Here is a 109592-nt window from a genome sequence, read left to right as displayed (position 1 = left end):
GAAAGAATGAATGGGGCCATGTATCGTGAGATTTTGAGTGAAAACCTCCTTCCATCAGCAAGGGCATTGAAGATGAAACGTGGCTGGGTCTTTCAGCATGACAATGATCCCAAACACACCGCCCGGGGAACGAAGGAGTGGCTTCGTAAGAAGCATTTCAAGGTCCTGGAGTGGCCTAGCCAGTCTCCAGATCTCAACCCCATAGAAAATCTTTGGAGGGAGTTGAAAGTCTGTGTTGCCCAGCGACAGCCCCAAAACATCACTGCTCTAGAGGAGATCTGCATGGAGGAATGGGCCAAAATACCAGCAACAGTGTGTGAAAACCTTGTGAAGACTTACAGAAAACGTTTGACCTGTATCATTGCCAACAAAGGGTATATAACAAAGTATTGAGAAACTTTTGTTATTGACCAAATACTTATTTTCCACCATAATTTGCAAATAAATTCATTAAAAATCCTACAATGTGATTTTCTGGATTTTTTTTTCTCATTTTGTCTGTCATAGTTGACGTGTACCTATGATGAAAATTACAGGCCTCTCTCATCTTTTTAAGTGGGAGAACTTGCACAATTGGTGGCTGGCTAAATACTTTTTCCCCCCACTGTATTTGGTGGTACTGAATGCACTCCATTGATATAAGTGTTATGTTGCAACAGACTGACAGAAAGAAACACTTGACCCATCCCGTCAGCTAGGTTGAAGATAAAAGTTTAAGACCACGTAATAATTCCATGCAGAAGCATTTGAAAATAAACAAATTCATTGGACCAGGGACGGAGCAAAAATGACTGGGAGTGAATGGTAGCAGTACAGAAATGTTGCCATCAAAGTGAAAAATGAACACAATCACATTGAATTTCAGCTAACTACTCAGCAAATACATAGCATAACTGTTTTACTGTCATTCTATTCATATTACACCCTAACCCAGGCAATGTGACAGGTAAACTCATGGGTACACTTGCAATATATCTCACTGGTCATCTCCAAAGCCAACACCTCCTTTGGCCGCCATTCCTTCCAGTTCTCTGCTGCCAATGACTGGAACGAATTGCAAAAATCTCTGAAGCTGGAGACTCTTATCTCCCTCACTAACTTTAAGCATCAGTTGTCAGAGCACCTTACCGATCACTGCACCTGTACACAGCCCATCTGAAATTAGCCCACCCAACTACCTCATCCCCATATTGTTATTTATTTTGCTAATTTGCACCCCAGTATCTCTATTTGCACATCATCTCTTGCACATCTATCATTCCAGTGTTAATACTAATTGTAATTATTTTGCACTATGGCCTATTTATTGCCTTACCTCCATAACTTGCTACATTTGAACAAACTGTATATATATATATTTTCTGTTGTATTTTTGACTTGTTTTGTTTTATCCCATATGTAACTCTGTGTTGTTGTTTTTATCGCACTGCTTTGCTTTATCTTGGCCAGGTCGCAGTTGTAAATGAGAACTTGTTCTCAACTGGCTTACCTGGTTAAATAAAGGTTAAATAAAAATAAAAAATAAAAAATGGCTGCCTGGTATTGTGATGTAAGAATTTCCATGGTGAAATGTTCATTCAAATGATGTTAACTGATGAGGCTCACGCAATGGAATGTAATTTTTGTAATGTCAGTTGAGTTGAATCAACACATCACAGCACATATTGATGGGTACACTTCCTGCTTTTACTTCCTACTTTTATTTCCTGCTTTTACTTCCCGCAATGGCCACTAGTTCACCCATTAAGCCATCATTGTCTTGAATGGGCACACCCGTTCTATTCATTCTATTTCTATGGCAGCACATGCAGTCAGGAGCAGAGGAAGAGAAAATGTGCGTCTTAATTATTATTATTATAATTTTTTGCTATTCTAACAGTTATTTTGGTGACCATGGTCATTTGGCTGGCCAATTACAGTCATCCAAAAGCCCTAGTGTGAGGTACTGTTGTCCAAGTCACAGAGGGTCCGGTCCCACCCTCTAGTTTTGAGGTCACATGTTGACTTTGGAGGTGACCCATGACAGAGCGCCTCAGGACAGAACTGTGACGCAGACACTGTTTCTCAGAGGTATCTGGTGGTTAGAAAACTGGACAGACGGAGACATGGCCTACATGTGTGTACATTTCTGTGTGTGTATGCGCTTGTACAGTGTGGTCAGGGTGCTGCCCAGACAAATGTATGGTGTATGTGTCAGTCTGACATCAGTAGCAGTAGCCAGACTAATAAAGCAGTCTCAGCCCACCCGTTCACCAAATAAAATGACCATACAGTCACTATGACAACCTGGAACAAGCACATAGAGAACATGCAGTAATAAGCGACTGCCCATTAAGCCAAATACCAATGTGCCCAAGGACAGCATACACACACCCACACACAAACAAACTTGATTAAAACCCTTTCACTGCCAAGTCTACAAACACACCAATAATAATAATAGAGGGAGAGGGAAGGATAAGAGGGAGAGGGAAGTATAAGAGGGAAGGATAAGAGGGAGAGGGAAGGGGAAGAATAAGAGGGAGAGGGAAGGATGAGAGGGAAGGATAAGAGGGCGAGGGAAGGATAAGAGGGAGAGGGACTGAATTAAGAGGGAGGGAAGGATAAGAGGGAGAGGGAAGGATAAGAGGGAGAGGGAAGGATAACAGGGAAGGATAAGAGGGAGAGGGAAGGATAAGAGGGAGAGGGAAGGATAAGAGGGAGAGGGGAGGATAAGAGGGAGAGGGGAGGATAAGAGGGAAGGATAAGAGGGCGAGGGAAGGATAAGAGGGCGAGGGAAGGATTAGAGGGAGAGGGAAGGATAAGAGGGAGAGGGAAGGATAAGAGGGAGAGGGAAGGATAAGAGGGAGAGGGGAGGATAAGAGGGAAGGATAAGAGGGTGAGGGAAGGATAAGAGGGCGAGGGAAGGATAAGAGGGAGAGGGACTGAATTAAGAGGTGGAGAGTGATTCCTTTGTCCGAGAGACTCAAAGAGACCGGAGCGGATGCCATGGCATTCCGACGGATTCTAGAGCGTGTCCGACATTCCGATATCTGAAGCTGCCAGACCCATCTCAGACCAGCACCATCAACACACACACACTCTTAGGACAGGACAGTTAGGAGAGGAGTGACTGGATGATGTCCTGGCAATTGACCCCAATTAAATAACACACTTGTTTGTCCTCAGCCACACCACACACCTGTTCTGTGGTATTCTTTGTCAATCTCTACTATATAGTTATTCTTCTTACTGTAACTCTATTCTCTACTATACCAGTAGATGTGAATGACTGAATGAGGGAGTTCAGAGTTAGAAGAGTTTTCCAAACATGTTGCAGTGTCTCCATCTCAGTACGGACACAGGCCAGCTCCATGTGTGGTTACCACAATAATAACCTTTTATGACTTTCTAAAAAATGATCATCTTTACAGTGGGGAAAGTAGGCCTTGTTTAGACAAGCAAGTGAAAACACTCACTAAACCACAATGACCTGCTGCTTGTTGGGAAATAGAAACTTGCGTGGACTGGGAGAAATATGACGGTATCTGACATCATTGCAGTATTCCCAACTGAGCTTCTGTGTTTGTGTGTGTTGGTTGATCTCTAAATGTTCCCAGTCTCATCAAAAGGGATTAGTGTGTGTTGTTATAGATGTCCATGTTCTAAGACACTGTTGCCTTGGTGACACCCTTGTAGTCTTCCTCAAGAAACCAGTGAGACAAGAGAAGAGAAAGTCAAAGACAACAACCTAGAGAGCACCCTTCACTCTTCCCCATCCTCACCTATTCCTCTATCTGCCCTCCAGGGTATATTTTACATTTTAGTCATTTAGCAGACGCTCTTATCCAGAGCGACTTACAGTTAGTGAGTGCATACATTTTTCATACTGGCCATTATCCTCAACTCAAATATACATAGTGACCAGTGGAGGTTGCTGAGGGGAGGACGGCTGATAATAATGGCTGGAATGGTATCAAACGTGGTTTCCAGCAATTACTATGAGTCGTCCTCCCCTCAGCAGCCTTCACTGATAGTGACCGACTAATAGTCAGTGCATGACTATTTCCAGTTCATTATTCCATAGCAAGGATCTGCCTGGGGTCTATATTCAGCAAGGTGAAACATTCAGAACATTGGGATCTCCTGAATACTCGCCGGGAGGTAAAGGGCAAGTCCAGGAAACTCCGGGCCAATCCAGGCTCAACTTTTTGTTATGCCTCTCAGCTGTTTATTGAGTGATTTGCTTAAGTTTATTTCAGACAAACGTTAAAATGGTTAAGGGATACCCTCCTCCAGGTATCCTGTAATGCCCTGAAACTCCCCCACACTGGTCATGGAGAGGAGAGAAAGAGAGATGGGGAGATGGACAAGCCTGAGTACAGGTAAAATTAGAGAGAGAATTGACAGATCACAGAGAGAAAGGAGGATTACTGTGTGTGTTATTATTACCTGAGAAGTTGATTGTGGCGTGGAGAGGCGCGCTGCTTGCCACGGCAGCATGAATCAGGTGGGGGTACTTGAGTCGGGGCCAGGCTGCCAGCGTGCCCGGGTAAGACCCGCCTAATGCCACCCACTTGCTGTTGGTCAAGCCCCGTTGTTTGGTGATGGCAGTGCGGAAGTGAGCCAGGTCGGCCAGAGCTTATTGACTGCTGAGAAACCGCAGATTCTCTGTGCTCAGGTCACTGTTAGGGACCAGACAGACAAGGGGTTAATCAAGTCAGGAGGAAGCCAGTCTGAGAGCCTCACTCAGCACCTGGTTGACTATTTATATAGTCTGCATGCACGACACGTCAATCCATCCCACTTGATTCTTTGAACTAGCCAGATACAAATAATAACAGATCAGTCTAATGAGGTTCAGATTGAGAGAGTACAGGACACTTCTGGACAGGGGGCTCACATTTAAATGGAACACTGTCACCTAGCGGTTAATTTGATGAACAACAGCCACCATAATATAGTGATAGAAGCGCAATGGACATTACTAGCGCAAATGTAAACATACATAAAACCAACCAATATAAACTTACGCCGTGGGACGACTGTCGCCATAGAAACGGTGCTCTACCATAAGACAGAGGTCGCCGAGCTTCTTGGTATAAGGAAGCCAGGCCGACCCGGGGTTCATCGCCATCTATCCGTCGTTGATTGGTTCCTCCGCCAATCATCAAAACCACGGGTCTCCAGCTATGTGGTACGTCTCAGTTACAAGGAATTTCTGGCAACAGTATGTTGTGTTATGCAAGAACTAACACACTTGATCACACCTAGACAGTAGACTGAAAATCTCACAGGTAAGTGATCTCTCCATTTACTGCAGTGCGAATAAGAATAGAAGGAAATGTCAGAACTTACTTGATTCTACACTCGACTGTCTGCACCTTTGAAGTGGGCCAGTTTTTGGCAGTGGTGTAAAGTAGTTAAGTAAAAATACTTTAAAGTACTACTTAAGTAGTTTTGGGGGGTATCTGTACTTTACTATTTATATTTTTGACTACTTTTACTTCACTACATTCCTAAAGAAAATTATGTAATTTTTAACCCAAAAGGATTCGTTACATTTTTAATGCTTAGCAGGACAGGAAAATGGTCTAATTCACACACTTATCAAGAGAACATCCCTGGTCATCCCGACTGTCTCTCATCTGGCAGACTCACTAAACACATGCTTTGTTTGTAAATGATGACTGAGTGTTGGAGTGGCTTTGTGTAAATAAAAAATAATAAAAAATGTGCTTTGCTTCATATAAGGAATTTTAAATGATTTATACTGGTACTTTTACTTTTGATACTGAAGTATATTTTAGCAATTACATTTACTTGTGATACTTAAGTATATTTAAACCCAAGTACTTTTAGACTTTTACTCAAGTAGTATTTTACTGGGTGACTTTTACTTGAGTCATTTTCTTTTAAGGTATCTTTACTTTTACTCAAGTATGACAATTGTGTACTTTTTCCACGACTGGTTTTTGGGTAATCCATTGCTGCTGAAAGACAGGTTTGCCTTTTCCCTAATGCGCATCATTAGAAGATGTATCTCTTTACTTTCTGTTAACTTTTTTAAAAAACGTCACAAAGGACACACAGACATGCAAAAGTAAAAACTATGAGCACTTGAAAAGCCATGTTGACGGGCTGGGAAAACTAAGAGGAAAGACCATAGAAAAGTTTAAAGTACTCTTATGGAAATAGAAAGACACGTGATATTTGTTTTTATGTGATCATGTGAAAGCTTTTTCTTCTTTGTGTAGGTGTCAACATTGGATAGAATAGGTGTTGCCATCTATCGTGGTGGGGTTGGAATAGGGATTGGTGCAATATTATTCATTCATAGCAGGTGGCAGTAGAACACGATCGATGACAGCAAACTGTCACGGTTCTTGAAGAGAGGAAGCCGTGTACCCCGGTCTCTGGTTGTTCAGTGTATCTGTAGGCGAATTTCGTAAAACAGCAACCATGGAGGAGACAAAAAATAAAGAGAAAAAGCAGTCCGAAAAGACAGAGGAAAAGGATAAGGAGACTAAGCCCACAGGGAAGGACAAGGATAAAAAAGAAGAGCAAGAACTGGTGAGTTGGGGCACTTTTCTCAACATCTTGAACAAGGGAAGCAGAGCAGCGTTTTTGCCTGAGTCACTCACTGCCTGTTTGAACAGGCCGAAAGCGTTGTCATTAAAAATAATAACGAACTGTTTGAGTCCACTTTAATGAAAAGTATGAAATGGCTCGCTGAGTATGAAGTGCCAACAATTACGATTATTGTGTCCGACTGAAAGCGAGCTATAAAACACGTATAAACCTAGCCAACGTTAGCATACCTTAATGTTAACGTTAGCTTGCTAGCCTAGGGTGTAGTAGTAGTAGTAGTAGTAGCTGGCTGTGCTAGCTAACGTTAACTAACAATTGCTAATATAATATAATATGCCATTTAGCAGACGCTTTTATCCAAAGCGACATACAGTCATGCGTACATACATTTTTATTTGTGTATGGCTGGTCCCGGGGATCGAACCCACTACCTTGGCGTTACAAGCGCCGTGCTCTACCAGCTGAGCTACAGAGGACCACACGCCAGAAAGTATCTACCGATATTTAAACTAAAAGTTAGCTAAGTAGCTAGCTAGCCAAGTGACAATAATGTAACGTTAACTAGCTAAAGAACGTTAGTGTTGCATTGTAAACAACCATAATCCAAATAGCTATCTCAGTTCGCTGATGTTGTTGCAGTGCCTTGCAAAAGTATTCACCCCCCTTGGCGTTTTTCCTATTTTGTTGCATTACAACCTGTAATTTAAATGGATTTTTATTTGGATTTCATGTAATGGACATACACAAAATAGTCCAAATTGGTGAGGTGAAATGAGAAAAATTAACTTGTTTCAAAAAAATAAAAAACGGGAAAAGTGGTGCATGCATATGTATTCACCCCCTTTGCTATGAAGCCCCTAAATAAGATCTGGTGCAACCAATTACCTTCACAAGTCACATAATTAGTTAGATAGCACACAGGTGGACTTTAAGTGTCACATGATCTGTCACATGATCTCAGTATATATACACCTGTTCTGAAAGGCCCCAGAGTCTGCAACACCACCAAGCAAGCACCACCATGAAGACCAAGGAGCTCTCCAAACAGGTCAGGGACAAAGTTGTGGAGAAGTACAGATCAGGGTTGGGTTATAAAAAAATATCAGAAACTTTGAACATCCCACGGAGCACCATTAAATCCATTATTAAAAAATTGAAAGAATATGGCACCACAACAAACCTGCCAAGAGAGGGCTGCCCACCAAAACTCACGGACCAGGCAAGGAGAGCATTAATCAGAGGCAACAAAGAGACCAAAGATTTTTTTATTTTATTTCACCTTTATTTAACCAGGTAAGCCAGTTGAGAACAAGTTCTCATTTACAACTGCAACCTGGCCAAGATAAAGCAAAGCAGTGTGATTAAAAACAACAACACAGAGTTACATATGGGGTAAACAAAACAAAGTCAAAAATACAACAGAAAATATATATACAGTGTGTGTGAATGTATTAAGTTATGGAGGTAAGGCAATAAATAGGCCATAGTGCAAAATAGTTACAATTTCGTATTAACACTGAAAGGATAGATGTGCAAAAGATGATGTGCAAATAGAGATACTGGGGTGCAAATTAGCAAAATAAATAACAATATGGGGATGAGGTAGTTGGCTGGGCTAATTTCAGAATGGCTGTCTACAGGTGCAGTGATCGGTAAGTTGATCTGACAACTGATGCTTAGATAAGATAACCCTGAAGGAGCTGCAAAGCTCCACAGAAGAGTGGCCAGAAAAAAGTTTGGTGTTAGCCAAAAGGCATGTGGGAGACTCCCCAAACATATGGAAGAAGGTACTCTGGTCATATGAGACTAAAATTGAACTTTTTGGCCATCAAGGAAAACACTATGTCTGGCGCAAACCCAACACCTCTCATCACCCCGAGAACACCATCCCCACAGTGAAGCATGGTGGTGGCAGCATCATGCTGTGGGGATGTTTTTCATCGGCAGGGACTGGGAAACTGGTCAGAATTGAAGGAATGATGGATGGCGCTAAATACAGGGAAATTCTTGAGGGAAACCTGTTTCAGTGTTCCAGAGATTTGAGACTGGGACGGAGGTTCACCTTCCAGCAGGACAATGACCCTAAGCATACTGCTAAAGCAATTCTCGAGTGGTTTAAGGGGAAACATTTAAATGTCTTGGAATGGCCTAGTCAAAGCCCAGACCTCAATCCAATTGAGAATCTGTGGTATGACTTAAAGATTGCTGTACACCAGCGGAACCCATCCAACTTGAAGGAACTGGAGCAGTTTTGCCTTGAAGAATGGCCAAAAATCCCAGTGGCTAGATGTGCCAAGCTTATAGAGACATACCCTAAGAGACTTGCAGCTGTAATTGCTGCAAAAGGTGGCTCTACAAAGTATTTACTTTGGGGGGGGTGAATAGTTATGCACGCTCAAGTTTTCTGTTTTTTGTCTTATTTCTTGTTTGTTTCACAATAAAAAATATTTTGCATCTTCAAAGTGGTAGGCATGTTGTGTAAATCAAATGATACAAACCCCCAAAAAATCAATTCCAGGTTGTAAGGCAACAAAATAGGAAAAATGCCAAGGGGGGTGAATACTTTCGCAAGCCACTGTAGCTAACGGTCAGCTACAGTACTGTAACGTTAGCTAGCTAGTGACTTTGCAACTGCAGCAACCTGCCTGTCGTTATCAGATTCTCTTGTTGAGACAGCGTAGCTAGTTAGATTTGAAATTATCTTTGATTGCGAGGTGGCTATAGTTATTACATGTTATTTGTTTAGTTAGCTAGCTATTTACATAGAGGTTTGTATGGCTTATTAGCGAGTACATTGACATTAGCCAATTTTAAGCACCATAACAATGGAGGCAAGGTTACAGACATAGTTATCAGGGCAACCCTACCATCAGTCGACAATGGTATAGGACCGGTGTACGACAAAATGCTCCAATATCTAGCAGTTAGCAAATTGCAGATCCTTTTATTGCATTAGTTCCCTGTTGGAAGACCTGTTATTTTTTACTGTGCAGGGTTCGGTTATTCAATTGCCCATATTGAATCTGTCATACTGTAATGTCAGTTCCTCTCTTCTCTCTCCAGTCTGATGAGGACAAACAGCTGCAAGAAGAACTGGAGATGATGGTGGAGAGACTTGGTGTGAGTACCACAAGAACTGCTAAACCTCTGCTAAAGTCTGGTTTGCTTTAGACACTCTGGGGCTATAGCTTTTTACATTCTTATTTATTTTACTGTACATAAGGCGTTAGTATAGAGAGTCAGTAATTTACATGCGCTGCATTAAGTCTTTGGTAGCTATGCATATAAAACAACATTATTTTTACTTATGCAATGTATATCCCCCTGCCCCTTTTCTCTCTCTCACCCACCCACAGGAGACGGACACGTCTCTGTACCGGCCTGCTCTAGAGGAGCTGCGCAGGCAGATCCGCTCCTCCACCACCTCTATGACCTCTGTGCCCAAGCCCCTGAAGTTCCTGCGGCCACATTATGGCAAGCTCAAAGAGATCTACGAGGGCATGGCGCCTGGCGAGAACAAGGTGGGAACACCGATGGCTATGTCCTTGCTAAATGGCTAACCGTGACAGTGGGGAAAACAAGAGGGAGGGATGGCTCCACTACTTTATCACTTCCTTTCCCTGTCTGCTTTTACTTTATAACCACAGTGCAAAAGTCTGGATGGATTTCTTTTACAATGTTACTGGAGATACAGACAAGAAAACAAGGATAGATACCTAGTAAATTGGACATCGCAATTCTGGATGGAACTAGGGATTCATGTTCAGAAGGACCCATCATAACTGTGTCATTATGGAAACGTCTAACTACTGTCTGTTTTGTTTTTGCAGAGTTTCTGTGCAGATGTGGTGTCTGTCTTGGCCATGACAATGAGTGGGGAGCGGGAGTGTCTGAAGTACCGTCTGCTGGGCTCCCAGGAGGAGCTGGCGTCCTGGGGACATGAATATGTCAGGTAGGATACGTGAGGCCATTCCAAACGGCTAACAACACTCAAGGGTGAATCCTACCTTCTACTTAAGTAAAATTCCACTTAGTCATGCATTGATACCAATGGAAGACTAAGTACAAATTTGACTTAGAATTCGCCTCCATACCTTGCAGGAGTAGGCAGTTTGTGTGGTCTGACCTAGGCCTGTGACAATACCAGTATTGAGAGATTTTTTTCCATGGCAAAAATTAAAACATGAAGAAGACCAACTCTTTGGTCCTTTAAAAACCTGCTGTATGTAAATTATTGTGTGCTATAGCTTGGAAAATAAATAAATGTGACTCTGGATGTTTGTTTCCAACATTTGGGCAGTTTTCCTAAAGAAGTTCAATATTTCCTTTCCGCGATACTGGTATTGTTCCGGCCCTAGTCTTCTGACCCAAACTCTGTGTGTGTATAGGCACCTGGCGGGCGAGGTGGCCAAGGAGTGGCAGGAGGTTGAGGAGAGTGATAAGACGCAGCAGGAGACTCTGCTGAAGCTGGTGAAAGAGATTGTGCCCTACAACATGGCCCACAACGCTGAGCACGAGGCCTGTGACCTGCTGATGGAGATCGAGAGGCTGGAGATGCTGGAGCTCTACATAGATGATAATGCATACGCCAAGGTCTGCCTCTACCTCACCAGGTGAGTGGACAACACACACCTTACCACGTGAGGGGCAAACATATGTACCTTCACACAGACATGTTCAAACACCTGTACCACAGTTTGCCTCTGCCTCAACATACCTGTAGTGTGCCAACATCAGCCTGAAGAGACAAAAGGAAGTTCCTCTCATCAGTAAACCCCTCTCTTCTCTCTCTCCTCTCTCTCCATGCCAGCTGTGTGAGCTATGTCCCTGAGCCAGAGAACTCTGCCCTGTTGAAGTGTTCCCTGAACATCTTCAGGAAGTTTAACCGTTACCCAGAGGCCCTGAGGCTGGCCCTGATGCTCAACGATGTGGAATTGGTGGAGAACATCTTCACCTCCTGCAAAGACATGTAAGGACTGACACAACACACTCACTGCACTCTCTCTCACACTTATCTCACAGCAACACTTTTGCAACAAGCGCTACCTACAGGTAACTGCCAAAATAAAGGAAACACTTGAGTAAATGAGGGAAACAAAGTATACTGAACAAAAATATAAATGCAACAATTTCAATGATTTTACTGAGTTACAGTTCGTATAAGGAAATCAGTGAATTGAAATAAATTAATTAGGCCCTAATCTATGGATTTCACATGACTGGGCAGGGGAGCAGCCATGGGTGGGCCTGGGAGGGCATAGGCCCACCCACTGGGGAGCCAGGCCCAGCCAAATAATGAGTTTTTCCCCACAAAAGGGCTTTATTACAGACAAAAATACTCCTCAGTTTCATCAGCTGTCCGCGTGGCTGGTCTCAGACAATCCCGCAGGTGAAGAAGCCGGATGTGGAGGTCCTGGGCTGGCATGGTTACACGTGTTCTGCGGTTGTGAGGCCGGTTGGATGTACTGCCATATTCTCTAAAACAATGTTGGAGGTGGCTTATGGTAGAGAAATGAACACAAAATGATCTGGCAACAACTCTGGTGGACATTCCTGCAGTGAGCATGCTCCCTCAACTTGAGACATCTGTGGCATTGTTTTGTGTGACAAAACTGCACATTATAGTGGCCTTTTATTGTCTCCAGCACAAGGTGCACCTGTGTAATGATCATGCTGTTTAATCAGCTTCTTGATATGCCACACTGGTCAGGTGGATGGATTGTCTTGACAACGGAGAAATGCTCATTAACAGGGAAGTAAACAAATTTGTGCACAACATTTTTGAGAATCTTTTTGTGCAAATGGAAAATATTTTATTTCAGCTCATGAAACATGGGACCAACACTTTACATGTTGTGTTTATATTTTTGTTCAGTATATATTGAAAGCAGGTGCTTCCGCACAGGTGTGGTTCCTATGTTAATTAAGCAATTAAAACATCTCATCATGCTTAGGGTTTCCCATTATTTTGACGAACATGGCTAGAAGAGATCTCAGTGACTTTGAAAGAGGTATCTCAAAGGAGCATAGGGGGTTTAAAGGGGTGTGTGTCTCAGTCCCCAGATCTCAATCAATTGAACACTTATGGGAGATTCTGGAGCGGCGCCTGAGACTGCGTTTTCCACCACCATCAACAAAACAGACCCTCCAGTAGAGTTCCAGACACTTGTCGAATCTCTGCCAAGGCGCATTGAAGCTGTTCTGGCTGCTAGTGGTGGCCCAACGCCCTATTAAGACACTATGTTGGTGTTTCCTTTATTTTGGTCCCTGTACAACCTATATTGGTAAACAGTATTTTCTTTCTAATCATTATTCACATTTTCAACTGACAGTCATTGGGAATGCAATCAGCAGTGTTTTCCATAGTTAATGACGTGCATGAAGAGCTTACCGTTTAGTGGGTGTTTTCCTGTAGCGTGATCCAGAAGGAGATGGCCTTCATGCTGGGACGACACGGCATGTTCCTGGAGCTCAACGAGGACGTGGAGGACTACGAGGACCTGACGGAAATCATGTCCAACGTCCAGCTCAACAGCAACTTCCTGGCCTTGGCCCGAGAGGTGAGGAGAGAGGGTTTAGAGGAGAGAAAGAGGGAAGATGGGTAGACTACTAGAGAGAGGGGAGGGGGTTGGAAGAGTGAGACTGTTCAGAGCAGGACTGAGGAGTGGGTCACTGTTGAAGTCAGCGGATGGAGTGTGACTGTCTGACAGTGGGGGCTGAGTGTATGTTAGAGAAGAGAAGGTGTTTAGAGTAGGGCCAAGGAGAGATGAATATGACGTTTAGAGATGAGTCAGGACCGCGCTCCATTTGATATTGTGGAGAGGGGGAAATGGAGGAGGCTTGAAGAAGCTACTAAGAGAAGAGTGGGGTAGCGGTCAGGGGTCAGGGTGGGAGAATAATGGTGCATAGAGTGAGAGAAGAGATGAGGCTGGAGGATAATGAATGGCTGGTATAGTGAATAAACCAATTAGTGAAAGACATTAAGCCTGTTAGTGGCTATGACTCAGCACCAGGCAGCCAGTAACACACGGTTCCCTTTCTTTACAGTTGGACATCATGGAACCCAAAGTCCCAGATGACATCTACAAAACCCACCTGGAGAACAACCGTGAGTTCTCCTTCACTACAACAGCACACTGATTGTCCTGGTTGTTATATCACACTCCTCTTTCCTCATCCTCCCTCTCATCATGCCATTGTCTGACTGTCAGGGTTTGGAGGAAGTGGTTCCCAGGTGGACTCTGCTCGTATGAACCTGGCCTCCTCGTTTGTCAACGGCTTCGTCAACGCAGGGTTCGGACAGGACAAGCTGCTCACAGACGATGGCAACAAATGGCTGTACAAGAACAAAGACCATGGTGAGAGAACCCCCCCACACACACAGCATCACATCCCTGTCTTCAAATGGGGCTCATGGTTCACATTTGGGGGATTTGACTGAAAATTGGTTCATGTTTAGTGGTTCGACAGTGATCACCTTCATTGCTAATCCTTAATGGCAAGCACAGTAACAAAAATAACATATTGCTGTTGTGTAAATGTTGATGCTAATTCTGTGTTTCTCTCCAGGTATGCTGAGTGCTGCAGCCTCTCTGGGAATGATCCTGCTGTGGGATGTGGACGGTGGTTTGACACAGATAGACAAATACCTCTACTCCTCAGAGGACTACATTAAGGTCAGCACACACACTGCATTAAAACCTCCTCACCACAACCTTCACAGCATCCAGAAAAGCCCTAAACATCCTATTAATGTAGATATGTCTCCCACACTCTCTCTTCCCTCCTCTCTCTCTCTCTCCCTGTAGTCGGGGGCCCTCCTGGCTTGTGGCATAGTGAACTCTGGGGTGAGGAACGAGTGTGACCCGGCCCTGGCCCTGCTGTCAGACTACGTCCTCCACAACAGCAACGTCATGCGGATAGGAGCCATCTTCGGGTAAGGAGAGAAGGAAATGGATGTTCTGTCCCAAATCAACCCCTAGCCCCAACTGCCTGACACCTCTTACACATTAAAGATTTTTATTGAGGTCTGTTTAGTCCATTCTTAGCACAGTGTAATCTCTGCCTGTGAAAAGTACTTGTTTAGGTGGGGTTTGTGCCTGACCTTTCCTCTCTATCCCCAGCCTGGGCCTAGCGTATGCTGGCTCGAACCGTGAGGACGTCCTCTCTCTGCTGCTGCCCGTCATGGTAGACTCCAAGTCCAGCATGGAGGTACTGTGTGTGTAGTTCCACAGTTTGTCTGTGTTTAAGTCAAGTACACATCCACACTCATTAAACCCAGCTCACTGTCCCATGTTACGTGTCTTGTCACACACACTCAGGTGGCAGGTGTGACGGCGCTGGCGTGCGGTATGATCGCGGTGGGCTCGTGTAACGGTGACGTCACCTCCACCATCGTCCAGACCATCATGGAGAAGAGTGAGCTGGAGCTGAAAGACACATATGCCCGCTGGTTGCCGCTGGGCCTGGGCCTCAACCACCTGGGTAAAGGGGAGGCCATTGAGACGACCCTGGCAGCGCTGCAGGTGGTGCCTGAGCCCTTCCGCAGCTTTGCCAACACACTGGTGGACGTCTGTGCCTACGCAGGTCACTCATCATAGCTCCAGCTTTAGCATTTTGTCTCCAATTGTCTTCTTTTTTATTTGCATATTTATTTATACAGGTGATCTCATTTGAGATTTACAAGAGGTGGCTTTCCTATATTTATCTCTGTTTCTCTCAATGCCAGGTTCTGGTAACGTACTGAAGGTGCAGCAGCTGCTCCACATCTGCAGTGAGCACTATGAAGCCAAGGAGAAGGAGGAGGAAAAAGACAAGAAGGACAAGAAGGACAAAGACAAGAAGGAGAGTGCAGCCGACATGGGCTCCCACCAGGTATGCCAGGCTTCTGTTAATCAAGGGGTGTCAGGTAGCCTAGCGTTTTAAGAGCGTTGGGCCAGTAACCGAAAGGTCGCTGGTCTGAATCTCCGAGCCGACTAGGTGAAAAATATGTCGGTACCCTTGAGCAAGGCACTTAACCCTAATTGCTCCTGTAATTCGCTCTGGTTAAGAGCGTCTGCTAAATGACTAAAAATGTAAAATACAATCTGAGTGGTTTGAATGAAGATTTGATATTGAACTAATCTGCTGTCTGCTTCCCCCTCCCAGGGTGTGGCTGTCCTGGGTATTGCACTCATTGCCATGGGAGAAGAGATTGGCTCAGAGATGGCATTACGGACGTTTGGACACCTGGTCAGTATAACCTCTGACCTGTTCACACCATTTGGCTTCAACACATTTTCAGGACATGTTAGGGGTTGATTTAGCCCCTGTCTCTTTCACTCGATCCGACCATCCCACGTCGAACTGTTTTTCTCTTTATCTCTCCATTGTCTTGCCTTCCTCCTCTCCACCTCACTCACTCTCCTAGTTGCGGTATGGAGAGCCTACTCTGAGGCGTGCGGTGCCTCTAGCCTTGGCCCTGATCTCTGTGTCGAATCCTCGCCTCAACATCCTGGACACACTCAGCAAGTTCTCCCACGATGCTGACCCAGAGGTCTCCCACAACTCCATCTTTGCCATGGGCATGGTGGGCAGCGGTGAGTGGGCCCTGGCATTACTGGCCAATGGGCTCTATTGTGTGCCTACTGTCTGGAACCCAATCAGTCAGTGGCTTCATTATTATATTGAGATGTTCAAAGTTATTTCGATTTGATTCACTAAGTTATCACAATGTTCCCCTGTAATTATTCCTTGTCCATGAAAAAGTATCAACTCACTGACTCATGGCTCCAACCCTCTGTCCGCAGGAACAAACAATGCCCGCCTGGCTGCCATGCTGAGGCAGCTGGCTCAGTACCATGCCAAAGACCCCAACAACCTCTTTATGGTCCGATTGGCACAGGTGGGTAGCAAAAAGAGGTGCCACTTTGGCACTCTAAGCTGTGTGTTTGAGAGAGAGAGGGAGAGTATGTGTCTCTGTCTCCTAACCCTTGCTCTGTGCCATGTCCACAGGGTCTGACTCACCTGGGTAAAGGGACATTGACGCTGTGTCCGTACCACAGTGACAGGCAGCTGATGAGTCAGGTGGCCGTGGCAGGACTACTCACTGTCCTCGTCTCCTTCCTTGACGTCAAGAACAGTGAGTCCCTCTCCTTTTCCTCATTACTCCACTCTTCACCACTCATTTTATTTGCCTCTCCCTCCCCTCCCTTTTTCCACATCCTTGTGTTTAGGGTTGGGGGTGAAGTCCATTTCTTTTGAGTAATTTGAGGAAGTGAACTGAATTTCAATGTACGGATGGAAAATTCCACATAAACAATTAGCAATTGTTCAACTCCTGAATGGCATTGGCCCTTACCCAGCTAGTTCCACTGTCTTTCTTTTAGGGTAGTAAGTCTTCTAAATGCCTTGACCTGGGTCTGAGTATTTGGCTGTTTGTGTTGACATCGCCCCATGCTGTTTCCTGTGTGTGCTGCAGTAATCCTGGGGAAGTCTCACTACGTTCTCTATGGCCTGGTGGCTGCCATGCAGCCCCGTATGCTGGTCACCTTCGACGAGGAGCTGAGGCCGCTGCCCGTGTCCGTCAGGGTGGGACAGGTAAGGACTGCTGCTCCCACTATGCTCTTAATAAGAGCCTGGAGGATTAGCTTCATATTCAAAATACAATGCTAGTTGAGGATGTAGCCTAGATGGTGTGACGAAGGCCAAAACGTCAGCACGATATGACGTGATGCTTTGCAAGTGAAATGTGCTGGAGATTTTCATTTGAACTATGGTTGAACATCTCCATTGCGAAGTAACGTCTAGATGTGCAAACGTTTTTCACTCAAGATTAGGATGAAATGCTATAAGATGATGGCAGAGTGGACTCGACCTCATGGTTCATGTATGTAATTGGTCCGTAGGCGGTGGACGTGGTTGGCCAGGCCGGTAAGCCCAAAGCCATCACAGGTTTCCAGACCCACACCACGCCGGTGCTCCTGGCCCACGGAGAGAGGGCAGAGTTGGCCACAGAGGAGTATCTCCCCGTCACCCCCATCCTGGAGGGCTTCGTCATCCTCCGCAAGAACCCCAACTACGATGCCTAGATTTCCCTCTATTGTCCTCCCCTGGTCCTCACCCTACTCTCCTTACCAGTCTCTCATTGGTAGCATGGATAGCCCTCCCTGGCTCTTTTAGACCTCACTACTTTATTCCATGTCTGAAAAGAGCCAGGAAGCCCTCTTTTTCTTGTCAACAGCTTCTCTCCATCTGTGAAAATATATGGTTGTGTTCTGGGTGGTCAAACTGACTGGAGCAGGGAGTGGAAACTGGGACCTCATTCACACTGTTTAGATTGGTTTCCTCTTTGTTCTGATCTAGGATCAGTTCCACATAAATGTATTAAACCATCTCTTTTTAGGCTCCACAAATATTTAACTGATCTAGGGTCAGCCATCAGGAGCAAACTTTGTTCAGCCTCTCCCGGTTTCTAGTTCAGCCTCCAAGTCTGCTTTTACACAGGCAGCCCAATTCTGATCTTTTTTTCCACTAATTGGTCTTTTGACCAATCACATCAGATCTTTTTCAGAGCTGATCTGATTGGTCAAAAGACCAATTAGTGAAAAAAGATCAGAATTGGACTGATGAACAACATAAGCTCAGTCTGCATCAATACTACAACTAGTTTATCTTTCCCACCCATGACAACCTCCTTTTGTAATTAGAGCATGGAAAATGTGTCCTTCATCATCCAGTTTTTTTATTTTGTTTTGTAGGTTTTGTTACAGTACTGTAAAAGGTTAAAATAATAAAAGTTTCAGATCCACTTGGTGAAATTGTCTATCACCGGGTCTGTTCTTTGTCATGAGGGACACGTTTCTGAAAGATTAGTCATTTTTTATGAAGCTTCATAACAGCCTGCAGATCTGGATGGCTAATGATGAAACTGAGCAGTGGAGAGGAGGAACTGAGGTGACACTGGTCATGAACCCTCACTGCAGCAAAGGTCTGCATACTTGCTTAACGTTGAAGACAATGGATACATCTATGTATTTTATTGAACATTTGAAATACACATGTAATGAAAGAAAATGCATATTGAACACCGATACATTTTACATATCTTGATAAACCTTTCAGACTGCACACTGACATCACAGTCAAGACTTTGGCCACGCCCATGCAAGAAAAAACAACCATCTAGCCGACTAGTGATGAATTTGTTTTATTGTGTGTGTATGAATAAGTTTCATATTAAACGAATAATGTCCTGCACATTAGTTTGTGGTTCAGCAGTTAATCGTTTCAACTAAAACGTGTAGGTAAAATCACACCGGCGTCCCTGTCACATGACTGATTAAACCGGAATTTGGCTACCGCCTACCTACTGGCTTCCGGGACCGTCCATTCCGTCCGACTGCGGACTGAAGGAGTGAAAGGGAAAAGTTAAGGTTTCCAACTATATTCTTTGCTAATTCAGAACTGTGTGAGCAACCATGTGACAATCCACATTCATCCGCGCTTTTAAATTGACTTTAAGCCCAGTATCTCGAGCTGTCGCTTCTTTCCCAGACTGATTTTTCCTAAGCTAGCCCGACCAACCCCCACCCCAAAAAGGGATAGGACACCCCCTTCCTAGGTGGTAAACGTTATCTTACGAAAGAAAATTGACGAAGGCAGACGATTTAGACAGAAGGAACCAGAACATTTTCATCCCTTTATTAGCTAGCTATTACCCTTCAACTTTTAGCACATTTCTGGTAAGCAATCTTCTATATGCAGCTAGCGGCCGTTAGCCGGCTAGTTAGCTGTCTTGACATTTTGGTATTGATTTGAAGTAGCTAGCTAACGTCCGTTGAATTTGTTAGTTTAGCTAGTTAACGTTATGAAAAACTGTCCTATAATTTTATTGGTTTGTGGGTGAATGATTGCTTATTTTCAGTAACAAATGTTATGCCATATCTGTTATTTTATTATTGAGGAATGGACATTGAACCCAATCGTTCCTGGTAATGTTATATTTGAAGTACCGGTAGTTGGCTGGTGCTGGTTAAGGATGCATCATTTTGTCGCCTTCCCAGTCTGTACGGCTGTGTTGTAGCTAGCGAACACTATTTATGTGGTGTTTTCTAGACAACTGGGAACTCGGGGAAAAACGAGGTCAAATCATGACGCCAATGCTCTTCAGGTCTGAAAGTCTGAGCTCTGGAAAGTTTCTTACTTGGAATTCCGATTTAGATGACCGTTCAAAACGGGTTTTACCAAGTTCCCAGTTGTCTTGAACGCACTGAAGTCGGAGATTTCCGAGTTCCCAGTTGCGGCATATGGCCCACATATTTAACTGTGGCGTTTGTAATTTGACAGAGGGATGTGTTATAGTGGGATCTGTTTTTATTTTTTTTATTTTTGTCATTTAGCAGACGCTCTTGTCCAGAGTGACTTACATGAGCAATTAGGGTTAAGTGCCTTGCTCAAGGGCACATAGACAGATTTTTCACCTAGTCAGCTCGGGGATTAGAACCTTTCGGTTACTGGCACAATGCTCTTAACCACTAAACTACCTGCCGCCCCAGTTAACTGAGAATACATATTTCTTATGCATGAACAGTGTGGGAGGATTCACCTTAGCAAGTAAGTTTATCCTTGGATCCCATGCGTCATGTTCAGAGGATGACACAGCATGACGAGGATGCTACCCTGCGGTTGAAATGGCACTGATGCTGATCAGTTTCCGGCTAGTAGTTGCCACAGAGACGGTAGTTTCTATATTTTCATTCTTAATCTTTTCGGTATTTGGGAGACCGCTTGCTAGCTGAGTTGAGCGTTCATCAGCTACTTGCTTGGTAGCCTGCATAATCATATGCAGTTTAGGGTTTGATATAAGCGTTGGCAAACAAACAAAGCTGAAAACAGGCAAATTAGAAAATCTAAACCCGATAAGAGAGTAGAGGAGAAGCCGGCTGCTGCTTGTGCACTGTGCCACACTTACTGCGCGCGCTAAAGCGGGAGAACCAACCACGTGGTAACTCTAAAGTGGTTTTGGGGAAAAGCTGGTTGCCACTAGCTAGTTAACACAGCCACAAAGTCAGAATTGTCTATATCGTAAACATGTATGGATTTCGTTGTTGCTTTTAGTCATAATTTAAGTGTAGTCATAAGGTTAACAGTGTGGTTAGGGTAAATTGTAGAAATAGGCGGGGTAATGACTTTATGGCTGTCGTAACTAGTGACGACCGAAAAAGCTGTTTGAGCAACATGGCGCCGCACAGTGTAGCCATCCTACACGCCTTATCGTCTCACGTTATCGGAACTTGGCAGAACTGAGGGTTTGAAAGTTATCCACTATCCGCAGCCTGCATGCCTGTAGGTAGCAATATTACTGTGTGCATTGTGACAGTCGTCAGGTCTGCTTTTTTGTTGTCTCGTGAATGTGAAGCTATGTATGTTGTGCGTGAATGAAAACTGACCGGTGTGTGGCTTGTAATGCTAAGAGGCTAATGTAGTGTAGGAAATAATACAAATGTCTGGTTTGACTGCTCAGTTATTCATTGTTGGCAGGGATGTCTGACAAGTTGCCTTTCTGTTGTAGTAACATCTGCATTAGAGAAGTGATTACCGATATACTGCGTTCACCGACACGTGAACCTCGGCTCAAAATGGATGCCGCTTCAGAGCCAGCTCGTGAACCTTGAGGAGGCAGGCGAGCCATGATCCCATATTTAATCCATTATTAGTCCTTTCTCTGAATATCTTTGGTTCTCATATTGAATTACAATCATTGTAAATAATAACAATAATAGTAGTGGAATTGTGATGACGATGATAATCACTAACCAATAACTGCTGTAGCCTGCCAAGTGTACCACCATTGTCATTGACTACAACGGGAGTGCACACCTGTCTGGTCCTGGATGAAAAGGTTTAGGAAGCCCTGGTGTAGAGAATGAGATCACTCAACTGCAATGTTCTGAATGTTGTTGATCATCCAAATCTAATGTACAGAGGACACTGTTTATCATTAACTTCTGCCCAACATATGTAAAGTTGTTCTTTATCACATTTCAATTTGAAATGCTCTCTGGGATGGGATCTGGCTGATGAGTAGTGATTGGAATGAGGTCATTGTAGCAAGAATTTTAGGACAAGACACACCACAATAATATAGAGCCAATTGGCCCCCAATGTCCCCCGTAAGGCTTGTTATTTCATTTACATTTTAGTCATTTAGCAGACGCTCTTATCCAGAGTGACTTACAGTTAGTGAGTGCATAATTTTTTTTTTTTTTACACTGGCCCCCCGTGGGAATCGTTCTACCAACTGAGCTACATCCCTGCCGGCCATTCCCTCCCCTACCCTGGACGACGCTGGGCCGATTGTGCTCCGCCCCATGGGTCTCCCGGTCGCGGCCGGCTACGACAGAGCCTGGATTCGAACCAGGATTTCTAGTGGCACAGCTAGCACTGCGATGTAGTGCCTTAGACCGCTGCGCCACTCTGGAGAGATATATATATATATATTTTTTTTTTTTTTAAGCTATGGGTTACATAGAAAAATGATACTCATGTAGTCTTGACAGGAGTCTTGTTTCCTTCCATTACACCACAGACATGCATTTCTTTGTATGGCACTGCCATCGGCCCATTGACCTGGCTGTTACTGTTCAACTCTGAAACTTCTGTTGCTATGAGTTACCCTGCTTTAAAGGTCGTGCCAGCTAGTGTGTTTGTGCATGTCCATACAGGCAGTCCAGTGCATTTAAGGCCGACTATCATGTAGGCTAAATTATATGTGAACAATGTCTGAGAATCAGAGGCTGGCAATTAAATCGTTAAACACGTCAATGCCACTGTTTAGTAATTGCCTGCAGCGCTCTTGGGGGTTGAGACTGCATAACAAAACATTTTGTAAACTTCCCATGATGCTACCATTCACACAGATGCACACCTAGAATTATCCGCTAGTGCATACTTACACACGCACACAAACACTTTTTCAGCCTTGTTAAGGCCACAGTTTGGGCCTTAGGCCTCTGTGCTCCCACCCTCACTAGGTCAAATTGGGGTTATGCATCGGTTTCTGTTGTGCTGGTGGTTGAACATGAACGAACCCACACCCTTGGCTGGGTTTCACATATCCCCCCTCCCTCCAACCCCTGGTCCCTTGGGCTACCCTGCCTAGTCAGTTCCTCACTGCGGGAGTAGGATACATACTGAGTTGGTGTAGTATGCACCTCCGGAATAGGAGGTGAATGCGCTATATGGTCATCGCTGTTCACTCATCAGGGAACTCAACTGTAGCCTTCATGAATGCCAAGTGCTCCCCCATCATCCCTTTCTGAGGGAACAGTTTTAGGTCTCTGCTATAGGGTGTGTCCCAGGGTCCCCTTTGGAAAACAGTCTTTCATTAGCTGTCTTGCTGTCAGTTTGAGTATGTCAGGGTGCGCACAGGGAGACCCTCTAAAGGGCTCTACACAAACATAGCCGAGGTAGGTCTGTTTGCATCACTCTATGTAGTTCTACGTACATTTGTGCAGCTGAATTTCTGGAACTTCAGGTCAACTGACCTCCGTCAGCTCCGTTTGCATAGACTGTGGAGAGCCCTTTATAGCCCCAGAGTGTCAACTCAATCTCACTCTCAGTTTCTGACCTTAATCAACCAGCACCTCCTTTTTAGAGACGTTGCCATTTTCCTTCCAACTCCCCCACCGTTCTGAGCTCTGAGGGTGTGGTAGCATCAGTGGAAAATGTCTATTTCAACGTTTCTCTTAAGTTTTCTATTCCACCTGTCCATTTTCCCCCTGTAGCTCAGTTGGTAAAGCATGGCGCTTGCAACACCAGGGTTGTGGGTTCGTTTCCCACGGGGGGCCAGTATGAAAAATGTATGCACTCACTCTGGATAAGAGCGTCTGCTAAATGACTAAAATGTAAATGTTTATGTCTAGTGTGCTTTTCTCCTCTGCCTTAGAGTCAGTGTTTGTGTTTTGGCTTCTTTCACCTGACAGAAGTGGTATTTCACTTCTTAGAAAAACACTGACTCAGCATGACTCTGGGCTTTTCCCCACTGCTCTTTGTGTGGCAGGACAGTCTGTTTACTGTTACTTTAAGAGTGAACGGCCAATAGGTGAAACCCAACATATTCTATCAGGACAATAGTAGGGATGGACGGGAAAACATTTAGTTACATATCGCAATATTATTTTGGACAATATTATATTGATACTTTGACTCTACATATCGATTTGTGTAAAAAAAAAGAAAAAAAAGAAGCTAGATAGCTTTAACTATCAATCAGGGTGTTTTCTGCATAGAAAAGTATTGGAGGGCCGCCTATGTCCAAACAGTAAAAAAAAAAAAAAAGAAGCTATCGCCAAAATAAAAGCTTGACCGTCAGGGAGAATCTAAAAGTCAAAAAATGATGCATTCAGGAGTATTTTTGTCATGGCGCGGGGCCTCCATTGATTTAGTTATGTTAGTCACTCAGATGGCATAAGCCATGGCAAAATGTGTAGAATTGCAGGACATTTGCTTAAAAAAAAAAAAAACTACGTTTTGTCACTGCGGCCAAATGGGGGCCTTTAATTTTCAATCAGCGACTGCTCCATTGGCCACAGCTTCACCCCACCCACCACCTAAGCACCATTTTTTTATCAAGAAAAAAACCAGTCTAACCCTAGTCGGCTGTACCTGTGCCAAAACTCCAGTATTTTTCATCCTATAGCTTGTTCTCCATCTTTTTAAATAGTAAGCCAACATCTTTTCAACACTTTTTTTTTTTTCCATTACTGATCAAAACTAATTTTCTCTTGCTCTCGTCTGCAGCAGACATATTGTGAGCAATAGGTATGTTTGGAACATCAGCTCGCAATAAAATCGCAGTATCGAATCGCAATAGCCTACATATAGATAATAGTGAAGACATCAAAACTATGAAATAACACATGGAATCATGTAGTAACCAAAAAAGTGTTAAACAAATCAAAATATATTTTATATTTGAGATTCTTCAAAGTAGCCACCCTTTGCCTTGATGACAGCTTTGCACACTTGGCATTCTCTCAACCAGCTTCATGAGGTAGTCACCTGGAATTCATTTCAATTAACAGGTGTACCTTGTTAAAAGTTTATTTGTGGAATTTCTTTCCTTAATGCGTTTGAGCCAATCAGTTGTGTTGTGACAAGGTAGGGGTGGTATACAGAAGATAGCCCTATTTGGTAAAATACCAAGTCCATAATATGGCAAGAACAGCTCAAATAAGCAAAGAGAAACGACAGTCCATACGGAACATTTCAAGAACTTTGAAAGTTTCAAGTGCAGTCGCTAAAACCATCAAGCGCTATGATGAAACTGGCTCTCATGAGGACCGCCATAGGAAAGGAAGACCCAGAGTTACCTCTGCTGCAGAGGATAAGTTCATTATAGTTCACTGCACTTCAGATTGCAGCCCAAATAAATGCTTCACAGAGTTCAAGTAACAGACACATCTCAACATCAACTGTTCAGGGGAGACTGCGTGAATCAGGCCTTCATGGTTGAATTGCTGCAAAGAAACCACTACTAAAGGACACTAATAAGACGAAGAGACTTGCTTGGGCCAAGAAACACGAGCAATGGACTGTGTCTTTGTGACGCAGAGTAGGTGAACGGATGATCTCCGTGTGTGTGGTTCCCACCGTGAAGCATGGAGGTGTGGGGGTGCTTTGCTGGTGACAGTCTGATGTATTTAGAATTCAAGGCACACTTAACCAGCATGGCTACCACAGCATCCTGCAGCAATACGCCATCCCATCTGGTTTGCGCTTAGTGGGACTATCATTTGTTTTTCAACAGGACAATGACCCAACACACCTCCAGGCTGTATAAGGGCTATTTGACCAAAAAGGATAGTGATGGAGTGCTGCATCAGATGACCTGGCCTCCACAATCCCCCGACCTCAACCCAATTGAGATGGTTTGGATGAGTCAGACGGCAGAGTGAAGGAAAAGCAGCCAACAAGTGCTAAGCATATGTGGGAACTCCTTCAAGACGGTTGGAAAAGCATTCCAGGTGAAGCTGGTTGAGAGAATGCCAAGAGTGTGCAAAGCTGTCAAGGCAAAGGGTGGCTATTTTGATGAATCTAAAACATATTTTGATTGGTTTAACACTTTTTTGGTTACTACATGATTCTATATGTTATTTCATAGTTTTGATGTCTTCACTATTATTCTACAATGTAGAAGATACTCATTCAAGGGTTTTTCTTTATTTTGACTATGTGAGTCCAAACTTTTGACTGTTGCTGTATAATCGCAATATCGTATCGGCACCTAAATATTGTGAGGTCCTGGCAATTCCCAGCCCTAGACAATATGCCTGTCTCCTGGGGAATAGGATTGTGTCCCCTGTGTACCAAACCATTGTCTCTGTCATCTCAGTTATGAGTCCAATCTTACCTTTTTCTTTCTCTCTCTTTCTGACAGGTTGATCAGAGGACAGACGACCACCACGTTGGCACACCACAGAGCCTTGCTCCCGTTCCTGGGACTAAACACAGTTCAAAGTGTGAGTGCTGATCAACAAAGCCTAAACACATTCTCTAGTCCATCGCTGATTCTCTCTTCACCTCCTCCACCCTGTTCTTCCTCCTCTCAGATTTCTGTACAGGTCCGAGTGCGCCCATGCAGAACCACATGAAATGAATAAAGCACCACAGCCTATAACAGGATCCCCCTCTGTCCCCCACCCAGCGTCCTCCCCCGGACTCCAACTAGTAAGAGGAATCTACTGTCTGTTTTGATTGGAGCTTCAATCTTCTCTCATGGTTTGTCCAATCAGTAACCATATTGTTGATCAGTCTCTCCCCTCATTTCCTCTCCCTTTCACAGCCCACTTTCCCTCCTGGACAGCCCCCATCTGTTGTCTTTGCCACCCCACCTCCACAAATGAACCCAGCGCCACAGCCCCGACAGGTACTCCCTCCGTCACCCCACAGCTTCAACTCTGACGTTACTTATTATTTCAACTGTCAGATGTTTGTCCCTAGTGAAGTATCTTAATCCATTGGTAGGAATATAGATCCTGCTACATGTCAACTCTCACTCTTTCCTACAAATAAGCTCTCCTGTTGATTCCATCTCATACTGTTTTAGCGCTCAGTGGGTGTACGTTCCACACTCCAACCTGTCAACGTTACTGCTGGAAGGAAAAATAATTCTGTCAGATCTCAGATGAGACCTGTATTGTGTTCTGAGTCCTCTTGTTGATCCCAGCGCCATGCCTGCCTATCTGTGTGTGTGTGTGTCTATGGAGGAAGGTTGTATCCGCTGCTCTCCAGCTGGTGTCCTATGTGGGTTTAACCTCTGAACTGTCTTGCCCTCCTTTTCTAGTTGTGCCCCGTGCTTTACACCAACAGGTACTAACAGCCTAACCAGGGATTTGGGTATGCTCGGTTGGAATTATGGGCAGTGTAGAGTTCTCTCTTCACTTGCACTTCCTGTCTTACTAAACTGTTTCTGACCACTGAATGTTGTAAAACCTACAGTCATGTTTATTACGGGAGGCTAAGAGATTGAATCTGCTGTAGAATCCTATTCAGAAAGTATTCTGGGATGTCTTGACTCTGAGATCCGCCTTCATTGGGAACTTGTCATGTTCACACACACACACACACACACACCAGGGTTTCCGATAGCTGGTAATGGCAGGCTTTTGTCCGATTTATAAAAATAAAAAATAGTAGAAAGCTGATAAATGAAATTGGCTCTGGTCAGTTGTCCAGGAGTAGAATGTAAAAATAAAAACAACGTGAGAATCATTGCTACATATTGCTTTTTAGCCTATTGATTGATGTAAATACTGTACCAGTCAATGGGAAATACATTTGACTGGTCATGCTTATCGTCTACAGGTTATTTTCCATAATTTAGTGGAATTCAGTTACAGTTCATTTAAGGAAATCGGTCAATTAAAATTCATTACGCCCTAATCTATGGATTTCACATGACTGGTGAGCATTTGCCTACTGAAGTCTGTTACGATGCCGAACTGCAGTCAGGCCAAGACCCTGGTGAGGACGACGAGCAGGCAGATGGAGTTTCCCTGAGACGTTTTCTGACCGTATGTGCAGAAATTCTTTGGTTGTGCAAACCCACAGTTTCACCAGCTGTCCGGGTGGCTGGTCTCAGACGATCCCGCAGGTGAAGAAGCCGGATGTGGAGGTCCTGGGCTGGCGTGGTTACACATGGTCTGCGGTTGTGAGGCTGGTTGGGCGTACTGCCAAATTCTCTAAAACGATGTTCCTGCAGTCAGCATGCCAATATAACGCTGCCTCAACTTGAGACATCTGTGGCATTGTGTGTGACACAACTGCACATTTTGAATGGCCTTTTATTGTCCCCAGCACAAGGTACACCTGTGTAATGATCGTGCTGTTTAATCAGCTTCTTGATATGCCACACCTGTTAGGTGGATGGATTATCTTGGCAAAGGAGAAATGCTCACTAACAGGGATGTAAACACATTTATGCCCCAAATTTAAGAGAAATAAGCTTTTTGTGCATATGGAAAGTGGCTGGGATCTTTTATTCCAGCTAATGAAACATGGGACCAACACTTTACATGTTTATATTTTTGTTCAGTATATTATGAGGCATGTCTTACCTTACTTCAAAGTAGGCTATTAGATCTACTCTTTCTAACTGATATTTTCATCTGTCACATGAAACTGCTTGCATGTGTGGTCCTCTGTAGCTCAGCTGGTAGAGCACGGCGCTTGTAACGCCAAGGTAGTGGGTTCCATCCCCGGGACCACCCATACACAAAAATGTATGCACGCATGACTGTAAGTCGCTTTGGATAAAAGCGTCTGCTAAATGGCATATTATATTATTATGTGTAGTGCCCTGTTTTCTGACTAACTGCATTATGGAACGAACCGTGTAGACTACTGCCTTGTGCTCATTGCTGCTATTATAATGTGAAGAAATAATAGTTTATCAACATTTTATGCGAAACGTTCTGATCTGTTGCATCAGACCCATTTAATTTAATTTTTCTCCCCAATTTCGTGATGTGCAATTGGTAGTCCCATCGCTGCAACTCCCCTACGGACTCGGGAGAGGCGACGGTCGAGAGCCGTGCGTCCTCCGAAACACGACCCTGCCAAGCCGCACTGCTTCTTGACACACTGCTCGCTTAACCCGGAAGCCAGCCACACCAATGTCGGAGGAAACACAGAACAACTGGCGACCGTGTCAGCGTGCATGTGCTCGGCCCGCCACAGGAGTTGCTAGAGCGCGATGGGACAAGGACATCCCCTAACCCGGACAACGCTGGGCCAATTGTGCGCCGCCTCATGGGTCTCCTGGTCGCGGCCGGCTGCGACACAGTTCAGGATCGAACCCAGGTCTGTAGTGACGCCTCAAGCACTGCGATGCAGTGCCTTAGACCGCTGCGCCACTCGGGAGGCCCCGACCCATTTCTTTCTAAAAAATTAAATAAATATGATGTGTCCTGCTGGTTGTATGAATTTGGGATCTATCGTCCCACAACTCCCAGAGTCTGTCTGGAACAGGCTATTTATTTCGCTACAAGCTGACCAATAGAATAGGTAGCCTGAACGTTTCTACTATAGCAGATTGACACAGGCAAGTAATTTAGCTGTTCGTTACTCATCTTGTTGGCTGAGGAGAAGTTAATGTGGACAGTTGTTCTAACATGTTCAAAGTGCACATCAGAATTTGGTAAGAAGGACCGCACATTGTTGCATGTTCTGTTAACATGAGTTACCGTAATCTAAATGTGATTTTTCATTCTAAGCAATGTGGATGGACGCCCTAATTCTAAAATGTCCGGTAAATTAAAATGTTGCCGGCGCCACATTTTCCTAACGGAAACCCTGACACGCCACTCACACAGACTCTGTGCTCCGCATTAGCTTTGCGCATGGACAGTCACTCACACACCTGCATTTTTAATGGACTAGGGATGTGTTCTGCATTTATGCATGCTGCTTGTTAATTCACTGCTGGGGTGGTGGGGGTAGGTTCTCTGCTTTCTGTCAATTTAACTGACTGCCGCTCTCACCCCTCTTGCTTCCTTGTGTGTGTGTTTGTGTGTGTTCATGTGGTGTCTGTGTGATGTGCTGCTGAAGGGAGGATTCAGGTCACTGCAGGTAACACTTAGACTCCTGGAAAAATAGGTCTGTCTGAAGTTGTTCCTGCCTGTGGTCCTGGCGTCATTCTTTTGGCTTCAGTTTTGCTTAAAGAGACTCATCTGAATGTAAATGAAGCAACACAGAACATTCTAGTATTATTCGGTTTTTAGCGGTTTGGATTCTGCCTTTATGAACAGGCTGTTAGTGTCAGAACATACTGTTGAAATTGTTTTGGTTATAACTGCCATAAGTAATGTCAAAGGGAAATATAATAGCCCTTTCAAAGTTGGGTTGAATTTTATTGTTGAACGTTCTTTACAAAAGAGGAGACTTATGGACATGTGACACTTCCATGACATTCCTCCTCTCCTCCGCTCCCCTCTCTCCAGCCATACTACAGCCGGCCCAGCAATGCCCCCCTGGTGCCCCCGAACAGCACGCCGAGGACCGTGGCACCCACGCACGTCTACCAGCCAGGCCAACAGATGATGATAATCCCCTCACAGCAGATCCCCTTCCCCAACCAACAAGGCCCCGCCTACTTCATACCCGGACAGGTTAACACACACCCGCCCCTTCCTACAGGGTGCTCCATCTTTACTAGGGGCCACTTTCTCATTCTCTTTACTCAGAAATTCACTACACCTTTTGGGGCTGTTCTATTGGTTCCTTTGTGCCATGCAAGCTCAATCAAGCATAGCTATGGTATTTGGAAATGAAGGAAATGCTATTTCTGGTCTGGTAGCAACTAACAAGGCAGTCCCCCTCCCCGTCTGTGAGGGAGGTCCCACATGGAGTGGTCTGCCTCCCCCCGGTGACCCCCTGGCTCAGGGACAGATTCTGCTGAGTCTGGCCTCCGCTTTATGGGGCTCTATGGAGCCAGTGCTGGGACAAAAGCCCCTTTCCCCTCCCCCTGGCCATGGCCAGGCGATCAGCTGACCCTCCAGTCTCTTCCTGATTGTGCAGCGCTTAAAAACACCAAAGAGAGAGAGCGGGATGGGTGTTACTGTGTGTTCGAGGGTGGTTGAGAGGTGTAAGTTAGATATTAAGAGAGGTAGGCCTGCCACAGCTTGTTGGCCATCAAAACCACACTAAAGTGTGTGTGTGGGACAAAGGTAGAGGTGTGTGTGTGTGTGTGTTGAATTAGTTAAATCAAGTACTAGTTGGCAGGCTGTCTTAACAACCTTTCCATCTTTTGTAGTTTAACATTTATTTTTTAGTAGAGCTTTAGCTTGCCTTGAATACTCTGGGCTTGGGGAACATTCTACAATGTACGTTTAGATGATCTTATATCTAAACCATTCTGACATGTCTCTCCCTCAGTACCGGTCAACGTACGTGGCCACCCCTCAGCAGTACCCGGTCCCGCCGGGCACCCCAGGCTTCTACCCAGGCACCAGCCCAGCTGAATATGGTACGTATGGTAAGAGGCTCTGTTTGGGGCCTCGCCTGCCGATACCCTCCTTTACCCAACACCACAGGCCTCAGCCTAACACCGCTCTCTCCTGGACACACTGAAAACAGGGATGTCAATTCCTGAGATTAATTTAAATGTATTTTCAACAGAATTTCAATTGACTGAATTCAAGAGAAATTTTATTCAAAACTGACACACAGGTCAAATTCCAAACTGTTACTTAATTCCCAACAGTGGTCTATTCCAAATTCCGTAACTTCCCTGTTCATTTGTCCAGGAACGAAGGCCTTTGGGCTGGTGATGCAGAGTTTGACTGCCCTCTAGTGGTATGTGTTCGCCAATACAGGGACTATAGAAAGCTCACTTGTTGTCCTGAAAACAAACTTGGTGACCCTGCTCACAAGCCTGTGAGCTATGTAGTGGCTTAATCTGTACAGTTCAACAGTGACCAGCCATGGTCAGAGCAGTCCATTTATGGAGTCTACTTTAGAAAATGTTATCCAAGTCTTGACATGTATTGCTCCAACATGGTTAACAAGATGGTTGATTTGTAAATAAGGTTTTGAGTGGGGGGTGAGTTGTGTGTGTGGATATATCTGTGCATATCATTATGTTTCTGTGTAAGAGAGGTTGTGTGTGTGTACTTTTTTATAGATCTGGTCAGAAGTTGGTTATAGGCTGCAGGCTATAAATCTTTCTTCCCTCTGAGCTAGATAATTTGGAAGTGTGAGCACATTTTTTTGATTTTTTCCCTCGAGATGCCAGTCTAATAGAATTTACTAGCTGGAGGGTGAAGTAGGGTCACACACACATACAAACACACATTCAAGGCCCATATTTGCATGCTCACGTGCACACAATCCCATAGTCACGTGCTCTCTCAATGCCTCACAAAGCTACGGACGCTCATGCTCTCATATACTGTACTCGACGTGGCACACACACACACACACACACTGTCTCACACACTTAAGACACTGACATGCTTTCTCATTGACTCTGTTTGTCTGGGCTTCTGGAGCCATGGACAGACAGACAAACGTGCACAGAGCCTCTGCCTGTATGTGTGTGTGTGTTTTTTAGACCGCAGTGCTAAGTTGAGTTGGGGGCAGGAATGTATTTGGGTCTGCTCCAGTGTGCTTCAGGCTTCTGGCTGAGACCAAGACCAGGAGGAAGGGAAGTGAATGTGTCCTCAGGCCCAGCTCAACCAACTGCTGCTGCTTCCAGTTTGGCAGGAGCTACTGGTCTTGGGGCTGATGCTCTGGAGGTGTGTAACACTCCCATACCTCCCCCTCAGCTTCCATTTTGCCCCCTAGCTAGCTCTTTCTCCCATTCACTGTTTTAAAACACCTGAAAGGACTGGATATGTGTAAGCAGTATGGTGATGGCTCCGCCGGCCTAGCTCTTCAATAGGCAAAGTGACGCATACGCTTTACTGTTTTCACCTACACAGTCCTACACAGATTTTCACAGTGGAGGAAGTGGGAACTAGAAGGCTAGATAGAAGTACCTATTAGCTGGTGAGGGATTGAAGTTGAAAAGGGCCTATGTAGTGCAGTGGTGAATATTCCAGAAATGCCTCTTAATTTCATCCCCTCAAACCCACACCCTAGATTTGACATGCCTAGTATGTGGCACCAGTCTATGATTTAATTTGGTGGTGTTGTGACTAGGGCTGTTACGGTGACCGTATTACCGGCAGCCACGAGTCATGACCGCAGTCAAATTCCACGTGATCGTTGAGTCACGGTAACTAGGCTACTCCAAAACTGCGCACTGATGGTCATTAGTAGCCTACCAAACTTGGCCGTGTACTCAGTGCTCTATTTAAGCAACAAGGCCCGAGAGGGTGTGGTATATGGCAATATACCACAGCTAAGGGCTGTTCTCAGTCACGATGCAACGCGTGGTACCTGGATACAACTGTATATGGCCAATATACTACAGCTGTATCCAGGTACCACGCGTTGCATTGTGACTGAGAACAGCCCTTAGCTGTGGTATATTGCCATATACAGTTGAAGTCGGAAGTTTACATACACCTTAGCCAAATACATTTAAACTCAGTTTTTCACAATTCCTGACATTTAATCCTAGTAAAAATTCCCTGTCTTAGGTCATTTAAGATCACCACTTTATTTTAAGAATGTGAAATGTCAGAATAATAGTAGAGTGATTTATTTCAGCTTTTATTTCTTTCATCACATTCCCAGTGGGTCAGAAGTTTACATACACTCAATTAGTATTTGGTAGCATTGCCTTTAAATTGTTTAACTTGGGTTAAACGTTTCGGGTAGCCTTCCACAAGCTTCCCACAATAAGTTGGGTGAATTTTGGCCTATTCCTCCTGACAGAGCTGGTGTAACTGAGTCAGGTTTGTAGGCCTCCTTGCTCGCACACGCTTTTTCAGTTCTGCCCACACATTTTCTATAGGATTGAGGTCAGGGCTTTGTGATGGCCACTCCAATACCTTGTCTTTGTTGTCCTTAAGCCATTTTGCCACAACTTTGGAAGTATGCTTGGGGTCATTGTCCATTTGGAAGACCCATTTGCGACCAAGCTTTAACTTCCTGACTGATGTCTTGAGATGTTGCTTCAATATATCCACATAATTTTCCTTCCTCATGATGCCATCTATTTTGTGAAGTGCACCAGTCCCCCCTGCAGCAAAGCACCCCCACAGCATGATGCTGCCACCCCCGTGCTTCATGGTTGGGATGGTGTTCTTCGACTTGCAAGCGTTCCCCTTTTTCCTCCAAACATAACGATGGTCATTATGACCAAACAGTTCTATTTTTGTTTCATCAGACCAGAGGACATCTCTCCAAAAAGTACGATCTTTGTCCCCATGTGCAGTTGCAAACCGTAGTCTGGCTTTTTTATGGCAGTTTAGGAGCAGTGGCTTCTTCCTTGCTGAGCGGCATTTCAGGTTATGTCGATATAGGACTCGTTTTACTGTGGATATAGATACTTTTGTACCTGTTTCCTCCAGCATTTTCACAAGGTCCTTTGCTGTTGTTCTGGGATTGATTTGCACTTTTCGCACCAAGGTACGTTCATCTCTAGGAGACAGAACGCGTCTCCTTCCTGAGCGGTATGACGGCTGCATGGTCCCATGGTGTTTATACTTGTGTACTATTGTTTGTACAGATGAACGTGGTACCTTCAGGCATTTGAAAATTGCTCCCAAGGATGAACCAGACTTGTGGAGGTCTACAATTTTTTTTCTGAGGTCTTGGCTGATATATTTTGATTTTCCCATGATGTCAAGCAAAGAGGCACTGTGTTTGAAGGTAGGCCTTGAAATACATCCACAGGTACACCTCCAATTGACTCAAAGGATGTCAATTAGCCTATCAGAAGCTTCTAAAGCCATTACATCGTTTTCTGGAATTTTCCAAGCTGTTTAAAGGCACAGTCAACTTAGTGTATGTAAACTTCTGACCCACTGGAATTGTGATACAGTGAATTATAAGTGAAATAATCTGTCTGTAAACAATAGTTTGAAAAATTACTTGCGTCATGCACAAAGTAGATGTCCTAACCGACTTGCCAAAACTATAGTTTGTTAACAAGATATTTGTGGAGTGGTTGAAAAACACGTTTTAATTACTCCAACCTAAGTGTATGTAAACTTCCGACTTCAACTGTACCACAAACCCCCGAGGTGCCTTACTGCTATTATAAACTGGTTACCAACGTAATTAGAGCAGTAAAAATAAATGTTTTGTCATAACCGTGGTATACGGTCTTATATACCACGGCTGTAAGCCAATCAGCATCCATGGCTCGAACCACCCAGTTTATAATGTCCCTCTAATATAATAATAATAAATGCCATTTAGCAGATGCTTTTATCCAAAGCGACTTACAGTCATGTGTGCATACATTTCTACGTATGGGTGGTCCCGGGGATCGAACCCACTACCCTGGCGTTACAAGCGCCATGCTCTACCAATTGAGCTACAGAGGACCACACTAATCTATCTGACATCAATGTAATCAAATCAAACACTTCCTGAGAGCCCTGGCATTCAGAGTTTGAGCGGAATAGGATCACATGTTGCGCAGCGTGAGCCAGCTCTTCATAGCTGGCATGAAAATGAACCGTGGGAGAAGCTTCCTCCATTCGCTATTCAAGTGCATATAGATGACATATATTTTTTTCCCCCTGCCTCTGTTCTGACCGGTGCATGATAATGGCCCATTCTAAATCAACTAATTTCACACATATTATTTTGTATATGTAAAGACAAGATTAAATTGATAATAGTCTGATGGGTGAGAATATTATCACTTGTGAATGATGCCCAGCATGTGCAGTCTAAAAGGGCAAGAAACAGCTCATGACTTTTCCAAATCATAGTCCCATGCATCGGAGCCTAGCCCATAGGCCTATATGTTTTGATACGGTTTGCATCACAGCTAAAGTGGCCAAATAATTCCAAACGTAGCCTATAGGCCTAGGACCCCTGGAACAGGGTTGGAGAGCACATAGCCTACAGAGCCTAGTGAAACGTGTTCTTATAAGCCCAGTCATTGCACAATCGCGTGTGAAAACGGAGTCTTGACTGGCCACTATTTAAAAGAGGATCCCAGGTTTCTCGTGCTGTTATATTTATTGCTCAATTCTTAAAATTAAGCACATTAATCCGCTTTACAACCGGTGTAGCTTACCTGGCATATTAAAAACGTAACCGCGGGAAACGCTTCCTCCATTTGCTGTTCGAGTGCAGGCTACGAATGACATATATTATTTTAGTGGGCCATTCTCAATAAAAAATTATTCCACCCATATTAGGTGCTATATGTAAAGACCACAGACCAAGTTGTAACTCTGCAGTGGGGCTACTGAGACTTGCTTCACTCTGATTTAGGTACTGTCATCACTGTAGGAAATGTGGGTATTGTCTATTATTGACCCTCTTGGAGTTGTTCTTTTAGGAAGTCGTATGGTTGTTGCATCTTTATCAGACTCGTCATAAGGTTGTCATGGGGTGTGTCACTCTTTATTCTAGAAGTCACATGTCATGAGGTCAGTCTGGCACATGATCCTCCTGTTCACTGGTCGGTCATGTGACAATGAGACGAGAACTTTGCTTCAGCACCGCACACACACACTCTTAACAATCTAGCCCTGATGAGACCGCAACATGTTTTCTTTTTTTTCTTTAACTAGACTTGAGTCGGGAGACATGTTTTTTTGGGGGGGACAGCTGCGTTCTGATTGCATCTTTCAGTGTGAAATAAGATGAGTGTTTGTTTGGGCCCTCTGTTGGTGAACTAGTAGGTTAACTCTGGTGTCAATACAGCTCTCTGGAGCATGGTTTGGTTCTGACCTGTTTTTTCACAGCAAAGCTGTAGTGTTGACGGGAGTAAGAATCAACCAGGTACCACGGTGGAAAACTGGCATAAGCAGCACATTCTGTAGAGCCATAGAATACCTGCGATAGGCCTCCGATCCATTAGGTGGCACTGGCAACACCACTGAGCTCATGGCCAGGTGAAAAACAGTTCCCCCTACCCTCCCAGGCTTTGTGGTGATGGAATACGGGTGGGAGGGGGGTATTTTTAGCCCAGAGTGATTTACTAACCTCCTAGCTGGAAATCCAGATCAGTGCCATTTTTAAACGAGGTCTCTCTCACACATGCATGCATACAGCACTAGTCAAAAGTTTGGACACCTACTCATTCAAGGTTTTTTCTTTATTTGTACAATTTTCTACATTGTAGAATAATAGTGAAGACATCAAAACTATGAAATGACACATATGGAATCATGTGTTGACTGTGCCTTTAAACAGCTTGGAAAAGTCCAGAAAATGATGTCATGGCTTTAGAAGCTTCTGATAGGCTAATTGACATAATTTGAGTCAATTGGAGGTGTACCTGTGGATGTATTTCAAGGCCTACCTTCAAACGCAGTGCCTCTTTGCTTGACATCATGGGAAAATCAAAATAAATCAGCCAAGACCTATAGGTTCATCCTTGGGAGCAATTTCCAAATGCCTGAAGGTACCACGTTCATCTGTATAAACAATACTACGCAAGTATAAACACCATGGGACCACGCAGCCGTCATACCGCTCAGGAAGGAGACACGTTCTGTCTCCTAGAGATGAACGTACTTTGGTGTCAAAGTGCAAATCAATCCCAGAACAACAGCAAAGGACCCTTTGAAGATGCTGGAGGAAACGGGTACAAAAGTATCTATCCACAGTAAAACGAGTCCTATATCGACATAACCCGAAAGGCCGCTCTGCAAGGAAGAAGCCACTGCTCCAAAACCGCCATAAAAAAGCCAGACTACGGTTTGCAACTGCACATGGGGACAAAGATCGTACTTTTTTGAGAAATGTCCTCTGGTCTGATGAAACAAAAATAGAACTGTTTGGCCATAATGACCATCATTATGTTTGGAGGAAAAAGGGGAACGCTTGCAAGCCGAAGAACACCATCCCAACCGTGAAGCACGGGGGTGGCAGCATCATGCTGTGGGGGTGCTTTGCTGCAGGAGAGACTGGTGCACTTCACAAAATAGATTGCATCATGAGGAAGGAAAATTATGGATATATTGAAGCAACATCTCAAGACATCCGTCAGGAAGTTAAAGCTTGGTCGCAAATGGGTCTTCCAAATGGACAATGAAGCTTGTGGAAGGCTACCCGAAACGTTTAACCCAAGTTAAACAATTTCAAGGCTATGCTACCAAATACTGACCCACTGGGAATGTGATGAAAGAAATAATAGCTGAAATTAATCATTCTCTCTACAATTTTTCTGACATTTCACATTCTCAAAATAAAGTGGTGATCCTAACTGACCTAAGACAGGGAATTTTTACTAGGATTAAATGTCAGGAATTGTGAAACTGAGTTTAAATGTATTTGGCTAAGGTGTATGTAAACTTCTGACTTCAACTGTACATACACATTGCTGACATGGGCTACTTGTGGATACACTTTGTGAGAGAAATAGGGAAGGATGGACCGAGAGCCAGCAAGTGAATGAGGGAGTAGAGTAGTAAAAAGTATTTGAGCAGTTTTGAGGGCATAACCCAGCTGTAGACGGAGAGGAGGAGGACTTCAGAGAAAGGGTTAAGACGATACCCTCTTCTCCCCCGTGTTCTCCTCTCTCACACTCTCAGGACGCCGTTGAGATGGGGAACCGTGCCTCTAGGATGAGCTCCCAACAGTCTGAGGGTAACTATATGCTGCTGTCTGGTTAGTCTCCCTTTAACCCCACTCTCTCCACCCCCCCATCCTCTCCCTCCCTCTTGTCGTGACTCATATCTCAAGCTCTGTTTTACTGGGATGGGACACTCCAAGAAAGTTCCCTTTGCTCCCTCTTTTCGTGCATGGTCCACCCCTCCCTCCCTCCGTCTCAGTGCTCGGTGTAGGTTTTGACTATATTTAGTCAGTGCTTTTCCTTGTCAGCAATGCACACTCATTAATGGGAGTTAGACTGAAATGTGTGCTGAGAGCTACTCACAGGCAGAGAGGCCAGTTCTGGGAGTTCTTTTCAGTGAGAGAGGGAGAGTAGAGGGGATGTGTCTTTTGTGTGTAAGTGAGTTTCGGAGAGCGGGAGGAGACTGGTTCAAACTATCTGAGGCCCTTGGAAGGCCAGGTCTGTTAAGACTAATGAACTATGGAGGAGTCATGTATTTCTGAAGATGGAGTCTTTGAATTTGGGATCTCTGTGTGAATGTGGAAAAGACGGGTGATTGGAGAATGGTGATTGGTGCTCTGGGTTTAGAGTGGGGATGGATTGGTAGTGGGCAGGCAACTCGAAGAGGGAGTGCTGTGTCATGGTCCTATGGCTTACCTTAGTGGCTTCTGGTCCAGGAAGAACCCTTAGCCCATATTCTCTTGGCGCTTAACATAGATCTGAAGATGCCTAGGGGCTAGGATTTGTCTGTAGACTTAGCCCCTGTGTCTGGAACACTAGAGGAGTGATCTGAGCACAATGTCATTATAACGGAGGAAACCGTTAAGCCTATTTCCTGAAGTAGCCTAGTCCGTGATCCTTTGTGTTCAGTCAGGATGAAGACTAGAGACATAAAAGATGATCTAGGTTTGTTTACTTGTAAGGAGCTCCAGCTATTTATTAGGCGTCTCTGTCAATACATTTACTGTAGAGAACGACCGATATGGATTTGTTGTGGTGCCGATACTGATTTTTGTGGGCCAAGGAGGCTGATGGTAGATATGTTAGGCTGATAATCTATATCATAACATTTGAAAATGTTGATGACATTTTCCATAGATTAATGCTAAATTTTTATCAAACAATAAATGTGACTTAGATTGGTAAAAACTAATTACAGAACATAATGTTAATAATTGTATTTTAATGGTACATTTCTTGATAAACTGGGTAATGTAAGATGTTATAGGCCTGCTCAAAATACAGGTGAATGCATATTTAGTAGGAGTGTGTGCATGCATTGAGTTATTGAGCTTGTTTTGGTTGAATTGTGGAGTGTATGGTGCTACAAATTACAATCGGTTTGCATTCCATTTGGGACTTGGTGCCATCAGAAAGTATTCATACTCATTGATTTATTCCACATTTAGTTGGGTTAAAGCTTGAATTCAAAATGGGTGTTTCTCACCCATCTACACACAATACACCATAATGACAAAGTGAAAACATGTTTATAGAAATTTGGGCACATTTATTGAAAATGAAATACAGAAATATCTAATTTATAAGTATTCACACCCCTGAGTCAATACTTTATAGAAGCACCTTTAGCGGCAATTACAGCTGTGAGTCTTAATGGATAAGTCTCGACAAGCTTTCCACACCTGGATTGTGCAACATTTGCACATTTTATTATTTTTTAGAATTCTTCAAGCGCTGTCAAATTGGCTGTTGATCATTGCTAGACAACCATTTTCAGGTCTTACCATAGATTTGTCAAAACTGTAACTCAGACACTCGGGAATATTCACTGTGTTCTTGGTAAGTAACTCCAGTGTAGATTTGGCCTTGTGTTTTTAGGTTATTGTCCTGCTGAAAGTTGAATTAATCTCTCAGTGTCTGGTGGAAAGCAGACTAAACCAGGTTTTCCTCTAGGATTTTGCCTGTGCTTAGCTCCATTCCATTTCCTCTTTATTCTGAAAAACGGCCCAATCCTTAACGATTACAAGCATACCCATAACATGATGCAGCCACCACTATGCTTGAAGATATGGAAAGTGGTACTACGTAATGTGTTATATTGGATTTGCCCCAAACATAAAAAGTTAATTGCTTTGCCACATTTTGTGCAGTATTACTTTAGTGCCTTGTTGCAAACAGGATGCATGTTTTAAGATTTTTTTCCTCTTCTGTACAGGCTTCCTTCTTTCCACTCTGTCCATTAGGTTAGTATTATGGAGTAACTACTATGTTGTTGATCCATCCTCAGTTTTCTCCTATGTCAGCCATTAAACTCTGTAACTGTTTTAAAGTCACCAACGGCCTCATGGTGAAATCCCTGAGCGGTTTCCTTCCTCTCCAGCAACTGAGTTAGGATGGAGGCCTGTATCTTTGTAGTGACTGGGAGTATTGATACACCATCCAAAGTGTAATTAATAACTTCACCATGCTCAAAGGGAGTTCAATGTAAAAAATTTTTTTTTTATTTATTTTACCCATCTACCAATAGGTGCCCTTTGTGGTTCAATCTGTTTGAAATCCACTGCTCGACTGAGGGACCGTACAGATAATTGTATGATAATTGGGCTCCCGAGTGGCGCAGTGGTCTAAGGCACTACATCTCAGTGCTTGAGGTGTCACTACAGACCCCTTGGTTCGATTCCAGGCTGTATCACAACCGGCCGTGATTGGGAGTCCCATAGGGCGGCGCACAATTGGCACAGCGTCGTCCGGGTTTGGCCGGTGTAGGCCGTCATTGTAAATAAGAATTTGTTCTTAACTGACTTGCCTAGTTAAATAAAGGTAAAATAAATACAAATAAATGTGAGGTAGTCATTCAAAAATCATGTTAAACACTATTGCACATGGAATTAGTCCATGCTTGAATGGAGGAAAACCCGGTTACCGAGATTTACCCGCCGAAAACCACTCCCTTCTTCCGGAATAAATAACTGCGAGAAACCGGTTAATTAATATTTATTTATATGAACAGCATGGTGTGAAATTGAACAGTTAAATTATATGCGATGTCTAAATCTGGCTTCTCTATGTCCTCTGCATGATGAATCAACGCTCAGGGTGGGGACAGACAGCCCATCTCAGTATGGAGCAGCATGTGTAGCCCTATAATCTCATCATGGTAACTTTTATTCTTGTGACAGGTAGGCCTACATTTGCTGCAGCATAGCCTATGCTACAGTACTATAAAAACTGAATGTGTGTCTAATTTACCATCTCCATCTGGCTTTGTAAAGATTTTTCTTAATTTTTATTTCAGCTGCAGAGTTTTAAAACAGCCTATCACTCGAATATCGTTGCTTTAAATTAGTGCACGCGCAAGCACTCTCTTTCTCGCTCTCCATCAACTCCATTCCAATTGCATCCAAAATAGATAATCCTGTTGTAGATTGAGATAGATAAAAAAGAAATGTCCTCTCACTGTCAACTGCGTTTATTTTCAGCGAACTTAACATGTGTAAATATTTGTATGAACATAACAAGATTCACAACTGAGACATAAACTGAACAAGTTCCACAGACATGACTAACAGAAATTGAATAATGTGTCCCTGAACAAAGGGGGGCTCAAAATCAAAAGTAACAGTCAGTGTCTGGTGTGGCCACCAGCTGCATTAAGTACTGCAGTGCATCTCCTCCTTATGGACTGCACCAGATTTGCCAGTTCTTGCTGTGAGATGTTACCCCACTCTTCCACCAAAGCACCTGCAAGTTCCCGGACATTTCTGGGGGGAATGGCCCTAGCCCTCACCCTCCGATCCAACAGGTCCCAGACGTGCTCAATGGGATTGAGATCCGGGCTCTTCGCTGGCCATGGCAGAACACTGACATTCCTGTCTTGCAGGAAATCACGCACAGAACGAGCAGTATGGCTGGTGGCATTGTCATGCTGGAGGGTCATGTCAGGATGAGCCTGCAGGAAGGGTACCACATGAGGGAGGAGGATGTCTTCCCTGTAACGCACAGCGTTGAGATTGCCTGCAATGACAACAAGCTCAGTCCGATGATGCTGTGACACACCGCCCCAGACCATGACGGACCCTCCACCTCCAAATCGATCCCGCTCCAGAGTACAGGCCTCGGTGTAACGCTCATTCCTTCGTCGATAAACGCAAATCCGACCATCACCCCTGGTGAGACAACACCGCGACTCGTCAGTGAAGAGCACTTTTTGCCAGTCCTGTCTGGTCCAGCGACGGTGGATTTGTGCCCATAGACGACGTTGTTGCCGGTGATGTCTGGTGAGGACCTGCCTTACAACAGGCCTACAAGCCCTCAGTCCAGCCTCTCTCAGCCTATTGCGGACAATCTGAGCACTGATGGAGGGATTGTGCGTTCCTGGTGTAACTCGGGCAGTTGTTGCCATCCTGTACCTGTCCCGCAGGTGTGATGATCGGATGTACCGATCCTGTGCAGGTGTTGTTACACGTGGTCTGCCACTGCGAGGACGATCAGCTGTCCGTCCTATCTCCCTGTAGCCCTGTCTTAGGCGTCTCACAGTACGGACATTGCAATTTATTGCCCTGGCACATCTGCAGTCCTCATGCCTCCTTGCAGCATGCCTAATGCACGTTCACGCAGATGAGCAGGGACCCTGGGCATCTTTCTTTTGGTGTTTTTCAGAGTCACTAGAAAGGCCTCTTTAGTGTCCTAAGTTTTCATAACTGTGACATGAATTGCCTACCGTCTGTAAGCTGTTAGTGTCTTAACGACAGTTCCACAGGTGCATGTTCATTCACTGTTTATGGTTCATTGAATTTTTTTGGTGTGTATATTTGTGTGTAGACAGCCAGCCAGCCGAAAATATTGACTTTTTCCTAATTTTGTTACGTTACAGCCTTATTCAAAAAAAAAAAAAAAAAACTAATCAATCTACTCCCAATACCTCAGATAAAAACAGATACCTTATTTACGTAAGTATTCAGACCCTTTGCTATGAGACTTGAAATTGAGCTCAGGTGCATCCTGTTTCCATTCATCATCCTTGAGATGTTTCTACAACTTTATTGGAGTCCACCTGTGGTCAATTAAATTGATTGGACATGATTTGGAAAGGCACACGCCTGTCTATATAAGGTCCCATAGTTGACCATGTCAGAGCAAAACCCAAGCCATGAGATGGAAGGAATTGTCCGTAGAGCTCCGAGACAGGATTGTGTCGAGGCACAGATCTGGGGAAGGGTTCCAAAACATTTCTGCAGCATTGAAGGTCCCCAAGAACACAGTGGCATTCATCATTCTTAAATGGAAGAAGTTTAGAACCACAAAGACTCTTCCTAGAGCTGTCCGCCCGGCTAAACTGAGCAATCGGGGGAGAAGGGCCTTAGTCAGGGAGGTGACCAAGAACCTGATGGTCACTCTGATGGAGCTCCAGAATTCCTCTGTGGAGATGTGAGAACCTTCCAGAAGGACAACCATCTCTGTAGCACTCCACCAATCAGGCCTTTATGGTAGTGGCAAGACGGAAGCCACTCCTCAGTTAAAAGGCACATGACTGCCCGCTTGGAGTTTGCCGAAAGGCACCTAAAGACTCTTAGACCATGAGAAACAAGATTCTCTGGTCTGATGAAACCAAGATGGAACTCTTTGGCCTGAATGCCAAGCGTCACGTCTGGAGGGAACCAGGCACCATATCTACGGTGAAGCATGGTGGTTGCAGGGAGTGGGAGACTAGTCAGGATCGAGGAAAAGATTAACGAAAGGTTCACCTTCCAACAGGACAACAACCCAGCCACAGCCATGACAACGCAGGAGTGGCTTCGGGACAAGTCTCTGAATGTTCTTGAGTGGCCCAGCCAGAGCCCAGACTTGAACCCGATCTAACATCTCTGGAGAGACCTGAAAATTGCTGTGCAGCGACGCTCCCGATCTAACCTGACAGAGCTTGAGAGGATATGCAGAGAAGAATGGGAGAAACTCCCCAAATACACGTGTACCAAGCTTGTAGTGTCATACCCAAGAAGACTCAAGGCTGTAATCGCTGCCAAAGGTGCTTCCACAAAGTACTGAGTAAAGGGTCTGAATACTTATGTAAATATATTTCAGTTTTTTTATAAATTTGCAAAACATTCTAAACCTGTTTTTGCTTTGTCATTATGGGGTGTGTAGATTGATGAGGGAAATAAATATATAATCCATTTTTAGAATAAGGCTGTAACGTGGAAAAGGTTGTGGGGTCTGAATACCTTCCGAATGCGCTGTGTATATAGATGTCCTAGCCTACCTCTTTCAGGTAATGCATTCAATGCAGTATTAGCCTTATTTTTAGCTAATTAATGATGGATTATGCATAGTAAGCGTCTAACTTATAGCCTCTGTCTTTTGCACAATACACAAGCACCTGTGCTCCTCTGGCCTCTCCTTAAAAAAATGCTCCTTGGCTCTTGGAGGAAAAGCTAGACTAGAATAGCTTGCTGATCATATTTTTTTTTGCATTTCTTATAGCAATAGAGTATTCCAAGAGGGACGCAAGCTCTTTTTGCTTTCAGGCTCAGGTAGCATCAGGTTTGAATTTTCATGCTGATCAAAGCTCTAATCAAATCCAAACTTTTTGTACGCTTTTGAATGACACTTCAGGTTTTGGCGGGAAATACCGGGTTACCCGGGAGAAAAGTGATTTTATTCTCGGGATGGAACATTTGTAAAATACCGGGAAAATATTCGACCTATAGTCCATGGGACTTATTATGTGACTTGTTAAGCAAATGTTTTAGGCTTGCCATAACAAAGGGGTTGAATACTTATTGACTCAAGACATTTCAGATTTTCATTATTTATTCATTAGTAAACATTTTGACAACTTTAATTCCACATTGGGGGCTATTGTGTGTAGGCCAGTGAGAATTTTTTAAAATGTAATCAATTTTAAATTAAGGCTGTAACACAAAAAAATGTGGTGTGAATACTTTCTGAAGGCCCTGTTGTGGGGAAAAAGTCATTCTGATTGTCTGGGCCTGGCTCCCAAGTGGGTGGGCCTATGCCCTTCCAGGCCCAGCCATTGCTGCGCCCCTCCCCAGTCATGTGAAATCTATAGATTAGGGCCTAATGAATTTATTTTAATTGACTGATTTCCTTATATGAACTGTATCTCAGAAAAGTCTTTGAAATTGTTGCGTTTTTAATATTTTTGTTCAGTATACTTGCATACTAATTAAAGTTTGTGGGACGTCTCTCTTTGTCTTGTCCACAGCAGGGGCATACTTCCAGGCCCAACAGCAGTACACATCCTCCGTCATCATGAACCCTCCCCCCCAGCAGCAGCAACTACCTCCACAGCAACAGATCCATCCCAAAAGGGAGCGCAAACAGGTATAGGTAAACTCATCGTCCCATCTCTACTGTTATAAACCACCTCTCTCTCTCTCTCTCTCACTATCACTCTCACTCACTCACTCATTCACTCACTCTTTCACACACTCACTCACTCACACACACACCAGTCAAAAACTGGACACCTACTCATATTTCTATATTTTTACAATTTTCTTTACATTGTAGAATAATAGTGAATACATCTAAACTATGAAATGACACATGGAATCATGTAGTAACCAAAAAAGTGTTAAACAAATCAAAATATATTTTAGATTCTTCAAAGTAGCCACCCTTTGCCTTGATGACGGCTCTTGGCATTCTCTCAACCAGCTTCACCTGGAATGCTTTTCCAACAGTCTTGAAGGAGTTCCCACATATGCTGAGCACTTGTTGGCTGCTTTTCCTTCACTCTGCGGTCCAACTCATCCCAAACCATCTCAATTGGGTTGAGGTCGGGGGATTGTGGAGGCCAGGTCATCTGATGAAGCACTCTATCACTCTCATTCTTGGTAAAATAGCCCTTACACAGCCTGGAGGTGTGTTGGGTCATTGTCCTGTTGGGGGAAAAAAATTATAGTCCCACTAAGCGTAAACCAGATGGGATGGCGTATCGCTGCAGAATGCTGTGGTAGCCATGCTCGTTAAGTATGTCTTGAATTCTAAATAAATCACTGACTGTGTCAACAGCAAAGCACCATCACACCTCCTCCATGCTTCACGGTGGGAACCACACATGCGGAGATCATCCGTTCACCTACTTACTCTGCGTCTCACAAAGACACGGCGGTTGGAACCAAGGATCTGAAATTTGGACTCATCAGACCAAAGGACAGATTTCCACCAGTCTAATGTCCATTGCTCGTGTTTCTTGGCCCAAGCAAGTCTATTCTGCTAATTGGTGTCCTTTAGTAGTGGTTTCTTTTCGGCAATTCGACCATGAAGGCCTGATTCACGCAGTCTCCTCTGAACAGTTGATGTTGAGATGTGTCTGTTACTTGAATTCTGTGAAGCATTTATTTGGGCTGCAATTTCTGAGGCTGGTAACTCTAACTTATCCTCTGCAGCAGAGGTAACTCTGGGTCTTCCATTCCTGTGGCGGTCCTCATGAGATCCAGTTTCATCATAGCCCTTGATGGTTTTTGGGACTGCATTTGAAGAAACTTTAAAAGTTCTTAATTTTACGCATTGACTGACCTTCATGTCTTAAAGTAATGATGGACAATTGTTTCTCTTTGCTTATTTGAGCTGTTCTTGCCATAATATGGACTTGGTCTTTTACCAAATAGGGCTACCTTCTGTATACCACCCCTACCTTGTCACAACACAACTGATTGGCTCAGACTCATAAAGAAGGAAAGAAATTCCACAAATTAGCTTTTAACAAGGCACACCTGTTAATTGAAATGCATTCCAGGTGACTACCTCATGAAGCTGGTTGAGAGAATGCCAAGATTGTGCAAAGCTGTAAATCAATCAATCAATCAAATTGTATTTATAAAGCCCTTTCTACATCAGCAGATGTCAAAGTGCTATACAGAAACCAAGCATAAAACCCCAAACAGCAAGCAATGCAAATGTAGAAGCACGGTGGCTAGGAAAAACTCCCTAGAAAAGCAGAAACCTAAGAAGAAACCTAGAGAAAAACCAGGCTCTGAGGGGTGGCCAGTCCCCTTCTGGCTGTGCCAGGTGGAGATTATAAGGCCAGGTCATGGTTCCAAAGCCACAGGCAGAAGAGTGGAAACTGGAGCAGCAGCACGACCAGGTGGACTGGGGACAGCAAGGAGTCATCAGGCCAGGTAGTCCTGAGGCATGGTCCTAGGGCTCAGGTCCTCCGGGATGGGAGGATAAAGGGTGGCTACTTTGAAGAATCTAAAATATATTTTGATTTGTTTAACACTTTTTTTTTTGGTTTCTACATGATTCCATATGTGTTATTTCATAGTTTTGATGTCTTCACCATTATTCTACAATGTAAAGAAATTGTAAAAAAAATAAAGAAACTCTTGAATGAGTAGGTGTGTCCAAACCTTTGACTGGGTGTGTGTGTGTGTGTGTGTGTGTGTGTGTACACACACACACAAACTCAAACTCATCACCCCACCTCTACAATACTTTTTTTTTTTTTTTTTACTGCTTTCATATTGTTTCGTGGTTTTATTGAGCAGATAGGACAGTGGAGAAAAGACAGGAGAGATAGGAGGAGCACAAGGTCAGTGAGTTGGATTGGAAACCATGCCCACTCTGGAATGCCGGGGTCAGTGGCACTAACTGCTGGACCACAGGCCAGCCCACATTAGACCTCTACTTAGGTAGACAATCTGGTATCCTCATCTCAGAATGGACAGGTATCAGAACTGGAAACATTCACCAAGAGACGTTAGGGGCCTGACGTTATAAGGTCAATCTTTCCCCTCATCCAGAGCAGGGTTTAAATACTTAAGTGATTCTCGTGTTTTAAAAGAAGGGAAGGACTGTGCTAATAAAGCATGTGAATATTTTTTTTAAATCAAGTATAGTTTCAGTCAGTAATGTGTGTCCAACACGGATGCCTTTTCCACATCATCTACTGATAAGGTGCACAGTGTAGTTTTGGTCTACAGCTACTGCGTCTTCCTGTCTGTCTGGCCGGCCTACACTCTAAAGGTGGATGTGACATGACAGGTTGCCATGGTAACGAGAGGACTTGGGCTTGTGTGATACACACTGCTGTGGGTAGTGTTGCAATCTGTCTAGGGAGGATTGTAGATGGGCCTGCTCATGATTTACAGTCAGTGATTTAAAATGGAACTCTTGACCTTCACTTGATGAACTGTAACACTAAACTGCTGTGTGACTCAAACATGTTCTTTAGGACTGGTGTGCCTCTCTTCTCCGGCTGTTGGTCCTGGTGGCCTCGGCTGGTCTGGATTAATCTGCTCTGTCTATTAGTGGTGGGGGGGGGGAATGATAGTTACATATCGTAATATTATTTTAGACTATATTATATTGATACTTTTCCTCAAAGTATCTATTTGTAAAATAGGTGTGTGTACCTGTGCCAAAACTCCGGTATTTTTCATCCTATAGTTTGTTCGTCATCTTATTTTTAAATAGTGAGCCAAAGTGTTTTCAGCTCAAGTTTCCGTGAGTGATTTAAAAAAACATTTGGAACACCTTAATATTGAGTTGCAACCCCTTTTGCCCTCAGAACAGCCTCAATTTGTCAGGGCATGTCGAAAGCGTTCCACAGGGATGCTGACTCCAATGCTTCCCACAGCTGTGTCAAGTTTGATTGGATGTCCTTTGGGTGGTGGGCCATTCTTGATACACGCGTGAAACTGTTGAGCGTGAAAAAACCCAGCAGCATTGCAGTTCTTGACACACTCAAACCGGTGCCCCTGGCAACTACTACCATACCCCGTTCAAAGACACTTAAATATTTGTCTTGCCCATTCACCCTCTGAATGGCACACATACACAATCCATGTCTCGATGCTGGAAAATCCTTCTTTAACTAAATGCATGCGCTTCAACCAAACGCTGCTTGCACCCGACTAGAATCATTACTCTCGGTGGGTCTGACCTAGAGTATGTGGACAACTACAAATCAAATCTAATTTTATTGGCCACATGCGCCGAATACAACAGGTGCAGACATTACAGTGAAATGCTTACTTAAAGCCCTTAACCAACAGTGCATTTATTTTTTTTAATTAAAAAAAGTAGAATAAAACAACAAAAGTGTTGAAAAAAAGAGCAGAAGTCAAATTAAATAACAGTAAGGAGGCTATATATACAGGGGGGTACCGGTGCAGAGTCAATGTGCGGGTGCACTGGCTAGTTGAGGTAGTTGAAGTGTATAAATACCTAGGTGTCTGGTTAGACTCCTTCCGGACTCACATTAAGCATCTCCAAACAAAAGTTAGATCTAGAATCGGCTTCCTATTTCGCAACAAAGCCTCCTTCACTCATGCTGCCAAACATGCCCTCGTAAAACTGACTATCCTACCGATCCTTGACTTCGGCGATGTCATTTACAAAATAGCTTCCAACACCCTACTCAGCAAATTGGATGTAGTCTATCGCAGTGCCATCCGTTTTGTCACCAAAGCCCCATATACTACCCACCATTTTGACCTGTACGCTCTTGTTGGCTGGCCCTCACTACATATTCGTCGCCAAACCCACTGGCTCCAGGTCATCTATAAATCACTTCTAGGCAAATCCCCGCCTTATCTTAGCTCATTGGTCACCAGAGCAACACCCACCGTAGTCTGCGCTCCAGTTGGTATATCTCACTGGTCATCCCCAAAGCCAACACCTCCTTTGGCCGCCATTCCTTCCAGTTCTCTGCTGCCAATGACTGGAACGAACTGCAAAAATCTCTGAAGCTGGAGACTCTTATCTCCCTCACTATCTTTAAGCATCAGTTGTCATAGCAGCTTACCGATCACTGCACCTGTACACAGCCATTCTGAAATTAGCCCACCCAACTACCTCATCCCCATATTGTTATTTATTTTGCTAATTTGCACCCCAGTATCTCTATTTGCACATCTTTTGCACATCTATCATTCCAGTGTTAGTGCAAAATGGTTACAATTTCGTATTATGGCGTATTTATTGCCTTACCTCCATAACTTACTACATTCGCACACACTGTATATATATTTTCTGTTGTATTTTTGACTTTATGTTTTGTTTACCCCATATGTAACTCTGTTGTTTTTATCGCACTGCTTTGCTTTCTTGGCCAGGTCGCAGTTGTAAATGAGAACTTGTTCTCAACTGGCTTACCTGGTTAAATAAAGGTTACATAAAAAAAAAAAAAAACCTGTCTCCTACCCTTCATCTACACTGATTGAAATGGATTTAACAGGTGACATCAATAAGGGATCATAGCTTTCACCTGGTCACTCTATCATGGAATGAGCAGGTGTTCCTAATGTTTTGTACACTCAGTGAGCAATATGTTTGAAACTTCAAATCGCAATGAAATCGCAGTATCGAATCGCAATACATAAAGAATCGTGAGAATTGCGATGCGTATTGTATCAGCACCTAAGTATGGTCATAATATTGTATCGTGAGGTCCCTGGCAATTCCCAGTCCTACTGTCTATGGTGGACTTGGCTGGTCTGGTTTTTTAGCACCATAATGGCAGACCGCTGATCAAGTTTTCCTCTTGTCCTCTACTGCGCTCTATGGTGGATTAAGCTGATTTGTCCCTGTGCTGAGGTGACTAAAGTGGACCTGGCTGATCTAGGTTAGACTGCTATATAGTAGACTACTCTGATCTAGTCTGCAGTGCATCTGTTCTACGGTGTGCTAGGCTTATGTCATTGAGTATCTGTGTTCAGTATGGTGGACTAGTCTGATCTAGTCTCCAGTGTATGTGTGCTCTGTATGGTGGACTAGTCTGATCTAGTCTCCAGTATATCTGTGCTCTGTATGGTACGGTGGGCCTGGCTGCTTTATCACTGTCTGTGGGAGCATGCAGCTGGCTGTGGTTGCTGGGGCGGACTTTGGCCGGCCAAGCTGCCCCGTCCCACGCTGTTCAAGGTCCTTCAGAGAGGCTCCCTGAGCTCCCAGTCCCGCTAGGAGGATGGTGGACGAGGGAGGAAGATCTGCAGCAGCACACCCCACAGTGAGTCATGCTTCAGCCAGTCTGTGTCTGAGTCACGCTGTGTCTTTCTATATGGTTTCAAAAATGTCTGCTGGTATTCAGGCAGAAGAGTCTGAAGTGTAAAGCTGTTTTTCAGTAGAGCTAAGCAGACTGTTTAGTTGTAGCTGTCTTGTAACAAAATAATAGTATATATTTTTTATTTTGTTAACTACTGCCTTCAAGAAGTGCATTGGCCAGTTTTTTTTTTCCTCCACTGCTTTCTCCATAAAAATGTTTTAGCTGCACTCGCTCTGGTCTCTGGGTAGAGGGGGGGGGGGGGGGGTTTAAAGGACATGTCAGCACATAGCTGAGCTCCACGTGGCTGCCAGGCTCCTCCCCTTCTGAGCCGGAAGCACAATGGCTGACTTCTCTCCTCCCCTTCTCTCTCTCTCTCTCCTCCCCTTCTCTCCTCCCCTTCTCTCTCTCTCTCTCTCCTCCCCTTCTCTCTATCTTGCTGTCTCTGCTGCTGCTTCTGTGGCATACCCCCCTCTCCCCTCTTCCGTCCACTGCCCCTCCCTCTCTCCCCCAGGAAGAGGCTGAAATGTGAGTGTGTGCACAGAATGACAGAAGAGGAGCCAAGTTTTTTTATTTGTTTTTATTTTTATTTATTTTTGCACTAGCCGGAGCTTATTTGACAAAGTTCTGTAGTTTTTTTTTCTTCCACTCCTTTTTTTCTGGAATCTCACTCCCCCTCTCTTTGGCCCCCTTTTGACTGACTGACTGACTAGTTCGGTGCTCTGTGGGCGGGGGCGCTTGCATTCCAGTGCTGCAGCTCCACAAGGCCAGTCGCTCTGGCTTCTCTCTCGCTCTCGCTCTCTCTCTCACCCTCCCGCTCTCTCCCTCTGTACGTGTGTGAGAAAGCTGGGAACGAGGCTCTGCCCTGCTGTCTCTGCCCTGCTGTCTCTGCCTTGCTGGCTCTGCTCTGCTCTGCTCAGTGAGTTGTTGAGGGAGTAGGCTACGTGCGTGTTCCCAGCCACGGTTGCAAAAGCAGCCTGCTTGCTGGGAGAGGCCTGCAGGCCGACAACTCAACTCCGGGCCCAGGATGAGAGAGGCCTTCTAGGGGCTCTGGAGCCTGTCCGTGTGCCAGGTAAACGACTCTACCAGTGGGGGAATGTGCTGGCTCACGCCTGTTGCTGACAACTTTTACAGTGTGTACGTGCATGTGAAGGAGAGAGCGAGAGGAGAGTTTGTGATAGAAAACATGTTGCTCAGTGGAAGGGCACGCCTTGTAAGTGAGTAATCATCTGTTTTTCAGTAGTTCAAAGGAGTATTGTACGATGTGCTTTTCAATAACATAAAATCTGGCGGATTTTCTAGGTGTAGTTTGAGTGATCATATGGAGAGAGCAAAGGAAATGTCTGTCTTGCACTGGAATTTGTTTGGTAACTTGGCTGAAGTTGAGTTTGTCCGTAGTCAAATTTTGTTGGAAGAATTCACAAAAACAAGGCAGCAATCTGTGTAGAAATGGGTTTCTCAGGCTGCATAGCTTTGTGGGGTTGGTGTTTCTTGTGTCAGTATGTGAGAAATGTAGCTCTGCTGATTGAGAAGACGCTGCTAGGCCACAGCCCTACAGTACAACACAGAAGACTTGGCACAGTTGGAAACAGGGCCTTGCATCATAGAAAGCAGTTAGTTGTAGCAGCTCTTCTCCAGCTTCTTCCTCCCACTAAACTCACCCCCTCTCTCCTTTACTCTGGCTATTTCTCACTCTTTTTTGCTCTCCTATAGAAAGGGACTGAAGCAAGAGCAAGTAACAAGTTTTTCTCGATGGCTCTCCTGCATTCTCTCTCTTTTTCTATATTCTTCTTCTTGTATCCCTCACTGTTGTCTTGTGTCCTCTCTATAGATCATAATACGAGACCCTAACCAGGGTGGTAAAGACATCACTGAGGAGATTATGTCAGGGGGCACCCGCAGTGGTGCCACCCCCACACCCCCACAGGTGAGCGACGACTCTTCAGAGGTGAGCTACCATACTCTCGTCACCAACTATCATCCCTTTACACACCTTTACCTACCATACAGTCATGTCTCTGAATGGGCAGACATTTTGTTTTCATATTTGACATTGTATCTAACCTTCATAAGGTTGTGTCCACTCTAGTTATCTAATGTCTGTGTGTTGTGGTGTTCTGTCCCTCCTTTAGTCATCTATATCTGGATCAGAGGGCACAGCCGTTGCCCAGGCCAACGGTGAGAACGTGACACCTGTCGTCGTCAGACCAGGTGAGTTGGCCGAGGGGTCAGGTAATCTTGAAGGATGTAGCTGGCCATACCCATCCAGTATATAGAAGTCATTTTTCGTGAATTTGACTAAATCGCATAGACCGGCAAAATGCACCTTTTGGAAAGGACCCATGCATTTTGGCCATTTAATGACGGATTGATAATAAGTGGGTAATTATCAAAAGATGATCAACAGATATGAGGGTAAATTTTAACATTAGTATGGTACTATGGGCCACTTGAGTCTTTTAAATTCACCCTAGAAAGGTAATGGTTAAGCAGGCCCTCTCATGGTTTTTCCTCGTCATCGCCTTTCCTCCTCAGATGACCGAGGGAAACCTGCAGCCACTCTCATCACTGGCCCCCCAGCCCCGTCTAAAACCCCTGAACTGGTCAAGACTGCCCCTGCCCCTACAGAGGTCAAACCCCCAGACACGGACAGTAACTCCCCTTCCTTACCCCAGGACCTACCCACCCCCCCACCCTCAACTAGTCCCGTTGCAGACGTGATGGACGCACCAGCCCCGGCCGCTGCTCCAGCCCCATCTGCCCCTGAAGTGCCCGCTTACCCTGCGCCCCTGCCTGAACCCCGCCCCACTCCTGCAGCCGAGGAGCAGCCCTCAGCCGCCAAGGAGGCTCGGGAGGAGGAGAAGGAGATTAAAGAGGAGGTGGCGAAGGCTAGGGAGGAGGTGACTACATCATCCAAACCTGAGCCTTCCCTTGCTCCAGTGACCACCCCAAGCAGCAGCACTAACAGTGTGTCTGCCACCCAGCCTCCCCGAGCCGAGGAGGAGGAGCCATCAGCCCTGTCCATCACCTTGCCCTCCCCCCAGGCAGCAAAACCCCCGCTGGAGTCTCCCATCGCCCAGCCAGAGGAGCTCAGGCTGCCCAACGGCCTGCCTCTCCCCAGCCCACAGGACCCTGAGAAGGTGTCTGCAGAGTCGTCGGAGTGTGACGTCAGCCCCATCGCTGAGCCTGAGATGGCCCACTTACAGAGGGAGGCACCCGTGCCTAAACCCATGCCTGTTGCCGTGACGGCATCGCCTGTTGCCGTGACGGCATCGCCTGTTGCCGTGACGTCAACGCCCGCCCCCGTTGCCGTGACGCCAACGCCCGCCCCCGTTGCCGTGACGCCAACGCCCGTTGCCGTGACGCCAATGCCCGCCCCCGTTGCCGTGACGCCAATGCCCGCCCCTGTTGCCGTGACACCAATGCCCGCCCCTGTTGCCGTCCAGGTGACTGTTGCCCCCGTGGTCCTAGCTGAGACTGCTACTACTACAGAGGTAACCCCTCCCCGTGTGGAAGACCAGATGGACTCTCCACCACCACAGAGCAACACCCCAGCCGGGGAGAGTTCTATGCAAGGTCAGTATCAGTCTGACAGACTCACACTTTTTCTCTCTGTTTTTGAAACAGTCTCCCTCTATCTCTGTCTTTTTCTCTATCTAGATTCATCTGTTTGTCATTCAACCACATCGTTTTTTTCAATTCCTAACCCTACCCCTTGGCACTTCGTGAAGATAAAACATTGGCTAGGAGGATCTGCCCCTTGAGGCGTTGCAGTCCGACTGTGTGTCGGGCCTGTGTCATGAGGGGCAGAGAGTGACAGGGTTATGTCTACGCCGAGGACCCAGAACAGCGGGTACTTGGAGTGATCATAGCTCCAACAGAAAGCCATAAAAATAAAATGTTGGATAGGTGGCAATGTGGTAACCGCTCCACTTGATTTCTGACAGGCTAGGTGGAGTGTGGGTGCTAGGGTTGGATTAGGGATTGATTTCTGACAGGCTAGGTGGAGTGTGGGTGCTAGGGTTGGATTAGGGATTGATTTCTGACAGGCTAGGTGGAGTGTGGGTGCTAGGGTTGGATTAGGGATTGATTTCTGACAGGCTAGGTGGAGTGTGGGTGCTAGGGTTGGATTAGGGATTGATTTCTGACAGGCTAGGTGGAGTGTGGGTGCTAGGGTTGGATTAGGGATTGATTTCTGACAGGCTAGGTGGAGTGTGGGTGCTAGGGTTGGATTAGGGATTGATTTCTGACAGGCTAGGTGGAGTGTGGGTGCTAGGGTTGGATTAGGGATTGATTTCTGACAGGCTAGGTGGAGTGTGGGTGCTAGGGTTGGATTAGGGATTGATTTCTGACAGGCTAGGTGGAGTGTGGGTGCTAGGGTTGGATTAGGGATTGATTTCTGACAGGCTAGGTGGAGTGTGGGTGCTAGGGTTGGATTAGGGATTGATTTCTGACAGGCTAGGTGGAGTGTGGGTGCTAGGGTTGGATTAGGGATTGATTTCTGACAGGCTAGGTGGAGTGTGGGTGCTAGGGTTGGATTAGGGATTGATTTCTGACAGGCTAGGTGGAGTGTGGGTGCTAGGGTTGGATTGGGGATTGATTTCTGACAGGCTAGGTGGAGTGTGGGTGCTAGGGTTGGATTGGGGATTGATTTCTGACAGGCTAGGTGGAGTGTGGGTGCTAGGGTTGGATTAGGGATTGATTTCTGACAGGCTAGGTGGAGTGTGGGTGCTAGGGTTGGATTGGGGATTGATTTCTGACAGGCTAGGTGGAGTGTGGGTGCTAGGGTTGGATTGGGGATTGATTTCTGACAGGCTAGGTGGAGTGTGGGTGCTAGGGTTGGATTGGGGATTGATTTCTGACAGGCTAGGTGGAGTGTGGGTGCTAGGGTTGGATTAGGGATTGATTTCTGACAGGCTAGGTGGAGTGTGGGTGCTAGGGTTGGATTAGGGATTGATTTCTGACAGGCTAGGTGGAGTGTGGGTGCTAGGGTTGGATTAGGGATTGATTTCTGACAGGCTAGGTGGAGTGTGGGTGCTAGGGTTGGATTGGGGATTGAGTGTCAATCCATGGTGGTTTAGTCTGACTGTGTTGGTGGTGTTCTGCTTGTAGCTGCTGTTTCTGTGCCGAAGAAAAAGAGGAAGATGAAGGATCTGAACAAGAAGGAGGCTGTTGGAGACCTCCTGGATGCCTTTAAGGAGGTCCGTTCACACAAACTACCCACGCAATCTCATATCAAAGCTTTAAAAATGGCTGTTCACAGCCCAAAATATAAAAATGTTTTTACAGACTACTCTTTCCTCAATCCCTCCTCTTTTCTCTCTCCCCCCTCTCTCTCTCTCTCTCTCCCTCTCCAGGAGCAGGTAGTGCAGAGCCCGCCTGAGCCAGAGCAGGCCACACCCACTTCTGCCGCTGACGCTGAGGAGCCCCGCCCAGCCGCCACCCCTGCAGTCGAAGAGGTGGATGAGACGTGGGAGGAGAAGGAAGACAAACTGGATGCAGAGAACATTGAACCCAAGCCCGGGGATCTGAAGTACCAGTACAGAGAGGGTGGGTTCTGAACCTTGGCCATAAGAGGCCCTGTAACATTTCTATACTTACTTAGAAACGTAATCCTCTTAACGTTATCCTCTACACCTTATCTCACAAGGTCTGCCTTTACTGTCAGTCAAGAGAGGATGCAAAGTTTAACTTTATTGGAAATGCTTTGTCAGAGCACGAGTCCTAAAGTCCCATTTGACGTCAATGTATGATTTTTATTTTTAAGGTAAACATTAGTGAAACTGAGCGATACTCAGGTCGGATGCCAGACTATATACCCTAACTCTACCAATCTAAACCCTGAACTACCGAGTGGCGCAGTGCTAGCTGTGCCACTAGAGATCCTGGTTCGAATCCAGGCTCTGTCGTTGCCGGCCGCGACCGGGAGACCCATGGGGGGGGCGCACAGTTGGCCCAGCATCGTCCAGGGTAGGGGAGGGAATGGCCGGCAGGGATGTAGCTCAGTTGGTAGAGTTTGCAACGCCAGGGTTGTGCGTTCGATTCCCACGGGGGGCCAGTATGAAAAATAAATAAAATAATAATGTATGCACTCACTAACTGTAAGTCGCTCTGGATAAGAGCATCTGCTAAATGACTAAAATGTAATAATGTGATTCCTCTATAATTCCTTGTTCCTCCAGAACTATGTAGGCCTATAGACCCAGAGGAGAAGAAGAGGTATGACAGGGACTTCCTGCTGGGCTTCCAGTTCATCAGTGCCGCCATGTCCAAGCCTGAGGGCCTGCCTCAGATCAGTGATGTCGTGCTGGACAAGGTACAGTACAACACACTGTCCCCTGCTGGACTGGAGGAACCACTGCACACTCCATTCGAGAATTGTATAGATTGTTTTCTTCAGATGGACCACATTATTCACCAGTTATTTGTTTTGTTGTCTTTCTTCGTCCGACATTCTTTCTCTCTATTCCTGGTACTACTTCTCGCTCTCCAGGCGAATAAGGCCCCTCTCCGCCAGTTGGAACCCGGCCGTTTGCCGGGGATGAACATGGGCACTGACTTCACGCCCTCGTTTGCCAACCTGGGCAGGCCTGGAATGGGAGGGGGAGGAGGAGGAGGAGGAGGTGGTGGAGGAGGAGGAGGAGGAGGAGGAGGAGGTGGCCACAGAGGAGGACCAGTGAGTTACCATGGGAAACTGTCAATCTTCTCAAAGACTACACTCTGATTCTGAAAGTCTGATTATATTAAAACAATGTTGACTGAATTTCTTTCCTTTTCCCCTCCCTCCTCTCCTCCAGCCCTCTGGTATGGGTGGTGGAGGACCGCGTCGCTCCCAGCAGGGCCAGCGTAAGGAACCCAGGAGGATCATCAACATCTCTTCGTCTCTGACGGACGACGTGAAGCTCAATAAGGCTGAGAAGGCCTGGAAGCCCGCCGTCAAGAAGGCTACCAGTGGGCAAGCTGCTCCTGAGGAGGAGAGCGACGACCCAGAACAGGCCAAGACCCAGGAGCTGTTCAAGAGGGTCCGTAGTATCCTGAACAAGCTGACCCCTCAGATGTTCCAACAGCTGATGAAGCAGGTCACAGAGCTGACCATCGATACGGAGGAGAGGCTGAAGGGAGTGATAGATCTGATCTTTGAGAAGGCCATCTCTGAACCCAACTTCTCCGTGGCCTACGCCAACATGTGCCGCTGCCTTATGGGGGTGAGTGACTATGAAGGGTGTATGCGTGTTCAGCTAGTGTGCTGGGCTTGGTCCGGTGATGACCTCCGTTCTGTGCCACGTGTCTAGGCCACTGACTGGAGTGGTTCTACTACACTCATCACGTTCCCTCTTATGCTTTATGTGACGTCTGCAAAGCTCTCCAACCGTGGCCTAAATGTTTGTTTTTGTCTTTTCCTCTCGTCAGCTCAAAGTCCCCACTACAGACAAGCCGGGAGTCACTGTGAATTTCCGCAAGCTGCTTCTGAACCGCTGTCAGAAGGAGTTTGAGAAGGACAAGGACGATGATGTCATCTTTGAGGAGAAGCAGAAAGAGCTGGACGCTGCAGCCACGGTACGAGCTGGGCTCTGTGACCAATTCAAATGTCTCTCTCACACTTTGAATTGGTTTTGGTTTCAGTAGGAGTTAGCTGACCATCTGTGTGCTATACCTCCCTCCCCCTGCTTCCTCTCCCTCTGTTACATCACTACCTGTCTGAAGGAGGAGAAGGATCGACTGAAGGCGGAGCTGGAGGAGGCCAAAGACAAGGCACGGCGGAGGTCGCTAGGCAACATCAAGTTCATCGGTGAGCTGTTCAAGCTGAAGATGCTGACGGAGGCCATCATGCACGACTGCATCGTCAAGCTGCTGAAGAACCACGATGAGGAGTCGCTAGAGTGCCTCTGTAGACTCTTGTCCACTATAGGGAAGGACCTGGACTTTGAGAAGGCAAAGGTAACCCTGAACCTGTGTCTCCCACACACACACACACACACACACACACACATCCTTTAGAACACTTACACCAAATGATTTATAAGGAACTTAGATTTACACACTAACCTGGCTGTCTCTCTTTCTGTAGCCTCGTATGGACCAGTACTTTGCCCAGATGGACAAGATCATCAAGGAGAAGAAGACATCGTCCAGAATCCGCTTCATGCTGCAGGACGTACTGGACCTCAGGAGGGTAATGCCTCCTAACGCACACACACACACCAGTGTCTGGGGAATGCTTCAGCCCCCTCACCTAAACCTTTTGGTCATCTCTATCTAATCTGACTGACCCTTGTCCTCTGGTTGGTATGTATCCAAGCCTATCTGTAAACACTATGGGTCAAACTACCATAGACAGAATGGTCTCCCCTAACCCAACATTACCTCTGAACTTATCCCTGATCCCAAATCACCTCTGACCTCTAGTCTCACTTCCTTTACAAGCCCCCTCTATGCATGCATGTAGTGTATCATAGTGGGTGTGTTGTTTTACAGCCCCATAGACGCCCACACTAGTCTGTAGCCCTGGCCCGTGTTGGTTCTGAAGTGGGCTAAGAGAGAGAGAAACTCAGCTCTTTAATACAGGGAGGCTCCCCAGCTGGGCCCCTCTGTGCCATAGGCTGAGACAGGAGTCAGTCTGCACCCTGCAGCCAATAACATCTCTCCAAGCTACTGTAAACCCTCCCTCCTCTCCATGTCATTCACCATCTAGATTTTTACCACCCTTCTAAACGGATGTGTCCATTGATGTTCACATAAACTACTTAACCATTCCTGTTAGTTTTGGGCAGTATCCAGATTGTACCTTCATACCGACCTTGTGCCGTACAGGGATTTTCGGTAATACCTGCACTGAACACGAGCGCTATTTTCAATCCCAAGGTTAGCAACGCTAACAAGTACAAGTCCAATCTAACTAACTCATGCAAACAATTTATAAAGTCTGACACACATTGCAGGAAAGACATCTGACTCATAAAGTTATATATGTCACTCAAAAATGCAACACCCATTGCTGCACACGCAAAACTAATATTAGACGGCAAGGAAGGGATTCTCTGCTGTTACCAAGAGGAGCTTGATTGCAAGAAGCTAACCACTTAGCTAGAAGAACTTGGTACATATTTAGCAAACCAAATGCACAACTGCAGAGCATTTAGCACATTTTAGACAGTTAACTTAATAGTTGTAAGATATCTAGTTGTGAATTCCATACTGTAACTAGATCACCTTCAGTTACTCCCAAGACTACCTGGAAGCTTCATAATGAGATAATGACATCTGCATTATCTCCTGAATTTCACAAGTTGACTGCAGACATTAACTTAAAAAGTAGCTACAAATATTCAAAGAATATAGTTTCAGCGGTATTGACAGTATTGAAAAACTGTCCCGTGGGTATTTCCAAATACCCTGGTATATACGTTATACATCCCAAGCCTAATGCCTATGACCCATTCACTAAGCTTTCAGTGGTTCACAAACTCAGATTTCTTTCTTTGTTTGAAAACTACTAGTTACTAAGGACATACAGGTATGTTTACTTAGGATATGTAGCTTGGGCCTCTATCTAAGGTCTAGATGTGCATTTATTTGTACAGTGCTGTTAGCTGTGTGTGTGTCTGAGGTTTCCCATAATGCAGTTTACTGGAAAATATAAATGCTGGACTGTTCCACTTTAACTAGTTTAGTCTCCAGTGACCTTTCTGGGAAAATGTCTGCAGAGCCTCTTTGTGTTTGTTTGACTGTGACTTGCAGTGCTGTGGCGTTGTACTGGATCCAGTCTCCCCACTGTCTGATCCCTGTACAACATAGGTCATGTAGGTCTACATGTTCAGACAGGGTTCCAACACGTGCACCACATTATATGATCTCTATGGTTCCACCCCAAGTAAGTGTGTTACCAAAGCAGCAGTCGGGATGTTTCATAAGAGCTGATCAGCTGCACTCAGTCGGCACACTGGCCCCTGTCGTTTACTAGGAAAACACTAGTTTCAGTTTCCTTGGTCTGGAAAAGCTGACAGCGGGGTCAAGGTAGGGCAAGGCATCTCGCTCTCTCTCGCTATGTAGCCTAGTTGTCAAGTGACCCATTTATCTCTTAATTTATTGACTAAGGGACTTATGCCTCGAAGAGATATGGAGTGTTAAGAGTACGCCACACTTTCCCATCTAACTCCAATCCTCAGTTAAACTATATTACTGTACTCACTCCCTCCCAGAACACGTGGGTCCCCAGAAGAGGAGAGCAGGGCCCCAAGACCATAGACCAGATCCACAAGGAGGCTGAGCTGGAGGAGCACAGGGAGGTTCTCAAGGTGCAGCAACAACTCCTCAACCAGAACACCCGAGGAGGAAGTGGAGGACGTGGAGGAGGAGGAGGAGGAGGAGGAGGAGGAAGAGATCAGGGGAACCGCGGGGGCCAACACCCCCAGGCGGGCCAGAGGAGTCAGCCTCAGGATGAGGGCTGGAACACAGTTCCCATCTCCACCAAGAGCAGACCCATCGACACCAGCCGACTCAGCAAGATCACTAAGGTCAGTGATACATCATACTGTGGATTCTCAGCCACGTATCGTAGACCCCATACTCAGTTTGGACTGAAACACTCCAACCCCCTCCACTTGCAGTCTAGCAACCACCTCCTTAACCTTCAACCCCATTATAAAGTTCTATCAGCCCTACCATTCCCAACTCTTCTAATCTGTTGGACTGAAAACCCTAAACCCACTCACTCTGTAGTCTAGCACACACCACTTAACCTTTAACCTCCATTTAGAGTTATGACCATACCAATCCTGACTCCTCCAAACTTCTTATTTATGTAACTTGAAACCTCAGACCTTTCTCAGATCTCAAGATGACATCAACAATTCTGCTAGTCTTCTTTCCTCAACAGTAATGTTTCTAACCTCTCCTTCTCTCTGCAGCCTGGGGCTTTGGACTTCAACAACCAGCTGCTGGCGCCCCAGCTCGGGGGCAAGGGCATGTGGGGCAGCTGGGGTAAGGGTAGCAGTGGAGGCACCACCGGAGCCAAACCCGCTGGGGAAGCCAGTAAGTCATTTTACCAGTACACCCACCACTGTGAAATATCTACTCTTAGACTCCTTAAACACAAAGTGTGTGTGTATGTGTGTAGCCCCAGAGTCAGGAGGCCGCCCAGCCACCAGCACCCTCAACAGGTTCTCAGCCCTGCAGCCACAGCAGCCCTCACAGGACTCGGACAGAAGACTTCCTCAGAGGTCAGCAGCACTGGGACGTTACAACAGACTACATCTGTCCTTTACATATCTCTTTCTGTCTGTGAGGTTTTCTCTTTGTGTCAGATAGTCACTGGTTTAAATATGGAACATCACTGTTACCACTCTTTGTATCAACCCCCCCCCCCCCCCCCGTACACAAACAGGAACAGCTCGAGCCGGGACCGTGGCAGCGACAGATTTGAGCGTCATGACCGTGGCAGCAACGACCGCTTCGACCGGCGGGACGACCGGGACAGGAACCGGCCCCCGGTCAGCAAGCGGAGCTTTAGCAGGGAGACAGAGGAGCACAGCAGAGAGAGGGAGCACCGTGGCCCTGCTGATCCCGTACGCCGCGTAGCCAGCATGACCGACGACAGGGACCGGGGCAGCAGAGACCGAGCTAGGAGCAAAGAGAATGGTACGAAACACAGCATACATTCTGTCAGGCTTACAGTACTGCTGGCAGGAGTGACCAGGGCTTTAAAGGGACAGGGAAAGGCAGAGAGTTGGTGCTATGTTATCCAAATCAGGAACAGTTTATGGGGAATTTGTAGTGTTTTAAAAGGCAAGGATTTCTCAGGCAGACATTTTGAGTAACTTCTGTATGTGACATTCTCTCTCTGTTTGGGCCACAGTGAAGAGGGAAGCTGCTCCAACCCCCCCTCCTCCCCAGACCAAACCTGCCTTGAGTGAAGAAGAGCTGGAGAAGAAGTCCACAGCTATCATAGAGGAGTACCTACACATCAATGACATGAAGGTACATCACATTTATACCCATGCAGATCATTGGCCTACATATCAACCACACACAGATATGCAACAGTTGAATGATGCATACTGTAGCTAGTTGGCCACATGGTGCTAATTTGAAAATGGCTTTCCATGTAAATGATATACAACAAACTGTTTTTAACCAGTTTTTATTACTGAAACACAGCCCTACTTTAGAGGAGTAAAAGGAACCTTTTGAATCCTGTTTGTTTCCCCTCCGGCGCTGTAGGAGGCGCTGCAGTGTGTAGTGGAGATGAACAGCACCCCGCTGCTCTTTGTGTTTGTACGGAGCGGTCTGGAGTCCACTCTGGAGCGCAGCCCCATCGCCAGAGAACGCATGGGCCTGCTGCTGCACCAGCTGTACAAGGCAGGCACCCTGCCCACAGAGCAGTACTACAGAGGGTCAGTCACCTCATTTTTCTGCCTGTGGAACAGCACTACACACAAATGAGTTGTGAAACATTGAATATGTGAAAAGGGTGGTTGGTAGTGGACCACTAGTATATTTACCTTTTTTCATTTTATAGATCAAGTCTATCTGATAAATCTGAGTGATTTTGATTTGGAGTGTGTGTGTTATGTTTGTGTGTGTCTCAACAGGCTTCAGGAGATACTGGAGGTGGCAGAGGACATGGCTATAGACATCCCACATATCTGGCTCTACCTGGCTGAGCTCATCACCCCTATGCTCCACGAAGGAGGCATCCCCATGGGACAGCTCTTCAAGTCAGTCCCAGGCTTCATTCTAGGCCTCTACTAATAATAACCCTATTCAATCAGTCAGTATCATCTATATTACGATGTGACCTACTGACCTTGTTTTGACCTTTGACCCTGCAGAGAGATATCCAAGCCCCTGGTTCCTCAGGGGACGGCTGGAGTTCTGCTGGTCCAGGTCCTTACCCTACTCTGCAAAGGAATGGTACGTTCTCTCACTACCCAACCTGTAAAGGAGATGTTGCTTTATTACCTTTTGATGTTTGAATCCTATACAAATGTCATGTTTGTGGATCCTAAGTGTTTTAAATGGAACCACCTGTATCCGTCTACCTCAGAGCCATAAAAAGGCAGGCGCCATGTGGAGGGAGGCGGGGCTTAGCTGGAAAGACTTTCTGCCTGAGGACGAGGATGTCAACAAGTTTGTGACAGAAAAGGTAAGCGGTCAGAGGTCATGACCCTGTAGGGATTGAAAGGAGATACACCATTTAGTATTGACCTTAAACTGCGCTGAGAGACAAATATGAAATAATAGTCAATTATTCAAGGTAGACTCAGCGAAATGACGTTGGCACGAGCAGCACCGCTGATATTGAGATGCAAGACTTCGCTCTCACACAATCTGTGCTTGTGCATTGGTTTGCTTTACGGTCTTACAGCCAGGGGACCAAAACAGCTGGGAAGTTGACCTCACGCTTTAACACTCTTAGTTGTTGCGAAAAATTGACCCGCTATGCTGTTTATTTTCTGCATCTACGTCATACCTTTTAGATCAATCGATCAAATTTAAATCAAATGTGATAGTCTTACTTGCATCAACAGTTTTCCCATGGTGCTTTAAGGGCTTTCCAGACAGGAAGCGGCAGCAGAGTTGCCCATTTATTTTCAATGGCACTAGGCGGGCAACGTTATTCTAGGCGGAGCGATCTGCGGTGCTCGTACACGTGAAAGCCGCTCAGCCGAGGTGGAGAAATAGGAATCTGCTCTATTTTGGCGACCTTTGCTCTGCCCCATCGCTTCCTGTCTGGAAAGCCCTCAACAGTAATGATGGGATGTTTCACTCTCTTGCTGTGTGTACCCTCTGAATGCAGAATGTGGAGTTCACCCTGGGAGGAGGAGGTGATGAGACGGAGAAGAGCAGTAAGAAGGAGCTGAGCTCAGAGGAGCTGAACAAACAGCTGGACAGACTCATACAGGACAAGGCTGACAACCAGAGGATCTACGATTGGGTCGAGGTATGATGTGTGTGTCCACTCACCCAATTAATATTTTGATTTGCTTTTGGTTCCTTCTGCAGTAGTTTTACCAATAGACTCCGTTATATATGTCCCTGTTGTATATCTCACTGCTCAACCCCACTGATATGTGTTGATGTACTGTGCCCTCCCTCTTTAGGCTAACCTGGACGAGACACAGATATCCTCCAACGTGTTTGTCAGAGCAGTCATGACATCCATCTGCCAGTCGGCCATCATCTGTGAGTTACCCTACCTTTATTGCTACCACCTCTCAATCCAATACTGTATCAGGACAACCCTCCACTCAAATACCCTTTTCACACTACATAGCAGCACTGTACCAATGCATAGTTGCCGGAACCGTGCTGGAAAGGACAATTGTGAAATAATATATCCGAGCCAGCTTATTATGGTTCAGATCACTCCAAACGCATCATCATGATGACGTGTCCGTGGACACTTTGCTTCTTGAAAGTCCAATATATTGAAAACATGACTGCTGACATGCAAAACATTTTGGGACTGTATCAATAGTGGACTAATTTAAAAAATACCAAAATATAGTTTGACCTCTGCCCCCAGGTGAAAACCCTTCCAAGTTGGATGCGAAGGTGATCACCCAGAGGGCCAAGCTGCTCCACAAGTACCTGAAGGATGAGCAGAAGGAGCTGCAGGCTCTCTACGCCCTGCAGGCCCTCATGGTGGAGATGGAGCAACCTGCCAGTGAGTGAGATACACAATGACTTCAGTCACTCTCCTCTGTTTCCCTATGTGTCAAGTCTCTTTGGCAGTTTTTTTACATGAAGACTCTCAGATTTGTCCTGTGTTTGTCTCCCAATGTTAGCCTTTTTCTTCCTTTTTTTCCATAGGGGTAATTTGACCGAGGGGTGTGGTTGACCAATTTGTCACCTAGAGTAGTTATTTGTGTGTACATTGTATATTGAAATCCTGTCTCGCTCCCCTTCCATTGTGTTGACATCCTGTCTTCCTCCTTTCTTGTAGACCTGCTGCGGATGTTCTTTGACACGCTGTACGACGAGGACGTGATCAAAGAGGAGGCCTTCTACAAGTGGGAGTCCAGCAAGGACCCAGCTGAGATGCAGGGCAAGGGTGTGGCCCTGAAGTCCGTCACTGCCTTCTTCACCTGGCTCCGTGAGGCCGAGGACGAGGAGTCTGACAACAACAGCTAGGACCTGCTCACCAGCGCCCCCTGGACTGGAGGAGGAAAGAGAACATGCTGTCTAATGATTTAGAATCTGCAAAATCCTTCTGCGAAAAAAAAGAATAAAAAAAAAAGACTGGGGAAAGAATCAGCTGGGAGATTCTACTACAGATCCAAACATGCAATCGTTTTTTATTTAATTTTTTTGTTTATTTTGCGCTGCCAATTGTTTTTGAACTAAAGTGAAATATATTGAGAAACAAATTGCAAGGGAATGATAAGCGTTACAACAAGCTGTAGGGGTGGCTGTTTCCTTTCCTTCAGTGTTTTGAGGTTTTAAAGGCGTCGTGTTGCCGTAGCAACACTATTCATGATGTTTAGCAAAACAACAAAAAATCCCCAACAGACAATGAACTAATAAAGGCTGCTCATATATATATATATTTTTGATTACATCATATATTGTGTTGAATGAGACATGATGGCCATGTCGAATGTGTGATTCTATATGACTGTCAGCGATTAGCACTTTCTTTTCGAGTGTAGGATGATTGGAGTGTTTCTTTTTTTATATAAAGAAAAGTGGTCATGCTGGAGCTCACTGTCTTTGGACATTTCATGCTGGAGCTCACTGTCTTTGGACATTTCATGCTGGAGCTCACTGTCTTTGGACATTTCAGTCGTAAGTCTTTGTGAGACTCCTGTGGACTTCATGACTATGGACTCTGGAATTCCTGGGATTGGTGGAGAGGGACTGGGGAGGGGGGGCGATGGACAATGACCTTTTTCTGCTGGGGGTCACAATGCTTCCTTATGGCCATGCCTGCCAAACCCCATTAGTCCTGTTACTTTTCTCTTAGACTTAAAAAAAAAAAAACTGTTGGGGCTGGAAAGGGAGAACGGGCTTGCAAGGATATGGATCTTTAAAAAAATAGAAAATCATAAAACTTGAAAGGTGTGTGTGTGTGTATATATAATTAACATTCACAGTATGTATCCTTTTAGTGGAAATGTATTTCAGGAGAGTTCTGTAATATATACAGTGGGGAGAACAAGTATTTGATACACTACCGATTTTGCAGGTTTTCCTACTTACAAAGCATGTAGAGGTCTGTAATTTTTATCATAGGTACACTTCAACTGTGAGAGACTGAATCTAAAACAAAAATCTAGAAAATCACATGATTTTTAAGTAATTAATTTGCATTTTATTGCATGACATAAGTATTTGATACATCAGAAAAGTAGAACTTAATATTTGGCACAGAAACCTTTGTTTGCAATTACAGAGATCATACGTTTCCTGTAGGTCTTGACCAGGTTTGCACACACTGCAGCAGGGATTTTGGCCCACTCCTCCATACAGACCTTCTCCAGATCCTTCAGGTTTCTGGGCTGTCGCTGGGCAATACAGACTTTCAGCTCCCTCCAAAGATTTTCTATTGGGTTCAGGTCTGGAGATGCTTCTTACGGAGCCACTCCTTAGTTGCCCTGGCTGTGTGTTTCGGGTCGTTGTCATGCTGGAAGACCCAGCCACAAGCCATCTTCAATGCTCTTACTGAGGGAAAGAGGTTGTTGGCCAAGATCTCGCGATACATGGCCCCATCCATCCTCCCCTCAATACGGTGCAGTCGTCCTGTCCCCTTTGCAGTAAAGCATCTCCAAAGAATGATGTTTCCACCTCCATGCTTCACGGTTGGGATGGTGTTCTTGGGGTTGTACTCATCCTTCTTCTTCCTCCAAACACGGCGAGTGGAGTTTTGACCAAAAAGCTCTATTTTTGTCTAATCAGACCACATGACCTTCTCCCATTCCTCCTCTGGATCATCCAGATGGTCATTGGCAAACTTCAGACGGGCCTGGACATGCGCTGGCTTGAGCAGGGGGACCTTGCGTACGCTGCAGGATTTTAATCCATGACGGCGTAGTGTTTTACTAATGGCTTTCTTTGAGACTGTGGTCCCAGCTCTCTTCAGGTCATTGACCAGGTCGTGCCGTGTAGTTCTGGGCTGATCCCTCACCTTCCTCATGATCATTGATGCCTCACGAGGTGAGATCTTGCATGGAGCCCCAGACCGAGGGTGATTGACCGTCATCTTGAACTTCTTCCATTTTCTAATAATTGCGCCAACAGTTGTTGCCTTCTCAGCAAGCTGCTTGCCTATTGTCCTGTAGCCCATCCCAGCCTTGTGCAGGTCTACAATTGTATCCCTGATGTCCTTACACAGCTCTCTGGTCTTGGCCATTGTGGAGAGGTTGGAGTCTGTTTGATTGAGTGTGTGGACAGGTGTCTTTTATACAGGTAACGAGTTCAAACAGGTGCAGTTAATACAGGTAATGAGTGGAGAACAGGAGGGCTTCTTAAAGAAAAACTAACAGGTCTGTGAGAGCCGGAATTCTTACTGGTTGGTAGGTGATCAAATACTTATGTCATGCAATAAAATGCAAATTAATTACTTAAAAATCATACAATGTGATTTTCTGGATTTTTGTTTTAGATTCAGTCTCTCACAGTTGAAGTGTACCTATGATAAAAATTACAGACCTCTACATGCTTTGTAAGTAGGAAAACCTGCAAAATCGGCAGTGTATCAAATACTTGTTCTCCCCACTGTATATTCAGTTTTTGGGGGTTTTATTTTTCAAAAATAAGTGCTAATGTTATGCCATGTATTTTTTTTCAGAAACAAAGTGGCAGTTCTATGTATTTATATTTTTCTCTCCTCAGCTAGCAGAAGGTGCTTGTAATTATCCACCGGAGGTCATTGATTACAATTTAATTGAATATTTTGTAAATAATGTTTTGCTTTACTTTATGAAGTATTTAATTAAGAAAATGAATGCCTCTTTTCATATCCAAAACTGGAAAAGATAATAAAGAACATTGCAAATAAGAAAACACTGGAGAAAAAAAAGTTTTTGTTTCCAGAGAGGGGAGGACTGTCAGCCTACATGTTGTTTCACAGTAATGTCAGATTTCAAACTGTTACGCCCCACTATGTCCTCTCACTCTGTTGCCCCATACAAAGAAACTGAAAGCCTTTACTGTACTTAATTGTCTTGTGGAATGAGGAAGCGGACTGGGCATTGTGTAAGTCTCAGCCAATCAGAACATGAGTATGCGGCTCCACCGCTGAGAAATTGCATTTGTGTGTTTTCATTGTCTCCGCTTCTAAAGTTCTCCCGTCTGCAGAGTTGTGTGTTCTGACTGTTCTCTTTTGTGCAGAAGTTCCATCTGTGTAGATCGAGGGTGGAAGAGGTGACTAGACCTTAATCCTACACCACAGATTTGTATGGTCTGACCAAAGTAACAGGTCAGTCATGTTTCAGGCCCCCTGAACTCTTAACCTATTCACTTTTTGTGTGCACTCTGAGCCCTCATCAGTCCTCACTACTTACAGTGGGGGGAAAAAGTATTTAGTCAGCCACCAATTCTGCAAGTTCTCCCACTTAAAAAGATGAGAGAGGCCTGTAATTTTCATCATAGGTACACGTCAACTATGACAGACAAATTGAGAATATTTTTTCCAGAAAATCATATTGTAGGATTTTTAATTAATTTATTTGCAAATTATGGTGGAAAATAAGTATTTGGTCACCTACAAACAAGCAAGATTTCTGGCTCTCACAGACCTGTAACTTCTTTAAGAGGCTCCTCTGTCCTCCACTCATTACCTGTATTAATGGCACCTGTTTGAACTTATCAGTATAAAAGACACCTGTCCACAACCTCAAACAGTCACACTCCAAACTCCACTATGGCCAAGACCAAAGAGCTATCAAAGGACACCAGAAACTAAATTGTAGACCTGCACCAGGCTGGGAAGACTGAATCTGCAATAGGTAAGCAGCTTGGTTTGAAGAAATCAACTGTGGGAGCAATTATTAGGAAATGGAAGACATACAAGACCACTGATAATCTCCCTCGATCTGGGGCTCCACGCAAGATCTCACCCCGTGGGGTCAAAATGATCGCAAGAACGGTGAGCAAAAATCCCAGAACCACACGGGGGGACCTAGTGAATGACCTGCAGAGAGCTGGGACCAAAGTAACAAAGCCTACCATCAGTAACACACTACGCCGCCAGGGACTCAAATCCTGCAGTGCCAGACGTGTCCCCCTGCTTAAGCCAGTACATGTCCAGGCCCGTCTGAAGTTTGCTAGAGTGCATTTGGATGATCCAGAAGAGGATTGGGAGAATGTCATATGGTCAGATGAAACCAAAATATAACTTTTTGGTAAAAACTCAACTCGTCGTGTTTGGAGGACAAAGAATGCTGAGTTGCATCCAAAGAACACCATACCTACTGTGAAGCATGGGGGTGGACATATCATGCTTTGGGGCGGTTTTTCTGCAAAGGGACCAGGACGACTGATCTGTGTAAAGGAAAGAATGAATGGGGCCATGTATCGTGAGATTTTGAGTGAAAACCTCCTTCCATCAGCAAGGGCATTGTAGATGAAACGTGGCTGGGTCTTTCAGCATGACAATGATCCCAAACACACCGCCCGGGCAACGAAGGAGTGGCTTCGTAAGAAGCATTTCAAGGTCCTGGAGTGGCCTAGCCAGTCTCCAGATCTCAACCCCATAGAAAATCTTTGGAGGGAGTTGAAAGTCTTTGTTGCCCAGCGACAGCCCCAAAACATCACTGCTCTAGAGGAGATCTGCATGGAGGAATGGGCCAAAATACCAGCAACAGTGTGTGAAAACCTTGTGAAGACTTACAGAAAACGTTTGACCTGTGTCATTGCCAACAAAGGGTATATAACAAAGTATTGACCAAATACTTATTTTCCACCATAATTTGCAAATAAATTCATTAAAAATCCTACAATGTGATTTTCTGGAAATGTTTTTCTCATTTTGTCTGTCATAGTTGACGTGTACCTATGATGATAATTACAGGCCTCTCTCATCTTTTTAAGTGGGAGAACTTGCACAATTGGTGGCTGACTAAATACTTTTCCCCCCCACTGTATATAGCTTTACCACACACTTTATTTGATCTCCGTTCTATCACAATTCAGGCTCCTTTTCAGTTTTCTTTCTTTTCTTTTTTTTTTTTTGCACAGCGGAGTACCTGGTTAATGGAATGGGGCTGTCGTTTTGGATATATTGGTAGGTAGGGGTTTTGAGATTTAGGTTTACTAAACAATCATTAAAGAAAAGCTAAGATGCAAGCATTCTCATACCCTAGTTAGTAATAGGTCTGTCTAATTACTGTAAAATGTGGCAGCCACAGACAACATTTACATTTTAGTCATTTAGCAGACGCTCTTATCCAGAGCGACTTACAGGAGCAATTAGGGTTAAGTGCCTTGCTCAAGGGCACATCGACAGAATTTTCACCTAGTCGGCTCGGGGATTAGAACCAGCAACCTTTCGTTTACTGGAACAACGCTCTTAGCTCTAAGCTACCTGCCGACCACAAGTTCCTGGGGGGGGGTTGAGTGCCAAGGCTGTCTGTAAACAGTGTAACGGCAACGAGGTCACCTCCATACTGCGCTGAGTCAGATGCAGGTACTGTACAACCACTAGCCACATCCCGCCATGACTGTCCTATGTAACAAACTCACTTAAACTGCAACCTCCAACTTTGAACATATCTTGGATCTAACTATGAGCAAGATTGATAGAGCTCAAGTTCTACACGCTGTGCTTCTATCCCTCCCTTGTGTCCAGTACTCCCCTCCTCTCAGGTCTCATCCCTCTATCCCTCCCTGGCTGACCTTGTCCAGTACTCCCCTCCTCTCAGGTAAGTCGGATTTTGTGAAAGGGTACAACACGCCATGGTTGCTGTGAGTTACACCCACTGTGTGAGCCGGTATTTGGTACAGAGACAGTGCAATGAGTCATGAGGCCAGACAACAGGGCTGTACTGACCTGGCCTACCAGATGTTCCATAACATAGAAGTACAGTAGTCTTACACTGTAACAGCACCTTTTCATCCTCCAACACACTCAAAAAAACCTTCCTCTCCACTTAATTTTTCGCCTTTCAATTTGATGATCAAATGGCCTCCTCAAGAATAGTAAAATGTTGTCTTCTGTGATAAACAGAAATCCGTCCTCTACCTTGTATGTCCCCTTTGATAGAAAATGTTCTGAATGGTAATGAAGGCAGAAATCGTCCCTGGCCACTATATAATTTATTCCTGTTTATTCTGTTAACCCTTTGACCAGATAGACAGAGCAGAGTTGGCAGCTCTTAGAGCTAGATTCCGTTTCCTTATAAAGACATTCAACCTCACGCCCTCTTCAATAAACTACTTATAAAGACATTCAACCTCACGCCCTCTTCAATAAACTACTTATAAAGACATTCAACCTCACGCCCACTTCAATAAACTACTTATAAAGACATTCAACCTCACGCCCTCTTCAATAAACTACTTATAAAGACATTCAACCTCACGCCCTCTTCAATACATTACTTACAGTGCATTCGTAAAGTATTCAGACCCCTTCAGCTTTTCCACATTTTATGTTACAGCCTTATTCTAAAATTGATTAAATAACCCCCCCCCCCCCAAATCTACACACAATACCCCATAATGACAAAGCAAAAATATGTTTTTAGAAATGTTTGCAAGTTTATAAAAAAATAAAAGTATTCAGACCCTTTACTCAGTACTTTGTCCTGTTTGCGGATGAACCTGCTGCCACCACCATGCTTCACCGTAGGGATGGTATTGGCCAGGTGATGAGCAGTGCCTGGTTTCCTCCAGACATGACGCTTGGCATTCAGGCCAAAGAGTTCAGTCTTGGTTTCATCAGACCAGAGAATATTGTTTCTCATGGTCAGAGTCCTTTAGGTGCCTTTTGGCAAACTCCAAGCGGGCTGTCATGTGACTTTTACTGAGGAGTGGCATCTGTCTGGCCACTCTACCATAAAGGCCTGATTGGTGGAGTGCTGCAGAGATGGTTGTCCTTCTGGAAGGTTCTCCCATCTCCACAGAGGAACTCTGGAGCTCTGTCAGAGTGACCATCGGGTTCTTGGTCACCTCCCTGACCAAGGTCCTTCTCCCCAGATGGCTCCGTTTGCCCTGGCGGCCAGCTCTAGGAAGAGTCTTGGTGGTTCCAAACTTCTTCCATTTAAGAATGATGGAGGCCACTGTGTTTTGGGGGACCTTCAATGCTGCAGAATTTTTTTGGTACCCTTCCCCAGATCTGTGCCTCGACACGATCCTGTCTCGGAGCTCAATGGACAATTCCCTCGACCGCATGGCTTGGTTTTTGCTCTGAAATGCACTGTCAACTGTGGGACCTTATATAGACAGGTGTGTGCCACTCCAAATCATGCCCAATCAATTGAATTTACCACAGGTGGACTCCAATCAAGTTGTAGACACATCTCAAGGATGATCAATGGAAACAGGATGCACCTGAGCTCAATTTCGAGTCTCATAGCAAACGGTCTGAATACTTATGTAAATAAGGTATTTCTGTTTTTCTTTTTTATACATTTGCAAAAATGTATAACCTGTTTTCACTTTGTCAATATGGGGTATTGTCTGTAGATTGATGACATTTTTTTGGGAATCCATTTTAGAATAAGGCTGTAACGTAACAAAGTGGAAAAAGTGAAGGGGTCTGAATACTTTCCAAATGCACTGTATAATAAAGACAGCATTCAACCTCACGCCCTTTTCAATACACTACTTATGGGGACAACATTCCACCTCGTGTCCTCTTCAATACACTACCTACAATGAAGACAACAGAGGTTTCTTTCATGTAATCACTGTAATTTTACCCCGCTGTAACCTTATCCCGGTGGCCATTTTGTTTCCTTCTTTTATCGGCTTATCTTGCCTGACTGTTACAGGAACCATTCTCTCCCCTTCAGTTACTGACATGGTCTAATCTTCAGCCTCCTTTTATCCTGTTTATCCTGTTAACCCTTTAACCACTCCAGATAGTTGAATGCACTGTATAATGATTCAGGTTTGTGCATTGCTTCCATAATCACAAGAGGGAGCCGTCACACCATCTATGTAACTGCACATTATTGATGTGAGTGCATAACACCTCTGCCTGTGTATTGCAGGGCTGTCTCCTACCAATTACATTAGTTTTGAGCTGTACAGGGACCCCAGCATGGAGCCATCTATTCCAGGCATGGTGGAGGAAGCATCCTCAACAAAAAACCCAAGGGATTCTTCATACTAGAGAAGAGTAAGCAGCTTGTCACTCAATCAGTCGGTCAACCAACAAATGATTGTCATTCAATCAGTGGCAGTGTACTGTATGCGTGGGCACCTCCTCACAGCTAACGATAACGCCTACATCGCTCGTGATGTCACATGCCTCCTTCCTGGGCCGCATTACTCACTGTAAATCCCTGCGCAGTAACACAGTGCCAACACACCCTGCCCTCACCACCACCCTCACAATGCTGTTATCACTACTCACACTACTCAGTGTCTGGGCCTGCTTCTCTCTGCGTGTAGGTTCATGTGTGTGTGTGTGTGTGTGTGTGTGTGTGATTTGAGTGTTAAGACATGTTATGTTGAAAGTCTGTGTAGTGAGAGTGTGTGGGACTATATATAAAAATCTGTTCATTAACAAGTTGCCGTAATTATATGCATACGTGATTAACTGGTGTGTGTGTTTGGCAGCTGTCTCCCAGAGGAGAGCCCTTCAACCATACAGTCCAGTCCCATTGGACTCTATTACGTAAATCATCATGAGTCCTTTATCCCATTGTGTCTACTGGGTTATTAATGATCTACCCCTTTATTATCCCATTTATGATCTGTGTGTTTGTTCCCGACTGTATTAGCAGATCCGAGGTCAGTGTTTATAGTGTGTCTAGTGGAAGCTCTGTTCCCACACGTTCCCTGTTAGTGTGCCTTTGATCAACTGCTACAGTCTGTTCATCAATAAAGTCATAAATAAAAGCAATCATTCAGAGCTGTTGTCTGTCACCACTGGTGTTGGTTGTCTGTCACCACTGGTGTTGGTTGTCAGTCACCATTGGGGTTGGTGTTGGTTGTCTGTCACCACTGGTGTTGGTTGTCTGTCACCACTGGTGCTGGTTCGTAGTCTCTACATTGGATATCTTCTCGTTCGGTGGGTCTATTGCTGAAGCTGCCAACCACGGCCAGAATCAGTGGGGAGATCCCAAAGATAGTAAATGATGTGTGGCCTCTCACTCTGTCCATCCTCTCTCACCTTGCTTCACAAGTTCTCCTGAATCTGCCAAATCAACTAAGTAGTAAACAACTACTATCTGCAGTCCTATCTACAGTATGGTCCTGTAGCCTCCTATCTACAGTATGGTACTGTAGCCTCCTATCTACAGTATGGTCCTGTAGCCTCCTATCTACAGTATGGTCCTGTAGCCTCCTATCTACAGTATGGTAATGTAGCCTCCTATCTACAGTATGGTCCTGTAGCCTCCTATCTACAGTATGGTCCTGTAGCCTCCTATCTACAGTATGGTACTGTAGCCTCCTATCTACAGTATGGTAATGTAGCCTCCTATCTACAGTATGGTACTGTAGCCTCCTATCTACAGTATGGTCCTGTAGCCTCCTATCTACAGTATGGTACTGTAGCCTCCTATCTACAGTATGGTACTGTAGCCTCCTATCTACAGTATGGTCCTGTAGCCTCCTATCTACAGTATGGTCCTGTAGCCTCCTATCTACAGTATGGTAATGTAGCCTCCTATCTACAGTATGGTCCTGTAGCCTCCTATCTACAGTATGGTCTTGTAGCCTCCTATCTACAGTATGGTACTGTAGCCTCCTATCTACAGTATGGTCCTGTAGCCTCCTATCTACAGTATGGTACTGTAGCCTCCTATCTACAGTATGGTACTGTAGCCTCCTATCTACAGTATGGTACTGTAGCCTCCTATCTACAGTATGGTAATGTAGCCTCCTATCTACAGCATGGTACTGTAGCCTCCTATCTACAGCATGGTACTGTAGCCTCCTATCTACAGCATGGTACTGTAGCCTCCTATCTACAGTATGGTACTGTAGCCTCCTATCTACAGTATGGTCCTGTAGCCTCCTATCTACAGTATGGTACTGTAGCCTCCTATCTACAGTATGGTCCTGTAGCCTCCTATCTACAGTATGGTAATGTAGCCTCCTATCTACAGTATGGTACTGTAGCCTCCTATCTACAGTATGGTACTGTAGCCTCCTATCTACAGTATGGTACTGTAGCCTCCTATCTACAGTATGGTCCTGTAGCCTCCTATCTACAGTATGGTACTGTAGCCTCCTATCTACAGTATGGTACTGTAGCCTCCTATCTACAGTATGGTCTTGTAGCCTCCTATCTACAGTATGGTCCTGTAGCCTCCTATCTACAGTATGGTACTGTAGCCTCCTATCTACAGTATGGTACTGTAGCCTCCTATCTACAGTATGGTACTGTAGCCTCCTATCTACAGTATGGTCCTGTAGCCTCCTATCTACAGTATGGTACTGTAGCCTCCTATCTACAGTATGGTACTGTAGCCTCCTATCTACAGTATGGTACTGTAGCCTCCTATCTACAGTATGGTACTGTAGCCTCCTATCTACAGTGTGTTTAGCTGGAGGAGATAAAAGGCCAGGCTAGTGAAGTATTACAATCTTCACTACATGCCTCCTGGAGCCTGACCAAAGACCAGTCCATTGGGTGTTCATCTCTATCCCCTCTGATTTCTCTCTCTCTCTCTCTCTCTCTCTCTCTCTCAGCTCAAAGTAGATTATATAAAATAGTGAAAACATTTGCATATTGAGAGCTAGAGGAGTTCTGATAAGTGTGATTTTTGATAAGTGTGTGTGTCTCTGCTCCAGTTGAGGAGGAGAACCCAGAGTTCTGGAGGGCCCAGGGTGTCAAAGCTTTGCAGGCGGCACTGAACAGGAAGTTGAACACCAATGTGGCCAGAAACATCATGCTCTACCTGGGTGACGGTGCGTGACCAATCACCGTCCAAACCTCACGTCAGTGGTGTAAGCAATGTAAATATGAACATTAAAGAAAATTCGAACAACGTATGCAAATCTTGCATAACAAATACAATGAGTGAAACTCATCCGAAACCTCCTTTCCAGCCTATTCTAATTCACCAGTTACAGTCCAGTTCAACCCTAGTGTGATGCATTTCTCTGTGCCATTTTCCCCAAGGTATGGGCATTACCACCATCACAGCAGCTCGAATCCTCAAGGGCCAGATGCACAAGCAGTCTGGAGAGGAGACGGTCATGACCATGGACACTTTCCCCCATGCAGGCCTCCTCAAGGTTCACACAAACACACACACACACACAAACAAACAAACTTCAGATACCACATTATCATGCACAGAGATACCCATAGAGATTACACTTTGTTTGATGTGCAGCTGCAACCATGGGTACCTCTCTCAGAGGAAGAGATTGTCTGTTGTGTATTGATGTGTATAATGATGTATGTATGAGGTGCAAGCTCATGCGTACATATGTGTACTGTGTACTTATGCATACATGTTTGATGTCCTGATGCAGGTGTGTACAGTTTACTAATGTATATTCCTTTCTATCCCTTAATGTATGCATGTACTGTCTGTGTGTGCAGACGTATAGTGTTGACTTCCAGATCCCTGACAGTTCATCCACAGCCTACCTCTGTGGTGTTAAGACCAACCTGAACACGGTCGGGGTGAATGCTGCAGCACGCAACGGAATCTGCAAGACCCAGAAGGGCAACGAGGTCACCTCCATTCTCAAGTGGGCCAAAGATGCTGGTAGGAACCATATCTCTGCCCAACTTCCCACATCACTAGGGCCCTGAGTTTGTCCTGATCCTGTTGCCTTACCAGGAAAACCTTACAGCCGATAACTAGGGTCCAGAGTTTTTCCTGGACAGGTTATATAATCAGGTGGGTGTTAGATACCGATACCAAGCACTAATAAACAAGAGAGAGATAACAGTTGGCTAGATGTACAGTTGTGTCCATCAGGACCATCTATATCTGGAGTCTGGGCCCTCTGGCTTGTCTGGTGATCAGGTGTTGTGGTCTGGTGTAATACTGTGCTGCTGATGGAGGCAGGTGAATGTTACCTTTACTGTTATCAGGTGCCCTTATCACCAACATATCATAACTCACAACTCCACAGCCCTGACCCCTCCACCCAGGCTGGGGGTGGGGGGGGGGGAGAGGGAGGGAGAGAGAGACTATGCTCATAGTAAATGTACATATTCTAATTTCAATGCTGTATAATGTGATAGCTGACACACAAACACAGCCACATGGCTATATCATACATTAAATATACAGTAAGTATTAAAACCAAGGGTGATTATTTTGATAGTGGACAAGATTTGACAGAAAACCTCCTTCCTTCATGACTTCCTCCTCTCCCACCCTCCTTATTTCCTTACCTCTCACTCTTCCTCCTTCCCTCCCTCATTCCCTCATAGGTAAATCCGTTGGCATCGTCACGACAACGCGGGTCCAGCATGCCACTCCTGCCGCAACCTATGCCCACAGTGCCAGCAGGAGGTGGTACAGCGATGCAGACGTGCCAGCAGGAAGTGGTACAGCGATGCAGACGTGCCAGCAGGAAGTGGTACAGCGATGCAGACGTGCCCGCCTCCGCCAAGAAAGAAGGATGCACAGACATCACCTCTCAGCTCCTCAACAACACTGACATTGATGTGAGCAGCCAGAACCCCTCAGAGGTTCTGGTACCCCAGAGACATGGCCTCCAGTACCCCAGAGACATGGCCTCCAGTACCACAGAGACATGGCCTCCAGTGGCAAGAGACAAGATGGACGCCACCTCATCTGACTGGCAGAAGATGAAAGGTAGAGAAAAACTATCCAACAACAAATTGACACACAACATTGGTTACATTCAGGCACAAATTTGCCTAAAGAGGTGTATTCAGACCGCCCCTTTCTCTCGCTCTTTCTCTGTGTGTTTGTGACTTTGACGCTGTGGACCCTGACACCACTGACTACCTTATGGGTGACTACTCTCCCTGCTCTGCTCTCTTCCTGCAGTACAGGATTGTAGTATTCTGGAAAGCTGTGTATTTGAAGGTCACAACAAACATTACTGCTGATGCATATCAATAGACACTGGGGTGTCCTTGGTGCTTTCTTGCACTTTGTAATAGAGTACCTCATCCTGCCTTATCTATTCTTACATCACAGTCTACATATATGTATTGTGAACATTGACTAAGATGATGCTGACCCATTTTATCACATTTTCACGGGCTAAAGTGCATTGAGTACGATCTCACTCTTCTACATAAAAAAAAATGTTTCTTACCTTACCTGATCAACTCTGTTCCCTGCAGCCCTGTTTGAGCCTGGGGACCTGCGCTTTGACGTGGAGAGAGACCCCACCATGGACCCGTCCATCGCTGAGACCACAGAAAAGGCCATACACGTACTCAACAAAAACCCCAAGAGATTCTTTCTCCTGGTGGAAGGTGAGCAAAGGGTTAACCAAGCTGTCAGTCAATGAATCCATCAATTAACCCAATCCCAAGAGGTTCCTCCTTAAAATAGGTGCACGGTTGTTTGTTAAAATAGAATCAATCTATTAATCGAATAATCACACCACTTGCTTATATAATTGAACACCAAGATGCATTGATTTCAAAGTGTGTGTAACCTTATTTTTGTATCTTGAGTCAATATAGAGGTTAGTTAGTTGTGGTGCTGATGCTCTGCATGCCTCTCAGCAAGACAGTTTGGGACTGCAGTGCACTACATGTATCTGCAGACTGTAGTAGGATCTGCATGTGTTTGCCGCAGTGTGAGGAGGGGAAACATTATGTTGTGATGCGACATATTACTGTTCCACAGCGGTGGCTCTTGGACCCAGGCCCTCATCCATCCTACCTTCAATCTGAGGCACCACCCTGGGACCTGATTGTTCTGTTGAGCATCTTGTATCTTCAACAATGGGTTTTAAATAACACATCGCAGCAGGCTTTAAATAGAGCTGGGCATATGGTGCACCGTACCCTCTCCTCCTGCTCCCTGGGGACCCAACATATTAGCCCAACTTCTCTCCACTTTCTGACTGCACTGATGAGGAGAAGAGGAGCTCGTGGGTTTTACTTGGCTAAGTTACACTTGTAGTAGTGTCATTTCAACTTTATTTCAACGTTACTCCTTGTCCCTTACACACAGACCTAGGGTCAGCTTACCTTCCCCCAATCTTAACCTTAAATCATTAGAGATGACACCACAATACTGAGCTTAGATCAGGGTTTATGGGTAACTTCATCCTTCTCTTTCTCTCTCTGTGTGTCAGGTGGGCGTATCGACCAGGGCCACCATGCCAGCAGAGCCTCCATGGCGTTGCACGAGACGGTTGCCTTTGACAACGCTGTCGCCAAGGGCCTGGAGCTGACCAATGAGGAGGAGACGCTCACCCTGGTGACAGCTGACCACTCCCACGCCTTCACCTTCAACGGATACCACTTCAGAGGGCAAAGCATTCTGGGTAAGCAACGACCTCACAGAAACAACTTTCTGCATGGATTATGGTTGATGTTTCCCCCATAGAGTTAGAGTTGGTTATTGTAGTCCTCATTCTGATTATAGGGCTTTTCCACTACAGTGTTTCTATAATTAAAGTGATGCTTGGTCAACTGTTTTCAGTGGTTCCATGATTAGATGTTTGGGTCAGGTCATGCTAAATGTATGAAATTATCAATAGTCATGTTGCATTGGTTTAGTAATGCGCTTATGTAGTGAAGCAGTAAGAATCTCTCCCCCCTTTACATACAAAAACACACCTCTCCTCTGTGGACAGGACGTCCTCATTCTGCCACCTCTCCCCCCACCTTCCTGCTCTGCACCCAGGGTTGCCATGTTTGCAGTTTTCTGACCAAATTGTGATACTTTGAAACTGACTACTTGGGCTACTTCTAAATTGCAACATATTAACGCGCTAGAACTGATATAACGGTGACAAAGCATTGGAAAACAACTTTAGGCGCACTACAGCTCTTTAGATAAATTTGCTCAGAGGTGGTTTAAAGTAAACTGCATTCTAATGTCGAATTTTCTTATGGAAAACCATGTCAAGTGAGGGTTTTACTCATGCTCAGTTCAAGGGTCTGGAGTGCTGCGCAAGTGGACATTTGAAATGGAAGTTATGGAACTCCCTCGCGTGCTTCTGTTATGGGAAAAAGTCCACAATGAAAATGACAATAAATGTGGCGAATGATATGGTACATTTTGCATCTGTTGGCCATCAAGTAGGCTATTAATTTCTATGCCATTGTAGGCTACTGTAGCCTACCATTTGATACAATAAATATATTGAAATGACGATATCACTGGAGTCATTGCAAATCAATTTGCCACTTGTGTAGCCTACCTGGAGCTGGCACACAGATGTAATAAATAGCCTATAACTCAGTGTGTTGTTGTAGCCTTGTGTTATTATGCAATTATTAATGGCCCTGTTTAGTTCATTAAATTGAAAATTGTCAAATGTGATCATGGTCACAGCTGTATCGCAAATGTATAATGCTCCACATGTAATGTCACGCCCTGACTCTGGGGACTCTTATTTGTTGAGTCAGGGTGTGATTTTCTATGTGGTGTAGATCTATGTTTATAGTCTAGTATGTCTAGATCTATGTTGGCCGGTGTGGTTCCCAATCAGAGGCAGCTGTCGCTCGTTGTCTCTGATTGGGGACCATACTTAGGCAGCCTACTGGCACTAGTGGGTGGTGGGATCTTGTTCCGTGTGAGGTATGTTGTTTGTGTCTACCTTGGACTTCACGTTTCGTTTCGTTTATTGTTTTGTCAAGTGTTTATTAAGTTTAAATAAACATGTATGCATATCACGCTGCGCCTTGGTCTGACCCGTCTATGAACGAACGTGACAGAAGATCCCACCAAACGAGGACCAAGCAGCGTGCCCAGGCGGAGAGAGTAGCCATGTCACAGGTGGGCAATTTGTGGTCATGGGAAGAGATATTTGCAGGGAAAGGACCATGGGCTAAGGTAGATGCAACGGCAACACGGAGGAGGCCGGTCGAGGAGGAAGCCAGAGAAGCAGCCCCAATAAAAAATTTTGGGGGGGGCACACGGGGTGGTTGGCGGAGCCTAGGGTTAGAGCAGAGCCAACTCCCCGTACTCACGCGAGGAAGCGTATGACTGGGCAAGCTCCGTGTTATGCGGAGCTACGTACTGTGTCGCCAGTGCGCCGGCACAGTCCTGTACGTCCTGTGCTTGCACCACGCACGTGCCGTGCGAAGATGGGCTTTCAGCCAGGACGGGGTGTGCCGGCTCAACGCTCCTGGTCTCCAGTACGCCTCCTCGGTCCCGCATATCCTGCGCCAGTTCTACGAACTGTATCGCCAGTGCGCGTGCACAGCCCAGTACGTCCTGTGCTGATGCCTCACACATACTTTGCGGAAGTAGGCATTCAGCCAGGACGGGTTGTGCCAGCTCTCCGCTCCAGACCTCCAGTCCGCCTCCACATTCCGGCCCGGCCTGTTCCTGCTTCTCGCACCAAACCAGTGGTGCGTGTTCCCAGCCCGGCCTGGCCTGTTCCTGCTCCTCGCATCAACCTAGTGGTGCGCGTCGCCAGTCCGGCCCGGCCTGTTCCTGCTCCTCGCACCAAACCAGTGGTGTGTGTTCCCAGCCCGGCCCAGCCTGTTCCTGCTCCTCGCACCAAACCAGTGGTGCGCGTCGCCAGCCCGGCCCGGCCTGTTCCTGCTCCTCGCACCAAGCCAGTGGTGCGCGTCACCAGCCCGGCCTGTTCCTGCTCCTCGCACCAGACCAGTGGTGAGTGTGTCCAGTCCGGCACGGCCCGTGCCCGTTCCACCGGTGCCTGGTCCGGCACCAGTCAGCAACTCCAGTCCGGAGCCAGAGCAGTCCGCTCCAGCGGTGCCTGATCCAGCTCCGGTCAGCTGCTCCACTCCGGAGCCAGAGCAGTCCACTCCACCAGGGTCCAGTCCAGCTCCGGTCAGCGGCTCCACTCCGGAGCCAGAGCAGTCCGCTCCACCGGTGCCTGATCCAGTTCCGGTCAGCGGCTCCACTCCGGAGCCAGAGCAGTCCGCTCCACCGGGGTCCAGTCTAGATCCGGTCAGCGGCTCCACTCCGGAGCCAGAGTAGTCCGCTCCACCGGTGCCCAGTCCAGCTCCGGTCAGCGGCTCCAGTCCAGACCCAGACGTCAGCCCCTCTCCAGGTTCGGGGTCTCCCACACCAGGGTCCAGACAGGGCTTGGAGTATTGTGGGAGGAAGGAGAGGGGAAGCAGCGCGCCGAGGTCCAGACCAGACCAGGGGTGCAACAGGGAGGCGGAGAATAGGTGGTTGTCATGCCCGGAGCCGGATCCGCCTCCGAGGCGGAATGCCCATCCGGCCCCTACCCTGTTAAGTAAAGGTTGTGCGGTCGGAGTCCACACCTTTGGGGGGGGGGTACTGTCACGCCCTGACTCTGGGGACTCTTATTTGTTGAGTCAGGGTGTGATTTTCTATGTGGTGTAGATCTATGTTTATAGTCTAGTAATTCTAGATCTATGTTGGCCGGTGTGGTTCCCAATCAGAGGCAGCTGTCGCTCGTTGTCTCTGATTGGGGTCCATACTTAGGCAGCCTATTGGCACTAGTGGGTGGTGGGATCTTGTTCCGTGTAAGGTATGTTGTTTGTGTCTACCTTGGACTTCACGTTTCGTTTCGTTTATTGTTTTGTCGAGTGTTTATTAAGTTTAAATAAACATGTATGCATATCACACTGCGCCTTGGTCTGACCCGTCTATGAACGAACGTGACATGTAATGTCAGTTTCATTGTGGACTTTTCCCTGAAATGAGATGTTGGCCTATAAGGGGCTATAGGCTGCCTGCATCTAGCTCAGCAAACCATGGCAAAGTTGAATGGCAATTAGAAACCCAGATTTTAGTCAGTAGCCTATGCCTATTGAAATTACAAGTCAATCTAGCAAATAGGCCATTTATAACGGTTTGTAGTCTTAACATCTGACACATAATAACGGCACAATTGCAGGAAAATAGCCTAACATTCGTTTTTTGCACAGAGACCCTGTCTGCACCCCTCACAGCTGTGATGACCTCAGAGGTGGTGGTGGTGTGCTCCACTAGACTGCCTCAGCCTCCGTCTGGGAGATGCCACTGGCACTTTGACATTTCCTCTCCCCTGCAATTACAAAGGAAAACAAACAGCTTAGATCTCTCTCTCTCCTTCCCTCCCTCCCTCCCCTCTCTGCCTCTCCCTCCCTCCATCACTCCCTCTCTGTGGCTCCCCATTGTTCAGTCCTCTCTCCCTCTCCCTCTCTCTCTCTCTCGCTCTCTCTCTCTGTGGCTCTCCAGTGGTCCAGCCTCCCAGATCTTGGTGATTAATGCAGTAGTGAAACACTAAGCAGTTCATCAGTAGGGGCTGGAGAGTCTAGTACCTCATCTGGCGACTCAACATCCTGCTCGACCCCTAGCTCCCTCGGGACACGCTCCTCTCTCACTGTGTGTGTGTGAGACCTTTAAATTGTGATTAGCCCTGCTGTGGATCTCTCTCACAGGGAAATCTCCTCTGTATGGGAAGGATATGCTGCCTTACACAACCCTAATGTATGGAAACGGCCCTGGATACAAAGTCGTAGACAACAAGCGCCCTGACATCCGTAAAGTGGACACAAGTAAGAAACCAAAACTATCTTCTGTTCTTGTATAGCTTTCCTCTCTGTACTCTCCTCCCTTCTCCTGTGACCTTCTTGATAAATATCACTCCTGCTGCATGTTTATCTCTCCAGTCCATATTCACAGATGTATTAACCATTTACATATGTATTCACCTCTCTCCTCTCACCTCTCACCTCCCCCTCTCTTTCTCTTGGTCAGAGTCGAAGGACTACGTGCAGCTGTCTGCGGTGCCCCTGGACACTGAGACCCATGGTGGAGAGGATGTGGTGGTGCGGCCCCATGGCCCACCTCTTCCACGGGGTCCAGGAGCAGAGTTACCTGGCCCATGCCATGGCTTACGCTGGCTGTGTGGGACGGGACCTCAGGCACTGTGAAGGTAGACCTCAACACACCAACAGGATCCTCATCACTACTACTGCTGCTAATAAAAAGAATATGGACTAAAAGATGACCGTTCTGCCAACTTTGTCTTCATTTCAGCTCTGAGTCAATAATAACACATTGGTTAGTTAGAGAAAAGTGCTGTAGGTCTGTCTGTTTAGCGGTGTGAGGAAACCATAGAAGGATTAGGATTGGGGAATGACTAGTTCCCTCCTGGCGGCCAAAGCTGTTTGATCTCCTATTCTAATATCTGCATCGCTAATTGAGGATCGAGGGCGGCAAGTGTTTGATGACATTACTACAGCAGGCCATTAATAATGCACAATATTTAAAGATCACCTATTTCCGTCCAATAATGACAGATTATGGTAATTATTTTGTACAGCTGTTGCAGAATTTGGTTATTACGAGTGACATGACCCTCCTTGCACCCAATTTTCTCTTATTTTTAAAGCATCGGGTCATCATTCCCTTGTAGTTGTAGACACCCTTCAAACTATTGACATTGTATTTATGTGTAATTGTATAATCCACAATGAGCGTAGGCTACTTGTCGAGCAAATAAGAGGACCACAATGAAAATAAATGTAGACTACTTGTGTGTTTTGTGTAGCCTTTCCTCAGCCTAGCCAATTCATCAAGCTTATTAGTTGGATCTTTGAGCATTTAATTGAGCATTGTGGTCTTCTGTAGCTCAGCTGGTAGAGCACGGCGCTTGTAACGCCAAGGTAGTGGGTTCGATCCCCGGGACCACCCATACACAGAAATGTATGCACGCATGACTGTAAGTCGCTTTGGATAAAAGCGTCTGCTAAATGGCATATTATTATTATTAATTGATTTGCAATATAGTTTAACCTCTACGGGATCGGTGTCCCATATACAGACTCAATGCATGGCTCACCTAGTCTCAACCTGCTTCCAAACAGCAGTACAGGGGAAGGGGGGGGGGAGGGGTAATGCACCAAATGTAACTATTGAACGGCCATGCATGTCCCCATCTGTAGCCTATTGGCTGTCTTGACTGAGTCTGCTTCTGGCACCAATAACATCCCTTCTCCATCTATAGCAGCTCCTTTATTGGTCACTAAGCAGGATGTTACAGTTTAGCACCAGCTTTATGTCTAACTATCTATACCTTTCAGTGCCAATACGACTGTGATGACAATTTGTAAGTCGCTCTGGATAAGAGCGTCTGCTAAATGACGAAAATGTAAATGTAAATGTAATACGGGACGGTTGAGCTAACGTGCGCTAATGTGATTAGCATGACTGCTGTAAGTAACAGCAAACTTTCCAGGACATAGACATGTGTTATTTGGGCAGAAAGCTTAAATTCTTGTTAATCTAACTGCACTGTCCAATTTACAGTAGCTATTACAGTGAAAAAATACCATGCTATTGTTTGAGGCAACTGGTTTGATACATTACATTTAGATTTTAGTCATTTAGCAGACGCTCTTATCCAGAGCTACATTCACCTCTGAAGGTAAATAATGTACTTACATTCAATAATCTTGCTCTGATTTGTCATCCTAAGGGTCCCAGAGATAAGTTGTAGCATAGTTTTGTTTGATAAAATCCACTTTTATATTCAAATGTAGGAACTGGGTTCTACAGTTTGAACCCCTGCTGTCTCTGGCTCCACACCCACCTCGCCAGGCCATCTAGATGTGTGAAAGTTAGTGTATAAGCTAATGATCCATCATGTATGACATTCCTGGGAGTGTGTAAACTTACATTTTGTATTACCATATCATTTTTGTATGTTCTCTATAGTTATGTACTTGAAAATGTATCAATTAACCAATTCGGCAGACTTGGTACAAAATAGTCCAGTATTGCAATGCTTCACTGGATCAATCTGAAACTTTGCACACACACACACTGCTGATATAGGTTCAAACCTCATCAACAGAATTGAGCCCTGTGGGCCCTGGTCAAAAATATAGCACTATAGAGGGAATAAGGTGACATTTGGGATGCAGACATATTTTATAAGTGAGGGAGCTAGCTTGTCACAATCAACTAAGAATTACGATTGAATCCTAATGGATTTGTAGAGGTGTAATTGTCTAGAACTCTGTTCTCTCTTGGTGACTTTTAGTTGACCTTTAGTTCACCCCTGTATGCTCCTCTGATAAGAGCACAGAACGCCGCAGCCCGTCTGGTGTTCGACCTTCCCAAGTTCTCTCGTCACCCTGCTCCTCCGCACACTCCACTGGCTTCCAGTTGAGGCTTGCATCTACTACAAGACCATGGTGCTTGCCTACGGCGTTCATCCACCTCTGGCCTGCTAGCTCCCCTACCTCTACAGAAGCACAGTTCCCGCTCAGCCCAGTCAAAGCTATTTGCTGCTCTGGCACCCCAATGGTGGAACAAGCTCCCCCACGACGCCAGGACAGCGGAGTCACTGACCACCTTCCGGAGACACTTGAAACCCTACCTCTCTTTAAAGAATACCTGGAATAGTATAAAGTCATCCTTCTACCCCCCCCCCCCCCCCCCCCATAAAAAAGAAAAGAAGAAGAAAAAGTGGTTGTCCCACTTGCTATCATAAGTTGAATGCACCAATTTGTAAGTCGCTCTGGATAAGAGCGTCTGCTAAATGATGTAAATGTAAATGTAATACAGCAGTGGCCCAAATCTAAATTGCGCCTAAACTGCAATATTGTATTGTGGCATTTGTCTTGCATTTCAAAGAAGATGGAACAAAAAATACGCATGTTTTTTTGTTTGTATTATCTTTTACCAGATCTAATGTGTTACATTCTCCTACATTAATTTCACATTTCCACAAACGTCAAAGCGTTTCCTTTGAAATGGTATCAAGAATATGCATATCCTTGCTTCAGGTCCTGAGCTACAGGCAGTTAGAATTGGGTATGTCATTTTAGGCGAAAATTGAAAAAAAGTGTCCGGTCCTTAAGAGGTTAAGCAAATCAATTATGTGCGTCTGGCTTAATGCCTTATCACTCCTCTGCACCGCGCAACAGGCCTTCTCTCAACTCAGGTGTTGTTACACAATACGGCCTTTTGGTGCCGCTAGAACACAAAGAAATCAGCTCTGCGGCGTGTTGTGTGTGATAACTTCAGGTTTCTGCAAATATTATATGTTACGAAATCGAGACAGATTGTTCAACGGTGGGTGTATGGTATTGGACAGGTAGGAAAATAGGTATCAAAGGAGGGTGAAGGGGGTATAGAGGGGGAAAAATACACAATGAGAGTCTACACTCAAAAAAATTATGGGTTCAACAAGGGTTCTTCTAAGTTCCTTGAAGAACCTTCGGGTTCTTGGCAGTGAAAAATGCCCACAAAAGGTTATTCCAAGAACCCCATAGGAGGTTGGGTTAATCGAGGAACCTCTTTAGTTCTTGGGGGTTCTTGCAGGAACCTCACTGCCCAACTGAAATATTTTGATTTGAATTTGAGAAGACAGCAGGTGCAGGCACTTAACTGAAAAATTGAAAGATCTCAATTTAAGGTAAGGTTTCTCCTTTTATGATCAAAAATTATATTGTTTTATGATGATACCATCTATCTTTTCATATTTGTGCAAATGGCTGAGTTATTTGAAATGTTCTCCCTTTTAAAAAATTCTGAAAATGGACACAATTCAATGGATATGAATCAACAAAGAGGTAAGAATATGTTGAAGGATGTAGCTGCTTTGGGCACAGATGACTGAACTGCTCACTTATTTGTGTGTCTGTGCCTGCAGGTATACTGACGAGGAGGCACACAAAGGTATATACAATTGGTATTGGTTTGTCTCATAATGTTATGCAGATCACATGCATCATCTACAATTCATTTGAATGAATGGTTTCTCTAAAACCTTATAGGACTCAGTCACAGCAGCCATCTTCCTCCCCCCTGACCTCTTCAGTGAAGATCCCAGAGGCCTCTACATTATGTGTCATGGGCCTCTCACTCCACCGGGTTACCACCTTAATTTTCTTCCACTCTGCTCACCACTCTCTCTACTCAGCCTAACTAGCTCCACCTGTCCCTGCTCTGCTCTGCTCTAATTACTCTGCCAGCTGCGCTGCATTACCCACTACCTCTCCCAGTATTTAAGGCCCTGTCTTTCAGCTCTCCGGTGTCAGATCGTCTGCAAACCTCACACCCGGAACCTGTTTGCTCGCGCTTCTGGCTCACCCTGGTTTTGTGACCCCGGACCTGCCTGATTTTTGGATACTCTTCTGCCCCAGGAGATCCAGACCTGCTTCTGCCTTTACGACTCCTGACTACTCTTCAATCCCGGTAACTCTGACCAGCCTTCTGCCTTGCTACTACGTATTTTGGATTTCCCTTGAACTGTACTGCTGCCTTGTTTCATTCCGCCCTGTTGTGTCTGTGTCTCCCCCCCCCCAGGACTTCTGGACCACCCACCACCGGCTTCATAGGACGCATCGCTGCCACTGGGGGGGGCACAGACCCAGCACATTGGACGGGATCCCTGTTACCCCTGGAGCCTTCATTCACTCCCTACTTCCCTTTTCCCTTAAGTTTTAATAAACTTTCTGGTGTGACGCAATTGTGGTCCTCTGGTCGTCTGTCTGAACCGTGACATTATGGACAAGGTATATATGTCTATGAAAACCGTTGTCAAAAGTGAAGTTTTTTCATTCACATAATTTTTACCACAAAAACCAAGATATGAATACTGTCCTGTGCACGTTTTGTTAATCATCTGTATAATTATATGTTTTTTTGTATGCATAACCTTCACCCTCCCTACACCTCTGAATATAACAGGAAACCTATTTGATCACGATGCACTGCAAAATCATTCTGGCTATGGATAGCCTACAGAGGACATTAACACGCCAGAGGATATACCTATTGGACTTTGGGCTGGGAGTGTACTTCATATTTCGATTTTTTAAATTCTGCTTTGCCACTAAAATCATATTATAAACTGGGTGGTTCAAGACCTGAATGCTGATTGACAAAACATTAATTTGTACTGCTCTAATTACAGCGGTGCTTTCATCCTATCAATAGGCCTACTTTAGCATAGGCATAGCTTGCCACAGATCTGAGTATGTATGCCTATTTTGACTCTTTGCTCAATCCCACCGCACCATGTTGGAACTGCAGCGGCACCGCATTCGCCGCCCATAGTGACTCTAAGATAGGTTTCGCTTGGCTAGAGTTAGTGATTTTTATAAACGACCGTAAATGTTTCCTCGCTCTCAGGGCGAGAAGGGCAGAGAGGTAGACCACCACAGCGCGATGCCTAATTAGGCTAGCCATGCACCTGCTGCTGTTGTTGTAGTCATCCTGATAAGTCTATTAGACCCCCTCCAGCAAAGCTTTCCAAATGTCCCTGTACATTTTGTGTGTGTGTGTGTGTGTGCGCGAGAGAGAGAGAGAGGAGGAAGAGAAAAATAGTAGGCCCTATATTAGAGAGACAGCGCGAAAGACCATTACTGTGTCCTCCCTCCCTGCAATGCATGGCTTCTCACATCAATACTTCTGTCCAATACAATATAGTACCACATATGGAGTTTCCTCATTACTCAGGCCAGGCAGGCCTGATTAAATCACTATGGCCTTACAATTGGCGTGGGCCTGTTACTTCACGCTAACCGCTGTCCATGGTCCTGAAATAGTCCAGACCCGAAGGTTATGGCGCCTCACTGCTTTATTTTCTCATTTCCATCGAAATACCACGCATTTATTTAGGTTATTTTTTACTTGGTATTTTTCACCCCTTTAGATCCCTGGTAGGAGCTGCACCTCCTACGAGCGCTTTCCGTGAAAAGATAATGGCAGGCAGGCGCATTAGAAGAAGCAGGTGCGTGGGTCAGCAGCAGCAGCTCGAGCGGGCTATGTTTAGCGTCATGGTGGGCGTTTAAGAGAGAAGAGGAATGGAGATGATACAATGCAGGCCTGCTTTTAAATGCTTTGTGCGCTGCCAAATAGGGCCTATAGGCTAAGCAATATGCAAAGCACATAGCCTAGGTTCCTGCCTTTCTATGGAGTTTTTCCTAGCCACAGTGCTTCTACATCTGCATTGCTCTCTGGGGTTTTAGGCACGGTTTCTGTATAAGCACTTTGTGACAACTGATGTTGTAAAAAGGTCTTTATAAATAAATGTGATTGATTGATAGCCTAACCATGTCTATGCATGGTCTTTACCACCTGCCGGCTGGCCGTAGACCTATTATAGTCTATGTCTTTAACTTTTCACACACTGAATAACAAAATAGGGGGGAGGGGGGTCCTTGTCCATAAGATGTCGGCACAAATACGAGAATAACCTAAATGTACTCCTGATTCCGGATTCTTTCATGAAAAGACTGAAGGGCAGGAAATTATACGTTTTCATCTTTAAAAGCTATGCTTGTAAAATTGTAATCACGCCTTGCATCTTTAACTAGACCCTACCCACAGGAGGTGAGTTAGATCAATTATTTCAGTTTAATAAATTGTAATAAGTTATCTCAGTGGGCTATCAGAGGCCCTCACTGAAATCGCATCTGCTGAGAAATGCAACTTTTAATTGAGAACATCAGTTATTTCTCTCTCCACTTCTAGCCCCTCACCCTTTCTGAAATACGCTGGTACTTACACGGTGACATCCTCCAATCAGATCCCTTTCCGCGTCCAGTAGAGCGAAAGGGGAGGTGGAAACTCGACCTGGTGTATAAAGGTAGTTTTCGCGTGGGATTTTTATACCAATGCAACCTGCAACTCTTCTAGCCAAGGTCGAATGACGCTAGTAGGCTAGAGCTACACGAAGACGCGTGGCGACCCCGTGCTGGTGTGTGGATTTCACTGGAGTGTGAAAACGAGGGGGGAACCCCCACCAGCGGAGCGTGAAGCCAATGCTGCTGCCGCCGCCTCCGAGCCCAAGCAGACGTGCGCTGTCCAGCCACAGTGGTGCTGAAACGCCAGAATCGATCCTTCCCTCAGTGACGTAGGGAGAGAGGGGTTCGGTTAGGCTACAGGAAGATAGATGAATATTGTAATGATAAAACTGTACAAAGACTACACAGAAGCCATATAGAAAATACAGAACTTACAAGAAAGCCAAGCACTAACAAAAAAAAGCAAGTGAAAACGTGGACGAAAGGGTCGGACTTTTCCCCGCCCTCGGCGTCACTCGAGGGGTGTGAGCAGCACGCCGTATCCTTGCGGAACCCAGAGAAGACTCCGGGGAGAGAGAGATTTCAGATCTATAAGGTACGCTCAGGTCTTTTTTGCAGAAGGAAAACAGGTGTAGGTTAGGCTACTCGTCTAAGAACGAAATGGGCTGTGTTGGTTCCAAAACGCCAGTTGGTAAGAGTTCTTCAATTTTGTTGTGATCCTAATAGCACGTCCCAGACAGCCTGATTTCTGCATAAAACGAATGGTGTGAATTTGGTGCTTGTGAAATCTTGTGCACGGAAAATGTAAGAGTCGTTTGTGTATTGAACTAGACTGTAAACCTTTTTTTTATCTTTGAGATGAGAGATTTCTAGATAGACCAGAAATCTGTTGACAATAGTCAATCAGTTGAGAATAGGGAGAGAAGGGAGCTTTCTTCTGGAGGAGCTGCAGGAGATGAGGAGGGAGTGTTCGCATCAAGATGCGGCGAGAGCTGATCTCATAGCTTTTTGGTGGGCGCGCGAGGCAGGAGAGAGTGAAGTGCTTTTCTGCTGTTAAAGGATGCGGAGCTGAAGGTTTTATTTTTGAATGACAAGACTCTTCCGGCCGGCACCATGGTTTTGACTGCATTGACCCAGTTTAGCTGCAAGGTAAGACGGCATATTGCTCTTATCTACGCTTTCTGTCTTGATGTTATCCGGGCTATTCCAAGAGCTATTCCTACAGACATGGCTTTATAGCCGTCATATATCATAAGATCGTTGATTTGACTAAGCTGTAATTAGTCCTTTTTAAGAAATAGGGGGCTACCCTCGTCCGGAAACGCATAATTTAAATAAAATATATCAGTGTGTTGGGGCAAAGGCTACATAGCCCACAGACTGATTTGCTGTTTCCGAGAGACAAGCTTCCTCGGTTGACACCGCAGTTGTTATGTTCTCCGGCTGGTTGGTTACAAGATTCCCCTGTCTGTCTGTCTGTCTCAGTGTCTGTTGCCTAGTCGATGAAGCTCTACGTGCCTTCCAGTCTCCTCTTCACTGGTGTTTCCCACCGATCTGTCCCTCGCTCGGTCTTGGGAATTCATTTGATGGGGCCTTGCAGAAGCGATAAATCACACGCCCCCCACATCCATCCATCAGTGCACGCAGCCATGTAATCACACACACACACCACAGCAAGCGAAATACAATACTGTTAGCAATATAAACAAACCAGGGATGATGTATTTGATATGCCTGTAAATCTGGAAGCCAGGCCCTCTAATTGCCTATCAAGTCATCGCTCCTTCAGACCCTTGTTGATGATAATGGCTTGTAGGCTACTGTGCTATCATCCTCAGAGCGCCTATCAGCACTTGTCAGGACTGTGACATGTCAATGTAATCGTATTGTGCACAGATGACGGATGTCCGCGAGCCTCTCGATACGCGCGGCGGCAGAGACACTGTTGCACAATCTGAAGTCGATAGCTTTTCAATTTGCCGATTGTAAGGAGAAGACAATCGACAAAAATCCTTGGCTATGCCTATAAGATTACAACGCTCTAAATCATATCCTTCCCCCCTAGTTTTCTCTAGGCTACATAGGCTTTAGAATCTTTTTATCTTTTTTTTGTCCTAGCTATATATATATATATTTTTTTTTTTACAGATTGGTCCTCATTGCATTGCTCTATGGACCAGGAACTTGCGCCTTTATGGAATCCTCGAGGTTGCCATGAGACATGATCACATAAGCGATGCGGCTTTGCCTTTGATTGATTCATTTGTTTGAATAGGCCTTATACATTAGGCCTACATGTTGTTTGTGTTGTGGGGCTACTACTGTGATAAAAAAAGGTCATAACCTGATCCATTTCTCATTCCAAAGGCAAGTGAAAATCACTGTTTACTTGGCAGATATTAGACATGTAAATATTGGAATTTAGCTCGGCAGTGGTGCCGGTCGGTAGGCTATTTGTGTTTATTGGTTTGCTAATTCTCACCAACACGATCCCAGCATCAAGTCGATTCGGTCGTCATAGAAACGGGAACTGAGGTGTGTGTCTCTCTCTGTGTGATCCAGGGGGGTAACAGAGGGCGCAGTGCATGGCTCGTCTACCCCACAGCAATCTGTGTGTGTGAGGGTTGGAAATCAACACACATCAAAAGGGAGCCAGCGGCCATCGGCTCAAATGACAAACCAACGCCTTCCAAGCCCCATCCATGAATCTAATTTACAAAACAGCGCGTGCATCCATCACCCCTCCGAACAATACTTTAATTAGTGAGCGAGCCATGGATTCCCAGATACAAAACACCCCGAGGCATTTGATCCCAACACATCCAATTAAATGGCAGATATTGAATCCTCCTGGCGCGAGCAACTTGAGCTCGTGAGTGATGAGGCCAGATATATTGGGCTCAATATCAGAGATGGGTGCCGGCGACTAATCGACCGAAGAATTGTTCTTTTCACATGCTGTAACTAGAAACTGTTCTCTGAGAGAAGAGAAAAAGAGAAGCTATCCTTTGACATTATAGACCCACTCTGATTACTGAAAGGAAATATCCAGTAGAGACTGAGGTTTTTGTAAGCAACTGATACTAAATGGCACTTGTCATTTATTATTGGCAGTTGCATGGTTGATTATCTAGTCATGTTGCACTCATCCCCACAAGCCTACCCATTGAAAACGGCGATCACACAGTGCACTGTGACTAGGAGCTGTCCAAGTGCTGAAACACCTGTAGGGCATTTCCGTGCTTCTGCTTTGCAACCTTGGTCAATCCTTCAGAGATTAACAAATAGAATCAACTACAATCTTTATCATTTTTGTATTCGAACGAGTGGTGGAAACTATTACCTAAGTGGTACCACCATTGTGCCAAGTTATGACGTAAGCGTCAGTCTATTTCTCTGAAGTGTTGTTCAATTAGGTTTTGCGCAGTGCCAATTCCAGCCTGAGGGAGCTGGCTGAAGGGATGGTGGCATTTGAGCTCGCTAGAGCACGACGTGCCCATAGTCCTTTTCCATGTAGGCCTATTGGTTAGTGCCTTGGCACTCATAATGGAGGGCGGTTAAAGTGCATGCAGCCAGGTGGAGAGGTGTTTAGGTGGAAAATAAAAAGGTGTATTTTGTCATAAAGAGAAGTGCATATTATATTCTCTGCTTTATTTGATTAGCAGGGACGGTCACTGGGCCCCCTCTAATCTACACTGACCTATTTATAGCTTAGATTGTTGAAAAAAATACAAACGACAAGAGCCTTGCCTGCATGACGTGGCATGACTGCAAAGTGGATGTGCACGAGGACAGCCCCCCTCACATAGCTCTCCGTGGTATTTCACTTCAAGTGGACCCTGTCGTTTTTATTACTATTCTAAATAGGTTTTAACTGGGGTTAATAGTCGGCCTTATCTAAGGGACACTACATTGAGATACCACGCAGGGCCCGCTGAGGATTCTAAACGCTCCGGCTGAGTTAGCCCCCGCAGTGGCTGCTGAGTCCCTCTCGAGGCATGGTGATTTGCAGTTTACCTATAAGTTCTCTCCTTTCGACGGTGGCAGTCGACGGTCCTACAGTGCGCGTGGACTGGAGCGAAGCAAACTCTGTGTCTGACCTGGCGCTCTTGGGGAACATGCGGACCTGCTTGGCTCGCAGACTCATTCTCCACGCACCCCTAGAGACTCTGGACCACTGCGAGGTGCTGATTCCCACAGTTTTACCATTTTTTTGGCTCGGTCCGCACATAGTTACTTGACACCGCGTCCCCTGGCCCTGGCCCTGGCCCTGGCGCTCAGCTACAGCTATCATACACTGTGTATTCATGCGAGACCCTCTATCACAGGAGATGTTTTCACTGGAGGAATGCTTATTGAATAGGCCTATACTGTTTACTCGATACTGCGCTGCATGAGGTGGAACATCATTGTTCATCTCTGTTATAATGGGTGCGTTTACATCATATTCCATTATCCTAAAGCAGCAGTTCTGAACCGAACATTTGTATCACCAATATGTTTGTGTTTTAACTGCAGTAGCCTATTTGGAATAGGCCTACAATTACATAAACCCTCGTGTTGCTCGTTTATAGTTTGTCTAATACAATGGGATCGCCGATAATAGAAGTCAGTAGTAATTCGCGATGTGAAGCATACAAATATTTTCTCAACCTTTTCTGGTTTAATAATTATCTAATTAACTAAGCCGTCAACGAGCGATTCCGCTTTGGGTTCCTTCATTTTGGTTTTCATTAAATGTTCACCAGTTAGTTTTCTAATTATTATATGAAGTCATTCAAAGTAATTAGCAATTAATTTTTAATGCAGCTTTCAAATGGGAATCTCAATGGCTCTGAATGTAATGCCTTTTTGCCTTGGCCTAAATGCAATTAAACAGCTCTACTAAGGAGAGTTGGACGGTTGGGTCGGCAGCGGCTCGGCGGCCAATGCTGCAGTCTCATTTACTGTGTAGGCTTCAGCGCTTCTGACTGACTGCCTGGCTTTGTACCCGGAGGTTGGCCGCAGTGCCACGTTGACATTGGGTTGGTTTGATTGTTCCTTTCGGAGTAGCTCTCTGTGACGATGTATACATATTATTTACTGACCGGCACAATTTTCTAATGACTAGGCTATATCTAAACAATTTCAGGTATAGGCCTATCCAGAGGTGGAAACGATTATGCAATGAACCGGCTCACAGATTCTATATTCCATTTAGTCCATATTATCTCTCTATATTGACAGTCTTCTGCAGGCTATGGAGAAGTAAATAGAAGTTAGCAGGTTGCTGGAATAATTCACTCAAAGCTAATGATGAATCCGTCTCATCTCATTTTATCGATCAGTGCGCACCATCTGGATCTCGCAATGAGCCAGCGCGTGGCTGCAGGAAAGAGGAGATGATTAGCACCGCCACAATATTCCATTCTTGTCTCTCTCCTCTCTTCTCTCTACACGGCTCTATTGAATATCTCGGAGATGGAATAGAAGGGCTAGGGCCATTATGCTTGTTTTTCCCTTGGTGACCCTTCAAGCACCGTATCAGACCCTTGCGTGCGTGCCCATTGCCAGACAGAAGTTCCGCGAGTGCACGCGTGTCGGCTCGACTTCTCTTCACGTTCAACAAGCATAGACAACGCATCTGTTTGTAGACCAGACAGTGTCGCCTCTGAAACCTATAGAAAGCATTTGAGTCTTTGGGCTTCCAGAGGAATATTTGAACGTATAGCTGAGACGAGGAGTAAAAGACGAGGGGTTGCAGCAGAAAATAAGCGGTGTTGTGGCCATCCGTGGTGCATGTGACGTAATCTACGAATCACGGATCCAAGTATCCTGAGATAAATTGTTCCTTGGTGATCGGTTGCTATAGCAATACTCCTTTAGTGGAAACTTGAGCAACGGAGAACCGTTTTCGAAGCACACAGGCATAGGGTCGCGAGGAGGCGAGGACAGCACACATAAACAGCGGCGTGGCATGTTAGAGAAGAAGGACTCGATGTCCTATTTTCCATGGAAAAGCTGCTCTTCTGCGAGAAAACAAGGGGCGTTGTCACGGATGAAGGAACACTTATTTCACTGATGTAAATGATTTTGTAATAATAATAATAATATGCCATTTAGCAGACGCTTTTATCCAAAGCGACTTACAGTCATGCGTGCATACATTTTTGTGTATGGGTGGTCCCGGGGATCGAACCCACTACCTTGGCGTTACAAGCGCCGTGCTCTACCAGCTGAGCTACAGAGGACCACAGCAAAGGTAGTGGGTTCGATCCCCGGGACCACCCATACACAAAAATGTATGCACGCATGACTGTAAGTCGCTTTGGATAAAAGCGTCTGCTAAATGGCATATTATTATTATTATTATTATTATTATTATTATTACAAATTCATTTACATCAGTGAAATGTGATACAAGTGTTCCTTCATCCGTGACAACGCCCCTTGTTTTCTCGCAGAAGAGCAGCTTTTCCATGGAAAATAGGACATCGACTCCTTCTTCTCTAACATGCCACGCCGCTGTTTATGTGTGCTGTCCTCGCCTCCTCGCGACCCTATGCCTGTGTGCTTCGAAAACGGTTCTCCGTTGCTCAAGTTTCCACTAGCAAAGGAAGCCTATTCTTGCATGCAATCTTTGCGTGTGTGAATGTGGGTGTCTTTGTGCGTGTAGCCAGTGTGCGCGCGTGCGTTTGTTTTTGTGATATCATGTTACAGCATAGTCTACTTGCAGAAATGCCTCATATTCAGTTTATTCAATTCAAAGGAACTGGAGTAGAGCTGTCCTGTGCTGAAAAGCCTGTAGTAGGGCATTGCTGTGTCTCCCTGTAGTGATATGCACGTCACTCTGGCACCTGTTTTGCAAACTATTGGGCCATCCTAGTTTATTTTGGCAAATATAACTTTAATATTTTCTATATTTAATTAATCTTAAAATAAGGGAAGTAGTTGTAAATACATTCCTGTTCGAAGGCCATATGTTTGTGGGTTCTCTTATGAAACCTGTGGCACTGCGTCTGCAGTTTTGGAGGCGACCGTGAGAAACCGGTTAGTTCAATACACCAAGCAGATACGCGGAATGCCAATTACTCAATTAATGTATAGCCTACTGCCCGTGCCGGTGCTGTTGATGTTTTCCTTTCTTTTTCTGTGTTGAGAATGCTTCATAGGTCTGTTGTCACTATAGAGAGTTTATGGTAAAGCAATGGTTCAACAGAAACGACAGCGAATGCCACAAGCGAGTCTGGGATTTTAAACTGAGTAATGGCAACTTCGGCACCTTGCTGCTCTGTCTGTTCACTAGACCGTGCCAGATTAGCCCATTGCTTGTCAGTAACACACCGGGCATGTCCTCATTCTTTTACCGAAGGGATGTGTGTGTCCGTGTATGTGAAGCACAAGAGTGCCATCCTCTTCACCCGTCTGTGTGGGGATGAATGCCGCCGATGCCTTCACCATTCCGAGCTCTCAGCTCGCGTTCAGCAGGGCAGTAGAGGAAAGTGGGTGAAGAGGTAGAAGGAGGGGGTGACGGTGGTGTAAACTGCAGTGGCCCCCGGGGTCATGTGAAACTCGAGGGCATGTCATATCTCCCAGTTTTTCTTCAGTGATCTGGGAGCTCCTCTCGCTCTCTCGTTCTCTCTCTTCTGAGGCGCTAGAGGATTATCACGCCTCTCAATAGTGGTTGATATAATCGCCAGCGCGGGAACATTTTAGCTCGCGGGGCCCCTGCCTCAGGGCTGTTACTAAATGTTCAGTATTTAGAGCGCCCCAAAAACGGTGTCATTGCGTTCTGCTGCTAATGATTCTACCGTCATGAATTAGCAATGCGCAAGCTTAGCTTGACATGGGATCAGCTAACTGTCGACATTATAAACACGTGGACCAAGCTAGGCTATAAAAAGCGATGGGGAACAAATGCGCATACAATGTCTGTGGTGTGACTTTACAGTATGGGCAGACCGTCAGTAGCGGTGCATGGGTAAAATCACTTGGGAAGCCAAGCCAGATAAAAAGCCATATCACAACCTATGTGTTGTGATAATTGCATTGTTTTCTATATAACCTGTAAATTCACATGCCTTGCGACCATAATATATAGGTCTAAGGCTGAGACAAGATGACACAGTGACAGAATCAATTCAACCACACCTTTGTTTCATCACAAAACCGGAGAGCAACCTCTGTCCGGTGAAGTCCACAAAGCATATTGCATGTAACAGTTACATGACCTACAGCATGGTCAAGCAAGTTAATATTTCCGACATTTTCGGACTGCTAAACAACTAGCTATTGATTTTGAACCACTGAGAGTTACCGCAAGTCGCAAAGAAAACAGGAGCTGCCTCCACTATTCCAACACCATTTCAACTTCAACATTTCAACATCATCAAATCACCTATGTTTAGTCTATTACAGTGACAATTAAAATATAACAAAAACAATTTAGTCCAATCAATGTAAGCTTAATATGATGTGGTTGACCATGGTTCTGATTTGTGTGTGTGTGTCCATGTTCGTAGAGAAAACATGTTGACTCACCCTACTTGTTGAGAAACGCCAATGCCATCCTCCTCTCTTTCATGTTGACGAAATGGTCTATGACTCTTGTCATAGAGTACACTTTTATTTTAAGTTGTCCTAGGCTACCTGGCTAAAATGCTTGCTCGCTAGCCTAACTTCCTTTCATGGGCAACGTTAGCTAGTTAACATTAGTCTTCTACATCTAGCTACATATTGAACTTTCATCCTCTCAGTCCAGGGGCACAACAATGTATACATGTATGGTTGGATCAGAATCGCCTTTATAATCATCAGCCAGTACAGAGAATTAAGTAAAACCACAAGTCCAAATGCTCGCTGGCTTCCATTGCATTCAATGCTACGGGCGGCAACAATGTCATACTCTTTATGACCAGACAACATCAGACCCTGTAGATGGCCTATACATACAGAGACAGGGGCGCTGTTTCGCTCGCTCCGATGCTTTCTCCGGTGAAATACATTCAGCCTCTTGCGAATTGAAGGAAAATTATGAAAACACAGAGTGACGAAAGATACATTATTTTCTATTTTTTTCTTGGTCAATTTTTTGGGGATGCCTGGCTTCCCTTGGCATCCATGAATACACACCACTGCAGACCTTACCAAGGGAGGAGAGTAGAGAGGAAGGACAGACCAGACCAGACCAAGGGAGTAGAGTAGAGAGGATGGGGGTTGTTCTGTCATTTCCTCATAATAATCTTGCAATGGCCCTTCATATCTTTCATGCAGTGTGTGTGTGTCTGTGCGTGTACCTGTGTGTGTAAAAGCAATGAAAACAGGTATTTTCTCTGCCTTGAAAACATGAGTGCTCTTTTAGATCAGTTTGAATGGATTTCTTGGTAGTCATAGCATGTACAGTGCATCTGTATAATAACCTACACTGCTTGTCATCATTAATGTAGTGTATGAGTCATCCTTCACTAATGCTTGTTTTTTCCTTCACAGGTAAATGTTGAAGACACCGCTGAAATGTTACCAAAATCGAGAAGAGCACTTACCATTCAAGAGATTGCGGCGTTAGCCAGATCTTCATTACATGGTAAATACGAGCATTGCGCCCGAATGCAAACACATGCACACGCACACAAAACAAATCCTGCCTGCTATACTCTTTACACTTTACATGTATGTGACCCTTGCCCTCTAATCTTTGACCTCTAGGCATCTCCCAGGCGATGAAGGACCATGTGACGCGGCCCACAGGCATGGCCCAGGGCAGGGTGGCCCACCTGATAGAGTGGAAGGGCTGGTGTAAGCCCACTGACACCCCCACAGCTCTGGAGTCTGACTTCAACAACTACTCTGACCTCACTGAGGGAGAACAGGAGGCACGCTTCGCTGCAGGTCAGTAGGCCTACCTCGTTTATCATTAAGATAATTTAGTTTTACTTTAACAGGTAAGATGACTGAGAATGGTTTTTACAGCAGTGACTTGAGGTATTACAATTTTGTGAAATGTTCCTCTTTCTCTCTGTTTTTTGTCCCATTCTTTCTATACCACTCTTTTGTCCTCTGTCCCTGTCTGCCGCCCTCTTTTACTATTTCACTCTATTCCTCTCTCTTTTGCCTATCTCCATCTGTCTCTCTGTCTATTCTCTAGGTCCCTCGTTCCCTCTCTCTCCTCATTCCTCTTTGTCTTTCACCCCCCCTCTCTCTCCATTCTCCCTCCCTCCCTGCAGTGCAGCCTCTCAAGGTTAATTTGCACAGTAAGGTTCTGCTCCTGGCTAGTGACGGCGTGACTGAGCGCTTTTCTCTGTGTCCCTCCTCTCCTCTTGTTTTCCTCTCCTCTCCTCTGACCATCACAAAATATGCCCCCTTTACACACATACTGTACAGGCATGCAAACACTTCTACCCCCTTCTGATCCCACCATCACATCCAGCTGACCCCAGGGTTATTTCTCTTGTCCTTCACTTCCTCTTACATCATCACTGTGCGCCTGTCCACTTTGTCAGAACCCTGGTCAGTGCTGACATGACATGACTCCTCATCTACGTCACTGTCTCTGTTTGAATTTTAGCTGGGCTTGGGTGACTTTGCAGGTTGTGTGAAAAACCGTGAATGTAATGTACAGTTGAAGTCGGAAGTTTACATACACTTAGGTTGCAGTCATTAAAACTCGTTTTTCAACCACTCCACACATTTCTTGTTACAAACTATAGTTTTGGCAAGTCGGTTAGGACATCTACTTTGTGCATGACACAAGTAATTTTTCCAACAATTGTTCACAGACAGATTATTTCACTTAATTCACTGTATCACAATTCCAGTGGGTCAGAAGTTTACACACACTAAGTTGACTGTGCCTTAAACAGCTTGGAAAATTCCAGAAAATGATGTCATGGCTTTAGAAGCTTCTGATAGGCTAATTGACATAATTTGAGTCAATTGGAGGTGTACCTGTGGATGTATTTCAAGGCCTACCTTCAAACTCAGTGCCTCTTTGCTTGACATCATGCGAAAAATCAAAAGAAATCAGCCAAGACCTCAGTAAAGAAATTGTAGACCTCCACCAGTCTGGTTCATCCTTGTGAGCAATTTCAAAAATGCCTGAAGGTACCACGTTCATCTGTACAAACAATAGTACGCAAGTATAAACATCACGCAGCCGTCATACGCGTTCTGTCTCCTATAGATTAACATACTTTGGTGCGAAAGGTGCAAATCAATCCCAGAACAACAGCAAAGGAACTTGTGAAGATGCTGGAGGAAACAGGTACGGAGGTATCTATATCCACAGTAAAACGAGTCCTATATCGACATAACCTAAAAGGCCGCTCAGTAGGGAAGAAGCCACTGCTCCAAAACCGCCATACAAAAGCCAGACTACGGTTTGCAACTGCACATGGGGACAAAGATCGTACTTTTTGGAGAAATGTCCTCTGGTCTGATGAAACAAAAATAGAACTGTTTGGCCATAATGACCATCGTTATGTTTGGAGGAAAAAGGGGGACGCTTGCAAGCCGAAGAACACCATCCCATCCGTGAAGCACGGGGGTGGCAGCATCATGCTGTGGGGGTGCTTTGCTGCAGGAGAGACTGGTGCACTTCACAAAATAGATGGCATCATGAGGAAGGAAAATTATGTGGATATATTGACACAACATCTCAAGACATCAGTCAGGAAGTTAAAGCTTGGTTGCAAATGGGTCTTCCAAATGGACAATGACCCCAAGCATACTTCCAAAGTTGTGGCAAAATGTCTTAAGGCCAACAAAGTCAAGGTATTGGAGTGGCCATCACAAAGCCCTGACCTCAATCCTATAGAATTTGTGGGCAGAACTGAAAAAGCGTGTGCGAGCAAGGAGGCCTACAAACCTGACTCAGTTACACCAGCGCTGTCAGGAGGAATGGGCCAAAATTCACCCAACTTATTGTGGGAAGCTTGTGGAAGGCTACCCGAAACGTTTGACCCAAGTTAAACAATTTAAAGGCAATGTTACCAAATACTAATTGAGTGTATGTAAACTTTTGACCCACTGGGAATGTGATGAAAGAAATAAAAGCTGAAATAAATAATTCTCTCTACTATTATTCTGACATTTCACATTCTTAAAATAAAGTGGAATTTTTACTTGGATTAAATGTCAGGAATTGTGAAAAACTGATTTTAAATGTATTTGGCTAAGGTGTATGTAAACTTCCGACTTCAACTGTAGCTGTGTATTGGTGTATGTATGTGAGAGAGTGTAAATGTATGAATGTTTGGTCAAAGTGATTCGGTTTCAATTATGGGAGAGAGTACAAGGGTAAATGTCTTGGAAGGTTTTTGACTATGTATGCACAGTATATGGTGTTTGTGTGTTTGCTGGCTCTCAGGATAGATTAAGCCAGCTGAATGGGAGGTACCCTGGGGGTTGTGTCCAGGTGGGGTTGTCCTATTGATGGACCAGCCCGTGCCAACACACACAAACATCTCTGTCTCGGCCTCTCTCTCTAACATACACACACACACACACACACATACACTATCTTGGATAGTGGTTATCCCCTGCAGGAGTCTGGCTGTCAGCCTTGACCGATACTTAGAGGAGCTTATTTCACCCTTTAGACTGTGTGTGTGTGTGTGTGTGTGTGTGAGTGTGTGAGAGAGAGGGAGAGAGAGAGAGAGTGAGAGAGAGTGTGTATAGAAGGGTGTACTTTTCAGTTTGTGTGAGCGTGTCAAATGTTACTGTGTGTGTGTGTATGTATGTGCAGGTCTGGCAGGGCTGGCAGGGCTACAGGTCCATGGGGTTACTCTGTAGATGCCATCAAAGTGTTCTGGGAGTGTGCTGGACTGGGAGAGGAGCCAATCTATGCAGGACCATAGCATACACATGCTCGTGCACACACACACATGTATACAGAATGGATGTAAACCTTGTTGTGTATAAGATGGAGAAAGAGAATGAGAAACAGAAACTTAAAGAAAGAGAAAGACACTAGCGGTATGTGTCAGAGGACAGTCCTTCCTGTGTGTGAAGGCTGAGTTTAGGGCTGAGCCACAGTAGAATATGAATGAGAGAATCGATCTCTGTGTGAATCAACACATGAATACAGAACACATGACAGAAGAGAACAGGGGAGAGGGAAATAGAGAGTGAGAATTTAAATTGAAATGGGATGAGGAGAGAAAGAGAGAGATGAGATGAAAAAGAGGGAGATTGAAATGTAAAGGAAAATAAAATGAGATGAATGAGAAAAGGAGAGGAGCACAAGGCATGTGGCTAAGGGAGAGAGAGGAGAAATAAATGAGAAGACAGGAATGAGAAAAGAGAGGGATTGGATGGAATACAAAAGAGAGGAGAGGAATGAGGAAAGGAAGGCCTTTGAAGCAGTGGAGAGAAAGAGGTAATTTGTGATTGGCTACCTGGTGACAGTGATTGGAGGTGATTGGTCAGCTCGTCTCTGTGGAACACTGGCTCTGTCACATGCTGAGTCACTTCAGCCACGGAGAAACCCACAGTCACCGTCTCCCCCTGTGTGTAATAAAATAATTTGGTGGGTGTTTATATTTGTCCTATTTCATGAACAAGTGTGTATTAATACACGTGTTTTTTGCATATCCCATCTCTCCTTGAGACACCCTCGGAGAGTGGGTTATGCAATTAGGGTTAAGTGCCTTATTCAAGAGCACATCAGCAGATTTCTCACCTTGTCGGCGTGAGGATTCGAACTAGCGACCATTCAGTCACTGGCCCAACGCTATAACCGCTATGCTACCTGCCACCCCGCTGGGCTACCTGTCGTGTGTGACATACAGATCTGAGACAGATCTCTCATTTCTGATTGTGTATTTGTGTTACACAATCACATACCTGAGTGTGAATTATTTGCAGTGTTTGCATATACAGTGCCCGTCAAAAGTTTGGACACCTACTCATTCCAGGGTTTTTCTTTATTTTTACTATTTTCTACATTGTAGAATAATAGTGAATACATCAAAACTATGAAATAACACATATGGAATCATATAGTAACCAAATAAGTGTTAAAACAAATCAAAATATATTTTATATTTGAGATTCTTCAAAGTAGCCACCCTTTGCCTTGATGACAGCTTTGCACACTCTTGGCATTCTCTCAACCAGCTTCATGAGGTAGTCACCTGGAAATCATTTCAATGAACAGCTGTGCCTTCTTGAAAGTTAATTTGTGGAATTTCTTTCCTTCATAATGCGTTTGAGCCAATCAGTTGTGTTGTGACAAGGTAGGGATGGTATACAGAAGATAGCCCTATTTGGTAAAAGACCAAGTCCATATTATGACAAGAACAGCTCAAATAAGCAAAGAGAAACGACAGTCCATCATTACTTTAAGACATGAAGGTCAGTCAATCCGGAACATTTCAAGAACTTTTAAAGTTTCTTCAAGTGCAGTCGCAAAAACCATAAAGTGCTATGATGAAACTGCCTCTCATGAGGACCACCACATTAAAGGAAGACCCAGAATTACCTCTGCTGCAGGAAATAAATTCATTAGAATAACTGCCCAAATAAATGCTTCACAGAGTTCAAGTAACACACACATCTCAACATCAACTGTTCAGAGGAGACTGCGTGAATCAGGCCTTCATGGTTAAATTGCTGCAAAGAAACCACTACTAAAGGACACCAATAAGACGAAGAGACTTGTTTGGGCCAAGAAACACGAGCAATGGACATTAGACCGGTGGATATCTGTCCTTTGGTCTGATGAGTCCAAATCTGAGATTTTTGGTTCCAACCGTTTTGTCTTTGTGAGACGCAGAATAGGTGAACGGATGATCTCTGCATGTGTGGTTCCCACCGTGAAGCATGGAGGAGGAGGTGTGATAGTGTGGGGGTGCTTTGCTGGCGACACGGTCTGTGATTTATTTAGAATTCAAGGCACACTTAACCAGCATGGCTACCACAGCATTCTGCAGCGATACACCATCCCATCTGGTTTGCGCTTAGTGGGACTATCATTTGTTTTTCAACAGGACAATGACCCAAAACACACCTCCACGTTGTGTAAGGGCTATTTGACCAAGAAGGAGAGTGATGGAGTGCTGCATCAGATGACCTGGCCTCCACAATCCCCCGATCTCAACCCAATTGAGATAGTTTGGGATGAGTTGGACCTCAGAGTGAAAGAAAAGCAACCAACAAGTGCTCAGCATATGTGGGAACTCCTTCAAGACTGTTGGAAAAGCATTCCTCATGAAGCTGGTTGAGATAATGCCAAGAGTGTGCAAAGCTGTCATCAAGGCAAAGGGTGGCAACTTTGAAGATTTGTTTAACACTTTTTTGGTTACTACATGATTCCATACGTGTTATTTCATAGTTTTGATGTCTTCACTATTATTCTACAATGTAGAAAATAGTAAAAATAAAGAAAAATCCTTGAATGAGTAGATGTCCAAACCTTTGACTGGTACTGTATATCCAGGTAACATGTCTGTATGTTGGTATGACCTACGACCTCTCCGGTTTAGAACCTTGCTGTGATGTCAGTCTATCCCTGTACTCTGTCTTCCACAGAAAGGACCTGTCAATCAAAAAGCATATGCCTGCATCATCATGGGCACTCAATGACAGGGCTCAATGTCTGACCTGTGTGTGTTTGTGTGTGTATTGAATGTTTGTGAATATGATGTCTAACCTGTGTGTGTGTGTGTGTGTGTGTGTGTGTGTGTGTGTGTGCAGGTGTGGCTGAGCAGTTTGCCATAGCGGAGGCTAAGCTGAGAGCCTGGTCGTCCGTGGACGGCGATGACTCTAATGACGACTCATATGATGAGGACTTCATTCCCGCCAATGAGCCCACAACACAAAGCACAGGTACTGTACACACACACTCTATCATAATCAGACCTCCTCCAAAACTTCTAAAGATACCAACTTAATTTCTCAACTTCACAATTTGAGCCAATGCTACCCTATTACAACCGGAGTATCACTGAAGAGTGCATGGTCCTCCTTTCTCACCTTCATTTATTCCTCCCCTGCTTTTTACCCTCCAGGCCCTGCACGTCCTTTCTCCCCACCCCCCCCCACCTCTCTCTGTCTCCTCTCTCTGTGTGGTGACGAAGCTGTCTGGAACTCTTATTGTCCCAGTGCCCTACTTTCATCCTCTCACAAAAAAAGTTGTTCCCCGGCGCAATTTGAGATCCCTCCTGCAAGTTTAATTTGATTCCTTTGCTGCAGACGGGGGGGTTGCTCTATGAGTTTGTTGGCTGTGTGAGTGGACTATAAATGTGTGTGTATGTTTGGTGTGTGTGCGCATCTATTTTGGGGACGACAATGCTTTTAGGCTGATTGCTTACTTCACTGCACCAAATATGACTGCTTTGTTTTGCTTGATAATGTCATTTATTTTCATTTAGTATGACGTATTCCGTAACACTACAGTATATGGCTGAGAATTTGCCCCAAAGGCACAGATCTAGGATCAGCTTGAATCCTATAACCTCCACCCTTTCCAGATTTAGCCTGATAAGTTAGTTTCATTATTTAATGTGTCTGCTTTCATTCCATAACAGTAAATTGCTCTCTCATCAGTAGGGCTCATAGTTTTTCATGACTACGTGACCTGACCTCGTCAGGCATGGTCAGACATTAGGCAGGGTCATTCAGCATACTCACTGTCTCTCTTCTCCCCCCTCTCTGGCTCCAGAGGTGCCCACCTACCTGAGGGACCTTCTTCACAGTCAGGTGTGTCAGCACCTGGGTCTGCGGGGGCCGGGCTGCGAGGGGGCAGGAGGAGAGGGGGGAGACAGGCCCTCCCCCACCTCCACAGACACTCTCTGCTCCAGCCTCTACAGCCTGGATGAGCAACACCCCTTACTGCGAGATCTCACCCATCACTGCGGCAACAACCACGCTAACACCGCCGAGCTGGCCGCCAAGATCCTCTCGGCCCTGCAAGGGGGGGAGGAGCTGCTGTTGGCCCGCCTCCAGAGGGTGGGACAGGGGGTTAGAGGGGGAGGGGACTTCAACAGCCTGGGGGGTGGGAGGGGCCGGCCGGGGGGGGAGGAGTCGCCTTGCTACTCTGTGACCTACTCCGAGACCTACCTGTTGCCAGGGGAGGACGAAGATACGCCCTGCAAAGACTATGAGGGCATCGTGTGCCAGGGAGAAGGAGAGCGCGAGGTGTTCCCACCTGACTATGCCACCCACAGGAAGGTCTCAGATGTAGCCTCCTCCGGGGTGGTGTCTCTGGATGAGGATGAAGTGGAGGAAGAGGAGGAGGAGGAGAGGGAGAGAGAGCAGGGAAACAAATAACTTCCCTGTCATTGATTTTTGTTTCATCCATTGTTTCTCCCTCCATCTCTCCCTCCATCTCTCCCTCCATCTCTCCGTCCCTCCCATGGCCTCTGCATGTTTTTTTCATGACTCTTACTGCAGTGTAACCCCTCTGTCTTGACCTGATCGCAACATTTCGATCCCCTACCCGCCTGCCCCCCTGGCGATTTGATATGTATCAATATATTTTTGTCTTGAGGCGTCCAAACAATCTTTTCTATCAATGTGAAGCAGGAGAGCTGGACTGGCTGTCACAGCTTTCAGTAACAAGCCCAATGATTGGTCTGTGGTTTCAGTAAGAAGCCCACGGATTGGTCAGTAGGGTTCAGTGCTCCACCCACCCACAACAAGAAAGGAGAGACTGCTAAAAACTAAAAGGGACA

General features: G+C 45.3%; 3 protein-coding genes and 1 pseudogene across 6 annotated transcripts; all 4 read left to right on the top strand.

Annotated features, from left to right (window-relative positions):
- The first annotated feature begins 6315 nt into the window (after window positions 1-6315).
- LOC311106128 (26S proteasome non-ATPase regulatory subunit 2-like) lies at window positions 6316-18807 on the top strand. Its single transcript, XM_084148447.1, has 20 exons — window positions 6316-6552; window positions 9634-9690; window positions 9927-10091; window positions 10401-10522; window positions 10959-11183; window positions 11381-11539; window positions 12986-13130; window positions 13618-13678; window positions 13782-13928; window positions 14140-14246; window positions 14379-14506; window positions 14694-14781; window positions 14892-15156; window positions 15299-15444; window positions 15718-15801; window positions 15980-16148; window positions 16359-16453; window positions 16564-16690; window positions 17030-17148; window positions 17457-18807. The coding sequence occupies exons 1-20, from the start codon at window positions 6442-6444 to the stop codon at window positions 17637-17639; spliced, it is 2703 nt and encodes a 900-aa protein (XP_084004573.1). The 5' UTR covers window positions 6316-6441; the 3' UTR covers window positions 17640-18807.
- Window positions 18808-18933: 126 nt separating this feature from the next.
- LOC311106127 (eukaryotic translation initiation factor 4 gamma 1-like) lies at window positions 18934-67283 on the top strand. 3 transcript variants are annotated; one of them, XM_084148444.1, is made up of 31 exons: window positions 18934-19292; window positions 25991-26072; window positions 26163-26280; window positions 26396-26479; window positions 30054-30221; window positions 30988-31078; window positions 45435-45553; window positions 53050-53166; window positions 53351-53429; window positions 53754-54794; window positions 56331-56419; window positions 56576-56768; window positions 57401-57534; window positions 57712-57894; window positions 58016-58423; window positions 58629-58775; window positions 58923-59156; window positions 59287-59391; window positions 61418-61732; window positions 62126-62249; window positions 62335-62437; window positions 62602-62855; window positions 63073-63194; window positions 63438-63610; window positions 63809-63934; window positions 64049-64130; window positions 64264-64362; window positions 65017-65160; window positions 65321-65402; window positions 65746-65886; window positions 66166-67283. In XM_084148444.1, the coding sequence occupies exons 3-31, from the start codon at window positions 26206-26208 to the stop codon at window positions 66351-66353; spliced, it is 5220 nt and encodes a 1739-aa protein (XP_084004570.1). In that variant the 5' UTR covers window positions 18934-19292; window positions 25991-26072; window positions 26163-26205; the 3' UTR covers window positions 66354-67283. The 3 variants fall into 3 exon arrangements, with proteins under 3 accessions (XP_084004570.1, XP_084004571.1, XP_084004572.1); XM_084148445.1 differs by lacking the exons at window positions 18934-19292; window positions 25991-26072; window positions 26163-26280; ... (2 more) ...; window positions 30988-31078; window positions 45435-45553 and adding an exon at window positions 51102-51185; XM_084148446.1 differs by lacking the exons at window positions 18934-19292; window positions 25991-26072; window positions 26163-26280; ... (2 more) ...; window positions 30988-31078; window positions 45435-45553 and adding an exon at window positions 51963-52290.
- A 9845-nt stretch (window positions 67284-77128) lies between these two features.
- Window positions 77129-85399, top strand: LOC311106208 (alkaline phosphatase, tissue-nonspecific isozyme-like; annotated as a pseudogene). Its single transcript has 10 exons — window positions 77129-77249; window positions 77464-77579; window positions 77893-78061; window positions 78739-78839; window positions 78904-79199; window positions 79243-79289; window positions 79627-79761; window positions 80595-80786; window positions 84835-84951; window positions 85154-85399. The product of its transcript is annotated as an alkaline phosphatase, tissue-nonspecific isozyme-like (transcript).
- Window positions 85400-95987: 10588 nt separating this feature from the next.
- Window positions 95988-109188, top strand: LOC311106206 (protein FAM131A-like; the record flags this gene model as incomplete). The annotated part of the gene is made up of 5 exons (XM_084148515.1): window positions 95988-96125; window positions 101410-101503; window positions 101626-101808; window positions 107614-107745; window positions 108581-109188. The coding sequence occupies exons 1-5, from the start codon at window positions 96060-96062 to the stop codon at window positions 109186-109188; spliced, it is 1083 nt and encodes a 360-aa protein (XP_084004641.1). The 5' UTR covers window positions 95988-96059.
- Between the last annotated feature and the right edge of the window lie 404 nt (window positions 109189-109592).

This window comes from Coregonus lavaretus, assembly GCF_964263955.1.
Source record: "Coregonus lavaretus genome assembly, chromosome: 30".
NCBI classification, from domain to species: domain Eukaryota; kingdom Metazoa; phylum Chordata; class Actinopteri; order Salmoniformes; family Salmonidae; genus Coregonus; species Coregonus lavaretus.
Note: the sequence above shows the minus strand (reverse complement) of the source record. Positions and strands in the feature narration are given on the sequence as shown.

Bases quoted from the DNA above. Each gene is read 5' to 3' on its own strand.
- LOC311106127 (XM_084148444.1), top strand. From the start codon at position 26,206: ATGAATAAAGCACCACAGCCTATAACAGGATCCCCCTCTGTCCCCCAC. The intron at 56,769-57,400 runs GTGGGTTCTGAA...TTGTTCCTCCAG, and splicing joins GAAGTACCAGTACAGAGAGG to AACTATGTAGGCCTATAGAC. The intron at 63,611-63,808 runs GTCAGTCACCTC...GTGTCTCAACAG, and splicing joins ACAGAGCAGTACTACAGAGG to GCTTCAGGAGATACTGGAGG.
- LOC311106128 (XM_084148447.1), top strand. From the start codon at position 6,442: ATGGAGGAGACAAAAAATAAAGAGAAAAAGCAGTCCGAAAAGACAGAG. The intron at 9,691-9,926 runs GTGAGTACCACA...ACCCACCCACAG, and splicing joins TGATGGTGGAGAGACTTGGT to GAGACGGACACGTCTCTGTA. The intron at 14,507-14,693 runs GTAAGGAGAGAA...CTCTATCCCCAG, and splicing joins CGGATAGGAGCCATCTTCGG to CCTGGGCCTAGCGTATGCTG.